Source organism: Echiichthys vipera, assembly GCF_963691815.1.
Source record: "Echiichthys vipera genome assembly, chromosome: 2".
NCBI lineage: Eukaryota > Metazoa > Chordata > Actinopteri > Perciformes > Trachinidae > Echiichthys > Echiichthys vipera.
This window is the reverse complement of record NC_139827.1, coordinates 30,468,149-30,592,192: the sequence shown is the minus strand read 5'-3', so window position 1 is coordinate 30,592,192 and position 124,044 is coordinate 30,468,149. Positions and strand designations below refer to the sequence as shown.

Genomic DNA, 124,044 nt, shown 5'->3' with positions numbered 1-124,044 from the left:
CTGAGAGAATAATAAACCTGAAACACAAAAAAACAGGAATATATTAGTTTAGAAGGCATTCAATGGAGGCGAGTCGAGAAGCAGTTTTCTTCCACACATTCTTTTTATTTGTAAATAATAAAAATGAACTTTTTTTTTTAAATATAAAACATACACATCATTTGAGCCACATCTGTTATACAAACAAGTAATGTTGCAGTGAATGCTTTACTTTTTTCTAATTTTCTTTTTGTTTCAGTGGAACACAGAAGTTGTAAACAATCAGCAATTTTTTTTTCCTGTTAATACTGACAAAGAAAAAAAAAGGAAAACCAGCTTCACCGGACGATGAAAAGAAAAGTCAACTCTTCTGAGGAGGGACTGAACATGGCCGGGGTTCAGACATTGTGTTTGAATCACCAAGAAGTGTTCAGACGACGACTTTTAGTTTTTTGCAGCCACCCGTTTAAACTCGGCCAGTTTGCGAGCCAAGTCCATGTTTTGTGTTGTCCTCCTGCATGGTCCCTAATGACGTATTAATCGCTTCTCAGTATATGACTCGGCCCGTTCGCAAATATCACTGAACCAATGAAAACCCAGTGAATGGCTGTTGAGTATTTACAGTGTATGACTCTCTGTGCATCTGCATTTATTCTTTATATAACGTAATAGTTCATGTGTTAGCATATCTGAAATCATTATGTTGAAACATAATTCATATTTCCATATAAGTAGATCTGATTTGTACATATTTATTCAAACATCATCTCAGCCCCTCGGAGGTATACTATGATGTGGATTAACAGTAAGAGGGGCTGTGAGGCCTGCTCAGTACTACTGTACATCTTCCAGAGGGTCGAGAAAAGACATCAACGTAATCTTGGGATTTAGATTGAGAGACATTCAGCACCGGACTGAGGGATGTGGAACTGACTGCGGTTGAGTTCAGATGTCTTTGCGTAATGGGAATGGCTTCGGTTTCTTGGTTTTATCTCTTTAATATTCAAGTACGAGCAAACTGTACAACTGCATGCAACATACAAGCGGCCCTACAGTATGTGGAACTAACACACGTATCTAGTTCAGTATCTTTTTTTCTGTATCTGCTTTGTTTTACAAAAATGTGCATGCAGCTTGGAACAGGTTCCAAAGTCATGCTGGCCCCGCCTTTTTCCTGGTGGGAGGAGTCTGCAGGCCAAACGGAGGATGAGCATTGGTGTTGGTGTCCCGACAGATCGGTCTGATTGGTTACTTTCACATTCACAGAGATGCACGAGGGAAACTGTGAGCAATTCTTCTTATCTGCTTGTTAGTCTGTTTCTTAACAACTAGACAGAGAAATGTACAGAACCAGTGACGGGATTGTTGCTTTTTTTCTTTTTTTTTTAACTACATGTTTTTTTCAAAAAGTTAAACTTTTTGTTGTAAAAAAATCAAGCTCTTGTGCTTGTGTTTGAATTCGAAAAGAATGTAAACTAAGGGTTGGATAGAAACGTGCTGGGGTGAGGGAATGCGCTCCCCAAAAAATGTGGAAAATTAGACAGTCCTATTTTGCTCTTGCCTTTTTTTGTATTTTTTTTAAAATGATGTTGAACCCTTGTGATATTTCAAAGTGACATAAATTTTATTTATTGGTCAACCTCCTGGGAGGCCTAATATACATCTATACAAAGACAACTGGCCTGGACGTTTGCCAGTGGTGGAACAAGGAAAACAACGCTGCACGCTAATCTCACTGTCAAGTGTAAAAATCTACGCTGTGTCATCATCACCAGCACCCCCCCTCGCCATAACACTTGCAGACATTTAATAGTTTTTACATCCTTTTTTTTAAACTCTTGTGTTTTGTTTTTTCTCTCCATGCACACACCAGACTGACAACATTATCATGAGCATTTTACGCACTGTAAAAACATATTGTGCCAGTAGTAACAAAGGGAAAGAAATAAGAAACGACAAAGCAAACACGCTCAAACAGTGTGGCTTCAGAGCAGCCATGGTAAACATACTGAACAGGGGAGTTTTCGACAGAGTGAGGGACCAGTGATGCGGCTCCAAGGTCTAGGCACCAGAAGAAGGCCCTGTGCTTCCAGACTGAATACCCACGCGGGAGCCCCCCACCTGGGGGGTCGGGGCAGGGGTGCCGGCAGTCTGTTGGGAATCTGGAGGAGGCCACTTCAGAGAGGACTGCACCAACTGCAGCTGTGGAGGGTGATTACCTCTGTCTTGAGTCCATACATTCCGATGCGTACGTACATTTCTTTGCTATTGTTGATTCAGTTAAAAATCACCCTGCTTCATTTAATTCTCACTTTCCCCCGTCTCGAGAGCTACTGCTTGTCGTCTGTCGATAGCCCTGCTTCTTCAGCATACACAGAGAAAAACCATGAGATTTTCTGAATGGATATGAAACACTGAAATGTGGCGCTCCCTACAACAGACAAAATTAACCGCGACAGGAGTGATTGTCAGATCTCAACAAAGCTTTCTCGTTGTGAGAGTTTCTGATTGTTGTTGTTTTACATTTCCGCCATCTTTTTCCTCTTTCTACAGTACGTTTTATGAGTTAGTTACTCGCCGAGCGGTGTAGAGCCGTTGGTCCACTAGGATCGGACCCCAGGAGGTCCGGAGGAGCTGTCGAGTGACGACTGGGAAGCCCGCCGTGTTAGGGAGGCGAGTGTTGGATCCACCAAGGAGGACGGTGGGAACAACTTGTACCAACCAATGACTGTGCTTGATAAGTCCAGTTCCTCCAATAGGATTTGTGCAACTCCCATGAAGCTTTTATGGTCCATGCGGCCGTAGTCCCCCCATACAATCACCTGAAGGAAAAACATTTTCTGTCAAATTACACAGCAGTCTACGTCACACCTCCTGCTAAAACACATTCTATCAGCATGACTTTCAGAGTTTTTTTCTGCATTATGAATTTGGAGGCGACCGCCTCGCTCAAATTGTCTGCCGCTGCGCTGGAACCTTGATTGAAAATCAATGTAGTTCTATGGAAGCTCATGTTTTCAACTCGGTTCAACTCGAGCGCAGCAGTATGGGTGCGTTTGATTTCAGCTCCGGGCCGCAAAAAGACGTTGAGGCGCTGCTTGTGTTCCTGCAGGACTCAGAGGGGCTCTGCTCCGTTCAAGCGTGCTAAGCATGAACGCGCCCCACCGGCGCAGAGCGACGTGGTGGTTTCATTTCCTGCTTGGCGACAGGAGGACTCCAGTACTTTTGAAACAGGTGAGGTGAACTATTGCGCATCAAAACACAAATCCTGTCGGGGACATTAAACATCATCACCCCTAACAGGCGAGAGTGTTCTTATGGATGTTATTTTGTTTTATTTATGGGTCTACAGCAAGTAAAATTCCCCATTTTATAATGTTTTACATTAGCTTCTTACTTCTGGTGATTACATTTAAGTTTCAAATATAATATAAAAAGTTTTTGGTGAAGATTGAGTGAACAAAACGGGAAAGTATCATAAACATGAGTCACAGATCTTATTTTCTGACATAATCCGTTTTGGATTGTGCTAGTTTCGGCTCTCTTGCACGAACATGTACCGCAAAATTTTCGCTTCCCTGCCCGCCTCCGCCCATATTTTGGCAAGAAAAAAACCCTGACTATGGAAAAAAAAAAACATTTTACTTTGTGTTGAAGAGAAATATAACTCACCTGTAAGACTTTACCCTGTGGGCTTTCCTCGAATAGCAGTGCTTGCTGGTACAGTGGGTCAAGTGTTTTCCGTGCAATCTTGGTTTTCTTTTTGGCTACGTACGCTCCATTATTCAGCAGATAGACCTTGACATATGGAGCTGAAGGCAGAGGCAAAGCAATAAAAAAGACATTAGTGAGGAACACAGCGACTCTCCAGTATAATCAGATCTCACAGCTGGTTCTATCTTTGAGGGAGGAAGGAAGGGAAAACACAGAGAGGGTTTAACTGGGAGAATCTGCTGGATTTCACTGGGTGTAGAGTATACATCAGATAATAATGTCAACGTATGGCTGAGGGAGGGAGGGATTAGTTGCTCTTTGGTATCTCACGGTCAGTCAGGTTCTCACCGGGGAGGGATTTGGATCCTGGCTTTTGTACGAGTCCTCGAGCTCTGATGACTTCCACCTCCAGCTGACCCTTTTTCTCCATCATACCAATCTGGATGTCACCTGGACCACAAAAAAAAGTGAAAAGGGGATTGGTTTAATTCAACTGGGAGAGATGGATGACGGTGTGTACTGCAGAGATAAAGGTAATCCAACATAAACAAATATGCCACAAGGGTGGTAGTGTAGGAGACGTTTTTATTAAGGGTGAGAGCAGTGTATAGCATATTTATTATGTTAAACTATATTATTTCATTATACACTCCATGATATTATTACTATATTGCAGTAATATAGTTCAAGTGAGGAGAGGGAGTGGGGAGAATCTTACCGATTGCTGGAGTGGCCAGTGTTTGCCTCCCCACTAACTGAGCCGGTCCCAGGCCATCCAGGAAATCACTGAACTGACTGCTGGCACCCAGATTGACTCCAGAGAAGATCAAGCTAACACAGAAAACACACAAACATGAATAAATTACGACAAAAATGACCAATATCACCACACAGTCAGCAAATTTGAGACTACAGAGCTCATTTTGCTGTGTTCGGGAGGAGCCATTTGCTGCCATTCATTATTTACAGCATGGAAAACATCTCAAAAATTGGCCAAGCGAGAGAATCCATCACAGAAAACACCAGGCCTTAATTAGATTCAGTCGAAGTTTGTGTTTTAACTGTGCGCTCATTATATAACAGTCTGTTTACTGTCAGTTGATACAGTCCCTCAGGACAAGCTGCCATACAAACGTCACTGTCACATCCTCCACATTTGATTAAGGGGGGTTTAGTCGGTTGGGACAGTAACTATGGTAGCAAAAGAGTGTGACATTTGCTGTTTGAAGAGGTGTCAGACCAATATAACGGTCAGCCAATATTATCGGTCGATATCAGCCTTATATCATAGACATATACTGTAGGGATCTATTGTTATCAGCATACACTACATGAAGCTTTTTGATATGCATGGATATGAAAACCTTTTTATAGAACATATAATGTAGAAAATGATGCTTAGGGTGATTTAGAAATGGGGTCCTATAGCTTCTTTTTTTTTTAAACAAATTTTTCATTTATTTAATTGGGCAGCAACTGACTGATGCTAAGCATACAGAACTATTTATCTACTTATTTTATTTGTATTTCTTCTTTATTTCCTCAGTGTTCATATCTAGAATTGGTTGACAATGTAATATATTGTTTAAATAATGTATAATATTCTTTAATAAAGTTATTTGTTTCAGAAAGTGTGCACAGATGCGGGATGTCAAATAATATGTTATAAAGAGTTTGTCATCTTTAGAAAATTTTAAAAAGAAGCACATTTAACTCATGTTTCATATTTCTTGATGTGTACGCTTATATTCGTTTTTCCCCAATTTTTTTCATGATTGCTTGTATTTTGTTTTTATTGGATGGTCGCCTTCTCATTGGTAAATTTTTCTGTTCATGTTGTGCGTTTCTTGTCATTTTTTGTGTTATTTTCCTTAGCTTAGTTTTATTTTTTGTTACGATGTTTTTCTTCTGAATTTGAGGGAAGGTTCCTTGAGCTTATGGCTTCTTGAGCTTTCCTGACACATTTTTTGTTTTTTGCTTTTTCATTATTTTAGATTTTAAAAAAATCTGAGCCCATCCACACAGTAAAGGTCTATTTTCATTCCAGCTCAAAAAAATCACTTTATCGGCTGCCATATTGGTAATCAATGAATCTGTATCAGTCTCAAACGGTCCATTTCGGTCAGTTTGAAAGCAACTAAATAAAAAATAATTAACATAACCTGAAAACACGGCAGACAGAGACGGAAATGAATCTTAATCAACTATAAAATGACTCCATAAAAACCTATCATGTGCCATTCTCCTTTAAGAGAGAGAAAAGGATGTAGAGAGTGTGTATATGGCTGTGATCAAAGCAGAAAGTGTGGGGTTTACTGACTTCCCCTCAGAGTTGTAGCTGTTCATGCTGCCATTGTTGGACTCTTTGCTGGGCTGGCGGCTCATGTTCCTGGTCAGCTCTACTGCCATGCCGGTCTCTGTGCTCCTTTGGATAGGTGCGCCCTTCTCCTTCTTACTCTTCCCTTCTGGATGAAAGAGGAGAGACAGGAATCATCACAATAATGTAGTCAAAGGTGTTGTCGTACTCATTTTTCACCTTTTGACCACAGCATTAGTGAAATGAGATAACATTTTAACCCCAGTCAGATCTAATGAGTCTACTGCTGCCACTGATGTGGAGTTGACGCCCAACGGTCAAGTTTTTGTTTTTTAACTGATAGTTCAGTTTAATAATCTGCAAAAGACAAAATCATGATGATCCAACTTCAATGAATAGTTTGACATTTTGGGAAATACACTTATTCCTTTTCTTGCAAACTGTTAGATGAGAAGATCAATACACCTCCATGTCTGTATGATAAATGTCATGCTCAAAGGTTGAATATGGAGAATGAGCTGACCACTGTCATCCAGTGTCTCAAGATCGTAGTCGCAACAACAAAACATAATTCTAGCAGTCGGGTTACCAGGTTCGTTGCACAGTGTGTCAGTGATCAGCCTGCTCCATGACCAGTGATGACTCAAACAGGTTAACGGCTAATTTGGACTAATCAATTAATTTTACAACAGTATTTAAGTCTTTCTTTGAGTGGAGTGGAATCCATTAGCTAGCTCTCAACTCAAAATGATTCTTCTATCTGTAGCAACAACAACAGACAACCCAGGCAACCCGCACTGCCCAACCTTATTGGCTGCTACATTTTCCTTTGAACTTTTTACTACTGGTGCCTCACAAAGTCTTTCATTCAGAACAGAAAATCACAGAGGATTAAAAGAACCGTTTCCTTTAATGAGTGTGCTAGTATAATTATTGATGTAGTAACATATCCCTTTTACACTCTGTTTACACTTGGTTTTAATATGCATCCTGAGTGATCAGATCACAAGCGGACAGAGCTTGTGATCTGATCACTCCAACCCTCTGCCAAAGTGGTCTAGGATGAGTTTTTCTTGTCGTATAAACTCAAATACATTCTGTTGTGTCCCCAACAAGGAAAACACCTAATCAATGCGAACATGGTGACAGCGCAGCAATGCTCTATAACTTGTCCTATGGAAGGACGTCACGACTGTGCACGGGCCCTTTGACCTTTTAATGGCAGCGATGTAGGCACGGACAATTACCTCGGCTGTTCAACTTGCCTTGTGATCAATGAAACACATTTTTAAAAAAAAGTGTAAACAGCATCTTAGTCACAACCAGTGGTGGCTAGCACATAGAGGGCGCTAGGGCCGCCCTACTGCTCTATATCAAAATCAGTTAATTTTTTCTTGATTTTATTTATTCATTATTTTCATCCTATGATTAAAATTGTTTATAATACATTTTCTGCAATACTATTAACCAAAAGCAACGACTGCACTGAAACATTTATTTTATCTCTCATCTCTGTCTCTGGTGAGCTGCGCTGCTTCCGAGGAGAGGAAAGATGGTCATGTGAATTTACAGTTCTCAGACAGGGTTGAAGGCTCTTTTTCGTAGTGCCCATCGGTTCCTGATAGACACTCATTAAGAGGTAGCGCATACAGCTTGCTTTGCTCTATGGACGAATACATGGGACCTCAAGGCGATCAAACCACTCCCCTAACCTCTGCCCAAGTCTCTCTTGTTGTGTTTCTGATGGTGACTGACAGCCTCGTGTGACCATAAACTGAAATGATAGTTGTAGTGGGAGGGACCACAACAGGGAGTGGACCCCTGTTCTTAACTGTTAAATATCTCAAAAAATGAAATCTGTTTAAGAAAAGATCAGGAGCAGACAAACTTGTTAAACAACTTGGACCACATCAGCGTGATGTTACAGTTGTCATGACAACCAGTGGGAGAGGAAAAGAATACCATCAACCGTTTGGGGCTAGATTTGGGCATGTATAACCTCATTTGGCTACCCCTTTTCCATAGTAATACTTGCTTTCTTCAGGCAATGCACTAGTTTTGAAAGCCCAAGGACTCTCTGATCTCTCTTTCTGAAGCATGGCCCAAGTCTCTCTCTTACCCATGTCCTACTGAATCTGGTAATCAGTAGTAAACAGGAAATTGTTGGGCAGAAAAAACACCCAAACAACAATATGTGGCATCTTGGACTGGGGTGCGTCCGCATTCTGACTCATTAAATTGCCATGTATAGTGCAAAGAGAAAAATGTAGCAGCCTTGCATCAACCCTTTGTATATGCCGCTGAGCATGAGATACATTTTTACACCTAAGGTGAGGTGGTCAGCAGCACTTAAACAGCCTGAACCAGACACAACCTACCATAACATGTTAAATAATACTTATTTTCTAAAATGGAAGTCTCCTTTACCTGCTATTTCTCTCATCCATTGTTTACAGGAAATATTTTTCACATTAAGGTTTATCTCTACTTCCTCTGTCGTCTCTCTAAAAAGACCCCCTCAGGCCTAATGCTCTCTAATAGCTTTTAATGTCCACTACAAAGAAGGAGGAGTACATTGTTTAGCTTTCATCATGAGTCGTACGGCCCCCCTCCCTCCTGTGGTAAAAGTGCATGCTGGACTCTTCCAGACACTTTTATGTGGCTGGGAGCTGAGCTGCGAGGGGCTCTCAGCCGGCCACAATGTTCTGAAACTCTCAGAAACATATTATTTGGTTGTTTGTCTTTATAACGAGCGCTAGGGCAGCAGAGGTTTGTCTTTTACACAACAAAAGGAAACTTGCAATTTGTGGTGTTTTGGTACAGTCTGCTTCTCAGGACCAATCTTTTGGTTTTATGTTGAGAGCTATTTTTTGCAGACTTGCAAAAAGAAATTAACCAAATATATGAACTTGTCTCGTGGTCAGATGTAGTTTGAGACCCCTGCTGTATAAGGATGTGGCATCTGTGAACACAAAGGTTTTTAAAGGATGATTTGAAGATTTCACACTTAACGAGTAAACCCCCTAAATTTGATCTTTTTTACTTTTACTTTTAATATATAGTTCCCATTCTATTTTTGGGAGGAAATGTGTCCCATTCATATCACACAGTCACCACTGTCTATTTTTAGTTTCCATGGCAACTCACCAGGGCCACTGATCTGCGAAGTGCTGCGACTGCGACGGTTGCCAACGATGGCTACCACCCGCGCACTGAGGCTGGAGCGCCTCTTCTTGCTGCCGCCACCCACCGTGCCCAGCGCCGTGTCTGATTGGCTGCCGTCGGTGCGCTCCTGGGTGTAGATCTCTCCGCTCACACTGGAGCTCTTCAGCATGTTGCGGCCCACCGACGATCGCATCTGCCGACTGGAGAGAGAGGATTCTTAGTGACATTCTGATCTGGTGTAATGAAGCAGGGATGTTATTAAGGTCTCTGTAACCTCCTCTGTACTGTACCTGCAAGAAGTGGTGGATGGGGATATTTGTAACCTTTCAAACTGACCGTGGTCGAGGATAAGGGATGATGTTTAATCACAGAGCAGGTGAATCAAGTAACAGATACAGCTGGGATCAAGGAAGGGAATGATCATGACAGACAAGTGAGTTATCTTACCAAATAACTCAATTTTAACAGAGAACTATTATAGTCCTTATAGGTTCATACATGGATTTTGTGTTTCTACTAGAACATGTTTACAGGCTTTAATGTTCAAGAAACACTTTATCTTTCTCATACTGCTCATGGCTGCTGCACCCTCTGTCTTGGGTGCTCTGTTGCAGCACCTCCTTTTTAAAGCCCCCCCTCACTATAAGCCCAGGCGACTCTGATTGGTCAGGCACTTCCTTGTCTTCTCTCCACTGTTCCCTGTAGTAAACAGTGGACTGTGGGGCAACAAAATAGATCACAAATAACGCTTTATAAACCAACAGGACATGTTGTAGCAGGCCTATGGTCCTAAAGTAGTTAGAAATGAACAACACAAGCAACAAATATTCTTGAAGATTCTCTGCTGCTAGCATGTAGCTACATGCAGCATACAGCAGCACATTCTACAAGCGCTGTTTGAGCTGTACTTTGTGGGCCTGCCTGGTGTGACGTGCATGGAGCGGATGACCCTATTTGAAAATCTAAGAAGTCTTGATGTCAGACCGGCAACAAAGTAGAAAAACTGTCTGAAAGGAGGCGTTTCCAGCAGTCTGTATCCTGAGCAGATCTACTCAGGAGGGTTAGACTGGTTACCCATAAACACATTTACCATATAATTTGAGACTGTGGTCATGTTAAGCATGAACATTCAACAATTCTAACAAGATGATGACAGTAATAAGGAAAAGCGTAATAGATCCCCTTTAAATATTAGAGTTGGTTTGATGTTTGCTGCCATCTGGACCAGACTCTCCAGAAAATGTATGTGTGTCTCAAGAGAGAATTCTGGTTACAGTTAAATGTCCTCACGGTCCAAGCTGCTTATCATTTCAAGTATTAAAGTTCATTCTTCTTAAACGAGCCACTACACGCGGACAGAAGCTGCTCCTAGGAGTTCGGAGGAGCCGCCACATGTCCATCCCCTCAGATGGGGTCAAAGTGCTGCAGGAGAGCCCAGCTATGCTGCCCCTATCCCCAAAAGCCCCCGCTTCAAGTGGGCCCCTGACAGCCACAGTCCAGTGGCCCAGGGGATCCAGTGATCGACCGGGAAGGGGGAGGGTGGTTTGAGGCCTCTCCACCGCCCCCTGCAGGGGGGTTAAGGAAGCACATGCAGCAGAGGGAGAGGATGAGAGGGGAGGATCCAGGTCTGGAGGATGGAGTGGGTCTTTGCAGTCACAACACAGGATGAATGCAAGGAAGGATCTGAGACATGCAGAGGGGATTGTACAAACATACACAGGCACAGAAAACAAGGGCCAAATATGAAAAAAAAATGACAAACAATATCCTATAAAATGCACATTGCTATTTAACTACGGTGTTGTATTTTTTTATGTGCTTTTATTCTGAAAGGTCAATATTTTGAAATACTAAAATTCTCATCCAACAGCAGGTGACACTAAATATATGAAAACGAAGACAATAAAAGGTGATTCAAGCAATAAAGCTGAAATAAGCAGTGTCCAGGGAATTATATGAAATTGATGTATATTAAGCAGTGGGAAGGTTAATGAACATAGGTAACAGAAGATGTAAGGAGGGTTCGAGTGCTAATGCAACCTCACACAACCTGTTTCCTTTCATCTATATACTAAGTCACGTCCATAATCTATCATCAAACTGGCCTGTAGCAGAAGTGAGAGCATCCACTGAATACAGATATTAATAACCCCCTCTGAGGGGAAACTGACCTGAGGCCAGCCATCCTCGTTCATCACTGAATTACTAATTCCTTCCCCTTGTGTCTCTAAAAACTGACACCTTGTCTGAATGATAGATAAGCCCCATTACAGGCCTTCTAAAACGGACTGACCACTCTTTAGAAATGTATGCTGACTCCATCGTCTGCTTTAAAAAAAAATCTAACTTCTATTTCACGGTCTGTCTGACGACAGCCTTAGAGAACTGGGTCATTTCTCCTTTGTCCACAGACTTGTGACCATGTGCCTCTAATTTTAAAGTGACAAAGTTCAATAAATTAGAAAATGATCTCTCCCACCTCCGGCTCTAGAAAGCATGTCAAAGGCTGTGGGGCCCTGCTTTTATAACGCTCTATTGGATCTGTGGTAAGGCCATAAAGACTGGGGCCCTCTCTCTCTCTCTTTCTCTCTCTCTCTCAGCCAGTTAATAAGCTACACTACACCACCACTGAGGCCCACTGAGAGGGTGTCGTTTGTCCCTGTCGTCACACTGCTACTGGTCAGTCAGGGATGTGTGTGTGTGCACATCAGGAGAACGTGGGGGAGTTTTTATTTTAAATGCACCTTTTGATTATTAATTTCAGCAGTTGGATTTGATTGGCTAGTTTTAGTTTAGCTTTTATATTTGTTGTTAGTGATTTTTTGGTATAGGTATATGTGCTACATTAAAAAGGTGGCGTCGTGGAACAGTCAGCTTGATATTCTCTGGCAAAACTCAAAAATGCAAAATAAAAAAAACCCGCTGGCACCATTGTAATGCTGGTTTTCCCTTAGCATTAACTATTAACTCGTAGTTATTACACAAAAGTTCTTTGGGGACGTGGATAGAGTAAGAGCACAGAGACAGCTTCGACTGTGTAACGTGGGTTTCTTTAATGACCCCCTCAGCGTAGGACAACTCAGTACTCATGAACAAACGTGCTGCATCATCTCATCATCATGTCACTACGGCAACCTTAACTGTTACTGAATTACAGGCATAATTTATGCCGATTTAAAAAAGAAAAATCTGCCAGTCGTTTTATTTTTTGAAAAAAGAGTTTTAATTGAATCTCATAATCAAGTCTTATAAACATTTTCACATTTTATTTCAGTTAAAAAAAACTGCTGTGTAATACTATTTAGTGTGTCACTCCATAAAATCAGGGGACTTTTGGGAGATTAAAAGAAGAACATTTTAAATGAATGGTCCCTCAAACATCCAGCCTCTTTAACTCCATAGTCTTGATGATTGTGATTGGTTTAGAGAAATACAAACATGCCAGAGCGTTTTTCCCTCCGCACCAGAATGTTTATGTGCAGCCAGAACATACTCCAGCGATGAGAAAGTAACTCAATAATCCTGGTTTGTATGTTCTCTCTCAAAATGTTTAGTCCTCTGATGACATCAGGTTATTTTCTCAAATCTTAACTAAGCTCCTCAAGAGCCACAGAGATAACAAACCCATATTTACAGGCTGAGGAGCTCATGACGTGTACACTAATCTTTGTGTTGTAAGGTGCCACTTTAACCTTAAACTACCATGACGGGTACATGATGACTTTGAGAGTGGGTAAGTTTATAATAACTGCACCTAAAACATAAAGGATAAAACGTCCTTCAGCTGGAAGTTTAACCCTAGTGTCAGTGAGAGCAAGAGTAAATGTTCCAGCTGACCTCTGACCTCTCTTGGGAGGCTGTAAGCAAAAAGAAAATAACTTCCCAACAGAGATCAGTAAGAAATTGACTATAATTGCTGCCATTAAAAAAGTTTCTGTTGTGTTCTGTGGTCTTAAATTAATAAGAATTTAGGGATTCTACCCTGGGGATCTGGAGGTGCTTTTACAGTGAGAAGATGGATGGTCTGCCATCATCTGTGAATTCACCATTTGATTTCTATTGATCTTTACCTGGACTCCCTCGTGTCTCCAGCTACAGTGTGTCTCCTGCGCTTCAACTCCTCGGAGAAACGCCTCTTTCCTGCCGCCCTCCTCCTCTCTTCCTCTCCGTTCACCCCCCAGGAGATCCTCCTGTCCCTCTTCTCCTCCTCCTCTAATGACTTGGATCTGAGTTCAGTGTGTTTGGATTTTCCCCGTTCAGTGTATGTTTTGCAGGTGTGTGTGTGTGAGGAGAGAGGAGACAGAGCGTGCAGAAGGACACAAACGTGCAGCAGTTGGCATGCAGAAATAGAACACAAAGACACACGGTGATTAGCATGCATGTAACATATAACCTGCAGTTCCCCAAACATTTAGGCTGATTCAAAAGGGCTCAACTCACTGTATGTGGATGGACGACTGTAATTAAAATAGGACGGTCTGACAGATATATTTAAAGCGAGCACATGACCAGCACAGGACTGACCTGAGTCGCCCCCCGGGTCGTTCTGATTGGATAGACATGTAGCTGGTGCTACTGAGGCGGGAGGCACTGCTGGCACGGGAGAGGGCCGACACATCGCTCATATCACTGTCTGATGATCTGGCCGACATGTTGTCGCTGCTACGCCTCTGTTCTGCGTACATCTTCAGACAGAGACGAAGGGCAGAGGGCGGGAGAGGAATTATGATTATGCTCAATATAATAAAAATATAATACAGTATAAATAAAGTATCAAATGCAGGAGGAGATAAGAAAACGCAAACCTCTCGTTTGGTCTTGAGGTCCATCTCAGGGTCGTGGGAGGCTGAAGGCCGGTAGGAATGTATTTTCATCGGCAGCTGTCGGGCTCGCTCCTCTACCGCAAGGGCTGAGACAAGAAAAATAAAAAGAGTACAATACAGCAGAGAAAGAGAAAAGAAGGAATAATGTATCAGAACAGTAGTTTATTCCCAAAACTACAGGCAGAAAAGATGCAGGCTCTGGTTTGTGACACTAGATGGAGCATGATGTTTACGGATGGCACTCAAGTGCAACATCCCTCATGATGGATGCTACTGTAGGAGGGTCAGACACAAATGCTCACAATCAACATGTGAACAAATGCCAAATAATTGTTTTTTGAGATGGGTTTACCAAATTGGGAAAAATCAGATGTTAAGTTGTGATGGACTGGAAGTTCAGATTTTCTACATTAAACCCGAGCCACTTGGCAGCCAAGTGAGCTACAACAAGTCACATAAAACATTCTAAGCCATAACTTCTGAGAAGGGTTTGGGGATAGAGCACTCATTTGTGAGCCACATTTATGGCAATGACATGAGTAAAGAATTGTGAAATTATATTCCTGTGGATACAAATTTATTATCTATATGTTTTTCACTTCAGACACTAGAAACAGACAAGGAGATTTGCTGAAGTCTCTTCTAGATCATTTCAAGTGTTACCTTGATGTTATGTTTTTATCTTGTTTTTCTTGTTGCATCAGATAAAATACAACAATTTAATAATAATAATAATAATAATAATAATAATAATGATAATAACAAATGAGAGACAATTGTTAAAATGTATTTAACACTGTTCTGCAGTGTGTCTGTTTAGACTGTGTTCAGTTGTAAGCTGTAACTCACATCATAGTTTTGAATCGTCTTTTGTCCTTACAGCTTACCATCCCAAATTACAAATATGATACATTTTTACTCTTCAGGAGTCAGACTGGGGGCTGAGGGCATCCATTCAGTACAATCATTTAGCTGGTTGATGGCGTGTGTCTGCCGACAATTTTGTTTATGAGTGCAGGGATCGGCCGATGCCGATGATCTCAAAATGGTATTAATGTGCCCCATTAATCATTCTATCACTAATTATAATGTTATGTGGTAACATGACCTATTAGCCATGACTTTATTATGTGTTCCCCCACTTCTCAAATCTTTGATAAAGCTTACAGCTAGGGCTTACGAGCCCTCAGCTATGTTGTTATTTTTAAGATGATTTTGTTCTGCTTAATGATGCTGCTATAGGCCTAGTCTGCCGGGGAATAATACTTTTCCAGATACTCTGAGCTTCTCTCCTCTGTTACTAATTCAACTCCATGTTTGCCAACATAATTATTATCATCGCCATGTTCTGTCACTCTGGCTTTGCCTGTTTTCTTGCTGTTCTACTGTATTAACTGCCATAACTTATAAGTTATATTCACATTGCTTTAGCTATCACTATAGTCACTGTTAATTGTGGTTGCTTGCATCTCTGGAAGTGTGTCTCTCTCTGTCCATCTGTCCGTCTTTTCTCTCTTTCTTTCTCCTTTTCTTTCTCCCCAACACAGATGTCCGTCCTCCACAGAGCTGGGTCTGTCTGACGTTCCTGTCTGTTATAGGGAAGGTTTTTATTGCCACTGTACTCTACGGGGGAATTGTTGGGTCTATGTAAATTACAAATAAGTCATAGTGTGGTCTTTACCTACTCTGTAAAGTGTCCTGAGATAACTTTTGTTATGATTTGGCACTATAAAATATAACTGAATTTAAATTGAATTGAATTGAAGCCTTATATGTTGTTGGTTTCATTTGCACACTTCTTGCCACTTAAAGGCAGTAGCAGGGATAAAATGGGGGGTACACATGATAACTGTAGTCACAAGGTGGCAGCAGAATGCTTGAATCCTGTTCACAAGATTTCAGGATAATACAACCTCCGGGTTACAATGGTATTGTCTGTATTCCCACTCATTGACTCCACAGGAAGTGAAGCAACTGCTGAAGCAACCTTTTTTTAAAGTTCACTGAAAACTTAGCCAAAGCATGAGATATTCGTGTCTTGTTTGTAGCGAATGTTTGACCTGATATTTATCTTATTTTTCCTTCAGCTGTTCCTCCGCTTTGGAACCGGATGATCAGTAAGAAGAGATGCAAATTTAGCATTTGTTTAGCAGCTAATTAGCAAAAAAACAATAAGACCTTTGCATTTCCTTATTTTTGCGAGTGGAAGTTTATATATATCAATATATATATAACCAGAAACATCTATACATTCCTGCAGACAACATACCTTGCTCTATACTGCTGCTTTTTGCGGGGAGTTGAGGCAGCTGCCTGCCCCTGCGACCTGATGAGGGTGTCCCCGTTGGAGAAGAGGGGCTGCCATGAGGGTGTGCTCTGACAGGCAGGAACAGAAAAACACAAGGAGATAGGAGAGGAGGTATTAAAACATGCTATTATAACTGTGTTCATCACTAACTGAAGTGAAGGCTGACACTGAATCACAATAAGAGACTGATGGGAAGTTTTAAAGGTCAAAGGTCATGTTAGGAGAGGAGAGGAATGGATCAGAATCATCAGTAAGGGAGAAGTAAAGCAGGTGGCACTGAGTGTGTTTACAGACAGTATGCACCGTGTCTTACTATTTGTCATACATCCAAGGTTCTGTATCAGAATGTTGAGATTGTACGTTTGTATAATATCCTTCACTATCCACAGCTTCATACCTTATGGTACCCCCAATTTACATGTGGCATGTGGTACTTGTGCATACAGTATAACCACACTCAGTGACAAAGGAAATCAGCACACAGGGGAGGAGAGGCGTAGTGCTGGCTGTAGCATGCACCTGTCTAGCCGTGGTGAGTTTGGGCAGGACCCAGCCAAGGCTGTCTGGCCAAAGGGCCTCAGTGGGCCCCCTCTCCCCCTACTGCCCCTCAGGATAGAGGTGGGCTGGATACGACTGCCATCAGCAAATAAAATGAAATGAAAATATAAAACCTTATAAATACAGCAAATCAAATGAAAATTATACAACATATGTAACTCATTTTGGGGCTGTGTTTAATGCTTTTTAGACTATGCATAATGCAAAGAGTGTACAGACAGCGTCCACAAGGCATTATGGCTGAAATGGAAATAATCATCAATCTGATACAGCTGATGCACTCTGCATAGCATACGAGGAAATACTGTATCTCCAGTGCAGTGGCTAAGGTGAGCAAAATACAGTCATTAATTCATCGATATTTTAAGTTAAATTTGACACGATTACACTTTATCTGTTCCACATGCACAACAAAACAATATTACACATATAGATTACATCAGACATTACCAATAAATCGGCTACAATAAAATCAACTGAATTTCTCCCTTTAACATTCAGTGCTTAGTCTACACTCGAAGGCATACTTAAAGTGAAATTATAGAATAAAAACATCCCAGGGTCTTTTTCTGCAAATATACTCATCGAAAAAGCCATCAAGACAATTTTTTTCATGTAACAACTATTGATGGGGATATCCGGTAGAGTCCCTAACAGCCAAATGCAACTAACACTGATTAGCTCGTTGCAGCACGTTGAAGGTATTAACACATCTTTTCTAACCACTAATACTGCTCAAAATAACACCAAACCTCTGCAGTAGCATGAGAAGAGTTCCTACACATTAGCTGAAGCATCAATGTTTTCCTTCCTTTTGGATTGACTTTGGTAATTGACTGGAATGGACTTATCTATGAGAGGAGCTGGTACCTGGGCCAGTTGGTAAGTCTTTCAAAAGACTCTTTTATTAAACTCTGGGTTCACTAACTACGTTGTTAGTTTTTCAGTTAATGTGTCTATATTCTATTCTCATACTACTGCATGGTGTTATTCTGAGCAGTATTAGTGGTTAAAAAAGCTGTTTTAATGTGTTAACTGTGGTGCAACTAGCTAATCAGTGTTAGCTAGCGACTGTTAGTTGTTAATAGTTGTTACAAGGAAAAAATTGTCTCGATGGCTTATTTGATGAGTGTATTTGCTGAAAAAGAGCCTGGGATGATTTAAAGCCGGAATTTCACTTTAAGACCCAAACTCTGATTTCTCTCAAGTCTTTGACCCACAGTCTCTGAGCAGATCTGTAGCAGTGGAGCCAGTCTAGCTTTAAGATGAACAAAGAGACTGTATCATGCACTGATTACTGCACAACACACTGGTTTATAGAACGGAATAACAAAACCTGGATCAGTTTGTTTGACCCAAATGGCCTCAGTCTCCCAAGAAAGTGAATGTGTTGTTGTACCTGGCTACAGATATCATCTCTATGTGCACTCTAGATAAAGAGATCACTAGAATACCAAATGTAATTTATTGTGTCTACTTTGGATTAACAGGTGAATTATTTTCACACCACACTAATCTGTCCATTTATGAATACTTTATATAATATATATATCATCTTCAAAGCCTAACAAAGAAATAAGTGTTGTATCATGTGAAAACTTCAAAATAACAATGGAAGTTAACTATGTCTGATTAACTTTAACTATCCTGTAAGAAATGAACGGTACCACTGAATCAGATGAGTCGCCCCCATTTGAATCATCTTGAAAGGACATTGAAATGAATTGAGTTGAATGCAGATGTAAAATCTGTAGTTTCAGGCTTGTCTAAATGCTTCAATATTATAATCATAATCAATCTGCTGTGCCCCTAACCCCCCATAAAACCACAAATCGTTGCCATAATGTGTTAAATACTGAGCTTTAGAGGTGCCGATAGACATTTTTTTTTAAACCTTTGGACAGAGCCAGGCTAGATGTTCCTAGACATCATACTATGCTAAGCTAAGGTAACTGGTGCTGGCTGTAGCAGAGGTTTTGAAGTGAATGTAGCCTTATTCACACCTAAGTAAACCTTTCACCACAACATTCAAGCACCTAGAAATCCACGGTGGTAGCACATTCACATCAAGGGGAAAATACGTTATTTTTAAGAACATAAACTTGCTGACTTGTGGTGTTTATACCTAATGTGTTCCTGCATGGTGTTATGAGGAAGCTTTTGTGATTTCCAGCTAGCATTCAATGCTATGTACTGCACTGACAAAAAATCAATATTCCTGCTTTGACAACCAGTCACAGATGTTAGATATCATCCCTCCGGGGAGCAAAGAAGGAGTGGCAATTATGAGAAGAGATTAAATAAGGTGAGTGAACTGTGATCAATTGAATGAAAGAATGAATGAATGGTCTTACCTTTCCCCCTCCAGGCTTTTTTTGCTGCCCCTTTGACAGTTTGGACTTGATGAATTGCTACACTGTCTGTTTTGGCAAACAGCAACCACATAGAGAGAGAAAAAGAGGAAGAAAAACAAACACGATATGGAGAATGACGACCCACAAAATGACAAAACTGAATGATGACTGATGTGTTGGGGATAATGTAAAAGGCTCAAGCCGAGAACTTATGGTTTGGTTTTTGTGGTTTGTAAAAGCAGTATAGCTGAGAATTGTGCATTTCTGTAACCCCCCCACCAGCAACAGTGTTGAAAGCACTTTCAAGACGGAGAAGTGGGGAAATTGAGAGCAGGCGCTAAGCGGAATAGGAAGGTGCAGCAGAATAAAAGAGGGATTACACAGCTTTAGACCACAAGTACTGACAGGAAAAGGGAAAGTCACAAGATCTGTGCAATACAATCATCTACAGAATGAGCTCTGGGCTACAGGATAGGCTTTGCAGGTACAAGCGGGCAAGCAGAGCTGTGGCGTAGTGTTTTAAGAGCTGGGGACAGCAGGAGGGGGCAGGCCTGATATACCTCTCTTCCTCAAGGGCCACATGTTCTACTAAGATCCTGGGGCTTGGGGGAGTCTTGCAGGGCAAAGAGTTGGAGCACCTAGAGGGCGGAAGGGTGGGAGGAGGAGCATCCCAAGGTAGGAACACCAGGAGATGTTGTTAGTCGGACAGTCAAGGCTTGGAAAATGTGAATTCTCTTCCAATTTTTTGGCATAATATCAGTCAAAAGATTTAGCTTGACTTGACTCACCATACATTTCAAGTAATTTTAGAAATGTGAGCATTGCAAACACTTATGCTGCTTTTCCACTGCATGGTACAACTCGACTCTACCAGAATAGCTTTCCATTAGCATAAGTTGTAGCTAGCGCCTGGTACCTGTGTCTTTTGTTAGGGCACTTCCACCCTCAAACTGTTTTTTTTTTTGAGGGTGGAAGTGCGTTCACGTCGGAAGTTGGTAAAATGCATTGATGAACACTCAAAGCCCTCAATCGCCGCCATTTTGTCTACGTAGCGGAAGAAGCAGGACTTAATTCAAATTGGATTTTTGGCGGTGTTCTGAGTCAGAAGAGTTGTTGGAAAAGCTTTCGGAAAAATAAACAGAAGAAGAAATACGATCATCATTTCCGGTAAGTGCGCTGCAGCAGTGTGTGATTTGAGGTAGCACTTATTGAGGGGAATTTAGTGCACTGATCATGTCAGTACATAGGGCACACAATGCCCAAATGTCAGTACATTCACTGCAGTGCGCGATTTGGGACACAGCATGTTTTTGCTTCCACCTCAGTCAAGGTTCCAAGCGAGCTGAGCCGATACTAGAAGTTGAAGTTAAAACACTGCAGACCACTGATCGGTCAGAGAGAATTTGTCACTAGGGCAACACCGGATATCCTGCACAAACCAGCCATTTTTAAATAGCCAAGCTACCACCAATAGCGACCACAGTTTTTTTATTCACTTGACCCAGATTTTTAAAAAATGGCAGCTGACAAAACTGCACTGAACAGTATTTTGTATAACTAATGCGGTGCAGATTTTCCTCTTGTTTGGTTACAGTAAAAGGATTCAATGAAAGACGATTGAACATGATGTCAGGGCAGATTCACCTGGCGTCGATATGGCGATTAGCTGAGAGGGGTACTATCAGCAGTGGAAAATTAATTTGAGAAAAGCTCTGTCAACGAAAAAGTTAGTCAAGTTGAGTCAAGCAGAGCGTAACATACAGTGGAAACAAAGCATCACTGTACAAAGGTTAGTTCATTGGAACTTAATCTAAATAATGCTGTTAATCTATTTCTGTTAGGGTGTTTGACATTTTGGGGAAAAAAAAATTTAATTGATTTCTTAAGGTCACATGAACATGTTTAATCTCTACAAAAAGAAAAACGATAATTTGTGTTTTTCTTACCTTTGGACAGAGCCAGGCTATCTGTTTCTCCCTGTTACCAGTCTTTATGCTAAGCTATGCTAGGCTGAAGGTTGCACCTTGACATTTACCGTACAAACATGAAAGTGGTATTGATCTTCTCATCTAACTCCCCACAAATTTGTTGGCTGTCATTATTTAGACTTCCTCTACCCACTACTGAGATGAAAGATATTTGAAAAAAGAATTCCAAATTCAAACAACCGGTAGATGTTTCTCTATGAAAAGCGTATGAAAGGGACACATGACATGAACTGGCGTGAAGACATGCAGCAACCTAAACCCAAAATGTTGGATGATTCAATCATGTAGTCCAGAAAAAACTGACTTGAAGCTGTCACTGAAGACAAGTTCAGCAGAGCGTATGATCATTGTTTCTGTATTCTACTTATAAATACAATATCAGAATCTTTTTACAACCTCGCATTCAAAATGTGTGGATTATTGTGTGTTCGTTTTCTTTTATACCTGTCTCTGTCAGGGGAGTGAAAGTTGGTGTCTGGTCTCAGACAAGTGGTGCTGGCACTCCTCACTCTGTCCAACGGTGGCTGCAGGTCGCTGAACCGCCACCATGTGGCAGTAGAGAGAGAGAGAGAGATAAAGAAAGAAAGAGAGAAAGAAGAAAGAAATCCAGATGGAGACAAGATGTACAAGGACAGAGGATGTGAGCAGAGGTGTCAGGAAGAGAAATTGTGAATAATGCAAGGGAACAAAAAAGGGTGACGGGTAGGACACAGACAAAAGATAAATCAGAGTAAAGGGAGGATAACGAGAAGTTTGGAAAGAGAGGCAGAAAGGACATGGAGGGAAGGAGGGAGAGACAAAGAGAGAATAAGGAAGGCCGTCAGACAGTGCAGCAACATGTAATGGCTCTGATGCTGTATCTCTATTTATCATAGCCACTCATTCCTCGCGGCCATACACTGTGAGACCACTCAGATGGAAGGTTGGTGAGTTGCCATGGGAACCAGGTCTAAGTGGGAGAGGGGACTGCTTGTAAGTGTGTGAGGGGGGGAATGAGTGAAGAAGAGAGGAGCAGCCAGTGTTCACGTACAGCTGTATGTTTGTCACGTCATGCTGCACCGTGACAGCGCTTACTTTCAACAGATGGTTGGCTCCATGTTATCGCATGACATTGCACATAATGTTTTCGGGCCAAATGCCTTGCACGGATGGCAACAAGGGGCTTAGGAGTTTAGTGTTTGTTTAATGCTCTACCAGGACATGCTTAAGCCTCTGCTTATGCGTTGTCACCCGAAAAAAGGGAGAAAGAAAAGGTTCTGGGTGGAGGGAGGACGAGGGAAAAGATGGTTGGTGAATTGTTCTTACCTAACCGTGACCTCATCAGTGAACCTGAGCACACGGTGTGTAAGGATGCTACGAGGCATGGTGCTGCCCCTTTCCTGCCTGTGGCGCGGCTTGCTCTTTAGGCATGCGGGAAGGGTGGAGCTGTACACCAGAGCCCCGCCCACGGGAGGTGGGGGAAGACCCGTGTGCAAAGGAAGGCAAAGGAAAACAAAAAATGACACATGCAACTGACAGATAAGTTAAGGGGAAGATAACACAAGCATGAAACTATAGGCACGCTTCTTGCAAATGACAAGGAGTGACAAAGAAGCATCATTCACACTGGCAACATAAAATATGGTTTCCTTCTCAACTCTGGTGATCACCGGAAACACCACACGGCAAATCACTAACACTTGAGATGAACGGCATCTTCCTGTCTGTGACCTCAGAGTGAGGAATTTATTATGTAAGAGTGATAGTTCCTCCTGCTCTCCCTGTGGACTGACCCCACACACATATGTGGGGAGATTACATGTAATGCTGATTATATAACACAATCTACAGATCTAAAGCCATCCAGGCGGCACGTGGTGAGGAAACCAAGCTACAGTAGATCTATAAAATGTATAGGAGTGCCATGAAAAGGATTAGAGCAGAACAGAGAGAAATACTGGAGGTTTGTCTGAATGAGGCACCACAGTGATGACATGTTTTAAATGCTGGTTCAGAGCTAGACAATGTAAAGACAAAGTAAGAGTATGCTACATATCAGTATGCCAGGATACACATCTGATAAATACCTTAAAGGACAATACTGGTGCTTTTGTATGTTTTAATCCATTAACTGTAACTCAAATATTGTTGAACATTTCAAAAACCAGTATTATGCTACTAGTTACACCAAAACGCCCCTAGTTTGTAACCAAGGCTTTCAGTTCAAAATAAATACTAATTCTTTTTTATTAATATAACTATTATTTATTTATACTAACTCATTTGTAGTCTCAATGCCCAAGCCACTGATGATGAAATGGTTTGGGTTTATTGGAGACACAGGAGACATTGTACTACTTACTAAACTGTGCATTATCCATAAAATGTTAAAGTGAATTAGAATTTACATAATTGAAGGTCGGCCCTTAACAGGGATTTTAAATATTTGTGGGGAAAATAGCATTATCTTGAATAAAACATCCAGATATCATGCAAGTACAAAGTACAAGAGTATCTATGCTATTCCTTAATCACATGCACATAGCACACTGCCTCCTGCAGGGGTATTGAGGCCATGCCCCCTGCATGCACTGTGCATTCCTTTTTTTTTAGAGGGAGCGGGGGCTCTTTTCATTTGAAATTTGTAATTGGACTTTTTTTTGGAGGGGGGGTGTCATTTTACTTAATTTTAAATGGGTGGGGTCGAGGGATGAATAATATTCAACAACATTTATGTTTTTGTTGTTCAATGAAATTTATTTTTCAATACAATAATTAAAACATTGATAAAGTTCTACTAAATAAATCTGTTAAAAAGTAATGTTTTTTAATTGTATTATTGTTGCATGTATGTCTGCCTAGGACAAAACAAAATGTTTATATTTATGTTTGGAAATGATACAGTTTGTTAAAATTACCCCTAATTTTGAGTTATTCCCATAAATTCCCATAATTCCCATGAAAAGTTTCCAATTCTAGATTCAGTCTAAAAATACCCGGATGATCAGAACTACGAGTACTGTCTGGCCCATAGAGCAGGCGCACAAGAGACTTTCACTGGCCCAGCTGGCTACTTAGGGTTTAGCACTGCTGCTAACTTGGTGAGGATTCAATTATTCAATCAACCCCCCACCCCTCACAAGAACTTTACTATTGTTAAATGAGGTTAGCTTAGAGCGTAATACTGTGTTCAAACAGTAACTAGCTAGCTAACTCCTACTGTATTCAGGTAGTAAACGTTACAGTTAGCTAGCTAGCTAGCAATAGCAGCAATAGAGTAGCTGTCATAGTAGGAGCTTGCTAATAGATAGCCAACTTTATTTGAAAGAAATTAAGTAATAGTTGTTTTCCCTTGTTTTGTTTTTTCTTCCTTTTTTTCGCTCTTTTCTCTTCTGGGACCCAGACTTAAGGAAGACATTACAAAGAGTTGTGATGGATGGACTAAACCATATTGTGCCTTTTGTAAGGGGTGAAAGGGCCCTCAAACAATCGCCACTATTTTTTGAAATACATAGACACTTATAAATTGGAAAACACAAAAAAAATATTTAATTCCAGGGTTCTGTCTTGGGTCCTCTCCTTTTCATCATCTACCTCCTACCTCTCATTCACATTTTCAGGAAATTTGGTATTCTATTTGTCTTCCAAGTTCTGGTTCTCTTATAACTTTCTCAAACTCAATAGCAAAATAACTGAAATTCTCCTTGTTGCCTCCAAATCAACTCTAGCCAAGTCTGACAACTTCTCTAAAAAAATCGACAACTATAACGTCCCTCCCTTCCCCCAAGTAAAGAGCCTGGTTGGTCATCCTCCACAGCACACTATCCTTTGCAGTGCACATCAATAATGTCACTCGGTCAGCATACTTCCACCTGCGCATCATCACCCCTCTACGCTCATCTTTCACACATATCATCACCGCCATCCTTCTCAATGCCCTGGTCACGTCCCATATAGATTATTGTAACTCTCTCCTTTCTGGTCTCCTTTCCAAGTTTCTCCATAAACTCCTACTGGTCCAGATTTCAGATCATCAACAGAACCCCTTCCATAAATCACTTCCCCCTGTCTTTCAACAACTCCACTGGCTCCCTATCAAATATCTCCTTCTCACTTTCAAGGCTCTTCACAACCTCCAATCTCAATACCTTTCTGGCCTCCTTAACACCTACACACCCTCTCGTACCATCCAGTCATCCTCCTCCATGCTCCTCACCACACCTCCTGCCTGCAGGTCTAGAGCCTTCTGCCATACAGCCCCCATGAACCATCAGAGAAACCATCTGACCACCTCTGCTGTTTTTTTATGTGGCTGTCTGTGCTCTTGTTTTTTCAATTGCTTGTTTTACTTCTGTAAGGTGACCTTGAGTGATGTAAAAGGCAGCCATAATTAGAATGAATTATTATTATTTTCTAGTTTGAGATCAGTATTTCTGACATGTACCTCTAATGTACTGTAAATATCTAATGATATCAAAAGAAAATATAAATCAATTATACACATATACATTTTTATCTATTCACATGATGTTACTACACTTCCAAAGGCCTGAAAAGTATTTGGTGTCACAAATGTTTGCTAAAACAGTAGTATGGCCGAAGCTGATGGTAATGTCGTTAGTTTTGTAGTTTTGGGGCCACAAATGTGAAACTCATAGTGGTGCTAGAGGAAAAGTCAGTAGGATTAATTTTCTGTGAAACCATTGGGATCCTGGTAATCACAAATGTCTGTACAAAATGAAATAGAATCCATCTCAGATATTTCAGTATCAATCAAAGTGCTGGACAAACTGACTAGAATTGGCTGGTCTATGTAGAGCCATGCCACTAGCCCGACTAGTAACCAACTGCAGCAGAAATGCAGTGGTGATGAGTGTCTCAATAATGTTTCCTCATTGTTCCCAGACTTGAGATTCAGTTAATAATAAACACAGAAATGACCATAGGTGACTTGGCTGGGAACCGGAGGGTTGCTGGTTTGAGTCCCTGTGTGGACCATGAATGGAGCATGGACTGGTGGCTGGAGAGGTGCCAGTTCATCTCCTGAGCACTGCCGATGTGCTGTTGAGCAAGGCACCGAACCCCCAACTGCTCGGGGCGCCGGTCACTGGCAGCGCCCTCGCTCTAACATCTCTCCATTAGTTACATGTATATAGGTCCTGTCTGTGCATGTGTGTGTATTTCGGGCCTGTGTGTGTGTTTGTGTGTGTGTAAAATGAAATTCTTCTTCTTCTTCATTATCTGTCAACAAAGCTTGTGAATCCACACTGTGTTGGCACTTGTATAGCAAAATCAAGGTGGCAGAGCTCCCCCAACTGCACTGACCATATTGTCCCAGAAGGTAGGAAAACAGTTTTTGGACACAGAAGTGAAGTATATGTTTGTAGTTAATGGTCTACAAACATTTAAGAGCACCAGTAAGTACCTTTGAAGGACTGCATAACACAGAGGGAAAAGCAACACATACCATTTAGTTCAATATGGCAGCACCATGACAAAGCTACTGTACTTGGCACACACTCAGACCGAAGCAAGCACAAGCAGCACAGTGGTCTGGGAGACATAAGGGTATTTATTGCGTCGAGAGAACACTGATGCATCTAAATGACCCACCAACTCCACAAATGAGTCTGGGAAAGCTGGACAGGCACAGAGAAGGGTACGCAAGACTGCCTTTCACGCTGACTCTTACCTGTAAATGTCTTTATGGATACCGTTTACTAACAGGGGCATTTTGGGGGGTAGTGTGTTGCTGTATCTACCTATGCCCCTGGTTGTACAAGTGGACATCGTGCATCGTAAAAGCAGGACAAGAAAAAAAATACAACTGCTGTGAGTGAACACATCAAATGCAAAAAAATAAAATGAAATATATTAATCAAAAAGGGCTTTGCCTTCTTTGAGGTCAGCCCCTGAGCAGGTCTCTAATCCCCTCACACAGTGATCAGTGTGTTGTGTGTTTCAATGAGACAGTTGTGGTGATAGACAAGAGTCAGACATAAAATTATGAGTGTGCTACTACTGCTCGATCCTGATGTGACACTTGTGACAATTGTGTCCATGCGTTTGCAAAAAAAGCAGACGTACACTCTACAGTATCTACAGTCCATAGAAGATAGCCAACACACTCTGTTTGCACTGAAAATGTCAACATTTAGTGTGTTAAGATGGAGTTGTTAAAGTATAGTGAGGATGGAAATGATGGTACAATGGTTTATTTTATGAAAATAAAGCTGAACGGTGGTTGTTGTCTTTTATTTCTTTTTACCTGTTTGTGTGCAGGCACTCGGCACTCCCGCCCCGGATAGACCTGTGCATCTCCAGGACCTCACTGTCATTGCCATGACGATGAACAGGTGAACAAATGAGAAACAACCCGAGGAAACACAACAGAAGAGGATGGCAACTCAGACAGGCAAAGTGGATTTATGAATGAGAGAAACCAGGAAATCATAATTCTGAGATTTCAATTAAGCCTGCATTCATGTTGCAGGGACTAGTTTCACACTGTTAGTAGTATTAGTAGAAATTAGATTGGCAATATGACATTACACACATTAATTAACTCAAACCGTATTAAACCTTTATGGTATCTAAGTAAATATTAGCAATTTTAAGTACATTATGGACCAGAGCCGCTGTCAGATCACTACTGAGTGACCCACTAGGAGCACTGATCCAATGTGCGTGCATTATGTTCTTGATCATCAAGTAAAGTCACCTAAAACCCCAGCCCACACCCGTGATCCCCACAGATCCCAACAAAAGATTACCTGTCCTCAGAGTACTCGTAGTCCGAATCCCCAGAGCGTTGGTGCTCTAATTGGGCGTTGTGGTAGCGGGAGGGGGAGTGGGAGTGGTGGCGGTTCTGGTGGATCTCATCCAGACTCCTGGTGAAATCAAAAATATCTAATGAAGTTATGGCTTTTATTCAGGTATGATATGATTCTTGGTCCATACTTAGTGATTCTGATGATTCATGATAAATGTTTACCCTTACTTTTGTTTGATCTGACACTCTTTATACACAGACAACCAGATCTGACATAATATGAAAGGATATAAAACAGTGTGATTTGATTCAAAAATATGATGGTCAATGCAGATGCCCTTGTCATGATTCCATCATGGCAGCCCTTCTCTCCTTTTTAGTCTCTGTGTTTTGTCTCCCTCTGTCTGTGTTTTCCTGTATATGCTCCCCTCTCTGGTGTTCCAGGCAGGTTGATCCAGGTCTGCCTCCCTGTATATTAAGCCGGACCTGAGTCTCATTCGGGGCCGGATCGTTATTCCAGATACTCCAGATGTATCATCAGCAGGAGCGGTAGTGTGTAGCGGGGCTGGCTTCACTCTTGTGTCAAAGTTTTTCCTTTCACTCCTCCGTGGACCTATTTGTGACTGTTCCTTGTGTTTTTTGCCCCAGTTGCCCGTCTCCCTGTCGATCTGCCTGCCAGCCTGCTTGCTTACCTGCCAGCCTGCCTCCCAGCTTACCCCCCTCCTGTGCTCATTCCCCAGTTTTTCCGAGTCCTGTCCATGTTTTCCCCCTCGTTCTCTGTGCACCCTTTGTGTAATGTAAGTTTCATTAAATCTGTTAAAACTGACTCCTGAGCTTCTTGTCTGCATTTGGGTCCAATCCTCCGTGTTTTCCCAGTCACCGTTTGTGACAGCCCTTGTGTTCATATCTGGACTCTAGTTAGGGAGGCTGAGATTTAGCATGCAATGTCATTGTGACTGAAACTTGCGCGTGAAACATTAAAAGCATTTCAGTGGCTCAAGGTACATGGGGATTGGAAAAAATGATTTACGATTGGCAATGATTGGCATTTTTGTTGAAAAGAGAAACTCAATTACTCTGTTGTTCTAATGGAAGTAGTATTATGGAAACGTATAGTATACTACATTTACAATGTGAGCCCTTGTAGTTAAACAGGCCATTTTCACAGCATAATTAAACCTATTTAAGGCCTGATACAAAAAACATTATACTCTTTATGTTTAGGTCATATCTCAGTGACAACATTGAGGGGGGTGAATGGAGGTTAAAGTTTATGAATAATCAGAGGCGTGGTCTCTTGAGGGACAGCTAGCCTCTGACCCTTACTTCTCCTCGGAGGTGTACGTCAGTCAGATGGACGTATCTCCCTCCCCCCAACGTCACATACATGCCCGTTTTTGGTAAGAGGAAATGAGGCGGAGATCTGATTTGTTCCCTTAACTTTTTTGGGCAGTGAAAAGCTGACCAACCGAGGAAGTGACATAATTTCTGAAAATAAGTAATTTGAATGCCCCAACTAAATGTAATAATACAACCCTTTTCTCTCCTAGAAAATTAATTAAACAACAAAGCTGCATCGTCAAATACCTTTCCAGGGGAACACATTGTTAACATTAACAAACTGCATCAACTCCCTGTCAGGGGGATGCTGCACTATCATCACTCGTACTAACTGAGACTGTTGCACACCGCTCAATAATCTGATTAAAAAGCTAAAATGTCCAACGACATGTAATCTGGTATGCATAACTGAACACCACTGAGATCATTGAAAGTCAGAAATTGAGTACACCTGTCTAACCCTAGTGTGTACCTTTTAGATACTGGCTGATGCTGGAATATTGTCACCACAGACAACACACACACTGTGCCACATTCTGGCAGGTGTTGCTGACCTTTGCATGGGCACATGTGCGGGCCGTGACCGGGCCCTGCAGGTGTCCTCGCGGTGAGGAGACACTGAGCGGGAGCGGTGCTGGATGGGCCGCTGCTGCTCAGGCACAGCCAACGTACTGCTCCGCTCTCTCTCCCTGGAGTTACGCTCTGCACCTACACACACAGATCAACCCCACACACAAGGGAGAGAAAAGCAGAATTCACACATACACACACACATTCATACAAACATGTTTGTCAATTCATGGATACATACATAGAGAAGCACAAACACACACACCCAGGCATTAGCTGTGTGTCCTTTGATCAGGACGCACCAGTTGTCAGCCCTGTGCTACTGACTACCACTACAGATGCCATTCTCTTACAGACTGTAGAACATCGCATCAGGATGTTTTACAGGCAAATGACCAGCTAGCAGTAAGGTTAACTAGCCATTTGAGCTAGCCGGAGTGGCTGACTGTTTCTGCAATGTCTCTGTCAAACCTGAGATCAGTGAGATTTGCATCTCTCAGTTTTAACCTCCATGGAGTGCCAGATGAGATGACAGTTCAGACTTTGAACCCCTCAGGGATACTTAACCACTACAGCTACAAAGAATAGGTCATATATAATCCACAAGATACGTGACAACACAAATGATACAACAAATGCATGAGATTATTATTTACAGAACATGTATTTGCTTCATTTTCTGACATAGATATAAATACATCCATGTAGACATGAAATAGAGTGCCTATGGCTTCTATCTGGTTCTATAAAACACTGCAGTCAGGGTTAACCACAAAAAAGGCACTGCAACATTATATAAGAGAATAATATACCCTACATTACCCTGTTAGTATGTCTATATGTTGTGCTTACAAACAACTGTTTTTTCTTCTTTTCTTTGGAAAAAGAAAATCTCACTAAACCAACTTTTTATAAAAATATATGAAATAGAGTTGCAAAGAGGAAGGAGATGTCGTGGGTATTCAGGGTTCCAGATATAAATTTAGGGTTCATTTTCTGCATAGGCAAAGTTAGAAGCACGTCCCATGCTTGAAACCCTCCAGGCTGAATGATCAGTGCAAACGTTTACAGAAAAATATCTGGTTCTTTGATAAAGAAAGTACATAAAAACTACACCTCCCAAAATGCAATATGGTAAGAAACATCTGTTCCCCTAGCTTAAAATTCTGTAACTTTGAGCAGAAGGTAGAGCTTAACCGTTGTATACAACTGGTTACACAATTTTCAGCTTTAAACTCCCTATTGGATTCTGGGTCAAAAGTGGATGAACTGAGCCACTATGACGTGTTTTGTTCTGCAATGAAGTATGTGTCATGATTTTTTAGAGATGTATTTATTTAATTTTTTGGCCTTTTAATGCCTTTATTAGAGAGACAGAAAGGAAAGCGGTGGAAAGAGACACACAGCAAAGGGCCACAGCTTGGACCCGACCCTGGACCACAGCAAAGGACTCAGCCCATATCGTGCGCACGCTCTGCCACGTCGAATAAAAGGAATATAATAAATACAATCTTGGCACTGTGTGTTTAGCCATCAAAACAACAAGGTTAGGTTGAGGAAAATATTGTGGTTTGGATTACAATACTGTAAGTACGTCTCTTATGTCTTATGGTTCCCTTTCACACCAGAGGGACATGAACGTTAAATCAACCGTGGTCTCCTGGGTCTAAGTCTGGTGTGTGTATGACCTAACTATCCAAGCGACGCATTTCAGGGCTGTTTATACTACGTCACTACAGTCAGTTAAAGCTGCATCACATCGAGACTATAGGGGCGCCAAATATATTTCATATCAACGTTTCTGTGGTTTGCAGAAATGTACAATGTCAACGTTACTTTCTGCTGGAGGTTTAAAAACTTGGGGAAAATCTGATTTCTCAGAAAAGAATAAGGCATGTATTAAAGTTATAGCCAGAACATAAACCTTTACACTATTATTACCTCATTACTTTTTATGTTGAGGAGCATTAAAGATATCATTAAAAGAAAGAGGGGAAAAAGGGAAAATTCAGAACCAACATTTCCTCCCACTTCACAACTGTACTGTGCACACACGAGCTCAGTGTTTGTTCAAAATAAGCATAGTGACGTTCAAATAAGTCGGGGATTGTGTAACTCTATCTAACACTCATTTAAACTCCTCATGTGGCGAACCATCTAGCATTTGGAAAAAAAACAAACCATAAAAAGGTATGGATATTTATCCAAGGTCCACATTCATCTGACAGGAAATGAAGCCACAGCAGAAACAGTCAAACAACAAAGCAGTTGTAGTGATTCTGTTGGCCAAAACAACAGACTCAACTTCCACTGTACATGATCAGTGTCCTTTTTAGTGAAGTCCGGGCAGGACTAGAAGCATGCGGGGGAATGGCAGGAAACTCAGTGAAATGGCAGTGAACAACTGTAGCTCTCCAGCCTAACATGCACTCAGTGCTTCCGTGTTTCTACGGCCCAGCAGAAGAGGAGAAACTGTTCACTGCAGCCTCGGTCAAGTACAGTGTGCACTGCTTAACTGCAGCACTATAACAGCTGTACACCCCAACACTGCTTTTAAAAATCTGCAGTCCAGTAGTAATATGATGAATTACAAAAGATTTGAAAACTTTTTCGCTGATAGAGCAAAGATTAAGAACTTAAGCCTAAAAGGAGAAACAGATGGAGCGAGGATGCAAAGAAGACGCTCTCTCACCCAGTGCTGGACACCTAGGAAATGCTCAGTAACCATGACCCCACCCACCTTTAGTCACTACCATCAAACCATCATCAAACTCTGTATCAATGATGCGATGAGACCCTGTCACACGTACATAACACACACACACAGGACAGGGTAAGGTTGAGAGGTTCTGTTGTCAGTCAGAGAGACACAAAAGAGAGATCTCAATAAAGGAAAGGTTAGCAACCACACACTCAGACGCACTGTAGGTTCACAAAACGGATCAAATCACACAGATTTAGATACACACAGCCTGGGAAAATACTGTATATTACCACACATACTCTGTAGTTTCTTGCTGGGGCTGTCTCCGTGGACGTGTCTGCGCGGGAGGTACGGGGAGGGCTGGGGCAGAGGTATAGAGGACATGTCATGTGTTTGTAGTTTATACCAATGAGGAATGTCGTCCAGCAGAGCCGTCTCTAACTCTATCAGGATCTGAGAGAGGACAGAGAAAGAAAGGGTGGAAGCAGATGGGGCAGATGAGTGAGCAACAGATACGACAGGTGGGATGGATCTACTTTTTCAGAGCTGTTCGAGTAGCTGTGCACTTGTGGAGACACTTGAAAAATTCCCAATGTCTTTTGGCATACAGTAGGACTGCCCCCAAGTAGTCGACCAAAATTTAATTAGTCCATTTGGTCGTAGGAAAAAAATAACAAACATTTGGAGCAGCGTCTTGTAAAAATTAAGTGAAAATCTATGTGACTGGCGGCTGGCCTAAAAGGCTGGAGGGCTTTTCATTTGAAGGACCAGATGCAGGAAGTCGGGACACTCACTCACTGTCAGTGTTTTATTGTTTTTTTACCCGCTAGGTCCCTTCCATCACGGTTAGACAGTCAACTATTATTAGCCAATCATGTCGGAAAAGACGTCTTAAATATGGGATCACTTTGAAGAGAACAAGGATGACCCCTAGAAGGTCACATGCAAACTTTGCTAGAAGAACTTCGCCTATCACTCGTCCTCGACGTACATGATCTACCGCCTAAACATGTAAGTAACGTTAGCCTAGCTACCTGAACATGTTCCCACAGTCTCTTTGCTGATTTTTTCTGACACATTCAGAAGGCGGCAGACGTATAGCAAGCGTCTGTGCGCACATTTTAAAAAAATGGTTATTAATTATGTTAAATTATGTTATTCAGTTGCTGAGGCTATACTTGGGGGGGTGTGTATATATATGTGCGTCGTCGATTAGTCGACTAATCGCTCTTAATGGCGACCACTGGTCGAACCAAGAGAATCCTTGGTCGGGAGCAGCCCTAATATACAGAGGCCCTCATCAGAAGTCACTGATGATGAGTTGTGACAAGTTCAACCAAGTAGACTTTTCCTTTTTTTAATAATTTATTATGAATAATATTATTAGCCAGTATTTCAATGATTCTCAGTGTGGCACTCCTTCAGGGGGGCCGTGAGAAATATTTCTATTAATGTTGTTTATTTTTTTACAAAAGGCTTCATAGTTCAACACACAATTTATTATTATTATACATTTCATTCTAATCCAACAAATCTGTAAATTTTAGAATCTGCAAATATGTTTAGTACATGTCTAATATCTTTCCAATACATTTCTCCTGTGTTGTTGTTCTTTCGTATAACTAAGACTATAGGTGTGTTACAAACAGGCTACATCAAATTATTCCAAGGGACATAGAGTGTGTAAAAATGGAAAACCTCTGGATTAGAGAATGGACTGAAAATGTAAATACAAACGTATTATACAGTCTATGTTGTGTTTCAGAAATATAATCCCTTCTTTCCTATCATATTTATAATCCCACGATCCCTCCAAGCACCACGTTGGAAAACTCTCATTAATGAGTGTTTTATAAACTTGTGTTGTGTTGACTAGCATTGCTCACACCCCCATGGTGGTACTGTAAACTCTAGTCAACATCTCAAAGTTAACATCTGCATCAAATGCATCTGGGGACTGGCTGAAATGATTTGTTGGACAAAAATGTCAAGAGGTGCTCTGGTAAGGTCGAGGTGCTGACCATGAAATTGCAAACATCCCTGTAACAACCCTCTCCACTATCAACTCTCAATCATATACGTGGCACAAAGATTCAGTTAAGTGCAGGAAAAGCAGATTATAATACAGACTTTAATAACATTACATTATATTCCTGTTTATGGTTTAATCTGGAAAATCACCCTGACACAGAAGCAATGTTATACAGGTTATTTAGCAGCCACAGCTCTATCTGCACATTATAGCAGTATAAAAAGTATATATGTATAGGCTATCATGTGTGTCCTACCTCTCCCAAGAATTCACTCTCCTCCTCCTGGACTCTGGGCTGGTCCCAGACTGTGATCTCTAGCATCCGTTCTCTGAAGTCCCGCCGGTGAACGTGGGAATATAAGAAGGTCTGGTTCCACTTGGGCTCAGCGCTCTTCTTCACCGTTTTAGTCCGCCGTTTACTCTTATCACTAGAACAAGGGTGCGAACACACAAAGTTTAGATTACATGGCATGTTAGTGACACTTAATATGATGAAAATCTTCATGCTGCAAATTAAAACTTTAAGATTAAGCAGATAGCTATTCCTATGATTATATTCCCTTACTGGTGAAACAGTATGATGCCTTTTTGTCATGTAGGGAATTATTGTACTTGTGAGATGGACCTGTAAAATAAAAGAAAACGAATACAATGAGCTTACCTCCTATCAGGTAGGAAGTACATCTTGACATAGGGGTTCCGAGGTCGTCCATCTGGTCGGGGTGGCAGGTCTATGGCTTGAAGGACGTTGACGATCAACTGATGGCCCACTTTGTCGTACCACATCTTCACCTGCAGAAATGTGTGAAGACTGTTAGTCTCTATTCATATTTATATCCATTCACATGATCCACGTACATCCTCTTCCAGATACTCACAGAGAGCTGCCCAGGCAGTACCAGAGGAAGGTCTCGGAGGGTCCCAGGGCTGGTAGGAGACATCACTGATATAGAGGGTCGGTCCATCTTCTGTGACTCAAAGGAACTGGAGCCTGCTGTTAGTTACAGTGTTGTTAGAAATCAGAGAAAAGAGTACAATATGTACGATATATATATATATATATATATATATATATATATATATATCATGTGTGAAATAAATAATTTACAAATGAAATTTACTGAGAGTATTTTCTCATTTTACAAAGAACTTTAGTGTAAATGAACATAACGGGCAAAAATCAGAGAGTAGAACCTGGTCTCAATTATGAAAATATTGCCAAAATGCTGTTCAGCCACTGTTTTTATACAAAGCGATTGAAACTATATAGATTAATATACCGTTTATGACATTTTTATATTGTTGTCTCATATATATATATGGTCGTCCGACTGAGGGATAAGACAATTTTGATTATAAAACACTTTTCAGCTGATGTTTCCTCAGTTATTTTAGCTACAATTTTCTGAGAAATTTGAGTTAATGTGTTTGTTTTAGACAGCAATTGTTTATGACGATATGTTGATATATATGATTTTATCACTATATGATACTATTGCAAGCCAATATAGGCTTATAATAAATTACTGCCCAGCTCTAAAATCAACTCCACTCTGAAATATAAAGAGTATTATTCTCTCTAGAAGCTCCTCACATATGAAGTAAATAATGACAATAACATATACAGCAAAAAGCTGCACATACATTGCCTCTAGAAAGTCATGATACCCTTTTGAAATAGTCACTTTTTTGTTTTACAGCCTGAAAGTATAATACATAAAAAAAATTGTTTCCAGCGTGATTTACACATTTTGCCTTACAACACTCAAGTGAAACTCTTTTTTTCAAAATTTCTGAAAAATGGATAAAAAAATGAAAAACTAGGATAGCAGGGTTGGAAAAGAAATCTAGTAAGTATAAACACTTACTAGATTCTAGAGGCGGGTGGGAGGACTCTGGGATTCTTGGGATGTCTCTGTAAAAAGCAAAATAGAGTCAGTGAATACTTATGCAAATGTTCAGAATATACATCAACATACTTGCAATATAAAGAAGACACAGTTATGTCTCAAGTGCACATTCATCTTTAGAAAATGAATGAGTATAAGGCTCGTGTCATCAAACAGCTGCATGGTAGAAGAAAAGCAAGCAGTAAATCAAATACACATTTACAACATGTTGGGTAATAGAGGAAAGGACAGCTGGAAAAAAGGGATTCAACTCGTGGATCTCAGGATGTCATGGGAGGCATGAGGGGAAGGGGCTTCACTCATTAAATCAACACTACTTACTGATATGCTCTATACACTTTTCTCAAGAAGTTTTTGGACATAATTCGGTGGATAGAGCTTTAAAATAAAGGGAGGAGACATATCAAAAGTGTCTGTCAATGCCTTCACTCAAGCACTTAATTGAAAATTATTACATTACATCAAAAACATTATTCTTACCCTATAGGTCTTGAGACAACTATTTCAACTTGAGGTTCAGCCTTGGATTCAAGAATGATGTTGTACACTTCTTTCTTAGTCGCTCCCGGCAACGACTTTCCATTCCACTGTAGCACCTCGTCACCTGGAACCAAGATGGCCGTCATACACAATGATGATCCAGCCTGAGGCTCAGTACATTTGACTAGAAAAGCCAGGTACTAACAGAGAACATTTTTGGGACGTTTGTGGAAATGAATAGCTTCTGAATTGGTGCTTCTTTTTGCAGCAGTTGACTGATATCTGAATGCTAACGCTGCTATCAACAATGTGCTACTACTTTGTTTAACCTGCCAACATTGATACAAGACACTTTTTGCCCTTTTCCAACAAGGCCACATTGTGTTGGCTTACAACTAAAAGCAATCTAAGACATATCACCTTAATAACATTCAACATTTGTAGGCTGCTAAATTTGAATTCCAAGCAAAATAGCTTTAGAAAGTGGAAGCTAATTAGCCTAGCTTGCTAATGTTAGCACTGATTCCCACTAGATGTTACTATTTGGTCATGTTATTAAAAACCTGCTCAGTCATCTGCAGCTCCTGCACACTACCCACATTAAACAAAGGAGAGGTGCAATATGTGGTGATGACAAATGACCAAACTGTCAAAACTCACTGTAACTGGTAATTCTGTTACCTCACCTCTCCATATGTTACCACATGATTGGAATCACGAATCAGTAGCAAAGGGAGTGCTCAGATCACAGATAAGACTCGTGCTAGGCTTTCACAGGCAGCTGTGATAGAGGCAGAACAGTTGAATTCATTCCCTATGAGAAGAGCGGTATGAGTGAAGTCTGCGGACAGCGGCGGAAGTGTCGATATGTTCAGCGCTCTGTCCGCTCTCCAAAGGTGACTCTTGCAGAGCATTAGCCAGTGAGAGTTCAGATTCTTGAACATGCCTCCAATATATTCTCCTGTGTACATGTTATATTTACAATTATACGCAAATTGAGAGAAAAATGGATGACTACAGTGATGTTAAATTAAAAAATATAGCTTGAGTTTGAGGGTTTCCCAGGCAGTTGGTATTCCTGGTGAGTTTTTATATTTTGTCATTTATTTAGCAGTAGCATCGTATCAATGACAATGTTAGCTAGTTGCTAGTAATACATAGGATCTTTCTACGATCCATGACGCATGTGGATATGAGAAAACAGACTGTGCAAGTAACTAAACACAACTGTTTGAACTTCAAAGTGTGTAATTGGTGTAGAAAACTAACCAAACAGTTTGTGATAGACCAGATAGAAACATAAAAAATCATGTATCAACACCACCAAAACCAACGCGAAATGTTGGCAAAAAAAAGTGTACACTGTTGGCAACATGTTGTGCTGACACAATTCCACTTGTGATGTGCTGCGTGTTATCGATAGAGCAGAGTTGAAAAGAGGTTCCTGTGAAAATCCAGCGCGAGCAATGCAAAACTGTCGGCCCACACTGCCTGTGTGTTCAGTGTCCACAGCAACACAGATATATTCATTTCAGCCTGCCTCTACAGATCTTCATGATTTAACACTTATCAACCATGTATACATAAAGTACAGTAGCTGCTGCTTAGAAACAATATGTCCACACCTGCTCGTAGGTGTCCCACTACATCTGCAAGGCTGCCTTTCTTGACTTTGGTGATGAATGCCCCAAGTCTCCCTGTCTCTGTCATCTTCCCTCCTACCACCTGCACACAAAGGAGAATGGTAAGAACAGAGGGTCATGTTAGCATTTTCCTTTTCTCTGTCGGATTCAGTAATTGCTACTCTGTACTACATATATGTTGAGAAATACTATTTATTTTTATTTCCAGTTTAAACTTATCTAGTACTTAAAGTGTAACTTCCCTGCAAAATAATCCCATGGTCTTCTTTGGCACTTACATACATCAAATTTTATTTTTTTGTGTAGAACTATTAACGGAGAAATCCGCTAGAGTCGTTAACAGCCGGACGTGGCTAACACTGTTTAGCTCGGGGCAGTAGGGTGAAGGCATTAAAACGTCTTTTTTAACCACTAATACTGCTGAAAATAACACCAAACCTCTGCAGCAGCATGAAAAGAGTCCCTACACATAAAACAAAGCACCAATGGGCTCCTTCCTTTTGGATTGACTTTGGTGAATAACTTGAATGGACTTTACTATGAAAGGGGCTGGTAGCAGGAACAGTTAGTAAGTCTTTCAAAACACTCTTTTAATAAACTCTGGGTTCACTAACTACATTGTGGTGGCTTCATTTTATGCGTAGGGACTCTTTACATTTACTGTAATTTTGAGCAGTATTAGTTGTGTTGTGGAAATAGATTCTTCAATAAAGATCAACAAACAGGATCAGCTTTTTCTCCGTGGTTTATTTTGCCAAAGCATTTTCCTCTGCAGACAAAAATACGTTCATCCCTAAATCCTCACAAAGTTAGAGTCTAGCAGAGAATGACGACGTGCCCAAACTCGCACAGTCTTTTAGGGAGATGGACAGGACGCGAATAGCCTTGGTTGGGTGACGTCTTTAGACCAAACAAAAACATGCCTTAGACATTACAATTCTGAACATTCTGAACCTCTGTCATCACAAGGTCTCTAACACAGGGTACAGATGCACAAATATGCCAATATCTCATCATGAGTTAGTTATTTGCATTATCCATTGAGAAGGTGAGACAGAGGAGACACTGAACTGTGTCTGACCTGACAAAACTATGATTATGAATTACAAATATCCAAAATTCCCACAACAGTGGTTAAAAAAAGATTTAATGCCTTCACCGTACTGCCCCGAGCTAATCACTGTTAGCTACATCCGAATGTTAGTGACTCTACCGTATTTCTCTTGTCTCGATGGCTTATTTGATGTATATTAGTGCTGATTACCTTAACTGATGTTAAAACAAACACTAACAGAGTATTTAGAAAGCTAGCTGTGAGCCGGGTCTGAATGTGATTGACTCCCTGCTTACCTTTAGGCCGAGGAGGGAGCCAGCCTCACGGGGCATTGCCGACCTCTTGCTCAGAGTGATACGTCCGATGAGGTGGTCACCCTCTTTGGACGGCTGCCATGTAACTGGATGCTGCAGTAAAAGTTATGAGGCATGGCGAAGGAGGGGAGGGAAGAATTTAGACAACACAGAGGAAGGAACGAAAGAGTAAATGTCCTGTATGTAGACATAACTATTTTGATTAAGTTTTTGTTAATGCATTTAAGGATTTGTGTGTTTGCATGTGTTTGTGAGTTGCTGTAAGTAATCAGGGCGGAGGCTGCACAATAAGGCTCTGAATCTGTCATGCTTTGCAGGAACTTACATGCCACACTGTTGGATCTAGGGAATGACAGTCCCAGTCACCTGCACAGAGAAAGAGAAAGAGGGGTTACTTGGCCTCTGTCCGGACCCAGGAGACACATCTTTTATGTTCAGTAAAATTAAATCATTCTGTATGGTTTTAGTTGCACGTATGAGAAGCTATGGAAAATAGATGATTCTGACACAGTTTGGGGCAGTGTCGTCATGGCCTCTCTTTGTCATTGTCTTCCTATCCTTCTTATACATCTTTTCAGCAGGGCATCAAATACAGATGCTTTGTCTGTAAGTGCTTCAGAAGTAACAGAGACTAAGCCAGTGCAGAGGAGGTAGAGGTGGTCGATGGTTCAAGCAAACACAGGAATTTCACTCAGGAGAGCATGGTTCATGTCCAGTCAAGTCATACCAAGGGATCCTGAGCAAATGCCCATATGGGACGAGTTGGGATGAGGACGGGTAAATCGTTTCCAACTGGCACACTGGTCGCTTTTATATTATTATTATTTTTAAAATATACAGTAGATTGGGAATGCCCAGGGGTACACTCCATATGCCAACCACATGGACCATCTCATACTGTATGTATATATTATATGTGTTTTTCAAAGGATCCAGCTCCTCAATCAAACCTGAACCAGCTTTAAATAGCCTATTGATTTATTAATGTATTGACACGCTTTGTTTTCTTCGTTATAGATTTTTTTTTTTTTTGTATTTTTCTTTAAAATTGCATGTTAGACAGAAGGAAATTGCAACACAAAGACTTATAAGCTATAGAATAATGGTACTGAGAATAGCTAATAAAAATGTCATTACAGAACCACAGCTTTAAACTTCATTCATAATCAGACTGATTCCCTGTACTTGCCAGTCCAAAACACATGCCAGTGCCTGGCCAGAGACACCAGAGTATCCCAGCTCTCATTAACACTGACAGATGGTCGGCTCGAGCAGAAGAACTAACTGGCCCGGCTTTAGACCAGAGAAGCCTGTGAGATTTGTGGACACTTTTCCACCACAGGAAGGAAACAACAGCAAGATGACATCAGATGGGGATTTAAAAGACTTTGAGGAACTTCAGTTTCAAAGTAAGCGAAATGTTTGAGCCTGGCACAGAGCGAGATGAATGATTTAATGGAGGTTTCTGGCAAAAGAGAGCAGGGATGGAAAGAATCCAGCTTAAACTTCATGGGAGTTTTGGTAATATTCAATGGGATCAAATGCAAAGGTGATTGCTATGGAGAAAATCAGAAAGAAGTAGTAGTAGTAGACATGACTCCAGTGCTGCTAATCTGAAACCTGAACGTCCACTGGGAATACTTGGGAGGATAAATGTTGACGCCACAGTTAAGAACTACTGAGTAGGGGTTTTGGTTTTGGAGAATGAACACGCTGGGAGGATTACAAAATCTGGGCTGCTCTTCTAACTGATGCTACATCAAAGCATCAGCTCTCAGCAGGTATTAACGTAGTATTGTTCTTGATAAACAGTGTGTGTGTGTGTGTGTGTGTGTGTGTGTGTGTGTGTGTGTGTGTGTGTGTATGTGTGCGTGTGTGTGTGTGCGTGTGTGTGTGTGTGTGTGCATGTATGTGTGTGTTTGTGTGTGTCATAGAGGCTGTGCTCTTCATCTGCTCCATCTGCTATGTCACCAGTTGCAGTCACTAAAATGAACAAGCTCAAAAAAATCCCTCCAACATGATACTTTTAAAAATATATAAAAACTAACTACATAACAGCATGTGCTGATTTGGTGTTACTCTTTATACATCTTTACTGTAATTTAACACCATTTACAAATTCAATTCTGTCATTTTCAACCAGGTGTTTTCAACCAATTTACCCTTAAATCCTTTATATACATATTCTGGACCAGACATGAGAATGAGAATCTGTATCATCGTCAAACAGCCTGTACACCAGTTTTCCCAGGGACAGAGGGACTTTCTGGTTTTAGTTTTTTAGCATTTTTAGCATTCCCATTGATATATCATCTTGTGGCTGTATATTTTCTACACATCACCTCAGAGAGAGTTGGGTAATACAGGATGTGGTAGCAATTCTCAGGAAGTAAAATGTTCTTTTTGATTGTATTTTTTGAAAAAAAGGATTTATGGAGTATTGTTTGTAGTTTTGAAAACCCAAATGAGGCTGGTTTTATTAATTTTTTTTAAAACTAAAAAGAACCACCCTCAACAACCACAACAAGATCTGGCAGATCCCAGCCTGAATACAAACCATCATTATACAGTCTATGATACAAACCAGGCTGACGATCCCATATCAGCTCCTATTCACTATTCATTAGCACTTTGTGATTGCTTTTAATAATGAAAAGTGCTTTATAAATCTAATGTATTATTTGTATTATTATTATTATTATTATTATTATTATTATTATTATTATTATTATTATTATTATTATTATTATTATTATTATTCATGAACTGGTTACAAAACCATATGGGGGAACTTAGCACCCTTGGTTAGTTTAATGGTATTACATGCAATAGATCTCATAGTATTTCAAATGTATTCACAATCACTCGCTCACTTTTTTGTGATGCACAATTGTACTACTTCACTATGTAACCTTTAAGTTTTTACACAGTATATAAGGCTGCACTCTATAAATGAGACTGCTGTTTAATCAGTGCTATTCAAAGCATTGTATTCTGTATTTATTTAAGTTTAACACATCATCCCATCTTCATCTGAATTGGGGTTGTATTTAAGAACATTGCCTACAAGTCGGTGAGGTTGTATTTTCTACATTCTTCCTGTAAGAAATTTTATGAACCCTTACGTGACTAAAATGTCCAAGTTCCTGCTGCTTTCAGCACAGACAGTTGAGACTTTAAATTGTTTATAATCGGTTATCAGCGTGATATCTTGTCAGATTAATTTGTGGTCTGCAGAGAAAATAGACCACAGAGCAAAATATAGCTGCGCATGGGCACCATCATGAAGCAGGCTGCACTTTCTGGGGACTTGGGATGCCCCTGCCTCTGGTCTACATCTGCCAATTCACTATTTTTCTAAAAACTTTTTTAAAAAATCCTAGTATCACTGCTGTTTGTGACTGTGAATTACATACTGTACATATTCTACATTTCTGTCAGTTATGTCTTAGACAGACAGACAGACAGACAGACAGACAGACACACACACACACACACACACACACACACACACACACACGAACACACACACAAGCAAGGCCAGAAGGCCCATCTACATTTCATGATTTTACCATTAAGATGTAATGTCTTATGATTGAGCAATGATTCAGTTTCCTTAACAGTAAAAGAAAATCTCTTCCCACATCATTGCTAATGCTCTGTGCTCCAGCACAGACAGTACAGTACAACACGTTCACACACATGCTCATTCGCTGGGCACCCTTAAAGCACTTCTGGTAGATGTAGGAATATCTCATACAAACACACACACACACACACACACACACACAAGGCCACACACACACACTAGTGGCTAAAGTGCACTGGGACACAGTGTCATCCCAACAGAAGACTTCCTCTTCCATTTCCTCAGCACCATTATCGCCTTGGTGTTCTTCTTTACACCAAACCCAATTACATTGAATCACTGGCTGCTTCCATTTTATTTCAAACACTGAGCCAAACCTGTTGTGTCACTAAAGCCTCAGCCAAACAAACATTTATCCGTAAATGTATCGGGCAGAATGGAGAACCACAATGTAACCACTGTTTACAATAATCCTGCTATAAGGATTCTTTGAAAATATACATAACTGTTTTTTGCAGGAAATTATATAACAACATCCTCTTATACATAATGTCTGTTTTAAGTGTTCCCAGAAAAAAAAATGTAAAGCTCGTAATCCGAGCTATGTGCACGCATTGCCTCAATGCTTGCATTAAATCCATGTGTTTTACAACTGTTTTACCTGTCAAATGTAGTTGACAGAATGTTTCACAGGTCTACATTAATTCAGAATCCTTATTATTTTAATAGCATTATAATAAATAAAATGAAACATAAATTAATACTTCTGTTAATATGGCCGGGTTGTTTTTTTTACCTTATGATAGCAACTAGGAGAGGAGCTTTTTATGTCAGCCATGAAATCAGTAAATGTAATCCAAATTGAATTAAAATGAACAAAGTGTATGTTTTTCCTGTTAGATAGGCATTTTACCAAAAGATCTAATATGGATATTTTACTGATTCACATTCAAACTTACAACCAGTTATAACTGTTAACAGCATGTGTCACAGCAAGTTTCACTGCTTTTTTTGACTGTCTTCAGTAGGGGATTTGTTTATCTTTAACAGTCATCCGTGACTAGTGACAACCATAGACTATATAATAAAGATGGATGTAGCTACCATGACATCGCCCTTTGGTATATTAACTATCATTTTGAAGCCAGGAGATTGCATTTTTGCCTTCGCCCTGTTGGTCTTTCAAAACCAGACGTAATCATATTTTTACAAAAGGACTAGGGAGGAGCCCTAAGCAGCACTTAGTTTTTCAGCCAGTTTATTCAACTCATCTGGTGGACTATTGCTTGCCAGGGATCTGGGAGCTCCGGTTGCTGGTGCTATTCGCTGCAGTGACACAGTGGTGGTTTAAAATGACTAGTTTCCTTTAAGGGCCTACTCACACCGTCCATTTTTACTGTGCCCAAGCATGCTTCACAGCTGAGGTCTAGATTAGTTGGAGCGTTTACTGCAGATCTGGTCAGATGAAAATATTCAGAAGCAGTTGGAGAAAACAAAATCTCTGAGGGGTGAAGCAAGAATCATTCAAGCCGAGGCTCAGATCATTTCCAGTAGTGTGAGTGCAAGCAGGCCTGGGCCATGGGGGAAGGGGAGGGGACAATCACACTAAGTGTTTGCACCAGTTAACAGTTAATGCTACTGCTAAAGTTAGCTTTGTTAGCAAGGTGCAACACTCACTGTGCTGTGTATATGTATCACTAAACCCCTACGCTGTTGTTTGCATGATGACCTATGGTGGCCATGCCCTAAAGCATCCCCTGTTTAATCATCTATTTTTCAATAAATGAGACCATAGTTTACTAAATGAACATCATTCTGTATTTAAGACCTGAAACTAACGATTGAGAGTCATTAGGAAAATGTTTAGTGAGATAATAAATCAAGTGAGACATAAAGACATTTTCTCATTGACTTCAATACAAAATTGTATTGCAACCAGTGGAGTTGCCCTGCGGGACATTAGAAAGAGTGCAGGTTTAAGGCACTTCTGCATCCGCTTTACTTTGCAGACACGGAAGCTATGACCATCTTTATTATATAGTATATGTGAACCACTCTTTTGGTTTTCAATACAAATCCACCCCTTACCGTTTGAGAATATTATTGGTCTTCTACTATTGATATTTCAGAGCCATGGTCGTGGCCATAGATTCTAACACGCCCAAACCTCAGTCGGATAAAGGATCAATGAGTCAGGCAGACTAATATATTCAACTAAACAATCCCTTGGCATCTGCACTCTATCTGTTACTATAGGGGATGGAGAGGGGGGGGGGGGGGGGTGGCAGGCCAACAAGGGGCATGCATTTTTCCACTCATACAGGCCTTCAAAATACATGAAACACACACGAACAGAAAGATAACAGTATGGTGTATAATGTGTTTTTTATGTTATCTGAATGGTACTAATGCTCTCTAACGCTTTGACAACCCATAAAGCCATCTGATTCAAAATGAATATGCACAGTATCACTTCAAACAGCTATAATTGATATTACTACAATAATAATGCATGACTGATAATATGAAATATTAAAACAATGTGAATGAGAAGAAAATTCAGCTGAATCTGCAGCTCCTCTCAGCTTAACAGCGCTTTATTGTTGCTGCCCAGCCCACAACTTCAGCAAAAAAGCCCCATAAGCCCACTGTACTGTACACTATACTGCTCAGCACCAAACATCAGACAGACACAGTTACCGGTAATAACTAGCTGGGGAAATTGGAACTCTTAGCAGCTGAAGAGTAAGATATTTCCCCCAGGTGAAAAAAAAGCTAAACGAGAACATTTTAAATGTTATCACTCCAATGAATGGCAGTGTTTATCAGCCTTATAGAGATGGGTTATTGGGTTATATTGGTGTCACTTTTTAACGCTCTGGGTGTAGCCTAGAAGTTAGAGTCCTTTTTGGATGGGGGTTCGAAATTTTTGAAATTGGGCTGACGAACATGCAATTGTGACGTAGTTTGAGAAGGAAAGGAAAGACCCATGGTCATGTGTGACTCCCGTCGGGGCAGCCCTACTGAGTAAAGCGCTAAACGTTATGTTAAGGATCGGAAAGGTCAGCAGAGACACCAGCAGCAGAATGAGACATTAGAACAGCCTACAGCCTCAGAAACACTGTCATGCACCAACCCGATGTCAAGTGGACCAGGCTGAATCCACTGCAGGTCTCCGGAAACTGTGGCATTAGTTGAAGTTGTAACTTAACAGAGAGTGAGATAAAACAAAGGTGATCGATCACATATTATACGACGAATATTAAATAATTTCCCCCCGGGGATTATTAAAGTATTTCTGATTCTGATCTTCTTCTGACCCACTAAGGAAAGCACTTGCATGTGTTGCTTTGCAAAGAAATGTGTGTGTCTGTGGCGACATTCACACACAAAATTCAAATGCAGCGCTCTATTAGTGACACTTTTACATTAGCCAGCACCCCGGTGGAGCTTGACACTGAAGCATATAGTGTGTTTGATTAAAATCAGGAACTTCCAACTTGTGAATCAGGCTTGCTCTAGTGTGTCTGACCGGCGCAGGTCCATTTCATTACTGCTGACTCACAATTGAGGATCAACCGACAGAGGAGGAAAATCATTCAAGTTCCAGTCTAAATAAAAAGAAACAAAAAACTAATCGAAGTGAAGAAGGGCAAATAATCAAGAAGCATAGTAACTGCAGACGTGAGAGGATATAGGACTCTGAAATAACAAAAGAGGCAGAGGAAAGGAACTCTGGGAGATGAGGTCCCAGTGGCTCGCCTGCAATTAAATCTTACTGCCAAAGAGGCTGCTATAAACAAGGTATCGCAACATGTTGAATCTGATTAGCCAAGTGGCCAAAAACACAACTGATAATGTTGCTCTGTACGTGCTGGATGTGTACATGAGCAAAAGTCTTCTAACAGGTTCACCAAATCAACTTGGTGATCATATGTCAGTAGTCAAGTTCTCATCCAAATCCAGCACACATTTTAAAGACATTTCTAGAGAACTCCTCCTGTTATGTGAATTTTAGGAGTTGGGCCATTGAAATAAACAATTGGTAACAATAATTCCCCATTATGGTAACATTAAAACAGTAAAAATGTGTGATAGAAACAATAATGTATTAATTTGAGGAGGTTGTCTGTAACAAAGGTGTCTATTGTTCTTATACTTTAATTGCAGGCACATTATATGAAATTGACATCTCATAACCCCACAGTAAAAATTTAGATGTATGTGTAATGTAATCAGCTGACACCTATCCCAATGCAACAACATTCAATAAAATGCAATTTCTTCTAAAAAAACTGCCAATGCAGCTATGCAGGGAAACATTCTGCACATTATCAGGCAAAACTTGCTTCGCGCCACAGATGACACAAAAGGAGGCATGCTGTTTTGAGGCCCAGCTAACTAAGGAGTGTTTAAAACAGCTAATAATCCCTATCCACACCAACCACCCATTACCTTACCCTGAGTAGTAATAGTAATCTGGATTAAAACATCTGGAACAGGCCCCTTCTGTGACCGGTGAGAGAGATACAGTAAGCTGATAGAGCACGGCTAACTCTACCTACTGCCTCTTGAACTCAAGCGCTCTCTCGTGGCTTATAGCACAGCCTAGCATCGCGTCTCCAGCAGTAGTGAGCTGCCAAATACAAAGGTATCGAGACGTCACCGGTTACCATGAATCATACAACCACAGTCAGGCTTGATTTTACGAGGTGGTCTATGGTTGACTAGTGCAACTGGCTGTTTGCGAAGCATTACATAGCATGCGAGCAACTGACCTAATTCCACAAATCTGCTGGCCTAAATCACAGGGACTCTCCAAATAAATGAGAGCTGTCCTGGGAGAAGCAGGGTTTAGCCACAGCACAGAGGTGTAGATGACACACAGGGATAGTAATTCACTGTATGCTGGGTGGGTGATTCATCCTATCACTTATCGTATAGTTTTACAGCACAAATTAGAATATGCTGGTATTAGAATAATCTTACGAGCCAAAATATCTCTCTGCTTTTGCACATTATCGTAATACTACTACCGCTATTTTAGAAGCTAGTGCTAGGAAAATATGGCCATGAAGTGTGGGAAGAGGAAAGATGTTGCAATGGAAAGTAGCTTAGTTGGGGCAATCTTATTTCACTCAGCTGTTTTAGGATAATTTAATCGTTTTATCTGAAAAACAATTCTTTCACTTTTGCAGGTTAAAATGCATCCAATCATTCAATCAGGATCTTTTTATCTCTCAGGGTATTAGCTGGAGGTAAATTAGCAGCTACAATTAGCCATCAACCCTTCAACTCTAATCCTTACCACACTACACTGGGTAAACTGTAGGTTAAACAATGACAATGATGAGAATACTGAGATCAAAATAAAGGTTGGTTAGGGTTCAGGTAGACAGAATGAGGATCATGTGTGCAGATTAAGGCTGAGCATGTGAGCTAGGTGAGAGCTGCAGCTGCAACTAGGTAAGTAGAAAAAAACAGCTGCGACTTTAAAGTAAGCTTTAACTAATAACTATAAGAAACAGTGTCTAACTTAAGGAAATGGATGATAGCAAACAGCGCAAGGTATGCAAGTGCAGATAAATTTAGCCTAGTAAGCTAGTGGAGTGAGCACATCTGTCTGACTGACCTTTCTCACTGACGCTTTCCATGTCCACGTCCTCACAGCTGGTGTACTCAGGCGTGGAGCCGCCTTCCTCCTCTGAGCTGCTGATGGACATCTGCCTCTTGTTCACTCCGCGCTTGCTCTTGTATGACCGTGGAGGGGGCGGCCGCAAAGACTCCGACTGGTCCGAGCTCTGAGAGTCCTTTCTTAGCAGGTTATCCCCACCCTTGTCCCTTGGTGTCCGTGTTGTACCAGGCTCTAGGTGACCTTTGTTTGGGCCCCAATCTGGAGGCACTGGTCCCCCAGGTTGGGGTCCTGATCTCACACCACCTCCTGCAGGTGGAGCTCCCCCTCCAACCCCCACGGTCCTATCCACAGAGTAGGCTCGGTGGTTCTCCAACAGGGCCTTGTGGTCTCCCTCCCTACCTCCACCCCTCCTTGCCAGGCGATTTTCAGGCACGTCCCCTCCTCCACCTCCAACACCTCCTCCCTCACCAGGTCCCAGTCCAACCTCGTTGATCGCAAGATCACTGTGTCGTCTTTCATGGCGGACTTTTGAAACCTTAGCATGCATGCGCATCTCCTGCTCCTCCTTCTGAGGTTTCACAGGGTATCGTGCCAGGTTGGGATCACTACGATAACGATTCTGGAACTCCTCCTCACGACGCTGACGCTCCCTCTGGTCCTCATCCTCTGGGCGTCTCCGGTGGGTTTCTGAATGACCCAGGTTCCCTTCCCCATCTTCGTAGTCCTGAGAATGGATCTTCTCCAGCCTCCGTCCATCTCCTAATCGTCTCTCTCCTCTTTCCCCAGGAACCACTCGCTCATCCAGGGATGACTGAGATGACAACTTCTCAGCAGATCTTCGGCCACTACCACGGCCCATGCCACCCTTACCATTTTGTTCATGGAGGGAAACAGGCCTTTTCCTGTATGCGAAGAGGATTTATTACACCAATGTTTCATATAGTCTACAGAAACAGACAGATTCACAGGTGCATCTTTTCAGGGCAATTGTACAATAAAAAAAATTAGTTTTTCTACAGAACTAACCTGTACTTAGAACATTATTTTTTATATTTGCAAAACCTCATTCACATTTATATAAACTTAAAATGTAAACTTCTACTAGCCAACGACTCTTACCCACTGGTTGAAAACAAAGGGATTGAATCAAAGAACTCTCAAGACTAAAACCTGTGACTGAGCTTCTACATTAGTTAAGCGAGATCAAACACAGATCTATTCTTCTTTTTTAACCTCAGGGAATAAAAAACAACATGAGCTTTAGCCAGAAAGTAGTCCTAGCATTCTTGGTTTGGAATAAATAAGGTTGCCATTGTCCAGTTCCCCGGTTACCATCATTTGAATGAAAAAAAAAGTACAAAAGGTTGTACATCTAAAACATCCTCTAGTGGCAGCTAATGCAGCCTAAAGATGAAATATATCACAAAAATGTGTGTTCGGTGTGAGTGTCTTAATGCCTTACTTTTCTCTAGGTGGTTCACTCTGGGAGCGGGAGCCGGGCATGGTGTCAGCACCTTTGGCACTGGCGACACCAGCAGGCGGCTGTGTTCCGTCCAGTGGCCCAGCGTTGGTGTTGGTGCTGGAGGGCGGGGCTTGGGACCTGGAGCGGAGTAGCTTCCTGTCCCGTTGAGCTTCACCTCCAGTGGCTGGGTTGTTCAAGGAGGTGCTCAGGCTCCCAGGCCGCACCCCTGACCCCGAAAACCATTCTCCTGATTTGGTGAGGATCTCCTGCTGTTTACGGCACAGGTTGCATACCCACATTACCTACGGGGGTTGAAAGGACAAAAGTGTTTGCAAGCTGGGTACAGTTGCATGAACAGACATTAAATCAATGGAATACCTAACAAAAAATGGTTAGGCAAACCTGTGACACAAAAATCTACACACATTCACAACTTAAATTAATTTTCTTGAACATACTGTATAGCCTAGCACCAAACAAAGAAGATATTGATAACTTTATGGAGCAGAGCAGATACAAGTTCTCCTAGATGATGTTCACAAACACCTTTTATAGCATCTTTCACATTACATCGGTTAGCCACCTTTCAAAAAGATATTACCCCACATGCTTTCCCCTCCTCCCTTTGCTACAGCTAATCAAATATTAGAGAGCACTCAGACATGACAGACTGTACATATCCATTATCTCTGAACACAGCTAGGTTGAAGCTATGGTGAGTTCTATACTGCCATTTACAAAAACTACAGAACCCCCTTAAGAGGTCATGTTTCATCTGCTCTGTGGTTCTATTGCTGTGCATTTTATGACTCTTATTGCATTGTAACCCATGATTAAAATGTATCTTTTTAGATTGATCTGTTATGCTCATGTTGGTGATATAATAAAAGCATCAGGCTTTAGAAAGTACAAAGAATACAGTAATACTGTAGGGAAGAAAAGGAAGGGAACTCTAAATATTAATGTACAGTAAATTGGATGTTTTCATCCAAAAGGAGAAAGAGTAAAGCTATTCTAGTCGGTGCATCCTCTTTGCACATGCAGGCATTTCTGTTATTTAGACTCTGATATTCTATGAAATGCACCATCACAAATTAAGATTGATGACCACATCCAACAATAACCATAACATCCGATTCTTCATCTTCTAAATCAAACCCTTTAGACAACATCAAATACTCACATGTAGCCATGGCTACTGAATATCACCTCACTTCGACAGCACAAGAACAGGATTTATCTCTCTCGGTATTTATAATCCCAACGCTTTATTTTTCAGAGAGCAAATCCATAGCAAACAGGAAACTCAGTCGTCCCTTGTATTCAGCTGTAGAACCTTGTCACAAGTCGAAAACAGAACACCTCTGGGACCTCCGGATACCCCAAAATGTCACTCCGTGACGGCCACTGGGATGGACTGTTAGCAGTCAGTTTAGCAGTTAGCCTTCAGAGCACCAAAGCACATTCATCTTGGCCTGATTGAATCCTAGTTGGCGCTGGTCCAGACTAATCTAAAGTAAATCAGCTGCCCGCACGGCCCACAGCTGTCGGGCAGCCGCCCAGCCACACAGTACAGTCTCTTTCTCTCTCTGTCTTTCTCCACCTATTTACCTCAGCTGAGGGGACACAGATTAGCAGTGGGCAGTAATCCTTTCAGCCCCTCACCATTATTCAACTCATCATCATATGACAATACCAGCTTACAATTCATGATTTTTACCCCCCCCCCCCCTTGCAGAACTACACAGGTTAGAGATTTAACCCAGATGCAACCAACCCCCCTTTTCCTTCTCTCCCAGTGCATGATGGGACTACTTTGTGTAAAGTAAAATGCACAGAAGCAAATGCGCCAATTGCACCCCTCAACTTTCAGCCAAGAGGAAACAGTCAAATGAATCGTCACATCTGGATGCCTGTAAACTGCTGAGGCCAGTTTTAACTCTTTTATGGGATTGTTCACATTTTTTGAAGTGAGGTATTTAACCCTTATCAGTATATTATCTACAGAAGATGCAGACTGGCACGCCCCCCTAAGAAGGTGGCCCCTAGGGGCTGACAAACTTTAAACTATAGCAATGACAATGTGATAAGTTTGCAATGACAGTAGAAGACCTGACCCATTCTCCACCCATTCTCCACCCATTCCCGTTGCAAGTTTTTAAATTTTGTTTCATTCCCGCTGCTAGTGACGTACATGATTCAGTTTTTTTAAAACTATAAATATATATACATATAAACAAATACAAGAACATAAAAATGATGATGATGAAAATGTACGGATGTTGTGCCAAAGGAAAGAGCTGTCTGATTTTAAAGCTGTGGTTATGTTCTAAATATAGCGTACACTTAACCTGATAAAGTCTTTTTGGGTTGGCATTGTTTAGCTTCTGTGTAGGTGCTCTTGTCTGCGTCTCCAAAGTGGTGGCTGGCTGACCGTCATCTACTGTAGGTAACATACTGATTATGTGAAAGTACCTCATACAACCCTGCTTCAAAATTCCAACTAGTTTCCTTTGCTTGCTTTATCAAATATTTATCCTATTTTTCAGTTTTTCAGTAGTTTGCACTATGCATACACTCAAAGAGTAGTGATTATAACTGGTATCAAACGTTAGTACATTAGTGATAGTAGTAGAAATGGGTCTGTAGAAACAAGTATTGAAACAAGTTGACTCATAACGAGATAATTGGACATTTTAAACTATTGATTTTATGTGAATTTCAGAATTTCATTCTCAGGTGCTGAAAAACAAATAGTCAAACAAAAACTCCAGAATTTGACAACAATGGAATTCAGTGAAATTTCTTGAGATAAGATATTATTTTGGCATTGGTATTGAAACTCACGTATCGTATTGGCACAAGTATAGAACATTTTCAGACGATACACAGCCTCGTATTGAGGTTCAACCAGCACCCGGATGGCCTGTGAGTAGTTATAGGTTGCTTTGCTAGTCGCTGCCAACAAAGAGGGGCAAATGCTTTAATCCACAAGCTTAATCTTTAAACGCGGACATCATATATATAAAACGCACATCATGGGACGACTGTTCATGGCTCAGTGTGTTCTCAAACCAAAGACAGACATCTTTTTCTAATGGCACGCCTCCATGTGTTTGTTATGTGCTGTAAAGCCTACACTGCAGATGGCAGGGGGGGAGTAAACAAAAAAGAATGCTATAGAAAGCACACACACACAAACACACACACACACACACACACACACACACACACGGAAAAAATACATATAATCCTTCGCTGGAGTGATTGTGCCCTGTTTTCCTGGATAGCCTGGAAGATATTATAGGGGAAATTAACTTTGTGTGAGTGTGGGAATGTCGGTGTGTGTGTGTTTATGTCCATAAGATACAAAAGCCCTAACCTATAGTGTGTGTGACACATGTATTTGCAGTAGTGCTTGACCAGCTGAAGCGTGATGTCAGACCCTCAGCTAAGCCGTCCAATTGGCTCCCCTCGGTCCAGAAGCAGCCCACTGTGTCATCTCGAGTTCATCTCTTCACTGCATGCTGTGGAGCGTGATGTGCTGTGAGAATGTGTCTGTGTCTGTGCAGATATGTGTACAGTATGTATATGTAGGACGTTTCTGAAACCTTCTTGCCGAGAAGAGTATGGCGTGGGCGACTGCCTGTAGGCGAAGTGTGTGTGTGTGTGTGTGTGAAGAGAATAGGCAGTGCCATCTTGCTCATGTAATAATGTCAACCTCTTCTGCCTAAAAAATGCGCTTCTCCATGGTAACCAAATCAAGGACAGCCAGTGAGAGAAAGGGGGACGGTGAACGGTGAAGTAGTGTGTCTGTGTGTGTGTGTGTGTGTGTGTGTGCCTGTAAAACTGATAAGGACAGAAACAGAGAGTATGCGTCAGTACTGAAGGACAATAGATAAAACTAAAAAAGAAAAGGCACAAATGCCATTTAGACTGCCTGGAGCTATCGTTGCATTTGCTGTCTGATACATAAACCTGAGCATGGATTTCCTCTCCTTCCCATCTGTCACCTTATTTCCTTTCCTTTCTTGTCCTTCCAATTCCTTATCTCTTTTCTTATTCCTCAACTCTACTCTCCTTTATTCCCTTAAGTTCCTTACCTTCTTTTCTTTTTATTGAACTTCTTCTCTTTCCTCCCCATTCCTCCTTCCTTCCTTTCAGCTCCCATTAACTTCACTCTGCAATATTCATTTCCTTTCATCTCTCCTCACCCTCTAGCTCAGCTGACACACCTGGCTGACTTGACAAATGAAGATACCACACACCTGTCACTCATGCTTCCCTATCCAATACGCCCTTCCCTTCAACTCCCGCCCCCAGCGCTGCTCCATCCATCTGTTGACAAAATGGTGAAGGCGTGCGTCAGCAGCTCTGCCAACAGCAGATGCATTCCACAGCAGCTCACGACCAGAATAGTGAACATCAGCTTTTCCCTAAATGGGCAGAATAAGTGGGAGCCTCTGGGGTTGCGAGGCAGTGGGGAGGTTGTGGTTGGCTTACAGCGAGCGTGTGCAATGACCCTGCCCTCAACACACACACACACACACACACACACACACACACACACACACACACACACACACCTCGACAGAATGACATATGAGGTGGCGCTGGGTGTAAACTGCCATCGTTCAGGGAATGGTAAATCTTGAATGGTGGGAAGAAAGACGGCCGCAAAAGACATAATGCTCCATTTCCTCTAATAAGGTAGTAGATCAACTCTGCAAACTGGCCGAATGCATTCAGTGGTGAGGAGGTCTGAAAGGAAAACAGTGCTCAATATCGCGGGGGAGAGCTCTCACTGCTCTCAGTGCTCCAAATTAAACTGTGTCTGTGCCTTCCACTGTTACACGTAACTGTTGAAAAAGAAATGGTTTTTGGTGTGAAAACTAGGAATAGGCGTGATTTAGACGTCAGTATTAGTTCAATGAATCGAGTACTAAGCTTGCTTCATCTATTTTTTTTACGCTTTAAAACTGCCAGTGTCTTACTGCAATGTGCTGCTTCGATGTGTCTCGTGCAGCCACCAAGCTAATACATATGGTAATGCTATAAAGTTACGACGTTCAAGGAGGATGCATAGACTGTATTAAAAAATGGACGTAGCCTCTCCGTCGAGGTCCATTCTCTCAAATTGATCCAATCGTACTCATCTCCGGGAGCCGCCATCTTGTGTCAGACTTTGACTCCGCCTATTTCCTCTCACCAAAAAAGGGCATTAATGTGACGTTGGGGGTGGGTGGGGGGTGCGTCCATCTGGCTGACATATACTGAATTAGCAACATTAGCACCACCACCCGGGAGCTAGGCTTAGAGCACACGCTACTAGATAAACAGGGGTGGGAAGTCAATGTCAATCAAGTCAATGTTGAGATTTTTTCCCGGGACAGGGAGGGAACGGTAGGCCTTTTTTAAAATTTTAACAGGAACAGTATTTTTTAGAGTTTGGAGACTTACACGGGAGGTCGGTCTCTAGCAGAGTAAAGTGCAGGTAGTCCCATGTCAGGGATACATGGAATGGATAAATAGGTTTAAATATGCTGTGAAAACGGCCTGTTTAACAAGGGGGCCAATGAGAAACTGCTCTATTATAAAACCTGCCTCTAGTGGCCACACAAGGAACTGCACTTTTTGGTAGGGATGTCCGATAATATCGGCCCACCGATATTATCGGCCGATATTGAGTTAAAAATGTAATATCGGGAATTATCGGTATCGGGTTTTTACAACCGATGTTAGTTCTGTAGGCTTCAGCATTTCCGAGTGTACCTGAATGCAATACGGGCCGTAGGCTTCAGCATTTCCGAGTGTACCTGAATGCAACACGGGCCGTTTACAGGCGCGTGCTTGATGACGTATAACAACAACAACACGCTCACTCGTAGGTTGCTAACCGTGGCTAACAAGCTTCAGCTCTCCCGGTGCATGAGATGTCCGTGGCTTGGAAGTATTTCCAAGTGTCATCTACTAACAGTAAATGTGCGCTTTGCAATGACTGCAAGGCGTTAGTTATGAGAGGAGGAAACAAGGCGTCTTCCTTTAATACATCACATTTGATTACCCACCTCAAGAAGAAGCATGCGGAGTTAAACGCTACATCTGTGCAGCACAGTGATGAAAAGAAGCAACAGCCGACACCGAGAAAAAAACTTTTTCTATCGTTCAGGATGCCGGATTCACTAAACGTGTGGAGTTCCTGGAGCCCCGTTATGTCTGTATAACGCCCAGTCAGAGTGTTTCTCAGACCAGTGCTTACCTGTACTGTACAGCGTTGTTTACCGTCACGTCGAGAAGGTAATTTCTGGTGCTGTATCCATTAGATCCAATACAGGTTAGCATGTTGAGCTTGACTGCTGATTTATTGATTGTATTATTTGTCAAGTTACTCAGTCTGGGAAAAGAAAACAAAGTTTGTTTACTACTGTGGACTGAAGCTATGCATCTTCCTTGTTGTGATGTTGTCTGTTGTGTTGTTTGAGGCAAAATATTCTCTCTAAAAACACAAACAAATAAATGAATGGCACTTTTTTCAATAACTTATTTTGTACAGACTGTGTTTACATTTGAAAAGCCGTGTTGCATCTATGTATGCATCCAGTGGGGCATCACAATAAAATTAGGCATAATGTGTTAATTCCATAATAGGTGATATGTGATGAATTTTGGTGTAAAAAGGCTGCATATATCGGTATCAGGTGATATCGGTATCGGGTGATATCGGTATTGGAAATTAAGGATTGGACAATATCGGAATATCGGATATCGGCAGAAAAGCCAAAATCGAGCATCCCTACTTTTTGGCACTTCCTTATTGGATCAACCAGGAAGTCACTGTGGTGGGGGCTTGGGAATGTGATAAACTTATTTTGTAGTGTGACTGTTTTGACCATGGATAACAACGCTTGACTGCCCTACAATTTGATTTTTCATATAACATTAACTACAGTAGATGGGTAGTCAATTCATCTAAAAGTAAGTTTGCAACTTAGCAAGTTAGCTAGCTAGCGCACCCCACCATCCCTCCGCATCTCCTTGCTGCTTCACCTGGAAGAGAGCTGGCAGCAGGTCAGTAACATACAGACCGCTGGCTAGAGAGCTAGCTAGCTTAAAAGGTTTTACACTGGTTACAAAAAATGGGCCAAACAAAGTCACTCATCAGGCAATAGCAATATGCTTTCCTTTCGCTGTGACAAGAGTGTGTGGAAGAAGTATTTGGTTTCTAAAATGTGTTGACTTATCGAACCCCCAGCTGAAACAGAGTTTCTAAAGAAACTGAGGTGTGTCTCCCCAGACATCTGCCTCCACAAACTGGTAAACTGTGGCTATTTCTTGAGAATAAAGTGATGTAAGGTGAGTAAACCCTACCAAAGGTGACAAATTTATAATCGGGAACTCCATGGCTTGCAATCTGCAGCAAAAGTTTTCTGTGCTGACAGTTGCTCTGCACTGATGGCTTACGGACGGATGTATTAAGAGAAATGGATACAGTGTTTAAGGCGGAGCCTCTTATGAAAGCTTCTCAGTGGCCCATGAAGCCAAAAAAAATCAATTTCTGTTTCTAAAAATAACCGGATGATCAGCATTGCTTCCGCGTTTCCCATAGAGCAGGCACACTGGAGACTTCCGCTGGCCAAGCCAGCTAGCTACAGTTCAGCTAACTTGAATGGAGGTTAAATGATTTCATTGTGCGGCTCTTCTGGACTTTCAAAATGTTATCGGACATATTAATCAAATGTTGATATAACACCAGTCATTTCTTGTGGGCTGTGAGAATATTTATCTACGGGGCACAGATGTCTCTTGTCCATGTAAGTCAATGAGAAAATGTATTTTTGGGCCTGAAGGCATCATGTGATGGACCCTGTAGTTGCAGTTCCACTGTTCGGCCACCGTGTCAAATTTGCTGTCAAATGTCAAATCAATCGATACCTGATACAGATCTGATACCATTGTGGAATGAATCAACTAATTCATTAATTTGGTATTAACATAAACAGTTGTGAACCAACTTAAACTTCTTTAAAACTTCTTTTAAAATAAAAAAAGTAAAAGCTGAACCTAACAATTAGGTAACTTAAATAACGAACAGTATGAAACTTGTTTTTAAATATTTAGTGCAAAAACAGGAATATATATAAATAGCAGCTGAACCTGATAACATAGTAACAATGTTGAAGGTGCAGCGCTGTTTGTTCATTCAAACTTTCCGTAGTTGCTGTGCTGCTAAGCTGTTTAGGCAAAACTGGGGTTTTTCCTTTTGCTGTTATTTTCTCAGCTTTACCTTAAGAAAAGCATGTATGCTCATTTGAATATGTAACATTTAAACTGGTGAAACTTGATAAAAACTGGTGTTGGTTCATGGTTTAATATTACAATGCTAATCCCGTTAGCCCATCTATGGCATTTTTAATCTTAGGTTAGCATCCATGCTAACTGTCATTTTTTGTAGCTATTAACAAAAGAAAATCATAGCACAGGCTGTTGTTACAGTGTTGTGAATATATTATAATTTGAACAAGATACAAAATCAAATACAGCAGCTAAACTAGGTGAAATATCTCCATACATAAATGCATGTTTGTTGCCACATCACTTTCCCAGATCTCAGGAATGAACTTTGTGAATACAATGTTATCTTTACTGACACACCCCTGTCTTCATAAAACTACTAAATTATTACAACTACATTGAAGTAGAACTAAACTGCACTCTCAATTATGTTTGAGGGAAAGGTATTTTGTCCCTGATTAGGTTTATTTTTGACACATCACAATTACGTTTCTTTCAAAGTCTGCACACCAAGGAGACTGCCGTATGGTACTTAATTTACAAACAGGGCTTAAGGGACCTAAAAAACACATTAATTTGAACCCAAACCATAATCTTTCCCTAAACCTTACCACTGCGTCACTGTTTCATAACGTATGCCTATCGCTGGCATGAGGGCATGTTGCAACAACCTTAATCCAGAGGAAAACCCATTTCTCTCGAAAAGTAACTGAGAATGCAGTTCAGTTGTTTGGAGACACATTCACATTTTTTTTAGTATATTTAGTAGGGTTTAGGTTGAGGAATCATGGCCAAAGCTTCTAATCCACATGTATGCTTTGACTTTTCACTTATGACCCTAAGTGAGGGTGATAATAATAGCAGCAGCCGTAACAGTATTACAAAGCACTTTAAAAACATTAAAGACTTGTCTCGGGCATGTTGCTATTAGCTTTTGCCAGATCCATTCAAGGAGGTCCTATTATTAGACATACAGGCCATGGCAGTAAAAGGGTACATCAGCTCCAAAATGCTTTGTTATAATGTGGTGGTGTACCAGAAGAGAGTGAAGTGTGAGCAGGAGGAGGGGAGAGAGCAGCAGCAGGTTAGTCATCTACTACTGAGAAACATGATTGAGATTATGCAGTGCATCCTCCCTTCCGGTAAAAAGTGGAGTGTCAGCTTGATGCAGTAGGCAAAAGTCTGTGTGAATCTGAGCGTGTGTCTGTGTCTTGTGTGTTAGTGGTAAATGTCAGCCATAAACTCATTAAAACCAAACAGGGTACATAATACTTCCAAATAAATATGAGACGGCTGCAATCAGACGACTGAAAACTAAATTAAATGTGCATATACTGATACATTATATATGAAAAATACTTTTAGAATGTGTTGAGTTTTTTTTAAAGCTGTATTTTAGCACTTAAATGTGTGTGTTTATATACTATAAAGACCATAAAAGAGGTTCCTGTGTAATTTGTGGTTTGAAGTAAAACTTATTTCCTTGTCTTTGCCTTTCGAATGCGATTTTCCTAAAAAGCATATAAATATGAACGTGTGTGTGTTTGTGTGTGTGTGTGTGTGTCTGTGTTAGTGTGTGTGTGTGTGTGTGTGTGTGTGCGTGTGTGTATGTGTGTGTTAGTGTCTGCCTGCCGTCCACTGGGAGGCAGTGCTCCTCTATAGTCAGTGGTTAGTTCAGTTCCTGGAAGCCATCTGGAGCTGACATTAAACACACATAAACAAACACTCAGCCATTAACAAGCTATAGCACCAGCAGTAGCAGGGCAGCTTGACAGAGACAGCTATGAAATACATGCTAGCTTCCTCACACACTTCAGAGCTAGCTAAGCCTTTCTATCACATACTGAAACTGATGTGTTGTGTATACAAAGCATCCCAGTGAGTGACCATTATTTCCCAACATTGATAATGTCATTAAAATGATTCTAAGCTTGCTTGATTATGACAAACTATCTACTGGCTCTGGAGAGGGCCTCTCAAGTTTCTACATTACCCCGAAGGGGGGTCATTCATATATTCCCACAGTCCTGTGTTCCCACAGCCTTATGTTCCACATCCCTATGTTCCCCCAGCCTTATGTTCCCACAGTCCTATGTTCCCCCAGCCTCATGTTCCCACAGCCCTATGTTCCCCCAGCCTTATGTTCCCACAGCCCTATGTTCCCACAAACCTATGTTCCCACAGTCCTATGATCCCACAGTCCTATGTTCCCACAGCCCTATGTTCCCACATTATAAGATTTATTTTCAAAATGCTTATTAACCCTAACCCTAATACATAGGGCCTAATTTTGAAAATAAATCTTATAATGTGGGTTAGGGGTTATGGTTTAAAATCATTCCCAATCCGTCACACCTTGTGATAAAACTCAAATGTGGGAACAGAAGGCTGTGGGAACATAGGGCTGTGGGAACATAAGGCTGTGGGAACATAAGGTTGTGGGAACATAGGACTGTGGGAACATAAGGCTGTGGGAACATAGGACTGTGGGCACATAAGGCAGTGGGAACATAAGGCTGTGGGAACATAGGACTGTGGGAACATAGAACTGTGGGAACCTAGCACTGTGGAAACATAGGAATGTGGGAACATAAGGCGGTGGGAACTTAAGGCTGTGGGAACATAGGGCTGTGGGAACATAGGGCTGTGGGAACATAAGGCAGTGGGAACATAAGGCTGTGGGAACATAGGACTGTGGGAACATAGAACTGTGGGAATATAAGGCTGTGGGAACAGGGGAATGTGGTAACATAGGGCTGTGGGAACATAAGGCAGCGGTAACATAAGGCTGTGGGAACATAGGACTGTGGGAACATAGAACTTTGGGAACATAAGGCTGTGGGAACAGGGGAATGTGGTAACATAGGGCTGTGGGAACATAGGCATGGACCCACCTGAAGGTAGGTATGGGAATCGGTGAGATCTTATTAATACAAATACCATTATGGTTCTGCTTATTTGTCAGATTCTTTATCAATTCTCTTTAAATAATGAATTAATGAATTCCTGATCAGTGTTTGGGACAAAGTTAGTCTCTACAGGTTTTCAGCAACTGTTTCATCATCTCTGAAAACCGATGAAATGGGAGAATATTAGTACAGCGTTCTTCATTATTTAGATATTCTTAATCAAAGAAGAGATCAGCTAAACCTGCCAACTTGGCGTTAATGTTATTACAACACCACCCTTTGGACTGTTTCTTCCTGCTCTACCATGACTCCCTCTTGTTGCAAGTTCCCAGAAGTGTACACGCATGGTTTAATGTCAATGTTTTGCAAAGCTCAACTTTCAGAAAAGCATGCCAGCATTGATAAAAGGAATTGATAAGCTTGGAGGCATCCAATTCAGATACAACACAGTTCTAAACTGGAACGGGTTCTCGATTCCCAACCCTACCTTAAGGTTATACTCGCTTGGGAAGGAAGGGGTGAGAGTAGCAGTATTCGGTTGGTTGTATTCTGCAAACTCACCACTCGATGCCACTAAATCAGTGCCCACCAGGGAATGTTCCCAGTTGGATTATTATAAATTCCGTGGTACTGCATCCGTCCAAAGTAGTTGCCACCCAATAACGCCACTGCTGGAGCACTTGGTGGCTCAGGGGGCAGGCACCCCATATACAGAGGCTGAAAGTCCAGCCCGGATTTGAGTCTGACCTGGGTCTCTTTGGTGCATGTTATTCCCAATCTCTCTCTCCCCTGTCAATCTAGAGTAGGCCAAAAAAAATTACTTAAAGGAAGAAAAAAAAGCTACCGCCTACAGGTGTACGTCATGAGCCAACTTTTCCCTTTTCTATGTCTTATTTGCTGCCTTATCTGGATGCATGAGCACGGTCAAACAATGAATCCTCTTTTCTGCCAATTCAAGGGCTCTGCGACATCTCAAACTGAAATTCACTGCCTTTCTCTCATGACTTTGACACAGCTCAGCGCTAACAACGCTTTGGTGACATTTTGCAGCGATCAAGCATTAAGAGGAAGTGGTACTGTAAGTGGACAAAGTGGAACATATACCTGGGCCCCTCCCGTCTCCCCATGGCAAGGCTGGTCTGGTCTTGAACACACAGGCAGGGAAAGCATGCACAGGCATGAGTGTGCATTCATTATGCATTCAGATAAATAGGCTGTAGGTAGAGTGCTGTCTTGTATGCATGCCATCTGAAATGCCAATCTCCTATCCCCGAATTTTGTCAAGGATTTGAACCAGTATCCTTTTCAGCACAGCCATGCCTACAGCCATGGGAAGAGGGGTCAGGATGGGTCCGAAGGGTCAGATGCCCTAAATGTATAGTATGGCTCATGCTCGCTTTGCCCTCCAGTTGATTTTCAGGGTCTGCATTCATTCTCAGAATTAGAGTAATGACGCGGGGTCACCAGCCAGCTGCCCTGGGACCGCTTAACCACAATGATCTGTGAGGCGAAAACTGATAGTGGGTGTGAATTCCTGTTCTGATACTGTGAATGAGCACAGACCCAAGTGTGAAGGGGAAACAATAGTGACCCATGCAGCAAAATCCATCACCCAGCAAGCCTTACCCTGTCCTTCACTATGAGACACTTTGCAAGGGGAGGAGACAGACAACGGACAAGGAGTTAGTCAGGGTTTACACTGAAAAGTGAAATCCTCTGAGGACACAATAGCTCCACCCAACACAGTACAGTCAAATTGAACAAAAACCATGACCTATCAGGGACTCCCTCTGTTCAGATAAGTCCGCAATCCATAAGTGGATTTGTACACACACTGGCTCCGTTTCAATCCGATAGCTTGCTCTCTTACATCTGATATTGTTGCTACTCAACCCTTTGTTTTCCTTTCAGATGGGAAATTAAAGGTCTGGCCAATATAGAAGAAACTAAACTTAGAAATAGTCTCCATCACCTTTCCAGAGTAGAAGTCAACATGCTGTAAACAGACGAGAGAGATCTAAGCTCCAGATTTGAACACAGCCAGCATTTTTACATTTAGGTGGCACAAACATCACATTCACAGCACAGAGAGAACACAAAAAAAGATGCTAACCACTTTGTCCTCCTTTGTGGCATGCAGTCCAGGTAGCATTGAGCATTGAGAAAAAGTGACGGTGGAAGTAGAGCAGGAGAGAAAGAAATGAAAGAACGTAAAAGAGATAGAGAATCAGAGAGGGGGGATTTGTGAAATGGGATAGTGGACAGATTGTGAGGAAAAGAACAAAGTAGAAAAGGGGGAAAGAGGATGCGGTGCAAACATTTGTTAATTACACTCTGCAGAATTGATACACATACTTCATAGTCAGTGACAGAGTGTGAAGTGGTGGGGACAACAGTATGTGAATGTATGTGACCACTGATATGTTAGGCTCTAGCAACATGCATGACCCAGCTTGGCATGACCTTGGCGTGACCTGTGATAACATCATGATGTGTCACAGCTCCTCAGAACAAAGAGGACACTGGGGCACTAAAAGGAACATGGAGCACATTCCTCCACAACCCTTACCTTTACCATACCTCTGTCTAATACTCCCATAAAAATATGGTCTTTTCCAGTGATGGGAATAACAGCGTTATAAAATGATGGTGTTACTATCAGTGTTTTCAGTAATGAGTAATCTAATTCGAGGTCTAAGTCATGACCGAAACAACGAGGTCGCGGGTACAAGCCGCCAAAATGTGTTTTCTCAGGAGGGTGGCTGGAGTCTCCCTTAGAGATAGGGTGAGAAGTTCAGCATCCGTGAGGAACTCGGAGTAGAGCCGCTGCTCCTTTGCGTTGAAAGGAGCCAGTTGAGGTGGTTCAGGATCATCTGGTAAGGATGCTCCCTGGGCGCCTCCCTAGGGAGGTGTTCGAGGCACGTCCAGCTGGGAGGAGGCCTCGGGGAAGACCCAGGACTAGGTGGGGAGATTATATCTCCACAGTGGCCTGGGAACGCCTCAGGATCCCCCAGTTAGAGCTGGTTAATGTGGCCCGGGAAAGGGAAGTTTGGGATCGCCTGCTAAAGCTACTGCCCCCGCGACCCGACCCCGGATAAGAGGTTGAAGATGAGATGAGATGAGAGATGAGAGAGTAATCTAATTGATTACTCTTGCCATCATTATAACGCTGTTACCGCTACTGCCAAAAAATGTGGCGCGTTATTATAATTATTAGCTCATTGAAGCTGTTTTCATCAGACCATTATGCCCTGTAATGCCCCTGCTTCTGCACGTTGGTTTTTCATGCAATTCCAGTGTGACTACTCTCAATATATTATAATAAATATCAAAAGCTCCAAAACTTCTATTGTGTTGTTTTTATTGATGCACTATATTACTATGGAACTTATGTTATCTACAATAATACATGACATCTGATTGGAGACTAGTCTCCCTTTGTCCCACAGCAACATTAAAATAGTTCAGATTTGTGTACATCGTTTCTGTTATAGTTTATTGTATTAAGTGTCCATTTCATTCTAATATTCAGATGTATCATAAAAAGTTCAACATGCACATATATTTTGAGTTGTATTGTATTGTGTTGTATTAATGAGTTCCATTAAAGAGGGGTGGAGGTGGGGTTCAAATTCTTTTGACACATTTGAGCATTTAAAACTTTACTTGACAGTAACGCAATAGTTACTTTCCATAGTAACTAGTTACTTTTAGAATTTAAAACTCAGTAACTAATTCAGTTACTTTTTGGTAGAAGTAACAAGCAACTACAACTAATTACTTTTTTTAAGTAACATGCCCAACATTGGTCTTTTCATATGTTAAAGGCAATTTGTTCAGCCAAGTATTTTTGCAATTTTAGCCTATAGTCTCCTGAGAATCAATATATTCTTTCAACAGTGTTTTCATGTGGAAGGATTTTCGGAAATTATTTCAAAGCATGTGGTCCCTCTGTGAACCTGTGATAAACTTGAAGCTGTAGTTATGCTTAAACTAATATAAAAAGTGTTTCTAACTTCAGACCTCAACTGTTTTAAAATGGTATTTGTTAATTTCGGTTTCACTGTTTTAAAATGGCATTTGTTTCTTTTGTGGTTTCTGTTTTAAAATGGTATTTGTTTCTTTTGTGGTTTCTGTTTTAAAATGTTATTTGTTACTGTTGTGGTACTGTCTTAAAATGGCATTTGTTACTTTTTGTGGTAAAGTTGACATCTGAAAAAGTCCGGGTCAACTTTTTTTTCTCAACTGTTCATAAAGGGGCAATTTTTCTTCTGAAAGTAAAGACAGATATCTCAAATCCTCAACAAATAAAAGCTAAACTACCTGCATGTCTAGATACTATATGAAGATAAGAAAATGTATTGTTGGTTTTAGTTGTTGTTGTGTATTTATGTAATGATAGTAGATTGGTAGTCCTTTCCTTTATACAAGCTGCACTGTACAGTATATAGCCCATAGACCACACAGATACAGCTGATGAAGCAAACTACATACATGTATACTCCAAATATTTGCCAAACAGCACGCAGAATATTTTTAATACTGTGTCAGTCGCGTAGTCATTAAGCAGCTAATTAGAGGAAAACACAGTGTCCTGCTGATGTGGGGTAAATGAGCACACTGGAGGCAGGAGAAGGTTATTATGTCATGAAACAATGCTCACACTTTCCTAACCCTGTTATTCTGCTCGGATGCCTCGACGACCCGGGACAGAGTCAAGCACTGCCAAGACCACAAGAGCTTTACTTCTGATGCATCCCTCCCACACATTATACACACTCACAGCCTTTCACAAATGTACGCACGGTAAAGGAATGCAAGGCAATTGTGTGTTTTCTTATCCCTTGTAAGGATGAAATCCATTTTGCTTAAATGATAAAACAACATGTATGTAACTTGGATAAATAAAGTTGCATTATCAGAAATCCTTGTGAAAGGCTGGGATAAGTGCTGAAAGTAAATATACCGCATGACTGAAAACTCTCTTAGTATATGACTTAGTATATCTCCATGCGGTAAGATCACAATATAATGATATGGTGTTAAGGAAGCAGGTAGGAATATGTTTTGTAATTGGTGTAAACCAAGTTAATTTGACTGGACACAATCATATTCATTGATATATTGATTCATTAAGTGACACACAAAAACACATACTCCAAAATCCAGCACCCGTTACAAAATCCAGTAAGAGAGTAAATCTACCAGGCATATGTTGTTACGCATGAAACAGTGATTAAATGTACATTACAGCTGCCCTAAATCTCCTTTATTTTAATTGTGTTAAATTATTTAGACCCCGAAATTCTGCTTTTAAGTGATGCCAAGTATCATCTAAAGGAATTAAATTCCATATTTAAACACTCATTAATTTTATTATAAAAACACCATATTGACTGATGTTATTTGGAGCACATTTTCCCATTAAAAAAATCCTCTACTTTATTTGTTTTATTTATAGCTTGCATTTCTCTGTATTCCATGTAACGGCCTGTCTGCTGTGATAGTGATAATAATGGCTTCACCAACAGGGATACTATCTTTATCGGCTCTTCTCACTGGTCTTTGAGTTCTACATACGTGTGGTGCCAGTGTTAGTTCAGGCCCAGCTGGGCTAGGCGGATCCTGAACAGATTGGGGACCAGCAGGCCAAGGATGAAGGGCCCATAGTCAGGTAAGATACCCAGAAGGAGGTCTGCTCTTTTGGGTTGGAGCCCATAACATGCTTGGATGGAGGAGGGCCTGAACTTAAAATAGTACAAACATGTTTATAAATGGATGCCATGCCAAACTGATCCAACCTGGATCAAATAAATGGTTATAATTTGGTGATGTGGTGTGGGCCTTTGATTTATGACCAAACAATTAATAATTAATTCAATCAGTTAATCAATTAATTTATGTGTCACATAAAATCATATAATATAAATTTGTATTCTAGTACAATAGTGTGACCTTTAGAGCCTTTATCTAAGCGGTAGCACTGGCTACATTAAAGGTAGCTGGCTGCAGTATAGGTCATAAACCCCGCCCCCACCATGTCAGCAGATGGGCCGAACTAAAAAAGCTCCTCAAATACATTTTCCCCAAAGATGGTTTCTGTCATTTTCAGCAGTTCTGATCACGCAGATACAGAAGCCCTGAAAGGCAAGGTGAACAGTTGGCATTGACAAAAAGTGTCATTGTTGGCATGAACCTAGTATTAGTGAAGTTTATCTTGTAACTTTCAATTTCCTTTTGTATCGTACACCAAACACTTCATCCAGCACAGCAATTTCTCACCATTAACTACTGGGCAGAATTACATTGTCTCAAAATTACAACATAAGATATTTGGGATATTTTGGCTTCACTTTTGAACAGTGGGGCTGTCCATCTATATATACAGCCAATGGATTACGTTAACTGATGTTTTGTTTATTCAGGTTTATTTTTAGCCAGAGACAAAAGCCTGACTTTGGTGATCCCTTTGACTTTTAATTAGCTCCAACAGCAGGTCAAAATGTTGATGTATCCCATATAATTCCACTGTATCTACAAATGAACTTTGGACACTTTCCACTTGAGATGATCTCAAATAATTTGAGGTCTAATACTACAGAAGCCTCAATTGTATTTGGTGTTTTGTGCTTTTTAACAAATGTCAACATGCTTACCTTCTAAAATGATTATTACATTGTAGACATTACCAAAACATAACATGTTAGAATTTTCATTGTGAGCATGTTAGCTTGCTGAGGTATCATTTAGCTACATTTACAACCGTCCCACTCTCGACTATTAGATTTAATGAGCAGTGCATGTTTAATGGAAACATGATTAAAAACTCACTGCCTGTAGGCTTAAATGATCCACTGTCTGTTCGTATCCTCCATATGTTCCAAACTCATATTTTCATAAATATTACACAGTAAAGTACTAAACAGTTTATGTTTGTCACTAGTGAGGTACTGTGAGTTACTAGACTTAAAGCAGCAAGCTTTGTGTGTTTTTCCATTTATGGCAAAAAGAAAACAAAACTATTTCTATCTATACAGCATATATACAGTATATATATATATATGTGTGTGTTTGTGTGTGTGTGAATATATATATATCTATATATATATAGATATAGATATATCTATATATATATAAAATGTTGTTGCCATAATTAATACTTTTTTGCTATGAAAGTGGGATGATATTGTAATCCATTCTAACAGTTGCAAAAACTACCTAACTACAGCTGCCGTCCTTCACTACAAACCTCAACTGTGTTACCCTCTTTGCCTCTCTTTTTCTCTCTTGGTATAGGCTTGTTGCTGTAGAAGGTCAGCCCTGTCCATGTCTAGCATGCTTGCTTGATGTCACAGGACACACAGGAAAACACAGATGCTTTTACTGGAGGGCTTTCACGTTCAAGTGAGCAAAGGTGCTTCCTTTTAACCATTCAACAACACAACAGCCTCAGACTTGAAATGAGCCTTGAAGGGCCTATGACTGGTGCCAAGCCATTCTTCCAATACACTTTGATCTCACCAAAGTGTGACCAGGAAGCAACAAAGCAGACAGAAATGAACACAGAAGCAGAAGGACCAACTGTACATAGGCTACAGCAGGAATGAGGTGAGTGTGAGAGGAAAGGAAAGGAAAGGAAAAAGGAGGAGGTCACTGGGTCAGGTTTCTCACATTGTTGGAGCGTAGTGAGACCCGCCCTCCACAGCGAGCGCAGAATTTGGTCTGGCAGTAGGAACAGGGGTGGCCACAGCCGTCTGCAAACTTGGTCTTGCGGCAGATACCGCAGGTGGGCGCGTCATCCTTCAGCTGGGTCTGCTGACGCCGCGTCTCCGCCCCGATGCGACGCACCTCCTGTTTGTAGCTCTCAAACTGCTGGTGCAGTGTTCTGAGTGGAGAGGAGAGAAACGTTGAAGATTGCCCATTAGTGGTGCATCATGCATTCACAAACTTTTTGCACTTGATAAACTTTACCCTCAGGCAGTGTTTAGACAGACCTTCCTGTCTAAACATCCCTACTGATGAAAAACAAAGAAGGATGTGGTGGAATTTCTGAATACCTGAATCCAGTTTCAAATAAATAAATCTAACAAAAGTGATGTTATGCATTTATGTTTGAGAATATTTAAATTCCAGCAAAAATAACTAGCAATTACTGTAGATCACCGCTTCAAGGTTGCCTTTCAAAAAAAACAAAAAAACATAAAAATCACACGATTAAACAAAACTTCAGTTCAGTTTTGCTCTGTGGCTCACAGCCTTCCCCTCCCTGCTTCCCAGGATGCCTGCGATCGAAATAACCCGAGAGTGAAGTGCAAATCAGGCCATGTGAAAACACCCACAATGTTGTCTCAACAGAACTGTCAAAGGATTCCTGCATTAGCATACCATGGCTCTCATGTAGGGGACCCAGAGAGCACTTTAATTACTTCGCTGAGTGAGAGAGATAGAGAGAAGGGAGGGAGATGGCTCCATTCACAGCTTTGCAGCCAATTTGCCTATTTGTAGAAGCAGACAAACTTTAGTTAAGTCTCTGGCAGAAGACTGACTTTGCATTCATGTCTGCAAAAAAAAAACTCATCAAGACAATACCGTGCACTGGCATTCCCACTCTTGCACATTTGCTAAGGTTGTGCTTTTTATTTATTCATTTTTTAATAGTTATTAAGAAAAAAAGTAACGAAGGGCCATCACAAGTTCCAAGACCCCACATTTAAATTCAGTTCACACTGATGTATAACCATCACCTGGGTCTATTGAAAGCAGACATGTCTTCCCGTCTGTAATGCTCAGCGGCTGGGAAGGAAACACGTAGAGAACATAAAACCGAATCTGTTGTAAGCAGTGTTTTGGTGGTAGAAAAAATCAAACAGTCCTCCACCATGACCTACGCAAAGACCAGGAAGGATGCTTCGTCTTTTCAGAATTCTTCTGAGTTGGAAAAAAGGTCTGTATTCATCTTTACTGAAAAACAAGCGTCCAAACAAAAGGTTAAGTAATTCCCACAAAGTACACAGTCCCTCTGAAAAAAAATATTTCATAAGGTACCAACATTAAAAATTTTCCAAGTCCAGGAAATGAGTTTACAGAAGCCAATTGTACATCCCTCTTCTATTGTGCCTTTCTAGCTATCTCTGAATAGTGCGAGAGCAGAGACAGCAGACTGCCACCATACAGAGCTGGACCTGGGAGGTGACTGGCAGACCGGGACACATTTGGCCAATCAGCTGACACAGGGAATGGCTGGAACAGGATCAGTGATTTACTGGCATGAAATGTTGAATGAAATATGAAAAAAATGTAACCGTAAGACTATTTTCTGGAAAAATACACATTGAAGTCAGGGTTAGAAAATGAAATCTCTTTTGTAGCTTCATTGCCTTATCACCTTTAGGCTGAATATTATCACATTTTAAATGCATTTCCTCAAATATTTGGTATGTAATGTTTAAGTTCCAATGCTGAAGTTTTGTAAGGCCTGAAGGGGACTTACAACTAGCTGTTATAACCTGGGGGCCCAACATCAAAGCATCTGTGCCATCTATAATACAGAGCCAAGACACTTTAAAGGCGACCTATTATGCTTTTCCTCATTTTCTGTCATATATGTTAAGATGTCGGATGTTCATGTTAAACTTGGCCTCAAATAATAAATGCTTCCCTTGAGAAAATACCTTGTCAGTTATTAATTCGTTTATTGTTTTTATTTCGGGCATGTCAGTTAGATCAATCATCATCACACATTATCCTAGTTTCAATCATACAATTAAAATGTCCAAAAGGGAAAGCGGGAGAAGCAAAAGCTTATCTAGTCCCGTACCCGCTTCCCACATCTACATCTTCATCATACTATTTTTCTCATGACATTTGACAGAACATGTTTAGACAGCAGATAGTAATCAGAGCTGCAGTCTAGCTTATAGTGTTATATTGTCATGTGCTCCAGATTGCTAAATCCTTTCAATGGTGCTGCGTGAATCTAAATGCTAAAGAGGGTTTAGCTTTTACTGATTTTTAACCTGCTGACACGAGTCATCCGTGCCGGCCGGTGAGTGGGGAATTTCCAGCGCCCGATTGGTCATGTACTAGAGTGACACAGAGCCAGGGGGAAATTTAGTTACCAGCTAACACTAGCGCTAACTAGGTTGGTTAGCTAGGTACAACCGCCAACAACTGATCAAGAAATTTTAGCCGACCAAATCATTATAATCAACTTTGATGAAGTGAAGACACATTGTGAAAAGGTTCAAGTTCTAAAATGACAACACTGAAAACACCAGGAAACAACTTGACTGCTATTTTAATGTACACAGTGCCGTGAATATGTATCACTAATGGGGCTTTTCCACTGCAGGGTATCAGCTCAACTCTACTCGTCTTTTTTGCTATTCCATCACAAAAACATGATACCTGGTAGCTGGTAGCTTGTACACAAGTTAAATGTTGGTCTAAAATCACAGTGAGATACAATGGGTGTACATGTGTAGGCACATGACAAAGGCAAAATGTATCCCCTCGTCTTTGGCTTCATAATGTTGGATGACTTCCCAACTCTCCTGTACATTTCAAGTGTGTTTTGCTCTCCGCCTGCAGCCTTCTCTGGTTCTCTTCTCTATAGTAGAGGTCCTGGGTAAGATTTGTATGCACTTCATTTAGCAGAGAAAATCTCAACTTTTATAGACCAATATGACCCTACTGAACAATGTGGGATGTGTGCCAAATTGGCTGACCACCAATTACAGAGGCACCAAACCACTATACCTTGTTTATACCAGTGTCTCCCAGCACTGCATGTACTGACTGGGTGCGATACAACCAGCAAAATATCAACCAAACTAGCAGCTATGAACACAATCCGTAAGCCAGACAACTTTTCTCTGATTGTCAATTTCAACTGTCCACAACTAAGGGTGCACTCACACTGTGCATCCGTACCATGCCCCGTGCTTTAGGGTACTTGTCCGCCCCTCCCTCTCCCCCTGCGGCGAATGCGAATGCTTCTTGCTGCCTATACGTCATCACGCCGTAACACGTCACACGCATTGATTGACGTCATCTCGATGCGTCGCTTTGTTTACAAGAGCGTGCGGTCTTTTGGCCACATAATGGAAAGAAGCGCAGAAAGATGGAAACATTTTTTGGCTTTGTGGCTTTTCTGACCAACTCTGCAGTAAACACTCTATCTCCGCATCACACCAACGTGAACCTTTGTTTTAAATTTCCACACATGGTCCGTCTTTTCTTTTTTCTATGTCCGAACAGGCGCACATAAAATGACGTCAGAACCGCCTTAGGCCCCGTGCTCGTGCTCGTGCTCGTGCTCGTACACGTGCGCACGCTCATGCTCGTACATGTGCAAACGTGCTTTACAAAAGCCCACCTCTCTCAGACGGGTCGTGGCCAGCAAGCGTACTGCGCCTAAGCGCCTAAGAGCCTACTCACACTGTCCTTTTGGCCGCGGCCAAAACCGTTTTTTCAGCTAAAGCCTAGTACCTTTGAGCAGTGTGAGTGCACCCGCTCCGCGCTCAACTGCGGCCAGCGGACCGTCCACGGCCCGCTTGAAAGAGGTGGGCTTTAGCGGAGCCGTTTGCACATGTACGAGCACGAGCGTGCGCACGTGTACGAGCACGAGCACGAGCCCTACGGCAGTAGCGTTATGTCCGCCTGTTCGGACATGTAAATAGAAGGATGGACCATCCGCGGACATATAACAACAACAACAATGGCGGTGAAAGGTTCACGTTGGTGTGGTGCGGAGGTGGAGTGTTTACTGCAGATTTGGTCGGATGAAAATATTCAAAAACAGTCGACAAGACGCACAAAAACTCCGAGGTCTATGGAAAGATTTGTAAACAAAGCCACACACACGCGATCAATGCGTGTGACGTGTTACGGCGTGATGGCGTATGGACAGCAAGAAGCATTGGCCGGCCCAGGCAGTGTGAGTACAAACGGGGCTGTGGCGCGGGGGGGTGAGGGAGGGGGGACAAGTACCCTAAAGTCCGGGTCTCGGTCCGGGAGGACAGTGTGAGTACGCTCTAAGTCAAACGAACTCGACTTTAGCCGTGAAACGGGCTTGGGCTCGGTAAGGATGGACAGCATGAATGCGCCCTAACAGAAAGTGCAATACAAATGGTGGAAACATTCTTGGTCAAAGCTCCTAAACCATCAACAGGTTTGATGAGCTACGCATTGCTGCGTTCAATAGTAATGTCCTTAAGATGGACTTTAAGAGGACGGCTTGAACCTCAACCAATGCAAAAAAACCTGTACAAAGAGTCTATTATCAGCAATAGCTTTGGGCCAAAGCACCATTTAGAGACACCTCTGCGATCTTAAATGCAGATGCTTATGATTTTTTAAGAAATGGCAGTTAATTAGTCCCTGAGATTGTAATCTCAAAACCGGAAGGTTTAACAGATCCCTGCTTGTGTGGCAAGTCTGCACACAAGAATGAGTGTCACTGTTGTTGGGTAGCTGGCATCAATTGCTGCAAGTACTGCAAATGCAAGGAGGCGATAGTTGTAAAAATCCTATCACTGAGTGAGCTCTCATCATCATCCCCATACTTGGACTGTGTTGTGAATGTTTTACCTTGCAACACAGGGAATAAATATGTTGCTTTGTGTTTTTCACTTTAAGTTAAAGTTCAAATGATAAAAGCAAGGTTGGATATAAAATGCCTGTATCTTAATCAAATGCAAAAAGTATTTCTCTTTATGTGAAGATTAAACTGGTAGAAATGTATAAGGATATCTAGGGGGAAAGGGCCCCATTCACCTGTAGCGTGATAATAGTGTCACTTTTCAATTTTTTCATTTTCAGGACTTTCGTCCCGGGTAGAGATTTTAACACATACCCCCACGTTGTTCAGTGGGGTCATATTAGTCTATAACCGTTGATATATTTATTATCTGCATACAAATCTTACCTAGGACCTAGACTACTAGCTTTGTGTCATACAGCCATGCTATGACAGCCCCGCCCACATTGAGGAGGTACTATAAAAAACTTAATTGTAACGGGAAACGATGTGTCTGCCATCCAAACCGAGTGGAGTAGAGTCAAGTTGAGTAAAGCTACACAGTGTGATGGAAAAGAGCCATAAGCTTCTGTTCTGGTTGGCAGGTAGCCGTGTAGCCCCGCCCAAATCATACCCTGCTTTATGTTCTATTTTACTTTAAATGGGACCATAATTGACTAAATAAACACTGTGCTCTATTGAAGACGCCTTGAAAATAGCGTTTGAGTGAATAAACCCATTAGGAAATATTAAATCAAATGAAATAAGGTCATTTTCTCTTTGACTTCACAGTCAGAGCCAGTGGAGTCTCCCCCTGCTGCATATCAGAGAGAATGCAAGTTCACGGCCCTTCATTGGCTTCTAAAAGACGTCCATTATTTTTTTAGATTCTATGAATTAAGCCCATTCTGAACTCTTTTCATCCCCACTCCTGTGATAATGCATCCAGTAGAAACTGTAGTCCTCCAGAGAGACAAAGGTTGTGTGTCTGCACATGTCTGCATGCCAATGTACTAAAGAGAATTTGGATCTCACATACATGTATTCACTGAAAACAATTTTACTTTAGCTAACACATAAATAATGATAAATGGACATTGGAGTTAACACAAACCTCAGTTAAACTGATCCATATATAATTCAAATGGAAAAACAACATGACCGCCACGGCAACAACGTCATAAACATGACCTCTGACTCTGAGAAGCTATCTATCCTGCCAATGGGAGTCCATGGGCTGAGCCAAGCTCAGGCACCATGGGAACAGCTGTCAGAAACAGAGGGTGCATTCGGTTGTCATGGTAACGTGGTGGCGTCAAGTACTGGGTGTCAGCGGGTGTCAGTGCACCAGCTGTTACTGTTCTTAAAGCCGCAGTTTCATCAGTATTTCTACCACTTCCGCACATTCAGCAGACATGGACTGCTAAAGCTGCACAAGGTAACTTTTAATATAAAAATAAATCCCTGTTCTCAGCCTAAATCAAAAAGGACCTCTGCAGCAGTGGGGTCTCATCATCTTTGACTGAAAATGTCTGGATAAAGCTGGATGGAATTCTAAAGTCAGGTCTGGACAACTAGCTGTCCATTTGTCCAGGGGGCGATCAAGATGTGAAGGCTTCACTTTTGGGGCCGTCCATCATTATAGTCAATACATTAAACCTGTATTTATGTATTTGTTTATGTGCTCAACTGAGGGCAGCACAAGAAGCTGAACAGCAATGTCATCACTCCACTTTTTTCTTCTAACCGATAATCACCGATACTAATGGCACAGAATGTGTGCAGGTAACATGCTCTCACAAAAAGTGCAAAGTGGTAGACTGACACTATGACTGACACACGCAACTGGAATCTGCTGTATGCAAAATTAAGCATATGCCAAATATACAGTACACAGTGACAGTATTCACCGAACATGCATAGTCTCACACATACACACAGACACTATCCAAATGTAAAACTCATATCCTATCAATAGAAAATGTGACAGTCCAGATTCCTGACCCCTGAGTTAGAACAGAGTTACAGTATATATCCATACCCATAATAATTACTAACCAAATCCATATCTTGAACACTGTCTTTATGTTAAATCCATCCATACGCATGAAAAACGTAATCGCTCTGTGAAGACGTCCTCTCTGTGTGTTCATCGATTAGAGACCTGAGCCTGCTGTGTGCCCAGAGGTTAGCCACCATGACTGGGATCACAGGTGCAAGAGTACTGAATCATTTTAGTGTAGCAGACAGACTTTCTTCAGTCAATATCACTCAAAAACAGCCTGAGAATATTTGCAGTGCTAGTGTCTTGCATAGATACATTCACAACACTACTAAGAAAAAAAGTAAATGTCCATTTTGCAATTTTGATTATGTCCCTAAAATAACACCTTTCTTCAAAACAATCATGCTGTTCAATCCCTCCCCGGTGTAAGTAAATTAGCATGTGTACAAACTAGGCCTGAGAGACTAACTCCACAACACAAAACACAGATGATAAAATGTTATCACAAAGCTGATTTGACATATCTTTTTGTAGTTGCTGTGTAAAAGCCATTGTTAATAAAGCAGGACTAATCAATATTATTTTTTTGAAGAATAGGTCAAATTACTATGTGTTATATGAGAGTGGTTGCTTATAATACAAACCAGCAGGAAATTATAGCCTTACGGCATTTTTCCTCAGCTCTTACATAGCTCTTTAGCATATTTTAGCTTATTGTTATGGGTTATCTGGTCTGGGCCTGCAACATGGTCAATTTCCAAATTGTAATCCATATATTAGTGTCATAAGAAACTAAATTATCAAAGAAATCAATCGCTACAAACCACCTCATGTTAGCTCGTCTGGAAGGAGTCTAAATTACACTCCAAATTTAGGCTAAATGTTGACAAGGGTAAAACTCTCCATTTTCAGAAGGGTCCCTTGACCTCTGACCTCAAGCAGTTTTTCTCCTGCAGTACATATGTGTATTTGGCCTATTCTAAAAAAGTTCTATTTGAATATTTTGCATACTGGGGTCCATGAACAGTCTCAGAGTTGCATAAATTTGGGTCTAACTGGAAAGCTGAGACTTGTGGATTCAATGAACCCAGTTGTATTCATGTGTGATGATGTTAGTCTCCATATCCAGTCCCAGCCTGGTCAGATGCGTACATGAACTGATGAAGCCTCTTGGATGAGAGGTGAAACGTCTTCCTAGACAAACAACCAAGTCCAGTTGCTTTTGACTGAAATTGCTTCGGGGATAACAATGACCTGGACAAATGAGAACATTCACAGGCTTAGTCTCCATAGGAGCTATTTCATTGAAGTGAGAGCATTTTTTGTATAAAAGTATCTGTTGTGACCTCTAAAATAATCACAGCCTCATGAAACTTTACAAACACAAACTAGAGACCTGGAGCAATCAACAAACATCTTCACCGTAGATTTACAACTGATCTCACTACAGCCTTTGAAAGTTAAATAGTTGGCCCGCCAGGAACCAGTTGGAACATTATGAGTGTAATGTTATTCCAAAAAAAGTGACAAGATGGTTTGCTCTTCGATCAACTGTACAAACAGATGGTTTAGGAACACACCGTGTTAACGTTAGCTCTTTTATGTTACTCCCCTCTAGACTGACACAGGAGTGCCTGTACTTGACTCGCTGAGCCAGTGTAATCTCCACTAATGACACAGGAAACTAAAAAAATTGATTCCCACTCCTGTTTATCTACTGACCTGTGTGTTAGCCTAGCTCCTGGGCAGTGGTGCTAATGTTTCTAATTCAGTATATGTCAGGTATACGTCAGGTATACGTCAGGTCTATGAGAACGGGCCTCTACAGAGACGCTACGTCCATTTTTTATAAAGTCTATGGTCCTGAACAGGATTAGTTTTTTCACTTGACACACAAAACAAGATAGCTATTAAAGTAAACTACTCATTACTAAAAAGAAGTAACATGGCACTACTGTAATGTGTTACTATCTAACAGTTAGCATGTGGCCATGGTAGACAGTGACCAGGGGGGTCCAAGTGGTGCGAACCGGCTGAACTGTGGCTGTCTCCTCTCTCTAGGTCAACTCAATGTGCCAGCAGGGACAGCCAGAGAGCCAGATGTGTGTTTGCCCTGCTTTGGTCTTGTCAAAACAAGTGTGAGAATGAACACGCATTAACATACACTCCTTCATAGGCGAATATAAACAATGACACAGACAGAAAACCCACATAAACACGTATGGGTTTGCCTTCGCCTAGGGCCATGCAGCTAAGCATGCATGTCCAAGGACTCCCTCCCTCTTTCTCCCTCTTGTTCTCTTTATCTCTCCCTCTTGTGTTTCCACTCGCTTCACCAGTTGTTGGTGTGGAGTTGTTAATTAGCACCGCTATGAATACATTGCCCACGGATGGGGAGGGGAGAGGGGAAAGCTGTGTGTTGGTGTATGTGTGCAGGGCAGTACTATTTTTGTCTAATCAGATGATTCCTGGTGACGCCTTACAGAAGACTCAGAAGCCTCTACTGCATGTTTCAGCCATGGATGGATGTATAAAGAAAACTGAATACAGCATTCAAGGTGGGGCCTTGTTCATTCTTATGAAAGCTGCTCAGTGGCGCATGAAGCCAAAAAAGTCAACTGCCGTGTCTAAAAATACCCAGATGATCGGCACTAGTCCCGCTACTGCTACTGTGTGGCCCAAAGGCACATGAGAGACTTCTGCTGGCTACGCTCCAGGTACACTCCGGCTAATCAACAATGTTGATTCAATTATTTAGTGACTTCCGAAATCTTATTGGCATTTAATGAATCAAATTCTGATGAGATTCTGATGGGTGTTTAATATTTACATATGAGGTTCACCTTGGCTCATATCTCATGTAATTAGCTTCTTCACTAGTATAGTAGGTTTCATGTAGGGCAGAGTCACAGCGCCCCACAATGTAAATCTGTGGTCAGATACGTAACTGCGGCGTTCTCTGTTAGACAGCCGTTAGGGGGAGAAACAAATCTGCAAGTCGTGCCCCCAGACCCACCTACAGGGATTTAATTCCGAAACATGTCACCCCTTTCGCCTCTTGTTAGTTTGCAGGTCTGATGACAGCACAATTGAAGGAACAAACCTCTCTGCTCCTGATGGAGCTAAAGACCGGGAAGACGACAAACATGCTGACACGCTGTGAGGTGGCAAGGAAAGGAGGAGTCTTGGGTGGAGGCGGAGTGATCAGAAGAGGTAAATTAAAGGGAGCAGACATGTACAGGGAGAAGACACTGTGGGGGGGGGGGCGTTGATCAGGAAGCCAGGAACAAGGTGATGAGTGATTTATATACAATCTCAAAAGTCTTCCCATCCCAGAAAGATAGAACAGAAATGGAAGGAGAACAAGTGGAAAAGCAAAGGACGTACAAAGAGCCAAGACGGAAACAAGCGTGGGCCAGAGACCAGCAGAGGAGAGCAGCCGATGCATCCGGAGCCACTCTATAAATACCACTTGAGAAGAGGAGTGGATGATGGAAAGACGATGGAGACAGGATGGTGGAAGAAGTAAAGGGAGAAAGAAGAGGAGGATAAAGAAAAAGATTATATATATCTGTTAAAGAACATTCTATGAAAGCAGGGACATTAGTCATTTTTTGGAAATCAAGAATTAAGTTGTTGTGGAAGATGTGTCAAAAATTCCTGCTGGAGTGTGGTGTGTAAAAGTGATGAAAAAAAGGAAGGAGGTAGTGAGAGAAAAGAGGAAGAGCAACAGATGGGTGCTTAACAAAATGCAAACATCTTCGTTGTTTTCTTGTTCGCTGCCATGATGTTATCCATGACGACTTTTACATATTGGCTCCCTCCACTGTCAAAAGGCTATAAAATGGTACTAACGTCATAATGCTAGCAGAAATAAAGCACCCAGATGGCCAGTGTGTATCTATCTATAGGGCAGCAATTTCTCAAACAATCTGGTCAATCCTCTCTAGCTTGATAGGGTTTGATTCCCAGCTGTCATTATTTCCAGGATCCGATGTTACAGCCACATCTGACTGCTTTAGTCACATAAACCTGCTGGTTTAATACACAGCTTAAGGGGAGCGGTGTTCAATGAAACACAATCCAGCAACCACAATCCTGCTGTGATCTATATCATTTCGTTTTTACTTTATGGTGTCTAGAAGCTAGACTCAAGGTTTTTGCAGAAAAGTAACCATTTTACCACCATATCAATCCCCTATATCTCCAAAACAATGCTACAAAATATAGGGGTAGGCTTAGTTCTTTCTTTGATTCAGTAAATTTCATTTATTGTGCCAAATCATAACAAAAGTTATCTCAAGACACTTTACATATACAGTAGGTCTAGACCATGCTGATTTACAGAGACCCAGCACAGTTGGTTGGTCCATGACTTGGACTTTATACGGACGTCCATGGTCCCCAGAGGATAAATCCTACTGACCTTTTCTCATGAGGTTTACCTTTTTATGCTTTGAGTGAGATTTCTGTTGAATGGGTTACCATACAATTTGGTACAGATTTAGTCAACATAGTGATCTATAGATCCCTGACATCTAAAATTCTCATCCAAAATTAAAATTTGTCCAATATTTTGGATCAGGGATCAAATACCTATTAGATTCATATGAGCCTCATCTGTACTTTGTGTTTAGTTATCACAAAATGTTACTATTCCAACACGCTAAGCTAAGATGGTCCAAGCATTACCTGCTAAACATTAGCATTGTTGCAGGGATGAAGTGTTTTTGTAGGTTTACCTGGAGTTTAGCATGGTTCCAATTCCTTAAAACAATAAACCAATGGAATTTTTCCATTGTATTTTGGATTATATGCAGAAAATAAGATCTGTGTCTAACAAAAGTTTATGATACCTACATATTTGGTACTGCAAGATAATACTACTACTTTTGTGATTTGTCAAGCATAAATGCAACTGCCTGAAGTAAAAAGCTAATGTTCACTTACAAACAAACTACACAGCGGTTCCCCTAACATGATTCAACTGATCTGACTTATTTAGCTACATTAGCAACCAATTTTTAAATACATGTACAAGCCTCAAAATTCACAAGTGCGATATTTACTAACATATGCCGTAGAATAAAACATTAACATTTCTGAAGCCTGTGTTAATCACAGACTTTACCTAACCCATTCAAAGGACCCATTGACTTGGCAAAATGTGCATCATGCATCCTCATTCGTATTCATGGAACTCAGTATGACATATTTTAAATATTTAAAAGTAATGTGATGTTGACAAGGATTTAAAATATTTCAAAAAATATTTGTGCATGCGCATTTGTAATGATTGAATCATTGAAGGTTCTGTGCTGTTGAAGAAGTTGAATAAACAGAAGTTTGTAATTTGACTTCTGTTTCTAACACACTGCCATTGTTCCTGCTCAATCACCGCACAGACAGTCCTTTAGCTACGAAGCTTTAGCTTTTCTTCAGCCTATAGACTAAGCAACCCCTCCCATAGCCAGTGCTTAGATGTTGATAACTCTTTTTTATTGATGTTGTGAGTGTTTATGGAGCAGAGTGCTTTATTGGCATGGACTCCTCAGTGTGTAGGCTCTGTTTGTATATCTGTGTCTCTATCACTCTGTTTCCCTCCTCCTCGTGCATTTATTTCTTCTTTCTTTCCCATTATATCCCTCTAACTCTTCCTCCATTTTCTTTATTTCTTTTCGTCTTATACCTCCTTCTTATCTCATACCTTCAATACTGTACATTGGATTTAACTGTGACAAAGCCAAGTAATTGATAAAAATGTTCTCTTCCACATCACTGTATATGATTCACTTTGCAATGTCCTCCTCTACTCTTTTCTTTCTCTCTTAAATACTGAGACACACAAAAACAAAGCCTCTGACCTGCTGTGTGACGTAAACCATGAATCTAGTTGCTGGAGTAGTTGTGGAGAAATTATGAGCAACCTCTAATCCCAACAGCCTCGGCTAGCTGCCCACTCCTCGGTTGCCCCCCTCCTGCTTCATCAGCGAGCTACAAATAATGAGTTGTTGGTTTGAATTGATATTGTTGCGCAAGAGGCCAGTCATGGAGAAAACACATTATTAAAGGAGAGGTTAAGTATCTTAATAAACTACTAACCTGTATTTTTAAACAGTGTTCATGTTCACACAATTGTCTCTCCTCTACATACTGGCTGACAACAAAACTGTCTAACTGGAGAGACGACAACATACGGGAACTTCTTTCAGTAACACCAAAATCATCAGACAAATTCAAAGAATGGCAAGATACTCTGTTGTTTGTTGTGACGAAGCAACATAGTCACCGCGATGTAATCTGCAACATGTCCTCCCTCCCCTCGCTCTACACAGTCACCCTCCCTTGCCTTAACAAATGCCAGTATTTCCCGTAAGTGAGAATGCATCCTACATGTAGAATCTCTTGTTGTGTCCTGCATGTGTGAAAGATAAACTTCTATTACTATTTCATTCCAACCTACAGCAAAAGCTCACGAGGCATCAGCTGATTGTGTTATCCCTGGTGCAAACTAAAGGATATTTGAATTAGAGATACACAGATCCAGTTTTTTTCCAATCCAATTCGATACCTGGGCTGAGCATATCGGCTGCTACCTGATACCGATCCGATCCTACTGTTGAATGAATGAACCGTGTACTTTGCCATGTGAGTGACGGCATCAGGCTCAACATAAACATTTAGCCTTGTTAAATAAAGGTTACAAATTAACACAGATAAAAATATACTTAATATTTTTATTAACAAATAACAAAGTGTACTTTAGCAGCAAAAATAAATAAATAACACTTCCATGTAAAGTGCACTGTTAACAAATATTTCAAAAAGTAATATAAAACCCTAACCGGTGTTGCAAACATAGAACTGAAGTGACTAAATCACTGGAACAATATTGTTGTGTATGATATTAATAAAAAAAAGAAAAGCTAATGAATCAATATCGGAGCCGATATCCGATCCGTATCTCTAATTCAAATCTGAACAGATTTTTAAAATGTGGGAGACCATAGACATGACAACAGATTTAACTGATTATTAATATTATCATAGTAAGAATGCACACACCAGATGATTCAGTCAGGACGCAGGGCCACACACTTTGTGATAACTAGGATCTCCCAGAAACGTGTCTTATCGAATATGACTTCAGAAAAAACAAATACAGCGGCGGACTGTCGTTACATAGTTGCACTTGTGTGTCCTTTTGCACCGAAACACAAGCAAACAAAAAATAGGTATGAAATGTTGGTGGTCATATTGTTGCTGTGATTGCACAAGCTTATCCTCCTTGTCTGCTGTCCACAAAGCTAAGGAGACGAAGTTCTACACACGCTGTTGGCAGCCATTTACACATATGAAACATGGCGGGTGAAGGTTCCTGGTTAGCCTGCTCTCAAATCAAGAGATACCTTCCAAAGTTCAGGTCAGCATAAATGGCCTCTTTAGGTGCAGGTTCACACCAAAACGTTTCCTATATTGTACCAATTTGAGGATTTTTTGAGAATTTGAGACATTGTTTAAATTGTCCAACTGGTCAAAATCCCTCTCTCACACGCACTCACACACAGCCACATATTTTGGACATAATTCAACTCTTCATGACACAACATTATTTAACATTATCTAAATTTTAGAGCCATTTTGATTGGTGTCACTAGAGGGTACACATTTGAGTCTCATAAAGTGTTGTATGTGGCCACTTCCTCTGACCACAAACATAGAAAGAGATGGATGGAGAGAAAGGGAGAGAGAGGGAGAGAGAGGGAGAGAGAGGGAGAGAGCGTGGCCATCCCATGTAGAATGCATTCTCATTAAATTTTAAGGCCAGGGAGGTCTGAGAGCACTAAAGAGGCTACTTTCCAATGCTCGCTCAGGTCTCTCACTCTCAGCACAGTCACTCAGTCCCACCCAGCCACACCATCTCTTCCCACCCTCTGTGAGTGAGAATTACCATGTCCTGGTTTTCTGTCACATTCTTTTCCCAATGTATCCGTTGGAGTAGCTAATCATTAACTTAATCAGCACAGCTGTATAAACACACAAATGCAAGGCTGTTTCCCAAATTTCACATGATAATAAAAGACCAAAGATAGCTCTGGCCTAAGGACGTGTTCACTTGTGTGCTTTTAGAAAAGAGGAGGATACAACAGCAGTACAAAAATATGCAGTTATGACTGGATTGTTTTGATTCTTAACATACACTGCATGGTCAAAAGCACGTGGACACCCACACATTTCAAATATGTGTGATTGTTGAACACATTGTTGTGAGTGATTAGTCAATTAGTCAGTTAGTTAGGGATCTAGTACCTCATCAATATACTGTAAGTAGGTTCAATGCTGTTAAAACCTAGCCTTCACTCTTCTGGTGTCAGGCTTTCACCAGATTTTGGGACCATAAATGAGGTCCAACCAAGTCCCAACCACAGCGAATTCTAGGTTTATCCAATACGGAAGTGCCAAAAATGCAGTTTGTCTAGTGTCCTCTAGGGGCAGGTTTCATGATAGAGCAATTTCTCAAGTCAAGTCAAAAAAACCTGCAGTGGCCACAAGGGGGGGGGGGGGGGGGGGGGGGCAGATGGACGTATGTCCCTACCCCCCAACATCAATGCCTTTTTTGGTCAGAGGACATGAGGCGGAGTCAAACTGTGACAAGATGGCGACTCAAGTAGGCAAGGAGAACTGGATCAAGCTGACTCATCACAGAGTCTACTTCCTTTTTTTATACAGTCTATGGGTCCAACACTGATGTAGGTGATATGATTTAGAGAGGCCAGGGCTCTGTGAACACCTATCATGTTCTTCCATACCAAACAGGGAATACTATTTCTTTATGGACCTTACTTTAAAAATGACTGTGGTGCCGCCATGGTTTATAAATGTCTGGGAACAGCTAACCAGATTGTTACACAGAACCATCTGAAAAGCTGTCATTGGGAACTGAAAAAGAAAAAACTTGCAAGTGATTGGATGTGCCATTTTTTTTCTGAAGTCATTCAGGAGAAGAACACAAACAACTTTGAGAAAAGCTTTAAGTGTCATTATTTGCAATAAAAAAAGAATCTCCATTTCTGATATAGCTGTTACTATTGCAGCATCTACGCTAACCTTGTTAGGCGTTGTTGTTTTGTCTCCACAGCTGGTGGCTTACACACAGGCGCATTACTTGAAACTTAGTTTTGCATCGCCAGACCTATCTCCACAGGGCTGTGTCAGGGGGGAAAGAACCTCTGGCTTGTTTGTATTTCTTTAAACCAATCACAATCATCTTGATCAGAGCTAAGTGGATGGATCCCTGTGCCGCCCCAAACGCAAGAAATGACTACAACACAGTGTGATTCAAATAAAGGTTGTTCTTTAATCTCTCAACAAAGAGCAGCCTCCGTATGAGGGTGGTTTGGTAACTTATTTCAGATTGCATCCAGTTTAATGCTTATCAATCCTCTGAAATACACACATTGCCTGAATGCACAAAAGCTCATGAGTTTGTTGGTGTCATCTATTTACAGTTGTTGAGTGTGTGACATACGTGACAGAACAGAAAAAGCAAAAGAAATGGGACTTACATCTCACATTTTGATATGTGTGTGCCTCTGTTAATGTATTAAAGCATCACTTAGACTAATTCTGACTTTTTGACAGTGAACTCCAAAGAGTTACCGTTCAGAAGAGACCAGGCACATGACTGTAATTTGGGCAGATGTACCAAAAAGAGGAATACAAATTGCACACTTCCACTGGTGCTGAGATTTCTGGCTTTTAAACTTACTTTCTGGCCAACATTTAAAGCAAGAGTGCACACATGCATACATACTCACAAACACAGGTGCACATGCATGCTGAGGTATCCTTTCTCTTTCTTTTTTTGCAGTTTCTTTTGACATGAAAAAGAAAGAGAGGCGATGGAAAGAAGAGAAGCAAACACAAGATGCAGGAGGGAGGACAGGTGTGTAGACAAACTCACACACAGTGATGTCGCACAAACACAAATCATGTACCTAAAAAACACACACGCAGATACCGCTACCCTCTGCCCCCCCCACTGGCTTCCATTCCTCCAGGTGTTGCAGACACACCTGACTGCTTTTGAGTTCTTTTAATTAAGAGCAAAATGTGAAGATCCAATCGAGCACAGGCTGAATACACACACATACACACATATGGAGCACGTTCTTTCCAGCTGTGTGGAAAAAGAGTGGAGGCTGGCTGAAAAGCAACAGGACAAACAATATCAGAGGCATTCTGTCGTTCCAAGACGTACTTTCCTTCTGAAGGTTTTCATCCACAGACTGAGAAAACAGCAACACCATCTGGGTGTGTGGTGCATTTTGTGTGCTCCCTTTCACAAGTACTGCAGTGCACATGCTCGCAGACGTCCGGTATAGATGCTGTGTGTATGTGAGTGTGGATTTTGAGTGTGTGTGGGTGTATGTGTGTGTATGCATGCAGTCAAATTCATACACACATGCACAAAACATGCATCTGCATCTCACACTAATTAAAGGGATTTCAACAGTGGGCCAGAACTAAGACAACTAAGGTTAACAAGAAGGAAAAAAAACAGTCCAGAACAGCAGCCAGTGAACTGAATATTTAAATATTTCAGGAACTGCTTCCAAGTGTGTGCTATTTTCAGACCCGATGCATAATTCAACATTAGCATTTTTCTCACAGAAACCTTGAAACTCTCAAGTCTGCTCTAGAAAATCTTTCTCAGCTGAAGGCTTATTGTGTTTGGTGGGATTTTGTTTTTACTCCAGAGTCAAAATTTGGTAAGTTGACATAATGCTTCTTCTACCAGAGACGTTTTGGAAGTAGTTATTTTTTTGGTATCTGCGTTTTTCGTTACATCTTTAGGAGACTTGTGGAAGGTCCTGAGTGTATTGATTCCAACGGGAGAAGTGAACATGAACACAGATTATCCCCATTTTGCACAAGCCGCATATCTCCTGAACATTCTTAAATGGCAGTTTTTAATTAAATTTGTATGAGACCTGTTTCTGTCTCAGCAGCTAATGCGAGATCTGACAACACAGCTAAGCTAACGTCAAGTAACATTCATGACACCACAGATTGATACGTTTTGTTATGCTAAATATGGCTATTAGCTGTGTAAATATCTAAAGTTCAAACAAAATAAATACATCATGCACAACTCTTAACCCATCCATGTCACATTCACTACACGTTCAACCTACTTAGGAGACAGGAAATGATCCCAGAAAAACATTAAACAAAATGATACATCGAAATCAAACAAAAGTCTGTGAATTTATCCTAGAATGATAATGTATGAAACAAGCTTAGAGGACACGGTAGTCTGGTAAAAACATATCTCTTACAACAGTCATGATTTTGAGTGAAATGTCTGTTTTAAGAGTTGGCTTTTGCTGCCATGGTGATATTTTGCCTGTTGATATTTTTGTCAGTTGAAACGTTTCCAACTCGAAGAATTCAGGCCAGCTACGAATTCAAATTCATGTTGATATCGATTTGTTTTTGTTGATTCTGTTAGGGTGAACTAACTGTAAGAATTTTATATTTCACATGATAAAACAAATACGGATATTAAGTGACCTCAAACAAGCTACCCTCAGTTTAGACAACCTTTTCTTACTGCAATACATTTCTAGTGCACACCGTACTAGGTAAAGATAAAGTAGCAATGAAGGAATTACTCTATAACATCTAAAAACAAAGCTATCTGCAAAAGTTATACAATGATATGTACTAATTTTCACAAGGTACTTTTATGCATGTTTAATTAGATGAGTGGCTCAAACGAATCTCAAACACAGGTGGGTCTGTGGTGATAGAGTCCTTCAACACTGAATCAAATACACATTGCAGCTGTACATAATATCATCTTATAATGCTAAAGCAAACAGTTGTGTACTTACCACCCACACACACGCACACACACAAATTGTTAGCAACATTCGAATTCACTTGGAGACTAACATTCAGCCTCCCTTTTTCTCTGTCTTGGTCTCTGCTAGTCTGGCTTATAGAGCTGGGACAAAGCCTGATATCTGGCACGCATTGTCCCCTCTCTTCCACTATCTCAGCTCGGGCAAGGGCACCATCGCTGCATCCTGAGCTTAACTCAGATGATCACGATTGTGATAGTTTAAAGAAACACAAAAAGCCGCAGCATTTCCCCCTAAACCAGAATGACAAGCGGTGAAGCCAGACCATTCTCCAGCACTGACAGCCACGTGGAGATGCGACTCTACGTCTCCACCAACTCCTGGGGACTATTTAACTCTTCAGCTCCTAAATACGCCACACTGTGTCCACCAGATAGTCGCTAACTGTGTCTGTCTGCCAATTGGTAGATAGTGTACTGTGAGTTAATAGAGAATTTGAGGATGAACAGTGAAGTTGAGGGCCTTAAAAACCAAAGGAATGCACTATCAAGCTGAGAGCAACTGCAGAGTCAAGTGATATTTCAGAGGAGACGATGGGCCCCTGGGCACAGACTTTTGCACAGACCTCCTCTCCTATTTTCATTTTGTATCTTTTTGTGGTGGTTTTGCATTTATTTTTAGACATTTTACATTTCTATGTCTTCGTTTTGTTTCTCTCTGCGGCCATTTGACATCTATTTTGAATATATATATTTTCTTTTTTGTCGTCATTTTTGTCTCCGTGTGGTTTGTGGTCATTTTTGGTAATTTTCTGTATATAGATCATCTATCTGTAATCATTTTGTGGGTTTTTTTAGCAACATTTTATGAGTCAGGGCCCCTGCCCTTATGGGCCTCTGGGCCTATACCCGGTAGGCCCGTTCAGTAATCCATTTGTGAATAGAAGAAACTCCTTTCATTACATGTAGTAATTTGATTAATTGTTGATGTAAAGGTATTGATTAGAGCTTTAAGCTTCAACTGTCTTTTTAAGTCCTGCATCAAGACAGAAGACAGTGTTCCTCCTATAAATTAAAGCGTCTCTTGACCTTGACCTACAACTGACCTCTTAGTGGACATAAGCAGCCATATCAGACAGCAGGTCTTCACTGCCCTCTATATGCACCGTGTAGTCTGCAGCCTTGGGGAGCCCTGGTAAAGAGATTAGCAGTGTGTGTGTGTGTGTGTGTGTGTGTGGGGGGGGGGGGGGGGGGGTCCCTGACAGAAGCTCTATCCCCTTTTTTCTCTCTTTCCCCCTGCTCTAATCCCTAAGACCTCTAAATCCTCCCTCCTCTCCCTCCTTCTGTGCCATAGGTCCTCATTTCTGCTTTTGTCCATCTGGTGTGAAGGAACAAAATCTAGCCAAACGGCACCTTGTGTTGTGCCACGGATCTGAAAAGTGTTTTTGGAATTTGATGAGCAGTAAATTCAAGGATACTACTACTAATAGCATTTACTTGTACTCTAGTTCTGCCTTGACATCAACACTAATGGCTGCCTCCATTAACCAGACCCACTGCCCCAACCTTAAGGCCCTGTGTTGTGTGTCCAACCCCGTCTGAAATGTCTATAACTCATATGCTGAACCCATCATTATTTTACAGATTATTTCTATATTTACATTTTGGGTTGCAGAGAAAATATTTCCTGTTGTGCAAGGAGGAGGATTGAAGGAGGTTGGTCACTGCTGCGTTCAGCATTTCACTGACTCCCCACAGAATGACAGCTCTCCTCCACTAAGGTCCACTGGATTAAGAAGTCAATGGAGGTTTAGCAGGCCAATGGAGGGAGTCTCTGAAGTCTATAGTGTATTAGACATGGACAAAGTATTCATTAGCACTGCGAATCAGTGAAGGAGAGCCCAGGTGCTGACTTCTCACAGCCTGACCAGAGCAAATGATTACCCCAGAACCAGGTGTTCTGGCTCAGCAACAGATCAGGACTCTTCCATTTATCTCATGCTGGAGGTGAAACTCACAGATAAAATCCAGTATCTGTCTAACCTTATCACTGCCAGCTGCTCAGGTCTCAGGCAACGCTGCGAATAGATTGGACAGTGCTGACCAGGTGAATAGTCTCGACGTAGATACAGACTGTTTTGGGTATTTTTACCGCTGGGGGAAAGCAGCTGTTATCTATGTCCATTCTTCCAATGACGATGCATTTCTGCTACAAGTTTCATAGAGAGTGAGGTTGTTTAGAATTATATTTCTTAGAAGAACATCAAACATTTGGTGTCAAACAACACATTTTTGGCGGTAGCATTTGTTTGTTAAAACAGCTTGTTAAAAATACAGTAATAGGGCAGAAATAGATGAATTTGAATAAATATCATTGTACACACTTTTGGTATTTGTAGTGGCCTGTCTGGCATTTAGCCAGACTGTCAAACTACTGTTTCATTGTAAAAAATGGAAGTAGCATATCAGTCAGGGTTTGTTCTCTCAACTTGATCCAATCGTACTCGCCACCATCGTCACCATCTTGTTAGATTTTGACTCCGCCTCGTCACTCAAGAGGCCGCGCACCTAATTATTTATAAACTTTAACCTCCAATGAAATAAAAACTAGTCTGGTACAAAATAATTTCCCCCCCTCAGTGTTGTCATGGAGATATGACTTAAACATACAGACTAGAATGTTTTTTGTTCCAGGCCTTAAAAAGGTTTAATTATGCTGTGAAAACGGCCTGTTTAACATGGGGGTCAATGAGAAATTGCTCTATTATGCAAACTGCCCTAGTGGACACTCTGAGAACGGCAGTTTTTGGCACTTGTGTATTGGATTAACAAGGAAGTCAGGGGCTTGGTCCATACCTCCACCAGGTTAATTGATTCGTCTGGCAGGGGATTGATGATAAGCCAGTCAGCGCCACGGTCTATGGTCGCTACTCTAACATTTTGGAATGTCTAGAATAGCTGTACGAACATAGTGCTAAACTGGAAGGTAGCCAACTCGGACCGTACATATCTTGTGATTGGTTAAGGAAAATTGAATCCCCCCTCAGTTAGAGTGTAAGCGATGTCAGAATGAAGATGGAAACAGAATGTAACTAGTTGACAGTTGCTAGGAGCAGTTGGCTTTTTTCATCATGATAGGGCACATTGTTTGTATGGTGCAATTACTTAGTCAATGCAAAAAAACATTTGAACTGGAGCAGAAAATGAATGTGATGCTGTGTCCTAAAAGCCTATTAGCGTTTAGATTATGTTTTTGAATCAGTAATGGAGGAAGGTATGGTTGTAGCCATCTGTGGGTACCCAGAGTAAAGACACCACACGAAAAAGAAGATTGCTGGGAGAAAAGTAAGGGCGGAGTTTTGACTACCTGTAAGTTCTGAAATTATGTGTCTGTTACTGTTGATGTATAGATTGAGCAGCTACAACGTTAGCATAGTCCTGATCAATCCAAGCACCATTCATAAATCCAACATTTTAAAAGGGGTTTACTTTTTATGAATCAGCATCATGATATTACTTTGGAACGGGCTTACTTTTGATTTGTTTATTGCAATTAAACCACAGGAAAATCTGTGCCTCAGTGCTGGAAGCAGCATTCATCAGACATATTTCCTGGAAAAGATGGTGAAAATAATGGAACTGTGTGCGCCTCCGGATTATGTTATGAATCCAGGCACAGTGGCGTTTGGTTTTCCGACTTCCACAACGGGTAGAAGCAGAAATAGGGGGTTTTTTTCAGCCATGGTTGCTGACGGAGAGAAATGTTTTTGGTGGCTTCAGCTCTACACCTTGTTTCAAGCAAGTAATGCATATAAACACAAATGATTACAATAAGAGATTTTGTGATCAAATCCACATTTGTTGTTAATTCTGAAGTCTTAATCCCACCTACAACACTCTGAATTAATTGGCTGTTTCTCCAACCTGCAATCAAAGCTGACATTCAGTGCGTTTACATGCACATCAGTAACCCAAAAATGGCCTGATTAAGGTAATAATCGGATTATTGAAGTTCCCCAAGTATACATGAGAGGGGGTTGAATGGGAAAATGACAGGAGTATTTTGACCTCTGGTACAGTAGGTGGTGTTCCGCCAACATACAGCTGGACTGAATACAACTTTTTTTTTGGTTTCAAAATCACAAACAGTCGACTTTTGGACAGAATTATAAGTGAAATGGGTCTCCTTGGTAGTGATGTTACTTGCCATTGCGAAGCTCTCCCTTGGTTTAAAGGTAATGCTCTTCAAAAGCCACCACCGCGGAGTGGGGAGCATGCATAGACAAAAAACCCGATTTTACCCGGGGTACGGTGTTTACATGGTGTTTAAGAAACCGGGGCTTCCCCTAACCCGAAGATAATCAGGTTTTTAAACTGCATGTCAACGCACGGATTGACACCAGACCTATTTGACCTGCTGGCTAACTCCTTTGGTCAATTTATCAAAATCTGGTGACCAAATTTAGCTTTGTTGATGAAGATCACTCATGTGACAGCAAAAGCCCCCAAAAAATAGTGGAATCCCACAATGTGTATCTATTATGACAATAATTTATATTGAATGGCTCTGTGACCAAATGATCTCTGAAATCTTGGTGTGGTTTTACATATTATATGAGGTTATCTATATATATTGAAAAGGTGACTTTACCATCCATCAATGCCATTATGTTTTTTGTTCAGGAGACCAAAACTCTCCAGTAGTCCTACTGGTTTTTGGCAGCAAAATAGTTGTCTCGACACACTCGCACAAAACTACACATGTGAAATTGCAATGCCATAAAGCTTTGTCCTGGTGAGAGACAGAACACAACAGACAGTGTTTCTTCCCTTAAAAACTGAAATCCATATCCGTAATTCATAACTATGTACCCTACACAGATGTTATGTATGCTCATGCTGCTGCTTGTACCCTCAAACCGCTGGATGCCATTTACCACAGTGCATGATTCATCACTCAAATGACAGCCGCTGCAAAACGTATTCAACTGAAGCACTGTCTCAGGTAGAGCCGGAGTATATGCGGCATTAAAGACCTCCTCCTCGTACTATGGAGGGCAGCTGATATCACAAAAAAGAGGGCCAGCATTCATCCTCATGGTCCAAGGGTATGATCCTTAGGTTACACGACTACGTTTTCATTTCAAAATGATCTCCGTCAGTCAGAAACAATCTCCATCCAAAAGAACATGTCTGAAACACAAATCATCGCTTACACTGCCATTCGTGTGTTGGTGTAAACAGGTAGCAGATTGTCTAACATTACTCTGCGGCTGAAAATCATCGATGTACAAGTTGAAAATACTTTGGAGGAAGAAAAGCAATGACAAAAAGTAAGACCAGAGATTTATTTTCTTGGACTGACGATGATGTGGAACTGTTACTGCGAGTAACATGAGTATAAGGCGATACATCATTGACTGGGAGTCATTGAAAAGAAAATACAGCAAATATTAGAGTGGTACCAAGAGTCTTATCCATCGCCAGAGGAAGCCATGGTAAAAGGAAAGAAACACACATAAGAAGGACAAAATCACAAAAGGTCTGCCAGCCTACATAACTGATAAGACATGGCATGAGTGTCTGTGTCATCGTTTCTAAAGGTCTCTGTTTCTGCACATCCAGAATAAAACAAAACCCAGAATTTTCAATCTGAAACAGGCTCAGCAGCACTTCCAAACGCCTCTGTTTTAGGGGCTTAGAAAAACCAGAGTAGTGTGGACACCGTAGCAAAAGATAAGCATTTTCAGACAAAGGCATAGCAGTGTAATGTGACACAGCCAGATTGATTCTCATTTGATCCATCTGGGTACTCTCCTTTGGAGATCTTTTGGGAAGGGGCGAAAATACTGGTTTTATGATTGGATAAACCATCTGTCTATCACCAACATACTGGTCAAATCAACCAATCAGATCAACAAGGCGTATGACGTACTAACAGCATCGAGGCGAAGCTCAGAAAGTAAACAACATGTGGGTAAAGGATATTTGCCATTTGTGTAACGTGAATTTATGGATAAAAGGCACAATTTCAGGAGCCCGGTCCATATTCAACAGAAGGATCCAAGAGACAAAAGAGTTAGTGAGCGGCTCGCTCCATAGCTGCACTGCTCTCATCCACGGAAGCCTCCATGTTGTTTACACTGAACAGTCGCTTCTCGTTGCATCACACTTTGACCCGCCTCAAAACCAACGTTGATTGGTTCGATCGCTGGTCAAACTTCTCCAGATTTTCTCCGCCGCACATTACCAGACTGATCTGAGAGTAAAATACAATGGAGATTGTGAGACCATCCTGATGTCGCGAGGCTAATAGAAGCGTGGCTGTAGCCTGAATTCCTAGCTAATAACCATGACACCAGGTCCCAGAAAAGGTTAAGTTCCTCACACCGACAGTGACCTGGGAATTATATATATATATATATATATATTTATTTTATTTTTATTTTTTTTAATTATTTGTGTGTGTTTTTTTGTGAACTTGCTGCTTAGCAGATGTGAGACAACATGGGTGACTGGGTCTTATGAATGTTATTGACAAAATCACATTAAGGTGTCCATAAATAAACTACACGCCTAAATCGTCTGTATCTTTTTTTCATCCCTCTTCCATTTACTCTGCTGGAACACACTTTAGTAAATATTAATGCCTGCTTCACACACTGATCACTAAACATTATTTGCACATGTCTCTAAAACCCCATCTCTCATTGGCGTGGTGGTTCCATCAATGGTTAGCCAGATGATGAAGCCATTATTGACTGAACCTGAGCCTGTGCCTCATGGAACATTAAATACATCACTTCCTCTCTTGATGCAGCTCTCACCCAGCTTCCCTTTAGGCTGCAGTCAGGAAATGAAAACAGCCATTAGATTCGAAGCCAGCCGGAGCGCTGTGGGATGCAGCACGCCTGCTACAGCAACATCCTTCATTATGAAGCCAGAGACAGGGTTCTCACATGTTTCAGCGCAGGTGTGGGTACATAGTGGCGGCTCTGGTGGTTCATAAACCCCTAAGGCATCAAACTGCTATGTAACAAACCCTTTGTATGAGGCAGCTGTAACACACCCAGCCCCCATGACACAACACTAATGTCTCTCTAACATCTCATAGTATGTGTGCAGACATTGAGTTAAAAGTAACCTATGTCTATCTCCTGTCATCTTCCCAGAATGCTCCTTTAGTGGCTTACAGTTTCTGTAGGCTACAGTCTATAGCATCCTCCTGAAATCTATCACTGTTTATTCATATTTCTACAAAGCTCAGAATATTTGATCAATCAACGCAGGGTTTTACAATATATCCGGTCCCTTTCTCATCTTTATCGTGTCCGTTTCAGGGCTGCTAAGATTCCCAACCACACCCCATCTTCTTCTCTCACAAATGATCGTACACGCCGCCTCACCACCGTCCGTCTATCGGGCTTACGAAACGGTTTGTTTCGCTCCAGGCCTATGAGCTATAATGTCATTATTGTTCCCATTATTGTCAAGGCGATTTCTCTCTCTCTCTCTCTCACACACACACACGCAGAGGCGCACACACACGCACACATTCATTTCGTGGTTGCAAAAAATCTAGACTAATAAAGCTCCAGCCTGCATGCGTGCGTAAAAAGGAAAACGCACGCGAGCGGTGCTGGATGTGTTAACTGAGGGATGGGGTGCAGACCCCATTGATGAAAACGAGTGGAGTGGGTGAAGGATGGATCATGCTATGAATCATCACCCCCCCCCCCCCCCCCCCCCTCCCAACCCACCAACCACCTCCGCCAGCAATGTCACACCCCATCCTCACGGCCCGATCTACACCTGTAACCCGTTTGACCCTGTTTCAGGTCATCTCCGCTGACTGTGACTGGATATTGTTTAAATGTATTGATTGATCCCAACAGCATCCAGCCCCATAAGGCTCGCCGCCGCCTCTCTGATGCCCTCCTCTTCTTTCGGACTCACATCCTGAGCTCTGCCTTTCAGCTGTGCCTTTACATCGGTTGGTATTTTTGGGAGCACAAAACCACCTCGGACGGACGTCCAAGTGCACCTAATGGTTACTGGGTGTGATGGGCGTGTGGTACGGACCTACAAGTGCACCCAATGGTTACTGGGTGTGATGGTCGTGTGGTACGGACCTACAAGTGCACCCAATGGTTACTGGGTGTGATGGTCGTGTGGTGTTAACCGCTACGATGGTAACACTGGCAGCCCAATGTTCGATGGACAGCTTTCTATGCGTTCCGCGTTATAACTTCCACAGTAAAGGAAAAATAAATGTTGCCCTTACTTTAGCATGGCTTGTTCTTTATCCTCTTCCTCTTTTTGCCGAGCCATCACTCCCATGATGATCTTCCTCTCCTCCTCGGTGAGATGGCTGAGGTCCGGCAGATCCGGCATGGATGGCGGCACGGTGGGTGGGCGAGGGCCACCCTGGGGCCCCACCGAGGCGGACATCTTTTCCACCACCACCACCACCTGCCCACCTCCTCCTCCGCCTCCTCGGCGAGTCGTTTCGGCTGACAGGTTTCCCGGAGCGTTTCCGAGCCACACCTCAAGACATGGTCCGCGGGCGGAGCAGCAGCGGCAGCGGCAGCCGCAGCTTTGGCGAATAGTGCAACCCGCTCATGGTTGCAGGCACCCTCGGTTGTGCTTTTGTTTGTCCTCTCCGGGTGTTTCTTTCACCACGCTCTCGTTGTCGTTCCCCCCCACCCCCCGCCTGCCCGCCTCTGCCCTCCACCGCCCGGATTCACGGGGAGCCCATCTCCTTCTCTTTTTTTACGCCGGGAGTTGAATCGAGCTGAGGTGGGGGCCCTGGATCACTCGGCTGGTCTGTGGTGCCGTCGTCGAACTGGAGCTGGATGGTAAGGCGGTATAGGCGGAGTCCGTGCTGCTGCTGCTGCTCTCTCTTTCTCTCTCTCTCTCTCTCTCTCTCTCTCTCTCTCTCTCTCTCTCTCTCTCTCTCTCTCTCAGTCAATGGGAATGCAGCCCTCCTCTCCCTTTTTTGCGGAGGCGCGCTTACTCATGTGAGAATGGGGGTCCTCACCATCATCACATGCAAGCACAGTCTTTAATGTGGCTACACACACACACACACACACACACACACACACACACACACACACACACACACACACACACACACAGACAGACACACTTGGCACAAGTGTAGCGTTTAACAGCCCTAATTGCAGATTATCGCGATACTTTGCCGTCTTTGGTCAATTTAAACAGATCACATATTAAAGCATGCTTTCTAATCCATACACGTGTCTGTCATGGAAGCAACATATGCCTGTTTACTGTGAGTTCAGCGTCTGCCCTGTAGGCGCTAGCCGTTTCAGCACCATGGACAGCAGTTTATCTGAGCAGCACCGTGCACAGACCAACACACACGTCGTTTTTTCTTTCTTTGGTTTCCTGAGCTGTTCCAACATATAGGCTGCTAAATCTGGCGTCATATGGCTTTTTGGTTTTTGAATGCATCAACATCAACTATTCCTCCTCAATTTGGCAACACCGCACGTCGCACATGCAGCACAAGACATTATCAACTTGTTTTATTATTGCAAATGTTTTATCTGACTTTGTATCTTACACATGCAGCTTCAATCAACTAAAATCTCGCCACTTGTATTATATTCTTCATTACTCTTAGCCTCTGTGTTCTGTGTTTCACCTGGCTACGAGACATACTTTCTATTAGCTAAAGTTAGAACTCAATAATGTGTTTTATGCCGGAATAAAAGCTCGAATATTTTATGTATATTTCATTGTTTCACGATTGTTTCACGATGGTAATATTCCATACTTGTCACACTGGATAAGACATTAGAGAATATCGTCTTTCCCAAACAAACTTTTGATACTGTTCTGTATCTCCTGCTGCTGTCCAATAACAGCCACAGTGAGAGCTAATGTAGGCCGGCCCCCCTCTCGGCTCCTTGTGCATTCAGATCCAGACTCTCAGGCTATACCGATCCGGAGCTGGCACCGGTTTCTCCCCGATGACGTAATGTTGGGTGAGTGACTGCGTCCATCCAGCAGATGGCATTAACCCCTGCTACCGCCACCCAGCCCTGCCTCCGTCACGTGACGTCACCGAGGAGGTGACTGTACCGCGGTGACGTCAGTTTCCCGTGGTGCAGAATTTTGTCATCATTTCAGTCGTGACCATGGGGACTACCAGCCCTGAGTGACACAGTCGTGCCACAGCAGAGCAGATCTTCACTGCAGACTTCAGACTAAAAATAAACCCGGAGTGCAGAGCGGAGGAAGACAGAGAGGCCCTGCTTTAATGGGTCTTTTCTTCAGAGTTAGGATGTATTCAGTCAGCTCTGTTCGTGGTAAACATAGTAAATAGGATAACATGCATACACTGTTGCATGCACACTAGGTTAATGCATGGAAGGTGTGATGAAAGACATTGTTCTCAAAACTTTTCCCACATCTGTGTGTCCTCAGGGAAAGACAAAGAATGACAAGTGTCCTGCATGGATTTAGGCGAGACCACCAATTCAAATAGGCTATGATAGCTTAATAATGGTGAAAAACAAGTGGAGAAACAGTGTGTTTATGTTACTGGGACAGAAACACACTCAGAGGCTGCAAATAAGTAGTCTCCTAATACCTCACAGTGAGTGAAAAAGAAAAAGAAGACAGACTTACCGATCTGCAGCACAAATACCCCACATTCTGCAGCTTTTTTCAGCATGCGCGCTGTCCCTTTCTCTCAGGAGGAGAGTCCTTGCAGTGTGCAGGAATGTAGTTTTGGTGAGAGAGCTCCCAGGTGGATATCAGTGGCTTTGAAGCATTTTATCAGAATCAACATTTGTGAATATCACACCAATGTAGTAAGCATTAATTCAAACTTTTGACCAAGTGGTATTGGCAAAAGTTATGGTAAAGAGTGGTATAGATTAAATTGAACATTAACAGCATTCTCAGGAGAGAGGGATTGAGTTGATTTACAGTGTTTTAGTGTTTTGAAGATTGAATTCTAAGCATTTATATCATAGCGTCTTCCGTTTTAATAGTGCATCTCAAAATACTGTTAAAATGCAGCAAAAGCAGAGGGTAGGACACACCCCATCACTTTTTTATTTTTAAAAAAGGGGACAAAACAGAAATTATAAATATAAACAAAATGAATTTATGCCTTTATGTAATTATTCCTGTATTTATTTATTTATTTAACCCTGTTTTTATTTATTCATTGACACTCAAGTCATGTTTAGTCCTCCATGTAGTTACATTGGGATCAGAAAATAATGTAAAGAAGACACTCCCACAGAAACAGGTCTCCATATCCAAGACTTAAACAAAGCGAACATACCGACATCTAGTGGACAGATGAAAACACTGCATGTTCATATTCGATCACCTCATGAGAGAGGTCAGTTAAAGCTATAGACAGCACAGAGATTAGACAGTGTATGGTTTACAAGACAGACTGTATAGGCTAATGTTTGCTGAACACTAGCCATTGTTGCCAATAGAAATGACCGGACGATGGTAGATTCTAAAACATTTCAATATTAAAAGTGGATAAAATCTACAAACTGGTTTAGTGATGTTTGTTCCAGATCAACACAAAATAAATATCTAAACTTGTAGATTAGCTAATTTTAAGCAAATAACAGCTTTTGGTTGTACCAGAGCAGGCAATGGACTGTAACAAAGTTATTTGTTTGGGAGGAGAAGCTAAACTTTGTTTGACTTTTTAAAACGAAATATCCTCCACAGGGTTGTTGATATTGGGTTTAGACCCATCCGGCCGACTTGGAAGATATTTGCAACACTCCCCTAGCTAGCTATGCATGTTTTGTTGTTGCCACCAGTTATAATGACAGAATACTGCTACATGCTAAAACAAAGGGCAGTCGTAGCAAAGTGGAGAAGTCAAAAAGTCTGCAAACTGGTTCACTGTAATCTGTTACAGCATTAGCTAACATTTAGCAACTAAAAGCTTTTATGTGTCCTCCCTATGTTCCCCTGTGGCATAAGCCTATGTCTTGGCTGATTTCATTCATAATTTTGTTAGGGTTAGGGGGTATTGTTAGGGTCTGCATGGACCTATTTGGTACTGAAAAAATAAGAGACCAGGGGAACATGTCTCCCTGGTCACATACAGGGGAATATAGGACCCGAGAAACATAGGTACGTTCCCTTTTGGTCGAACCACACAAACCAAGGTACTGTACGAAAGTGATGGATCCTCCAGGTGGGATCTGGGCTGAACTTTATGATCGACTTTTTAAAAGTCGATCATAAAGTTACAGATACTGGGTTTGGAGCTTTCCCTTGATTGGGAGAAAAAACACCCTCTAGTGTCTAGCTTCCCTAGACAGCTACACATACAAGGCATGTTTTTTTTTACATAACTAGGCCTATTCAATTAACTTTTTTATGATTTTATCTACAGTAATTTCCTTAAGAAATGTGAAATAATCTCAAATATATTTATAATATAAAGATCCTGCCCTCTTTTTTCTAACAAAGAAATACAGAACCATTCCTCTTTCCTGAACCCAACTCAACCGACTAATTTAACAAGCAGTGCTGAAGGTGAAGCTGCAAAATTAAAGTTCAATTAAGTCATTGAGCAGTGTTGTGGTTTATTGCCTATGAATTCAACTTTTCATTTTCAAGAGGATGGATGTGTATTTTTTTATAGAATTCTGAGGTTCAATAGTGTCAGTTAAGATCATACTGTACATCATACACAATCTTATTGGTTAAAATAAATCTCACTGGGGCCTTTTAGGGATTTTTGCACAGAACATGAAAGTAAGTAGATAAAACAAATACACTCTGAGGGTTCAAAACAAGTGGCAGTTCTACATAATTGCCCCTAGATAGCCCAAGTTATAGCTTTCATAGCTTTTGTGCCAAGAGAGACAAAACAAGTGGAAGGCAGATGTTTATTCTCTTTAGAAAAAAAATCAAAGATGCACAGATCCCTTTCACAAAGGTTTGACCAAAGGTTTTGGGGAAGGGTGGTCTAAATTCAGAGAAATACGTAACATGGCAGAAATCGGCAATCCTCGTGATAATGGTCTATTTGTTCTTTAATGGATTCATATTACATAAAATGAAAATGTATTTCCAATACCCTTTTACACTCTAACTGACTTCCTCCATACAATAAAACAAAAAGATCCAAATTAGATTGGGGATATTATATCTGTCATATCTTTTTTTATCACTCCATGTATCAATTCAATCCAATGCTCAGAGAAGCAATGGCCTCCATTCTGCAGAAGTGTTTTTTGTTTCTGGGACTCACAGTGCCACCTAAAGTTTAAATTTGGAATTCCAGGAGGAAGGTGAGAGGACAGTTTAGATCGTTTTGGGGTGATCTAAAAGTAATAAAGATGTTATTCAGACACAACATATGATCTGGTTCTTTCTGACATCCAGGCATTTTAAACATTTTATTGTTCATTTTCTGTCACGTCTTCTGTGCGCGACACCACTTCTCCGTCAACGATCTCCTCAATAACAATCTTCGTCCTCTGTGTTCTGACAGCTGAAAATGAAATGGAAACAAAGTTTAATCTTCAGTATATTTATAAATACATATATTTATAAAAGGCTTTAAAAATATAGCAGTGATATTAAACTTACGTTGTCTGATTTCTTCCTTGACTTCAAGTTCTTGTTTGACGATGGTGATACCAGAAGATTTTCCAAAAGCTCCACCAGAAGACCCGTCACCAGAAGACCCGCCACCAGATCTGCCAGAAGCTCCACCAGAACCTCCGCTAAAATTAAAAAAAGACATGATAGGATTGCTAAGAGAATGGCTTAACAGTTTGGGAAATAGCATTATTCACAGTCTTAGATGAGAAAATCAATAACAATCATATCTGTGTGCTAAAAGAGTGCCTACAAGCACATCTAGAGTACACCAATAAACAAATGTTACCTTGTCTGTTTATAATATGTTATCGGGTGGGCTTTAAGAGTGCTGTTAGCCATGCTTTAAGCTTAGCTAAGCTAACTGCCTCCTGGTTGCAGCTTCCCACCAGATCATCAAGAGAGTGTTACTGATATTTTCAATGATGAATGCAGGTATTTAGAGAGACCTGAATCCTACAGATCCCTGTGAATGGATCCACATATTACCTGTCTGCCTTATTTAAATCCAGTTTCAGATTAATCATATGTTAAGTCTGACTTTTTTGTGACAAACATCTCAATAAAGAATCTCCCTACCTCTCCTCTCCATCCAGCAGTCTTCTATACTCGGCGATCTCCATCTCCAGCCTGGTCTTGATATCAAGCAGCACCTGGTAGTCATTGCTCTGCCTCTCACTGTCCTTCCTCACTTCTCTGAGCTCTTCCTCCATGGAGTTGACCATGGCTTGGAGCTGGCTCAGCTTCAGGCTGTAGCGAGACTCAGTCTCTCCCAGTTGGCCTTCCAAGGCAGATTTCTGCGTTAGAGAAAAAGCACAGGAGGAGATATGAGGGCTATTTATGATGATTATAGTCAAACATGTTGTAAATATGTTACTATGGTGTGTTGTACATATCAGAGAAGCCAGACTTGTTTTTGAGCGATGAAACGGGTAGGAAAAATCTATGTTATATTGTGATGAAGAATTATTGCATGAAAGTGTGTATTTCAGTTTGGATTTAGGATCTGAATTACCAGGCTGAGCTGGGACTGCAGCTCAATCTGCAGGGCCTGCAGAGTCCTTTTGAGGTCATTGATCTCAGTTTTGGAAGTCTGGAGGGTCTCTGTGCTGGTTTCCACCTCCTTGTTCAGTTCGTCAAACTGGAAGACATAAAGTTGGGCATGAACATTACAAAAGCTATTTGCTAATCACATGATATTTAGGACACCTCTTTAGTTAAGTGCAGGCATGAGACGAGATGATGTGTACCGTCTCGTTCCCCTCACCTTGCCCTGGTACCAGTTGTCCATTTCGCGGCGGTTCTTCTCAGCGATGCCCTCATACTGAGCTCTGATCTGGTCCAGGATCGCAGACAGGTCCGCCTGAGGTGGGGCGTCCACCTCTACGTTCACAGAGCTGGAACTATCTTGACTGCGCATGGCTGCCAACTCCTACAGGTGGCACAACAGAGTCAAAGATAATTACACTTGAAGCTTCTGGTGGCTCAAGTTCCAAGCATTAACATTTTAAATGGATACAGTAAATACTGTGTAATGGATGTTACCATTTCTGCTTTTCACTTAACTTACTGTATTTTAGATACATTGGCTCACTTTAAAGGTGTGTAAGATTTGAATCTATTTAACTGCTTTTTAAGTTCCTATCTATGAAAGAATGTGTTAAAACAATGGTGATTGATCATATGACCCACTACTGAAAGCACTTCTACTTGCCGTTTTACTGGTTATTCTGTGTCTGTGGTGACATTCCCTTTCTAGATGTAAATACTGTATGCCGCGATGTTAGTGAAGCTGCTGACTGAGGTTTGTCTGTCGGCTCAACTCGTCACTAACAGTTATGTTAGGTTCACTTGTAATCGGAAATAGGGAACTTCCAACTTGAGGCTAAAGTAGAAAGGGGAGAAGTGTAATAGGAACATGTGCGTGTATGGATTTAAGAGGGCAACATATAGGGGACAGGCTGGAAGTAGAGAAGTCAATGTGTTTCAATAAAGTTTCCAAAAGAGCAAAAGAATAAAAATTAAAAAAATGTCAACACACATGGTGACCATAAACATGACAAGACGGAGAGCTTTGAAAGAAAAGAACGGGTTCTACCAGAGAGGCCCCTGGAAACAACATATGGAGTACAACTTAAAAGGTAAACAGTCTGAAATGACCCCTCATTAATGTATTTGTGTATCTATAATTAAGACTAGTTTTTCCATAATCTATAAATCAGACTAACATAATGGTATCAGAATCACTGTTTTTTGGCTACACCCTGGGGCTGGGAGTAGTGCCAGGTACACATCCTGAAGGCACAGCCGACACTCCACCAAGGTTTGCATCACCTGCTGATGTACAAGGTAAAGCTAACGCTGGGAGGCATTTAGCAAAACTATCCCATGGAAGACTACCTGTAAGACCTGAGCTCACTGAGATGGCGTGCTGCTTTTCTTAATAATAGAACTCTCACCTCCTCATGGTTCTTCTTCAGGTAGACCAGCTCCTCCTTCAGGCCCTCCACCTGCATCTCCATGTCAGACCGGGCCATAGTGAGCTCATCCAGAACCTTGCGCAGTCCGGCGATGTCCGTCTCCACAGACATGCGCAACGCCAGCTCATTCTCAAACCTGTCAAGAAACAGGCTCGGAGGTTCATTTTGATGCACCCGCTTAATTAGTGTTACTACCAACAACAAAAAAGACGCTAACAAAAAAAGACGTATGAAGCTAAAACCAGTTACATCATTCTTATCACTCTGCTGACAGTTACATCCCTGTGGCAATATGTCCACATAGCCTGAAACTACTGAGCTGAACAAACATGATATCCAATTGAAGTTCTCCAGGTTATTACATCTGTCATGTTCCAGACTCCTGCCATTATTAACCATACAGGGCTGACATCTACTAATGTAAACTTCCCACTCACTTGATTCTGAAATCCTCTGCTGCCAGTCTGGCATTGTCAATCTGCAGCATCAGCCTGGCATTGTCCATCGTGGCAACACTGATCTAAAAAAGAAGAGAAGCACTGTCAGTTTCTTATCCACATATAACACAACCACAAAGGTGTGTAAGTGGTTCATTATCTAGAGTATAGGCTGACAGGGTTTTGTTGATCAGCAAAATAGCTTTATTTACTTGCATTTTGCAGTTTGACAGTTATCACATTTGCTCATGAAGTGTTACATGTCACTCTAGGCAGTGTTTGTAGAGAGAATAAACTGCTGACTAGACCGACTGAAGGTAAATTTGGATAGGGGGAAAACACAAGATAGCCTAATATGATTTTTAACTTATTTAATTAACATTATTATACAGTAATAGGGGAAAGCTTACCTTTTCGCGCAGCTCTTCGATGATCTCATAATACTTGCTGTAGTCCTTGCCGCTGGAGGAGCCCATCTGCCTTTCATACCACTCACGGATTTGAAGCTCCAGGTCCGCATTGGCGGACTCCAGAGAGCGCACCTTCTCCAGGTAGGTGGCCAGGCGGTCATTGAGGTTCTGCATGGTCTGTTTCTCGCTGCCCGAAATGTTGAATCCGCCCCCGGCATCTCCGCCACCTCCCATGGCCCCTGACATGTCAAAGCCAGCGCCAATGCCGTCGGAGGCGTAGGACACCCGGACGCTATTATTTGCTGCACCGCCATAGGCGCTCGAGCTCCGCATCTGTTTGGGCATGGAGGACATGGAGTAGCTGGAAAACCTGTTGGCCATGATGATTACTGTTCTGACTAAGGTGCAGCCGTCACTAGACTTGTCAAAAACCAAGAGTGGTGGAGGAGGAGATGGTGCTGAGGTGGCCGGGAGGATGGATTTTATAGCCTCCTTCCTGGAGGTGGGAGCGGCCAACAGGTAGGTGGAAAGATGCTGCTCGCCACCAACATCACAGGTGTGACCATACAGGGCGTGGTGGGTTGGCATTCAGTTTTATTGCTCGATATAATGGCTGTCAGGGCACACAAGCATGTCAGGCGTTGTTCATTTAACTTGGCTTTAACTTTACTTTTTTTGGCTTTGGCTTTACATTTTTGTCTCAGGCAGAGATCTTCAGTCAGAGGCTAATCTCCCTCGACCTTTAACAGTCTAATTTCATGAGTTCACCTGTATGTGTGTCCTGCAAAAACTCATCCAAAACCTATGACTATGCATCAATTTACTACTTCTACTCTTGTAAAATACCCAGAACAGATGATATAAATGCATATAATTAATTTCAAGCATGCAGCTAGTGGCCCATTATCCTTCACCAACTCTTCATTAAATTGTCGACATTAATTTTAAAACGTTGAACAATTTTCCTGAAATGTTCAAAGCTGAGTTAGTACTTTATTTATTTGTGTGTAACAATATTATTCCCTGAGACAGTCCACTTTAAGGATTTTAAACGCCGGTTTATATCCTGCATGAAAGTTTTGTTAAAATGTGGTTGACTTTTTAGTTTCCCAGTTTTTCACAATCAAAACTACATGGTTAGGGTTAGGCATAAAAACTGGGTGCAAATATCATTGTTGGCTACTGACACCTGGGTGTAAATAGCATATGTAAGCAAGATTTGCTGACATAATTCAGTCCAACCAGCATTGTGATCCTCTGAGCCAAAGGTTAAAAAAAATATATTGTAGTGTAAAGGAAAGGGCTGACCATTTAAACAGCATCTGCTCAAAAAAGTTAAGCATTCTAATCATTATTGAATTCCAACCCTGCTAGCTATACATCTTTCTTCACATCTCTTGACTGAAAACAGAATGCCTATCTCATTTTCTCACACAATCAAACATGCTGTAAATATTCTCCCACACTTGCACGAACAAGCGTTTACACAACATGGGCCTAAGCTGCCAAGGGGCTTGAAGACTTGCCATGAAGTCATTTTGTTTTTGATATTTCTTTGATGAAAAGGATACACAGAATATTTAAAGCGTTGTTGCCTCAGGCTGCTGCTGCTGTTGCAGAAGCTGTCATAGGAAAACACTTTGACTCTTTGATTTATGTTTCCATTGACGTCAAAAGTTGGATCAGCATCTTAACCTTATTTAAGGTCATGCTTGCATGTGAATTTTCTTAAACTCCTTAAAAAGGTGTCATGTTTGTTAAATATAGCCATTGAAGGTAATGGTCCTACTATTTATTCCTATGTTACTTTATCTTGAATTGCACTAATTCTCTGGAGAGCAGCTAATAGAAGCTTTTCTCATGCAGCGCCCTTGTGTACAATGGGTTTCTAGGATGGCCTTTAATGATGCAGAATCCATGTTTTACATGCGCCTGCAATTACTTGAGATAGTAATGTGTTTGAAGGTCTAAATACAGGCCACACACATTATTTTTCAAGATCAAAAGTCAAAACAGTGCTGCTCATATTTGGAAATGTCTAATGTCATATTAAATGTATGTTTTCTTATTATTTGTGCTAATAAAATACCTCCTAGTCAAACTAGGACTTGACTAAAAAATGAATAGTCTGTGTTTTTTCCACCATCAACTTTCACAGAAAGACAGAAGTCTGCAATTCTCCTTCAGATAATATCAGTTCCATGTGATGCTGTGGTTTCATGATATCAGGCACAAAGACATAATGTTTTCTGATCTCCCAGTGGCAGATGCACAAGACTGGGATGCTGTTTTTGGATGACCAATAATAATAATAATAAGAAGAAGAAGAATTACAACAACGTTTTTACAAATTTGACATTAGAGCTGCAACTAGTCATTATTTTCATCATCTATTAGTCTGTCGACTCCATTAATCAGTTAGTTGTTTGGTCTATAAAATGTCAGATATGGTGAAAAATGATGAATCAGTGTTTCCCAAAGCAGAAGATGCCGTCCTCAAATGTCTTGTTTTGGCCACAACTCAAAGGTATTTCGTTTACTGTCATAGAGGAGGAAAGAAATCAGAATTAAAGAATTTGGAATCAGAGACTTTGGACGATTAATCAATTATCAAAATAGTTGGAGACTTATTGAATAGTTGTCAACTAATCGACTACTACAGCTCTTCTGTCTGCTACAAGCTTGTTATGCCGATATACTGTGCATAAAAATGTTTGCAGTGCAGGTTGATATTTATCTTGGCAGCAATACTCCTGGATAAACTGGATAAAATTTAACTATGTAGATCATATTATTAAAGCTTTCATAGCAGCTGCCAAGCGGCCTTGTTTTAAATTATACAATTACTTTGAAACTGAATACATGTAGGCTCCATTTCCCACGATCCATGTTTGTTCTCATTAGGGAAGGGCATTCAAGCAGAAATACTTTTCAAGAATCACTGGAAACTATTCGACTCTTCTTTGAATAGTCCGTCCCCGCCCGCATCGACCTGAGCCTGACGCAGTTAATGTAAGCTGAACCCCTGAGTTTCTGTTCCCTAGTTAAGAGAAAGGGAGCATTTTTTTTTTGCTCTGGAGGCGCTGCTTAAACCGTGTAGGCCTAACTGCTGGCAGAGACCTACACATACTATTTTCACAAAAAAGAACTTGAAGCACCGGGTCAAGTAGGCTAAACATCATTTGTATATATTTGTCTGAACCCGGTCTGACCCTTTGGGTCCCACCGCTCCTGAACAGTGGAGACTAAACAGAAAAGTCACAGCATGCTACATGCCAATGCTAGCAACACGGTGCTAATATTAGCCCACAAAAAACAGCTGGGATGGGACTCTCAGCCCACTCTAACGTGGTAAACGATTCAAGCGCCAATAAAGCCGTACAATCGTACTGCACCTCGTTTTCATTAATTTTTTAAAAATAACTTTTGACTGTTTTTTTTTTTTTTTTTTATGTAACTAGGCCTATTCAATTTAAGTTCAGGAAGTTCTACAAAAAAAGTGAAATAATCTCAAATATTGATCATTCCATGGAATGGAATAATTAAAGATCCTGTCCTCTTTTTTTTTTAACAAGACAAAAAAATACAGAACCATTCCTCTTTCCTGAACCCAACTCAACCGACTAATTTAACAAGCAGTGCTGAAGGTGAAGCTGCAAAAGAGTTAAATTAAGTCATTGAGCAGTGTTGTGGTTTATTGCCTATGAATTCAACTTTTCATTTTCAAGAGGATGGATGTGTATTTTTTTATAGAATTCTGAGGTTCAATAGTGTCAGTTAAGATCATACTGTACATCATACACAATCTTAATGGTTAAAATAACTCTCTCACTGCGGCCTTTTAGGGATTTTTGCACAGAACATGAAAGTAAGTAGATAAAACAAATACTCTCTGCGTGTTCAAATTACAGTATTGTGCAACTGTCAGGATCCCTGTTCTGCCAGTCTCTCCCTTTCCTTTTGTGCCTATGTCTGTCTCCCTCTGTCTGTTGTTCCCTGCATGTGTCTCCCCTCTCAGTGTTTGTCTGTTTGGAGGTGGTAGGTGTAGTTCCGCCCAGCTGTATCCAGTTCCACTGATGACCTATCCTGCTGCATAAAGGGCCGGATGTGGGACACATTCGGCAACAGGCCGTTGTCCTCGTTTACGTGGTAACTTCTTGTCGGTTGGCTCCCATACTAATGGTATTGGCGACAATCGGATTGGGTGAGACCTTGTGGGCAATAAAATTGCAATCTTAATAAGATTGACCCGGCCTGCAAGGGACAGAGGCAGGCCCGCCCATCTATACAAGTCTGACTTGCATTTATCCAACAGCGGCTGGTTTTTTAAGTTTTGAAACAGGTCCCTGCAGTAGCTAGTGATAAACACCCCCAAATACTTTAACCCCTCGTCAGCTTTTTAAAGGGGAATAAGGATTGTGGGAATGATCTCGCCAAGTTGTTAACAAAGAATAACTCACTTTTCTGAATATTTAATTTATACCCCGATGTTGGTGTTCAAACTGATTCAGGATTGATAAAACTGGGGGGAGGGAGGTTGTGGGATTTGAAATAAATAAGAGAAGGTCATCGGCATTTAAGAAGAGTTTGTGGACCAGGCCAAATGATGGCTATGTTGAACAACAAGGGTGAGAGCTGGCAACCCTGCCAAGTACCACGCCTGAGAGGGAAACATGCTGACCGGACGCCGTTAGTGTTTACAGATGCAGGGGGGGTTACATACAGAATCTTAACCCAAGAAATAAAATTAGAATCAAAGCCAAATTTCTCCAAAATATAAAATAGTAATCCCCACTATACCCGGTCGAAGGCTTTCTCCGCATCCAGCGCCACTACAACCTCAGGATTGTCAGATCCAGGTGAGAATATGATGTTGAGTACCCTTCTGGTATTGAAGAATCGATGTCTCCCTAATATGAAGCATGTCTGGTCTAGCAAAAATGTTTGATGTCATCACTTTGGAGGTGGAGGGTGAGGACCTTAGCGAGGATCTTACAATCTACCATTAAAAGTGTGACCGGTCTGTAGCTGCCACATGAAGTAGGATCCCTGTCTTTCTTCCGGAGCAATGAAATAGATGCTTCATACAAGGTCGCTGTTAGTCTGCCTTTAGTAAATGAGTCATTGAACATCCTCACAAAGGATGGGAGCTTATAGCATCGAGTATGCCTTAAAGAACTCTACTGCAAAACCAACAAGGCCAGAAGATTTCTAGCGTTGCTCTCTGTTAGCGTTGCACAGGAGGCCTTCGTAGTTAGCAGACGCTCATCTTCTAGATTTGCATTTACTTTGAGGGAGCTTATCTTCTGAGCGTGGTCGGACACTGGTGTGGAGGTGGTCTAGCTTTGCTTCGAGCGTTGAAATGGAGGCTTTAAGGCCGACGGAGAGGGCTTTGAACTCAGCGGAGAGGACTGTGTGGTACTCCGCCCAGAGGTGAGCAATAGCCGCCATGCTAATCTCTCTGCCTACCTCGTCTGTGGGGCTAGCCTTCACCCCCTGGTCTTTTACAGTCTGTCTGGTCGCGTGGTTCTGCATATTTCAGTGATGCATCCATCTAACAAGATGTATATTACTATTTGTAGTGACTTTCGGGGTCCTGAAATGTGAAATTATCAAAAGTCTACTCCATCTCAGCTTAACTGGCAGTTCCCCATACAGCTCAATCTTTGAACCAGTCCACCATTCTGAGCACAGCCCCCCCTCAAGGTTGTGTACTCAGCCCCTTGCTCTTCACGCTGCTGACCCACGACTGCGCGCCATCCTTCAGCAGCAACCACATAGTGAAGTTTGCAGATGACACAACCGTGGTGGGTCTCATTTCCAACAATGATGAGACCTTCTACAGGAAGGAGGTCAGCCAACAACAAAGAGGATGCCTTCACAGCAACTATGGATCAGGGGGGATGTAGTGGAGGAGGTGGAGGCCTGCAAATACTACAGAGGACTGGAAATCTAACACAGAGGCTGTGTAAAAGAAGGGGATGAGCAGACTCTATTTCCTGAGGAAGCTGAGATCCTTCAAATTGTGCAGCAAGATGTTGGAAATCTTCCATCAGTCAGTTGTTGCCAGCGCCATTTTCTCTGCTGCTGTGTGTTGGGGCAGTAGCATCAGAGCCACCGACACCAACAGAATTGATAAAATCATCAAGAAGGCTGGCTCTGTACTTGGTCTCAGGCTGGAGTTTTTTGAGTCTGTGGTGGAGAGGAGAACGCTGAATAAACGTGGTGCAGAGATAACAACCTCTTTCTGTACATCAGAAAGACAAAGGAGGTTGTTATTGACTTCTGGAAAGGCCACATCCCTAAACCCCAGTGACTATCAAAGTTGCTGAGGTGGACAGAGTGAGTAGCACCAAATTCATGGGGTGCATATCAGTGAGGACCTCTCCTGGACAATCAACACTGCATCACTGGCCAAGAAGTCCCTGTGGCGTCTCTCTCCACAAACTAAAGAGAACAGCCCCCCCACCCCCACCCACCCACCCATCATGTGCTCCTTCTACTGGGGCACCATAGAGAGCATCCTGACAAGCTACATCTCTGTGTGGTACGGGAGCTGCACGACTTCCAACCGCAAGATTCTGCCGTGTGTGTTGAAAGGCTGCCGGTTGGATCATTGTTGTCCCACTACTGGACATTTACAGAACCTGCAAAGCAACCAGCAATGTGGGTGACACCAGCCACCCCTCACACAACCTCTGAGCCTGTTCTACCAGACTGGCAAACAGCTTCATCCACCAGGCAGTCAGGAAGCTTAACACCCTCCCTGCTCTCCCTCTGTCCCCAAGAACTCTGGGGAACCTCCGCCACATCAGGAACAGCACCGGTCACTTTTTTGCTTCCTCGGTGCCTTTAAAGTAGTACTCCATTAAATTTGTAAATTTGTAATTACAGGTAAGCCTGTTCTGTCAGTGCCTCCATCTTGTCACGTTCATGGTCACTATGTGTGTTGACAATTGTCTTTTTTTTCTCTTTCGTAAACTTTATTGAAATACATTCACCTCTCTACTTCCAGTCCGTCCCCTGTATGTTACCTTCTTAAATCCATACACACACATACACATGTTCCTATTAGACTTGTGCCCTTGCTACAAGCCTGATTCAGAAGTTGGAATATCTAATTTAGGAATACAAGTGAAAGCAGCATAACCGTTAGTGACATGTTCCGCTGACAGACCACTGTCAGCCGCATCACTAACATGGCGGCTTATTTACATCCAACCCGTATCTGTCGCCACAGACACAGATATTAGAATATTCGGCAAAAGGCAAGTACAAGTGCTTTGCTTGTCATTTTGTTTGCTATTTCTTTTCCACTATTTTTTTAGAATTTATTTATTGTATATATTTGTACTTATTGCACCGTGAGTTCACCGTGATTCCTCTAAATGTCTGGCACATATTGCAGGAATTGACAATAAAGCTGACTTTGACTTTGACTATATAGCCTTCTTTATAGCTTTCATTTTTTTTGTGCCAAGAGAGACAAAACAAGTGGAAGGCAGATGTTTATTCTCTTTTGAAAAAAATCAAAAATGCAGAGATCCCTTTCAGAAAGGTTTTACACAAGGTTTTTGGGAAGGGTGGTCTAAATTCAGAGAAATACATAACATTGCAGAAATCGGCAATCCTTGTGAGAAAGGTCTTATTGTTGGTTATGGTAATGTACTTGGATAACATTTAATTTGACGATAATATTTCAAATTACATGAAAATAAAATAAGATCCAAATTAGATTGGGGATATTATATCTGTCATATCTTTTTTTATCACTCCATGTATCAATTCAATCCAATGCTCAGAGAAGCAATGGCCTCCATTCTGTGTGTGTTTTTTGTTTCTGGGACTCACAGTGCCACCTAAAGTTTAAATTTGGAATTCCAGGGGGAAGGTGAGAGGACAGTTTAGATCCGGCATCTCCAGTCCTGCTCGTATTGGGCCGCTGCCCTGCATGTCTTAGGTTTCTTCCTGCTGAAACACACCTGAGTCTAATGATTATCAAACCTGTGACATGCTTCAGCTGCTTGAAAATGAGCAGCTGAAGCTTTATAACGAGCCGAGCATTAGACTCAGGTGCGTTGGCGGAAGGAGGAACCCTAAAACATGCAGGGCAGCGTTCCTCCAGGAGTAGGATTGGAAATGCCTGATCTAGATAGTTTTGTGGTGATATAAAACTAATAAAGATGTAGTACGGACAGAACATATGACCTGGTTCTTTCCGACATTCAGAGATTATATTCAGACATTTAAAACATTTTACTATTAATTTTCTGTCACGTCTTCTGTGCGGGACACCACTTTTCCGTCAACGATCTCCTCAATAACAATCTTCTTCCTCTGGGTTCTGACAGCTGAAAATGATATGGAAACAAAGTTTAATCTGTAGTATATTTCATTTTTACAAGCAGGAAAGGGTTTTAAAAATACAAAGGTGATATAAACTTACGTTGTTTGACTTCAAGTTCCTGTTTGACGATGGTGATAGCAGAAGATCTTCCAAAAGCTCCACCAGAAGACCCGCCACCAGATCTGCCAGAAGCTCCACCAGAACCTCCACTAAAATTCCAGAAAGACATGATATGATTGCTAAGAGAATGGCTTAACAGTTTGGGAAATAGCATTATTCACAGTCTTAGGTGAGAAAATCAATAACACTCATATCTGTGTGCTAAAAGAGTGCCTACAAGCACATCTAGAGTACACCAATAAACAAATGTTACATTGTTTGTTTATAATATGTTATCGGGTGAGCTTTAAGAGTGTTTAGCCATGCTTTAAGCTTAGCAAAGCTAACTGCCTCCTGGTTGCAGCTTCCCACCAGATCATCAAGAGAGTGTTACTGATATTTTCAATGATGAATGCAGGTATTTAGAGAGACCTGAATCCTACAGATCCCTGTGAATGGATCCACATATTACCTGTCTGCCTTATTTAAATCCAGTTTCAGATTAATCATATGTTAAGTCTGACTTTTTTGTGACAAACATCTCAATAAAGAATCTCCCTACCTCTCCTCTCCATCCAGCAGTCTTCTATACTCGGCGATCTCCATCTCCAGCCTGGTCTTGATATCAAGCAGCACCTGGTAGTCATTGCTCTGCCTCTCACTGTCCTTCCTCACTTCTCTGAGCTCTTCCTCCATGGAGTTGACCATGGCCTGGAGCTGGCTCAGCTTCAGGCTGTAGCGAGACTCAGTCTCTCCCAGTTGGCCTTCCAAGGCAGATTTCTGCGTTAGAGAAAAAGCACAGGAGGAGATATGAGGGCTATTTATGATGATTATAGTCAAACATGTTGTAAATATGTTACTATGGTGTGTTGTACATATCAGAGAAGCCAGACTTGTTTTTGAGCGATGAAACGGGTAGGAAAAATGTATGTTATATTGTGATGAAGAATTATTGCATGAAAGTGTGTATTTCAGTTTGGATTTAGGATCTGAATTACCAGGCTGAGCTGGGACTGCAGCTCAATCTGCAGGGCCTGCAGAGTCCTTTTGAGGTCATTGATCTCAGTTTTGGAAGTCTGGAGGGTCTCTGTGCTGGTTTCCACCACCTTGTTCAGTTCGTCAAACTGGAAGACATAAAGTTGGGCATGAACATTACAAAAGCTATTTGCTAATCACATGATATTTAGGACACCTCTTTAGTTAAGTGCAGGCATGAGACGAGATGATGTGTACCGTCTCGTTCCCCTCACCTTGCCCTGGTACCAGTTGTCCATTTCACGGCGGTTCTTCTCAGCGATGCCCTCATACTGTGCTCTGATCTGGTCCAGGACCGCAGTCAGGTCCGCCTGAGGTGGGGCGTCCACCTCTACGTTCACAGAGCTGGAACTATCTTGACTGCGCATGGCTGCCAACTCCTACAGGTGGCACAACAGAGTCAAAGATTTAAGCAGACAAAACAGACTGTTTTCCATCACCTGTTGTTTGTACAAGGTAAAGCTAACGCTGGAAGGCATTTAGCAAAACTATCCCATGGAAGACTACCTGTAAGACCTGAGCTCACTGAGATGGCGTGCTGCTTTTCTTAATAATAGAACTCTCACCTCCTCATGGTTCTTCTTCAGGTAGACCAGCTCCTCCTTCAGGCCCTCCACCTGCATCTCCATGTCAGACCGGGCCATAGTGAGCTCATCCAGAACCTTGCGCAGTCCGGCGATGTCCGTCTCCACAGACATGCGCAACGCCAGCTCATTCTCATACCTGTCAAGAAACAGGCTCAGAGGTTCATGTTGATGCACCCGCTTAATTAGTGTTACTACCAATAACAACAAAGACGCTAACAAAAAAAGACGTATGAAGCTAAAACCAGTTACACCAGTTTTATCACTCTGCTGACAGTTACATCCCTGTGGCAATATGTCCACATAGCCTGAAACTACTGAGCTGAACAAACATGATATCCAGTTGAAGTTCTCCAGGTTATTACATCTGTCATGTTCCAGACTCCTGCCATTATTAACCATACAGGGCTGACATCTAGTAATGTAAACTCCCCACTCACTTGATTCTGAAATCCTCTGCTGCCAGTCTGGCATTGTCAATCTGCAGCATCAGCCTGGCATTGTCCATCGTGGCAACACTGATCTAAGAAAGAAGAGAAGCACTGTCAGTTTCTTATCCACATATAACACAACCACAAAGGTGTGTAAGTGGTTCATTAGAGTATAGGCTGACAGGGTTTTGTTGATCAGCAAAATAGCTTTATTTACTTGCATTTTGCAGTTTGACAGTTATCACATTTGCTCATGAAGTGTTACATGTCACTCTAGGAAGTGTTTGTAGAGAGAATAAACTGCTGACTAGACCGACTGAAGGTAAATTTGGATAGGGGGAAAACACAAGATAGCCTAATATGATTTTTAACTTATTTAATTTACATTATTATACAGTAATAGGGGAAAGCTTACCTTTGCGCGCAGATCTTCGATGATCTCATAATACTTGCTGTAGTCCTTGCCGCTGGAGGAGCCCATCTGCCTTTCATACCACTCACGGATTTGACGCTCCAGGTCCGCATTGGCGGACTCCAGAGAGCGCACCTTCTCCAGGTAGGTGGCCAGGCGGTCATTGAGGTTCTGCATGGTCTGTTTCTCGCTGCCCGAAATGTTGAATCCGCCCCCGGCACCTCCGCCACCTCCCATGGCCCCTGACATGTCAAAGCCAGCGCCAATGCCGTCGGAGGCGTAGGACACCCGGACGCTATTATTTGCTGCACCGCCATAGACGCTCGAGCTCCGCGTCTGTCTAGGCATGGAGGACATGGAGTAGCTGGAAAACCTGTTGGCCATGATGATTACTGTTCTGACTAAGGTGCAGCCGTCACTAGACTTGTCAAAAACCAAGAGTGGTGGAGGAGGAGATGGTGCTGAGGTGGCCGGGAGGACGGATTTTATAGCCTCCTTCCTGGAGGTGGGAGCGGCCAACAGGTAGGTGGAAAGATGCTGCTCGCCTCCACCATCACAGGTGTGACCATACAGGGCGTGGTGGGTTGGCATTCAGGTCCGATATAATGGCTGTCAGGGGCGTGTGAGGCATTGTTCATTTAACTTGGCTTTAACTTTAATTAAGCCTGATACAGTTGAGTCTCAGGCAGAGATCTTCAGTCAGTGGCTAATTTACCTCAACCTTTAACAGTATAATTTCATAGACCAACCTGTATGTGTGTCATGCGAACACTGATCCAAAACCTATGACTATGCATCAATTGTCTTACTTGTACTCATGCAATTACTGTTAATTACCCTGAACTGACAACATAAATGTATTTGATACATTTAAAGCATGTAGCTAGTGGCCCATTATCCTTCACCAACTCTTTATTAAATTGTCAACAATAATTTTAAAATGCAGAGCAATTTTCCTTAAATATGTAAAGCTAAGTCAGTACTTCATTTATTTGACTGTAATAATATTTCATACTTCTTCTTTGAAAAGCTAGAAGAGAGCCTTTTCAGCAGCTGTGTCTGGCTGTAGTGTACATAGCCTAGGGGCTTTTAGACAAATGCTAACATCACTTAGGATGCTATAATTCCCTTAGTGACAATGCTAACATGCTGATGTTTAGCAGGTATCTTAATTATGCTCAGTGTCTTAGTGTGTAAGCTTAACAATTTCTAATTAGAAAAGTATTGGACGGAAAAAATGTTTGAGCTGACAGTGGTGCTACTGTACATGAAAGGTCAGAGGATCCCCAATATCAGTAGGCTTCTTCCTTTAAATGACCATGACTGCCTGCACAAAGTACACTGGCAATATAGTCAAAGAGTGTCTATTTGCACCCAGGTGAGAATAGCCACAGCGATAAAGCCATTACACCTGACTACTCACCAACTGCCTTCTAGTAGTATAAATTGTGACACAGAACAGGATTATGGAAGGCAGGCCTAATTATGGGGGTTAAGGACTGGACTTTCATCAAGGAGACCTAGGTTTAAATCCTGCATGAAAGTTATGTTAAGATTTAGTTGACTCATTATTTTCACTGTTCGGTTTGACACCTGGGTGTAAATAGCTGTTGTGATCTCAGGCCTGGACTAAAACATAGAGTGCTCACACAAAGAAAAAAGGGAGATGGTTGAGGTAAGTAAAGGGATCTTATTTTGCAGTCAGATGGAGTGATCTGGGACTGGTGGGCTCAACCCAGACACTTGATCTGGGCAGATAACTTGAAGGTTGAAAGTGGAGAGCTGGATGAGACAAGACAGCAATAAACAGGGGACTGTATCTGGAGCAGTTGTCTTAAACATAGAAGTTTGACCCAAGCACATGAAATAATATGAGACCTGCCGTAATACCACGGAAGGGGACTCTACCATCTGGCGATGAGTGGAAGAATGAGTAGGAAAGGATTGGCAGCAGTTGTGCAGGCATAATTGCATCCAGGAGAGCAGAGACCATCTCCAGACACACTGACTGGGGCAAGAGGGTAGGGAAGGCAGGTGAACAAATGGAAAGAGAAAGATCCTAACAGTCGGCAAGGCATGGGTTGCAACAAACCAGCAGGCGGCCGATGGAGAGCCTTTCCTCTTACATGGTACATGCAGCATCGTACTGCTTTACACCATTGTCCACAAAAGACCATCAGAAACATCTCTTAACCAAGCCTGAGGTCCGAAAGAAAAAAGTGCAGGCACTCAGGTGGGTTTAAAAAAGTTAAAAACTCTTTATTTATGTGGGTACAATTTTAAAAAAGACTAACGCGTGTCGGCTTGCAACTTCCTCAGGGTGTTTAACTCCAGGATGTCACTTGAACCCTTGAGCCCAAGAGAAAATTCCAGTCTGCATCTTTATGTCATATATCATTATCTTCTTTTTTACCAGGCTACTTTTTATTTTATTGGAGGTTAAAGTTTATGAATAATTAGGGCCGTGGCCTCTTGAGTGACAGCTAGCCGCTGGCCCTCACTTCTCCTCGGAGGTATACGTCAGCCAGATGGACGTACCTCCCTCCCCCCACCGTCTCATCAATGCCCTTTTTTTGTAAGAGGAAATGAGGGGGAGTCAAAATCTGACAAGATGATGACTCCCATAGGCGAGGATGATTGGATCAAATTGAGAGAACGAACCTCGACGGAGATGCTATATCCATTTTTTTATGCAGTCTATGGTGACAACTCATCCAGTGCTAACTTGACTGCCAACAGTTCTCTATTCTCCACATCATAGTTATGTTCTGCAGCTGTCAGCCATCGAGAATAAAAGCCTTATGGGTGGGATTATCAAAGTATTTCTGATTCTGATTCTGAAGGTGTTGGGGATGGATCAGGACTGGGGCTGTGGTGAACATTGTCTTGAGTCTGTTAAAAGCACTGGCAACTTCCATAGACCAAACAAATGGAATAGAAGATGATGTGCATTGAGTGAGGGGATTGGCACCCTTAATCAAGGTCACAAATAAATCAACGGTAGAAATTGACAAAACCCAGAAACCTCTGAAGCTCTCTCCTGGAGCTAGGTTCTGCCAAATTAACCACACCATCGACCTTACCAGGGTCTGCCTTCAACTTACCATTTACAATGATGTACCCTAGGAAGGTGGCAGCATGCATGAAACTCACATTTCTCCACTTTGATAAATAGTTTATGTTCCAGTAGACGTTTGAGTACTTGCTGTACGTGACCAATGTGCTCATCTAGGTTCCACCAGGAAAAGAAAGTAGGCCAAGAGGAACCGATGCAGGAAGTCATAGAGGACATCCTTAATAAGAGCCTGGAAGACAGCGGGAGCATTAGTTAAGCCGAAACCCATAACAAGGTATTCAAAATGTCCCAGGGGAGTTTTAAATGCAGTCACCCATTCATCCCCTTCGCAGATGCGAAACCAGATGGCATGTGTTACGCAGGTCCAACTTGGAAAACACAGTGGCCTCCTGCAAGGAGGTCAGAAGCAGAAGTGGTTCAAGGTAGGGTTTTTTTTATTTTTCACCGAGATATTGTTTTTCTAAGACACAAAGAAGAACCCAGCGCAGACGAGAGAAGATGGCGAGATGAGACCAGCTGCCAATGAGTCTTTAGTATGACTTTCCACTTTCCGGTCGTAGATTACAATTTCCCTCTGCTGGAGACAGGGCAGACTTTAGACAGAAACCCTGACAAAATAACTCCACCCCACAACTCTACCAGCATCCCAATCTATGTGAGAATTGTGAATCTTCAACCAGGAGTAGCCTAAAACTATTGGGGTGTCAGAGGCATCAATTATATTGATTTCCAGACAGGCTTATGGTAACAGGGAAGGTGTGATGCGTTACCTTGGCAATGAATCGGCCATCCAGAACATTAACACAGAGTGGACAACTTCTCCAACTTAGCACCTGCCTGTCCAGCTAACTCCTTATCCATGAAGTTGTCTTCTGCCCCCGATTCAGTCAGCACCAACGGCGCCAAAGATAGCTGAGGAGTTAACAGAGTAGCACGAATCAGAAGTCTTCGAACTGGTGACCAGGTGGAAGTGATTTGGTTATCAGTACTCCTAGTCCTACTCCTTTCCCCAGCAAGTTTTCATGGTACACTTTTGACGAAGCATAATCTGATGAAAGAGGATGTCTGTGTAGTTCATGCCTCCCAACTGCATGGCAGACACTTCTAGCTTCCCAGCCTCTTTGATTTGGTCTTCCATCAGGGAAACCAACGGAGACACTACAACTACTATGGGATTCTTCACCTTTCCCATTTTCATCGCGACAAACGAAGCCAGTTGGTAGATCAAACTCTTGCCGAAACCAGTTGGGAGAAGAGTAAAAGCATCTTTTCCTCCTTTCAGAGAAGGAATTCTCTCTAATTCTGCTAAAACTTGCTCGATAGCTGCGCTTATCTCATTCATGGAAGCCGCCATGTTTTTTACACTGAACAGTCGTTTCTCGTTGCGTCATACTTAAACCTGCCTCAAAACCAACACTGATTGGACGTTAACTTGGCAAACGGCTCCAAATTTTCACTGCCGCACGTTACTAGACCAATTTGCAAGTAAAATACAATGAGCCCAACAAGCTATTCCTCTCCTTAAGTTACTGCAGTGGCCGTGACCAAAGCACTGACTTTATGCAGACTAATTGAGGTACAGGTTTTCTGTTCAAAGCATTGAGCAGACTCTAGTGTCCCTGGGGTCTCGCGTGCAGTGTATAGTGCTTACCATCCAGAGTAGCAGGGTTCACTGGAATGCTGGTATCAAACATTAACGTCTATGCTAAAGAAGTACTGTTACAACACAGGGAAAGATTGGGATGAGGGAGTACCGTTTGCCCTCTTTGCTATTTGGGATGCAAAGCAGGAGTCCACCAGATTCAGTCCAGCTGAGTTAGTGTCTGGCCATATATGCGTTGACCGACTAATTGAGGTACAGGTTTTCTGTTCAAAGCATTGAGCAGACTCTAGTGTCCCTGGGGTCTCGCGTGCAGTGTCTAGTGCTTACCATCCAGAGTAGCAGGGTTCACTGGAATGCTGGTATCAAACATTAACGTCTATGCTAAAGAAGTACTGTTACAACACAGGGAAAGATTGGGATGAGGGAGTACTGTTTGCCCTCTTTGCTATTTGGGATGCAAAGCAGGAGTCCACCAGATTCAGTCCAGCTGAGTTAGTGTCTGGCCGTATATGCGTTGACCGATGAAGGTCCTTAAAGAGAAGTTTGTTTCTGAATCCTCATCCAACAAAAGTGTGGTAGAGTTCACCTCACAATGTAAGGAGCACCTGCACTGTTTGACCTCCCTGGCTAAAGAAGCACTCTCTGCCTCTCAGGAGAACATGAAGCAAAGGTTCGACCCAAAAGCAGTGAAGCGTCGGTTTAAGCCAGGTGATCAGGTGTTCATTGTCAAATATAAAGTGTCCGACACAAGCTACATCATTTTTTCTTTCCAGAGAAGCAGGACGGGGGGGGGGGGGTTGCCACACTGCAGAGCGTGTGAGACTGTTAACCTCAACACAGGGCCTGTTTCTCTGGTATGTGCTGGGGTCGATGATGATTTGGTAGCGATTTAAAATCATTCTCCTTACGTACAAAGCTCTTATTGGTCAGGCTCTGTCATATCTTAAAGAGCTCATAGTACCGTATTACCTGCCTAGATTGCTGCACTCTGAGAATGCAGGGCTACTTGTCGTTCCTAGAGTCTCCAAAAGTAGAATGGGAGGCAGAGCCTTCAGCTACCAAGCTCCTCTCCTTTGGAACCAACTCCCAAGTGTTATTGGGAAGACAGACAGTCCCCATATTTAAGACTAAACTTAAAACTTTCCTTTTTGATAACGCTTACAGCTAGGGCTTACGAGCCCTTAGCAATGTTGTTATTTTTAAGCTGATTTTGTTCTGCTTAATTATGCAACTATAGGCAGGGGATAATACTTGTCCTGATACTCTGACCATCTATCCTCTCTGTCTATATCATTCATGTCTCATCAATGCATGTTACTAATTCACTTCTTCCCGGAGTTGTTTGTGCTTTGTCGTCTCGCAGGTCTTTGTTGATCGTGGTGGTGCCTGCTGCCGTGGTCCTGCATGACGCTTCCTGCTACCATTATATTCTATCACCTTAGCTGTGCTTGTTTCTACTATTCTGCTGTATTAACTGCCATAACATATAAGTCATATTCACATTACTTTAGATATTATTATAGTTACTGGAAGTGTGTCTGTCCCTGTCTTTTTGTCTGTCTTTGTCTCTCTCTGTCCATCTGTCCGTCTTTTCTCTCTTTCTCCCTCCTTTTCTTCCTCAACAACCGGTCAAGACAGATGTCCGTCCTCCACAGAGCTGGGTCTGTCTGACGTTCCTGCCAGTAATAGGGAAGGTTTTCGTTGCCTCCGTACTCTACGAGGGAATTGTTGGGTCTCTGAGTGTGGTCGATACCTGGTCTGTAAAGTGTCCTGAGATAACTTTTGTTATGATTTGGCACTATAAATAAAATTTAATTGAAACTGCAATTTTGGGCACTTCCTTATTGGATCAACCAGGAAGTCACTGTGGTTGGGACTTGGTCTGGAGCCGGTGCTGTTCTGTGGCAGAGAGATAAGGATGCAGTGTGTCACCCAGTGTACTAATTATCTGCAAAATTCAAGTGCCATCAGCTACATTATTCGACATTTGAGAACCCTGGCAATGCTGATGGCTCTCCAGCATTTTGATGAGTACCCCTTCTATAAGAAGCTGGATGTGGCATGCATTCAGCACCAGACCGTTTTCCTCATTTACGCGGTAACTTCTCGTTGGTTGGCTCCCGTTCTTTGTTAATGATATTTTTATTGATTTTCGCTGCTTGTTGGTTTGTTTATTAATTATTGTTTCCTTGTTCTTTTCCTTTGTAGTTTCCCAAGATCCCGTTCCCTTGTCCGCAATCCCCGACTGTTCGTCTGTTACCCGTTCCTTTTACCCTCGACCATCTCGTCATTCTCCGTGTTGTACTTTTTCCCTTGTAATTGGATCCCTTTGTTTTTGTTATTAAATATGTGTTTAGTATCATACTTTGTGTTCTTGTCTGCATTTGGATCTGGTTACTCTGTGTTATTTCCTGTACCGTTCATGACTGAACGGTCTGGCCATAACATGGACCCCGCAGACAAGGAAACCAACCCTCCGGGTTTTTGCGTTCGTCAAGCAGTATCCTCTCAGAGTTTTCTGCTCGGTCAGCATTTGCAGACGCTGCAGGAATCCTTGGGAGTCTGAACCAGCTGTCCACCTGTTTTTCTCGCATGGAGAGACAGGTTGGGCCTCTCCTTGCTACCTCTGCGAATGCTGAGTCACCCGCTACCACTGTGAGTAACCTTCTGCCCCTTGAGCCTTATGTCCCTGCACCTTTAGCCTTATACTGGGAAGTTGGGGGAATGTATGATTTTCTTATTTCAATGCTCGCTAGTGTTCGGTCAGCAGCCCCTCACCTACACTAGTGAAAGTTCCAAGATAGCATACTTGCTAGGTTTGCTAACCGGTAGGGCCCGAGTCTGGGGAGCAGCTTTCTGGAACAACCCTCTCACACAACATGCAACCTTTCAGCAATTCTCTAACGATCCTTTCCATGTTTGACCACCCGGTTTCTAATTGTGATACTAGCAACCTGTTACTTGACCTGGGTCAGGGCTCCGCCTGTGCGGCAGATTATTCTGTTGATTTCACTACCTTAGTAGCTGAATTAAGGTGGGATGATAGGGCTCTACAGTGCATATTTTTCAAAGAGTTGAACAAGGAGGTAAAGGACTGCATAGTGGGGAGATGTGAGACAAATAACCTTCAGGAGCTCATAGGTCTTGCCATCAAGCTCTAATCGACTCAGGGGCGGATTCTAACATTATCGATTCCGAGTTGGTGTGTA

General features: G+C 41.7%; 2 protein-coding genes and 1 pseudogene across 10 annotated transcripts; all 3 read right to left on the bottom strand.

The window, feature by feature from the left end:
- Positions 1–2,578: 2,578 nt before the first annotated feature.
- On the bottom strand, positions 2,579–96,737 carry rims1b (regulating synaptic membrane exocytosis 1b; the record flags this gene model as incomplete). 8 transcript variants are annotated; one of them, XM_083923289.1, is made up of 35 exons in its annotated part: positions 2,579–2,801; positions 3,652–3,791; positions 4,042–4,143; positions 4,412–4,524; positions 6,014–6,158; positions 9,158–9,375; positions 13,246–13,401; positions 13,700–13,860; positions 13,981–14,084; positions 16,268–16,374; positions 16,826–16,939; positions 19,219–19,284; positions 19,779–19,856; positions 21,651–21,740; positions 22,512–22,631; positions 26,878–26,955; positions 27,454–27,516; positions 27,959–28,075; positions 29,853–30,006; positions 32,609–32,665; positions 32,872–33,025; positions 34,861–35,032; positions 35,266–35,396; positions 35,483–35,598; positions 36,473–36,519; positions 36,836–36,892; positions 36,995–37,118; positions 38,620–38,719; positions 39,988–40,098; positions 40,331–40,371; positions 49,227–50,131; positions 50,692–50,993; positions 63,519–63,539; positions 69,564–69,777; positions 96,571–96,737. In XM_083923289.1, 35 exons carry the CDS (start codon positions 96,735–96,737, stop codon positions 2,583–2,585), a joined length of 5,064 nt encoding a protein of 1,687 aa, XP_083779415.1. In that variant the 3' UTR covers positions 2,579–2,582. The 8 variants fall into 8 exon arrangements, with proteins under 8 accessions (XP_083779415.1, XP_083779416.1, XP_083779417.1 ...); XM_083923290.1 differs by lacking the exons at positions 19,779–19,856; positions 36,836–36,892; XM_083923291.1 differs by lacking the exons at positions 22,512–22,631; positions 36,836–36,892.
- Positions 96,738–101,189: 4,452 nt separating this feature from the next.
- On the bottom strand, positions 101,190–105,709 carry LOC310957695 (keratin, type I cytoskeletal 19-like). Its single transcript, XM_083928384.1, has 8 exons — positions 105,249–105,709; positions 104,839–104,921; positions 104,381–104,537; positions 103,189–103,353; positions 102,937–103,062; positions 102,501–102,718; positions 101,910–102,046; positions 101,190–101,811 (listed from the first exon to the last, which is right to left on the bottom strand). The coding sequence occupies exons 1-8, from the start codon at positions 105,627–105,629 to the stop codon at positions 101,717–101,719; spliced, it is 1,362 nt and encodes a 453-aa protein (XP_083784510.1). The 5' UTR covers positions 105,630–105,709; the 3' UTR covers positions 101,190–101,716.
- A 7,034-nt stretch (positions 105,710–112,743) lies between these two features.
- LOC310957686 (keratin, type I cytoskeletal 19-like) lies at positions 112,744–116,762 on the bottom strand (annotated as a pseudogene). The gene is made up of 8 exons (XR_014593865.1): positions 116,160–116,762; positions 115,754–115,836; positions 115,296–115,452; positions 114,945–115,109; positions 114,693–114,818; positions 114,257–114,474; positions 113,695–113,804; positions 112,744–113,599 (listed from the first exon to the last, which is right to left on the bottom strand). The product of XR_014593865.1 is annotated as a keratin, type I cytoskeletal 19-like (transcript).
- Between the last annotated feature and the right edge of the window lie 7,282 nt (positions 116,763–124,044).

Excerpts from the sequence above, each read along its gene's own strand:
- LOC310957695 (XM_083928384.1), bottom strand. The coding sequence starts at position 105,629 with ATGGCCAACAGGTTTTCCAGCTACTCCATGTCCTCCATGCCCAAACAG. Across the intron at positions 104,922-105,248 it reads TCGAAGAGCTGCGCGAAAAG|ATCAGTGTTGCCACGATGGA; the intron begins GTAAGCTTTCCC and ends CTTCTTTTTTAG. Across the intron at positions 104,538-104,838 it reads GCAGAGGATTTCAGAATCAA|GTTTGAGAATGAGCTGGCGT; the intron begins GTGAGTGGGAAG and ends GTTTCTTGACAG.